Source organism: Delphinus delphis, chromosome 2, assembly GCF_949987515.2.
Source record: "Delphinus delphis chromosome 2, mDelDel1.2, whole genome shotgun sequence".
Taxonomy (NCBI): domain Eukaryota; kingdom Metazoa; phylum Chordata; class Mammalia; order Artiodactyla; family Delphinidae; genus Delphinus; species Delphinus delphis.
The window spans coordinates 74,470,654-74,580,048 of record NC_082684.1 but is presented as its reverse complement, the minus strand read 5'-3'; the positions used below and the strand labels follow the sequence as shown (position 1 = coordinate 74,580,048).

Here is a 109,395-nt window from a genome sequence, read left to right as displayed (position 1 = left end):
GACGCAAGAGGGAGGAGATATGGGGATATATGTATGTGTATAGCTGATTCACTTTGTTATAAAGGAGAAACTAACACACCATTGTAAAGCAATTATACTCCAATAAAGATGCAAAAAAAAAAAAAAGGACAAATTGATAAATGGGACTTCAACAAAAGTAAAAACCTGCTCTTCAAGGGGAATTCCCTGGTGGTCCAGTGGTTAGGATTTGGTGCTTTCACTACCAGGGGTACACGGTGCGGCCAAAAAAAGAAAAGAAAAGAAACAAAACAGAACAAAAAAACACCTCTGCTCTTCAATAACCACTATTAAAAGACTGAAAAGACAAGCCAAAGACTGGGAATATATTTGATAGAGAAGTTTCTCCAGAATATATGAAGAACTCTCAAAATTCAAAATATGAAAAAAAAAAAACAACCCAACCTAGTTAAAAATGGGCCAACGATTTTGACACTTCACACACATTCATTTGCTTATATATAAGCACACGAATATGTGTTCATCATCATTAGTCATTAGGGAAATACAAATTAAACCACCATGAGAGGGGCTTCTCTGGTGGCACAGTGGTTAAGAATCCACCTGCCAATGCAGGGAACACAGGTTCGAGCCCTGGTCCCGGAAGATCCCATATGCTGTGGAGCAACAAAGCCCATGTGCCACAACTACTGAGCCTGCGCTCTAGAGCCCGAGAGCCACAACTACTAGAGCCCATGCTCCACAACCACTGAAACCCACACGCCTAGAGTCCGTGCTCCTCAACAAGAGAAGCCACCGCAATGAGAAGCCCACGCACCGTTATGAAGAGTAGCCCCTACTCAGCACAACTAGAGAAAGCCTGCTTGCAGAAACAAAGACCCAACACAGCCAAAAATAAATAAATTAAAACAACAACAACCACAAACCACAACGAGAACCACTACACACCTATTAGAATTAATCAAAATAAAAAGACGGAACATTCTGTGCTGACAATAATGTGGAGAACCTGGAAATCTCATACATTGCTTGTGGGAATGGAAAACGGTACAATTACTTTGGAAAAGTTTGGCAGCTTCTTCAAAAGTTGAACATATACCCCACATAGCTACTATTTGATCTAGCCATTCAGCTTCTAGGTATTTCCCCAAGGGAAAAGAAGGCATATGTCCAAACAAAGACTTGTACAGGAACATTTATAGCAGCTTTATTTGTTATAGCTCCAAACTGGAAACAACTCAAATGTCCATCAACAGATGAATGGACAAATTGTGGTATATACATATGATAAAATACCACTCAGCAACAAAAATGAAAGAATTATTGATACATGCAAGAACATGGATGGATCTCAAAATCATTATGTTGAATGAAATAAGCCCGACAAAAAAAGTCTATGTGATTCTTGTATATAAAACTCCAGAAAATGCAAACTAATCTCTAGTGATAGAAAGTACGTGTGTTACCGGGGGAGAGAAGTGTGGGGAGGGTTGGGAGGGATGGTTTACAAAGGAGCATGCAGAAACTTTTGGGGATGATGGATATCTTCACTATCTTTCTTTTTTTTTTTTTTTTTTTTGGTATGCGGGCCTCTCACTGTTGTGGCCTCTCCCGTTGCGGAGCACAGGCTCCGGACAGGCAGGCTCAGCGGCCATGGCTCACGGGCCCAGCTGCTCCGCGGCATGTGGGATCTTCCCGGACTGGGGCACGAACCCGTGTCCCCTGCATCGGCAGGCGGACTCTCAACCACTGCGCCACCAGGGAAGCCCTTCACTATCTTTATTGTAGTGATGGCTTCAAGGCTTTATACATATGTCAAAACTTACCAAATTTGCATTTTAAATATATACAGTGGATTGTATGCCAATTCTATCTCAATAAAATTGTTTAAAAAGCTACTAATCTTATGTACAGTTAATTTCATTTGTTTCAGTCCTCAATTTTTAGGAGTTGCTTTTCAATTCTATTTTTGAATATGTAAAATAATTATATTTCTATAGACAAAATTATATAACAAGTTAAATTCAGGGAAGTCTTCCTTTCATATTTTTACTTCTATAATGTTCCCTTCCTATCTTCATAGGTAAATTTTTTTTGTAATTTCTGTTTTATCTTCTAGTGTTTCTTTTTGATATGCATTTATTAATATATCCCTCCCCCCCTTTTTTTGGCCACAGCATGCGCCATCTTAGTTCCCCAACCAGGGATCAACCCTGTGCTCCCTGCAGTGGAAACGCGGGTTCTTAACCACTGGACTGCCAGGGAAGTCCCTATATTTCCCCTTTCTCAAACAAAGAATTGCACATTATGTAACCTTCTACACCTTTTATTTTCATTTAACAATAAATTTGCCTCATATTAGTGTATGAAGATCTTTCTCATTTCTTTTTATATGTGCATAATACTCAACTGTGATTTGTCACTGATAAACAGTTATCAATCTTTTGCTATTATAAATACTACTGCGAAGAATAACCTTGTTCATAAGTGATCTCATATTTTTGCCAGTGCATCTTTGAGACAGATTCCTCGAAGTGGGATTGCTGGGTTAAAGATAAATACATATGTAACTTTCCTAGACAGGGCCATGTTCACTACAGAGTGGTTACACTATTTGGCATTCTCACCAGCAATATATGAGTGTCTGTGGCTCCCTAAACTTGCCAACACAATATCTTATGAAATACTTGGGTCAGCCAGTCTGAGAGATGGAAAGTAGTACTTTGATGGAGTTTCTGTTTGCTTATCCCACTAAAAGTGAGGTTGAATATCTTTTAATATGTTCAAGGGCCATTAAAAAATTTTTTTTCTATGAACTGTTTATGTCTTTTGCTCAAATTTCTATTGTCATCGGCTTTCTCTTTTTAGAAGTTATTTGTATAGTAAAGCTATTAGCCCTTTGTGATTTAAGTTGAAGATGTTATTGCCCAATTTGTCACTGTTTTTTTATTTCATTTGTAGTGGGCTTTTCTCTGTGTGTGTGTGTGTGTGAGAGAGAGAGAGAGAGAGAAAGAGAGAGAGAGTTTGGACATCTAAAAGGTCTTCTTTTATTTCTATGTAGTCAAGTTTATCAGTCTTTTCTTTTATTGCTTCTAGACTTTTGGATCATGGGAAGAGTTCCCCTAATCCTCAGTTGTAAAGGTGTTCACCCATGTTTTCTTCCAGTACTTGTATGTTTCATTTTACATTTAGATTTCCGATCCACTTGAAATTTATCTTGGTAAACAGTGTGAGATACAGACCCAATGTTATATTTTTCCAAATGGCTATCCAGTTTTCTCAACTCTTTATTAAAAAACTCAATCCTGGGAATTCCCTGGCAGTCCAGTGTTTAGGACTCCGCGCTTCTACCGCCAGGGGCTCAGGTTCCATCCCTGGTCAGCCCGCATCCCACTGGCTTTGCAGTGAGGCCAAAACGAAAACAAAAAAACCTCAATCCCACCCCGCCCCCACTGAATTCCTCACCTCTATCACAAATTAATAATTTCAACTGTACATGTTTCTATTTCTGGACTTTCTATTCTATTTTACTGGTCTGTATGTTTACCCATGCACCAATAGCACACTTTTTAAATTATAGAGACTTTATAATATGTTTTAATATTAGGTGTGGCTAGCTTCCCACCCCACATGACACTAAAAGATTTTCAGGGTTTTCCTGGATACTCTTGTTTGTTTGGATATTTTCCATATGAAAGTTATAATCAATTTGTTTAATTCTAGAAAGGCAACCTGTGTTTTTTGTTTGTTTTGGATCAAGTTAAATTTATAAATTAGGAAGAACTGACATCATTGGGATGTTGACTCTTCCTTTCCAACATTATGATGTTGACTTGTTATTTTATTTATGTTGACTTTTGTCTCTTTCAATAATGGTTTAAAATTTTCTTCATATATATTTCGTTAAGTTATTGCCTAAGTATTTTATCTTTATTTTTATTTTAAATAGTCTTCTGTCCTCTTACATCTTCTACCTGATTATTATTTGAATATGGAAAGGTTACTACATTTCTTTCTGTTAAGTTTATAACTTGTTACTTTACTAGATTTTCTTATTATTTACAGTAGTTTCTCGATTGATTCTCTCCGATTTTTCAACATACAATGATATAATCTGCTAAAAGAAGTGTTTTTATCTTATCCTTTTAAATTAGTGTTCCCATACCATGTTAAGTGGTAGTGGTAGTCTTGTCTCATTCTTGACTAGCAAGAATGACTCTAATGTTCCCTCATGTAAAAAACATGCGGGGGACTTCCCTGGTGGTCCAGTGGGTAAGACTTTGTGCTCCCAATGCAGGGGGCCCAGGTTCGATCCCTAGTCAGGGGACTAGATTCTGCATGCATGCCACAACTAAGAGTCCACATGCTGCAACTAAGGAGTCCACATGCCGCAACTAAAAGATTCCACATGATGCAACAAAGATCCTGCGTGCCACAACTAAGACCTGGCAAAGCCAAAATAAATAAATAATAAGTAAATAAAATAAAAATAAAAAACATGCTGAATTTTGCATACACATACACAGACATCTTTTAATCATATTAAGGGAATATCCATTGATTCCTACTTCATTGAAAATTTAAATCAAAAATGGATATAAATTATGACAAATGCTTTATTGGCAACTGTGGAGATTAGCGTATGACATTTCTTCTTAGAAATATTATTTAATATAATAAGTTACATTAATAGATTTCCTAATATTGAACAATCCTTTCGTTGTGTTTTTTTTTTTTTTTGCGGTACGCGGGCCTCTCACTGTTGTGGCCTCTCCCGTTGTGGAGCACAGGCTCTGGACGCGCAGGCTCAGCGGCCATGGCTCACGGGCCTAGCCGCTCCGCAGCATGTGGGATCTTCCCGGACCCGGGCACGAACTTGTGTCCCCTGCATCCGCAGGCAGACTCTCAACCACTGCGCCACCAGGGAAGCCCAATCCTTTCGTTTTTGTAGTGAACATCACTTGGTCATAATGTATACTTTTTAAAATATGTTGTTGGATTCTATTCTATTTTCTATCTTATTTAAGATTTTTGCACCAATATTCACAAGTGAGATTGTTCTGTAGTTTTCTTGTGTGTATGTGTGCAATCTTTATCATTTTTTTTTTTTTTTTGCTAAGCTCATCTCATAAAATGTTTTTGTAAGTTTTCTTCTTTTTCTATGACCCAGAATGCTTAAGTAGAATTAAGATTATATTTAGGAAAACTATGCAATGGTTTGAGTTGTGGGCTGAACTAATCACTTTTTAATGGAACACCTTTTTAACCTGAAAGAACAAGTAACAAACAAACTATACTTATTCAGATTTGGGTATTTGGTAGACATTTTCTCAAAAATACACAAAATGAACTTGTCACTTCAAGGAAAACAATTGACTTAGTATTTATTGACAATGACAAAACTCAAATTTTCAGATGAAAATTAGAATTTTGGGAAACTTGTATCTGCAACTGTGAACCTGACAAGTTCCCAATACTCAAAGACTTTTCTGGTGAGATAGGTGTTGATACAAATAAAAGTGATTTTTAAATATTGTATAATGGAGTGTGTCAGTATTTAATATTGTATCATGAAATGTGTCAATGTGTTTAACTCAGTGAACCAATATTTTCCAAATGACCAATTTGGTCTAATGCCAAATGTTACACATTCATTGATATGGTGTCAGATCCCACGTTGCAGCTAGCTTTTAACAAACTCCCACTTCTTGAATTTTGGTTTAGTATCAAAGAAAAATGTTCACAAGTATCTAAATAAGCTATTAAAATACTACTCCCTGGGGCTTCCCTGGTGGCGCGGTGGTTGGGAGTCTGCCTGCCAATGCGGGGGATGCGGGTTCGGGCCCTGGTCTGGGAGGATCCCACGTGCCGCGGAGCGGCTGGGCCCGTGAGCCACGATTACTGAGCCTGCGCGTCTGGAGCCTGTGCTCCTCAACAAGAGAGGCCACGATAGTGAGAGGCCCGCGCACCGCGATGAAGAGTGGCCCCCGCTTGCCGCAACTGGAGGGGGCCCTCGCGCAGAGGCGGAGACCCAGCACAGCCATAAATAAATTAATTAATTAATAAAAAAAAATGTCAGGTGCTGTGCTATTTAAAAAAATAATAAAAAAAAATTAAAAAAAAAATACTACTCCCTTTTCCAGCTATGTATTTGAGTGAGTCCAGATCTTCACACACTTCAACCAAAACAGTACACTATAACAGAGTGATTGCAGATGTGTGAATCCGGCTGCTTTCTATTAGGTCAGATAGTAAGAAATGATAAAGCTGTAAAACAAAAACAATACCCCTCTTCTCACTAAATTGTATTTATTTGGGAAAATATAGTTATTTCCCATAGGTTATGTTAACATTTAATGGGTTTATTTTTATTGTTGTTTTCAAATGAATAAAAAATATTAAAAATTTTTTCAATCTTAATTGCTAATATGGTGAACATTGATAGATATAATACAATCCACAGAAACCAAAGCTCTGTAGGGAAGGGTGTCTTCAATACTTTTTTTTTTGGCTGTGTCACACAGCATCCAGGGATAGGGGATCTTATTTCCCTGACCAGGGATGGAACCTGTGTGCCGGCCATGGAAGCACACAGTCCTAACCGCTGGACTGCCAGGGAATTCAATACTTCAATACTTTTTAAAAGGTAAAGGAGTTCTGAGACCAAGACGCTTGAGAACCATTACTTAGCAGCTTCCTCAGGAAAAGCTCATGTTCAGATTTTTTTGTCAGCAGGCTTTACACCTGAACACAGCATAAGGGGATATAAAATTCTTGGATCATATTTTCTTTTTGAGAATCTTGAAAATGCAGTTTCATTGTTTCTAGCATAAAATGATGCTGTAAAGAAGTCTGACGCCAGTCGAATTTCCTTTTCCTTATAAATGACTAGGACTTTTTGTCTGGATGCTCAAAGGGGTTTTTCCTTATCTTTAAAGACTAATAGTTTTACTAGAAAGTGTTTTGGTTTAAACTGTTCTGGGTCAGTTTTATCCTATACACTGTAGGCCTTTGCGATATGTAGACTTAAGTCTTATTTCAGGAAAATTTTCTCAAAATTTTGTTTTAAATATTTGTTCTGATACATTGCTCTGGTTTTCCTTGTGGGGATAAATTTGTGTGCTTGTTCTCTATATCTATCACTTTCTCTTGAAAACTTTTATCTTCCTTTTTAGAAAAACCATTCTCCTTTCAGCCCTTAAATGTGCTTTTTTTATTTCTGAAAAAAGTTAAAAAAATTTTTTCCTGAGACTGGTTAGTTCTCATTTAATATGCGACTGTTCTCTACCCGTATCACTTTTTAGCTTTTCTATGTCTGATTTATGCTTTTCTTTCAAATCATCTATTATTTTATTTCCCTTAAAAATATTAGGTTAAAAAAAGAGAGAAGAAAAAATACTAAGTTAAAGTTTTCATCTGCTTTGTGACATTTTTCTAGTGTGTTACTGTCTGCTTGAACATTATTAGGTTTATTTTCACCTTGTTTCCATAGCATGTATGGGATTAGATCATATTTCTTATTTGTTCCCAATCTTAAATGAGGTAGATTTTCGCGGACTATTAAGAAAACGCACTCTTGCCTCTCGGCCCCGCCCACGCCTCGCGCATGCTCTGGACCCGCCCACTCCTGGGCCCCGCCCACGCCTCTCACACAGCGTCGCGGGCCACGCCCAGCCTCTTGCCTCTCGACGGTGCCAGGCTTGCTGTATATTTTCCCGCCATTTCCAGCTTTTCTTGAGAACTGATTGATTTCGGTGAGATCCAAGGCCTTTTGGGATCACTGCGGCCAAACAGGTAGGGCATGTAGTTAAAAAAGAGCTACTGCGGGCTTCCCTGGTGGCGCAGTGGTTGACAGTCCGCCTGCCGATGCAGGGGACATCCCTGGTCCGGGAAGATCCCACATGCCGCGGAGCGGCTGGGCCCGTGAGCCATGGCCGCTGAGCCTGCGCGTCTGGAGCCTGTGCTCCGCAACGGGAGAGGCCACAACAGTGAGAGGCCCGCGTACCGCAAAAAAAAAAAAAAGAGTTACTGGTAAATCTGAGACTCTGCTTAATCTCCATCACCCCTAGAAATCAGACGAGTCTTGCCCTCACAAATCCTGTTAACGGCCCTTCTTCTAAAGGGTTCATTTGGTCAACGCATTTGATTAAAATCGTTCTTGCTTCCCCTAAACAAACCAGGGCATATATTACTGTGACCTTTTCAGTAGTTCTTTAGACTCACTTTCTGGTAGAAGTTAGTGTATCTGTGAGCAACAAATAGGTATCTGAAGCTCATGCCTCTGTGTAATGTCTTTGCATTGAAACATTTATTCAGTAAGTTTTTATCGTGAATCTTGCCCTTATGTGACAAAAATATTACAGTGTGGCACAAACCAGCCAATATTCTTTGAGCAAATGTCTCCATAAACTACTTTAAAACTTTTTTAAAGAAAAGACTTAAAAAAAAAGAAGACTTCAGTGGGGAAAAATTTTACCTTCTGTTTTGATTTTTTCCCCCAATTTAATTTTAAATGAAATTAAACTAATATATATTACATTCTTGTAGTATAGTCATGAAATTAAGCATAAATCTATTAAATGTGTGAACTAATTACAGCTCTATGTATCAGCTCTGTATTTTTTTTTTTTTTTTTTTTTTTTTTTGCGGTACGCGGGCCTCTCACTGTTGTGGCCTCTCCCGTTGCGGAGCACAGGCTCCGGACGCGCAGGCTCAGCGGCCATGGCTCACGGGCCCAGCCGCTCCGCGGCATGTGGGATCTTCCCGGACCGGGGCACGAACCCGTGTCCCCTGCATCGGCAGGCGGACTGTCAACCACTGCGCCATCAGGGAAGCCCTCAGCTCTGTATTTTTTATGTCAGTTTCTTCATTTAAAACCTTACATTTCAGTGAATATCAGATACATCTTTTGAAAAATGATGGGATTGGAAAAAATGTTAAATGATTTTCAAGATCGCTTCCAGTTCTATGATTCTGAGTTTCTATGGAGTAGAAGGAAATGTGAAAAGCTGAGACATCATGCATAAATAATGTTTCCATTAGATAAAATGTGTCCCAAATGGCTAATATGTGATCTTGTATATTTGGTCCACTACCTTCTCCTTGCTCCATCTTGCTGTATCACAGGAAACTATTAGGAAAGAAATAGATTTTTTTTTAGGATTGTTTTTTCTAATTACAAATTAGTGCCTGAATTAATCCAGAAAATTTAGAAAACAAAAAAAGTGTAAAGGCAACACACACACACACACACACACATACACATGATCTCACCATTCAAAAAAAATCATCATTGTCCTATTACTCTTCTAAATATGTATAATATTTCTCTTTAGAAAATTGCATAGCATAGTCTGCAGTCTGCTTTTTTTACTTCAGAGGTATATGTACTTCCTCACATCCAATTGAAATACCCACAATAATATGCCCACATCCCAATAAGTTAGCAGAAACTAAGCAAACATTGTTAAGTAGATTTTGGAACAGCTATAATTATGTTATGCCCCAGGTTATTCTCTTTCTCTGCTGCAGAATGGATTGGTTTCACTGCAACCTGTGTTTCCAAAAAGATGGGGCCCATTTCTTTGTCACCAGCTGTGGCCATATTTTCTGTAAAAAGTGTTTGACTCTGGGTGAGTGATTTAACTGTTTTCAGATTCAGGCAAAAATGTTTTTAACCTAGAAATAATGATTAACCATTTCTCTGTGTAACTTGGAATAAAAATCACTTAGTAGGCCGAAGGTGGTGTGGGTATAATAGGAAACTGTTGATTATGAAAATCGGAGGAATCCATTAAAAGGAATGATTTAGCAAATGGACTATCTATTACTTGAACATCAAAAGGTGCTTGTCAGTGTTCTGAAGCCTGTGGCAGGGAAAGCCACAAGGTTATCAGACTGATTAGAGGAAAGAGAAAAAATAAAAATAAAGAATAGAAATTGGGAAAGTGGTTGATAACAAGAGCTATTTCTAATGGGAAGTAGTATAATCTGTGAAATCAATTTAATTAGAAATGTTGACGATGGTGATAGTGGTGGGTGATACCTTTGTGGTTTAAAAAGTATTTTCATGTGTACCAGTTTTATGTATCCTCACCACAATCCCAGGAGGTAATTATTAGTAGACCCATTTTACAAATGAGGAGCTGGTTCAAATAGGTGATTTGACCAAGTTCTTGCAGCTGTTAAGTCTTAGAAGAGACAAATTTAAGGTGTGTCTTTTTTTTCTTAATGCTAAAATACTTACAAGGTATGTATTATATTCTGTAGGTATGTATTCTGGGTAGTAGGTCCAGAAGAGGGAGTTAAGATGTTTTGATCAGGGAAAATTTCATAGAAGAGGTGTTGTTTCAATAGAGTTTTGAGTAATAAACTGGAGTCTGCCAAGTGAATTAGGCAGGGAAGGTCATTCTGGTTTAAGAGAACAGCATGTGTAAAGGAATACAACATCATTAAACTTAGTACAGGGAAGTACATGTGGTTGGGATTGGTAGAGCATAAAAGAATAAAGTAAGAAATGGTGAGAGATGAGGCTAGAGTGGTAGGTAGTGGCCATATGATGGAAGGCTCTATATACCAGGCTAAAGAACCTGAACTTTATCCTGCAGGTGATGGAGAGCTGTGGAAGTTTCTTTGTCTTGTCTTTTTCTTAAATAGCAGAATGATTTGCACTTGCTAGCTCACTCTGATAATAATATGGAAGGAAGACGGGGAAAAACTTCATCCCCAAGGAAAGAAGAGTCAGGTTAGGTAGCCTCTGGAGAAGCTTTTTCTCTATGTGAATCTCATGACCCTTTAAAGTTATCTGCTAATGTAACAAAGCTATTACTATGGTAACAGCAGCTCACTTTGGAGCAGTTTGTCTCGGTGAAGCATATGTCATGTGACGTTTTCTCCGGACATGGCATTTATCTTAATCAATAACCAGCACCACTACTAAAATTTTAACTTCACAGGAAGATTAGTAATTTTAATTTCCACATCTTTCAGATTGGGTTAATTAGAGAATGAGAGTAGGAGAGCTTCAAAACAACATCCAGGAATATTAGCAAGGTGAGAACAAGGCAGGAATAATTGGAGAGTTTCTTATGGTGCTTAATGTGTGCCTACTGTCTGGTAGATAGAATAAAAAATAATAACTTAAAGTTGAGATCTTTGGTACTCTTCCCAGACTCTAGTAAATGTACACTCCTGTACTCCTGCTGGGAGGCTGCTGTCCCTCACCTGCAGAAGAAAACTGAGAATTTATAAAAAGGGAGATGGGTAGAGGTACAGTGTGAAAGCCTTACTTCTCATCAACATACAAGTTTGGAAACACTGATTTCGAGAATGGAGCTCAAGTCGATGTCCTTTTATAGCACAATGACATTTTGAATTCAGTAAGAACCCTCTTTTCATTAGCTAGCCTACTTGACTGTTATCATGTACTTTAGGAAAATCTTACCTCATGCCCATGAGAACCAAACATTTTTTTCCCCTTTCCCCGCTAGATAAATGTGCTGTTTGTGGAACTGCCTGCAAGTATCTGGCTCTTTCTGATAATGTAAGTTTTTCCTCCCCGTCACAAACAATCTTATCCCATTCCTGGTGTGTAGGAACTATACAAAGAATACAGTGGCTAAGAACTGAAATTTTGGGGGAATTCCCTGGTGGTCCAGTGGTTAGGACTTGGGGCTTTCACCGTGGGGGCCTAGGTTCAATCTCTGGTCAGGGAACTAAGATCCTGCAAGCCACATGGCATGGCCAAAAAAAAAAACTGAAATTTTTTTTTAAAAAAAGGAACAAACAAAACGTGTAGATAGCAATTGAAAAAAAAAGGAGGTAAACTAGAGATAAAAGAATTATTTGTGGATTTGTGACTGCTGTCACAGAAGCATGAGGTAAGAAGGATTAGGATATGTAGTCTACATCTCCTAGCGCAATAGTGATCGCCCTTTTAGCACAGTGAAATAATACCTGGTTGCTTTAGAAAGGGTGCTATGTCTTTAACCATATTTGCCTGTATTTTATTTCATTCCATTGTGGATGTGTCTTACTCTCTTCATAGCTGAAACCTCAGGAGAAGATGTACTTCAAAAGCCCTGTGGAGACAGCTTTGCAGTATTTTAGTCACATCTCTCAGGTATGAGAAATAAAAGTGAAGAAAACCTGATTTTCCAGGCAAGTTATAAATGCATCTTATTTCTTTTCCAGAGGTTCTCTTTAAACTGCATTCATATATTTGTATACAATGGGGAGAAATTGGCTGCCCTGTTTGCTTTCTTCCCTGATGATACAAATCTCAACAGTTAACTTTTTACTCACCCAGAATCTGTGATAGGCTGTAAAAACTACTATGTAGCTGACATCTTGCCTTGTGGTTCCTAGTTCTATTTAGTAATTTTTGAGGATAAAAAAGGTTCTAGAGAGCTTTGTCTTCTTTCTTCGCACATTTAATGAATCTTCTAAAAATTGCTTTGAATATACAGGCCTGACCCTGCAAACAATGGATTTAGTAGCCAAACTTTCAAGCTTTTGCTTATAGACCTAAGTTCAAAAACGGATTTCTTGTTCTCCACTCTTATTTTTCAATAACCTCTCTTGGCAACACATATATATTTAATTCTTCAGTTAGTATTTATAATAGGTTGCCTGAATTTTGGAAGATATTTTTCTTTTCCTGATGCATGATATGTTGTCATGCCATCGACTTGGTCAGGAGCAATAGAATTGTGGAAGGAAGTGAAGAGGAGATAGGACAACCATTTGAGAAAGTTCCCAAATTCTAAAAACTTTGGTTTTTCCTTTCCACTCTCCAGTTCTCCACCAAGATCATTTCATAGCCTCATGGGATTGCTATCTGGGCACATTTCTTGAGATTTTATCACTATTTTTCTTCTCTACTCTCCTCGTTCTTACGAGAATATTTTTTTATTAAACGTGAAGATGGTCCTTTGTCATGTTTGGCTGAAGACAGTAGGTTTAATTTTTCTTTGGTGTCTCCCCCTCAATCCTGACTCTGGAGATAGAGGAAGGGAAATTAAAGCTTTCACTGCATCCTGCTTTTAGCTGCTTGGGTGAACCGTCATATTTGAGATACTATTTAACATTATGGGGAGATAAAATCCAGCTGAGACTCAAGGAGAAATGTAAACAAGGTCACATGAACAAGAGAAAGAGCAGAGCTTTGGTTAATAACTAAACCAAGGGTTAGTTAATGATCAGGAGAGAAATTATATGTAGTCTGAATTCTACCCTGCCTAATCATGGGACCAAATACACATGGTCAAGTAATCAAGATAAAATACATGAAAAGGGTCAGTTAATCATCACTGTAGTGAAGTGCCCGTTTGGTGAAGTCAGCAATGTCTGAAAATGTGTTTTCCCAATCTGTGAAGTTGAATAACTGATCCAGGTAATGTCTAGATTGTCTCGTTCAGGCTTCTGCTCATATTTTTCTTCCTCAGTCAGACCTTTACTGACTCTCATATCTCAAATAGCAGCCCCAAGTCTACTTCTCACCCTGCTTTATTTTTCATCATAGGTCTTATCTCTAACATTATATAATTTATTTATTGTCTGAATCCTGCACTGCTTTCCCTTAGCATAATGTGTTCAAGGTTTATCCATGTTGTAGAATGTATTAGAACTTCATTAGTACTTTATTCCTTTTTATGACCAAATAAGAATCCATTATATAGCTGGATATACGTTTCACGTATTCATTCATCCATTGAGGGACATTTAGGTTATTTCCACTTTTTGGCTATTATGAATACTGCTGCTATGAGTATTTGTATACAAGTTTTTGTGTGGACATATATTCATTTCTCTTGGATATATACATAGGAATTAGATCACTGGATCAAATGGTAACTCTATGTTTAACTTTTGGAACTGCCAGACTGTTTTCCCAAGTGCTTGCACATTTTACATTTTTACCAGCAGTGTATGAGGGTTTTGATTTCTCCATATCCTCACCAACACTTGTTTTATCTGTCTTTTTTTAATAATAATCATCCTAGTGGTGTGAAGTGCTATCTCGGTGTGGGTTTGATTTGCATTTCTCTGATGATTAATGTTGTTGAGCATCTTCTCATGTGCTTATTGGCTATTTGTTTGTCATCTTTAAAGTAATATCTATTCAAATCCTTTGCCCATTTTTAAGTCGGATTGTCTTTTTATTAGTTGTAAGAGTTCTTTATATATTCTAGGTACAAGTCCTTCACCACATATGTGATTTGCAAACATTTTCTCCCATTTTGTTGGGCCCATCCACTTTAAAATTAAGAAGAAGTAACATAAATGTCCATTAAGTAAATACAAATAGGAAGAACAGACAACATCAAGCATCAAATAGAGTAGGAAATAAAGAGAGAGAAGAGGTTGAGAGAAAGAGAGGGAAAGATAAAGGTTCACAAAGAAAGACAAATTCAGAGCAAAAGGCACAAATGAAAATACAGAGGGACTTCCCTGGTGGGCCAGTGGTTAAGGCTCTGCACTCCCAATACAGGGGGCATGGGTTTGATCCCTGCTTGGGGAACGAAGATCCCACATGCCATATGGCGCAGCCAAAAAAAAAGAAAAAGATAAACAAAAATACAGAGAAAGACTTTTTTAAAAAATGAATTTATTTATTTATTTTGGGCTGCATTGGGTCTTCGTTGCTGCACGCGGGCTTTCTCTAGTTGTGGTGAACAGGAGCTACTCTTGGTTGTGGTGTGCGGGCTTCTCATTGCAGTGGCTTCTCTTGTTGTGGAACACGAGCTCTAGGCATGCGGGCTTCAGTAGTTGTGGCTCTCGGGCTGTAGAGCTCAGGCTCAGTAGCTGTGGCGCACAGACTTAGTTGCTCCGCGGCATGGGGGATCTTCCCCAACCAGGGCTCGAACCTGTGTCCCCTGCATTGGCAGGCTGATTTTTAACCACTGCGTCACCAGGGAAGCCCAAGAAAGACTTTCATAAATTTAATGTTGGGACTGACAAACTTTTTCTTGAAAGGTTAGTAAATATTTTAGGTTTTGCAGGCTATGCAACCTCTGTTGCAGCTACTCAACTCTGCTGCTGTAGCACAGAACAACAGCCACAGGCAATCTGTAAACAAATGGGTATGACTGTATTCCAGTAAAACTTTATTTACAAATACAGGCAGCTGGCCCTGATCATTAGTTGGCTGACTGGGAAATCATATGTTTTGCTAACATACTTAAATAACTACCATATAAATCGTTTGAGTAAAATCAGGTCAAGACCTGATCTCATAAATAGATCAGATCAGTTTCCCATCCCTCACTTGAATTTAAAGACTGAACAGCTGAGATAATCAATGGTGCCTTTGAAGAAAGGTTTTATTTAGTTGAAGATTATTTTACCTGAAAAGAAAAAGTTTATCTGTCAGTTTTTAAGACTTCTGAAACAGTGTAGCTGAGTTCTTTATCACTACTGAGCAGGTCGAGGAACCTTAAGCCCCAGTGTGAGAGGCTTTGATCACAAACTGCAACCCAAAACTTAACTCCCTGGCTGTGCCACGTGGCTTGTAGGATCTTAGTTCCCCGACGAGGGATCGAACCTGTGCCCCCTGCAGTGGAAGCGTGGAGTCTTAACCACTGGACCACCAGGGAAGTCCCCTTGCTTTTGATAAGGAAGCATTTTTAGGATTCTTTTTTGCTCAAATCTCTTTGAGCACCAAAGTAGTTTTGGCACGTAGGTTAGTAGGTCTCTTGGCTATATATTGTATCTAACCATAGTATCTATTGCTCGCCAACCCTTTGCCATTTTAGATAACTCCCAGGATTGAGTGCCTTTTTTCTGCTTCTGCATTGTTCAAATTTTCTAAAATGAATATGTTTTACTTTTATTGAAAACAAGAATAAATTTTAAAAAATAGATTACAGTGAATTCTTATCTGTGTAGAATTAGTTTAGTTTGCTTTTGAGTAGAAAGGAAAGAGTGTAGAGACTATATAAATTCGGAAGTAGAATTCTTTAGTAAGGTGGCAAAAGCAACTTGCAAATTAAATGAGAACAAAAAGTTTATGACAAAAGTACCAGATCTAGGAAGGACCTAAGAAAAAAGGTTTACGGTGTGAGTAGGGAGGAAACAAACGAGACCTGAATACTGCTGTGTATTCAAAAGTAGAACCTGACAAAGCTAAAATACTTTCCACATATTAACTTTTGATCTGATTCAGTAATCCCATGATAGGCACATCAGTATATCAAATGGTAAATTAAAGCAAAAGATAAAATTATTTACCCATGGCCAGAAATAAAATTCAGGAATAGGTAAATCTCCTTCTGTGCCTCTTTGCCCTTTACTGTAGCAACATAAACAGCCTACAAGTGTCTATGTGTGAGTATCTTAGGGAAAGTAAATTGGTTACCAGTGCTCTGTAGAGCTAGGAATGTGGAAGCTGAGTCCAAGCTAATAGTAAACAAGTAAGGTCAGAACCAGTTCTAAGCTTGGAAACATTTTTTTGGTTGTCACTTCTTGCTCAAGATGAATGGTTATATTTTTTTTTTTTTTTTTTTTTTTTTTGCGTTGCGCGGGCCTCTCACTGTTGTGGCCTCTCCCGTTGCGGAGCACAGGCTCCGGACGCGCAGGCTCAGCGGCCAAGGCTCACGGGACCCAGCCGCTCCGCGGCATGTGGGATCTTCCCGGACCGGGGCACGAACCTGTGTCCCCTGCATCGGCAGGCGGACTCTTAACCACTGCGCCACCAGGGAAGCCCGAATGGTTATATTTTTAAAGGGTCATTCTATGTCAGAATGTTCTCATTAAGATATTAGGAAGGCACTTTTCTGGAAATGAAAAGCTTTGGCTTTCCCTAGTTTTGGGGAATCATGAATTAGGTCAGATGCTCCAGAAGAAAATGATCAGTAATAGAGTATGAATTGATGGGTTTCCATTTGTTGCTACAAGTAAGGGGAAAGGAGTTATGGGGGTTGTATGTCAAAGGTCTGTTTTTCCCTAGTAGGTGTGGAGTTTCCAGAAGAAGCAAACAGATCTCCTCATCGCCTTTTATAAGCATAGAATTACCAAGTTAGAAGCAGCCACGCAGGAGGCACAGCAAACACTGACTAACCAGGACAAGTAAGTGACGAATGAAATCACCAGAGAGCCTTTTTCTTCTCATAGAAGCTGTAGCCCTTATTTTCTTATGGTTCCAAAGCCTAAAAATTGCTCCATGTGTGTTTATGTTTGTCTTGGTTAAGTCAGGTACAGAATTTTTGGTCTCTCAATCTCCATTTTATTTTTCTCTTTCTTCCCTCAAGGGACCTTCCCTACTTTATAGCTTTCCCCTTTTACTTCCATCTGTCGAAAACTACTTCAGAGAAATCGGACATGACTTTTTCACAGTAATAATGATGGAAGATTTAAAATGTTACCTCTAGGAGGGTGTGTTTTGGTTCTTTTTTTTTTTTTTTGGCTGCGTTGGGTCTTTGTTGCTGCACGCAGGCTTTCTCTAGTTGCAGCAAGCGGGGGCTACTCTTCATTGTGGTGTTGGGGCTTCTCATTGCGGTGGCTTCTTTTGTTGCAGAGCATGGGCTCTAGGCGCGCAGGCTTCAGTAGTTGCAGCACGTGGGCCCTAGAGCACACGGGCTTCAGTAGCTGTGGCACATGGGCTCAGTAGTTGTGGCACACAGGCTCAGTAGTTGTGGCTCATGGGCTCTAGAGTGCAGGTTCAGTAGTTGTGGCGCACGGGCTTAGTTGCTCCACAGCATGTGGGATCTTCCCAGACCAGGGATTGAACCCATGTCCCCTGCATTGGCAGGCAGATTCTTAACCACTGCACCACCAGGGAAGTCCATGTTCTTTTGGAAATCTTAAGCTAAAAGATGGAATCCCTGATGGAAATTTTCAGACAGCAGCAGGCCAGGGGAAAATGTGTGGAGAGGAAATGCAGTTCTGTGTAAACTTCTGAAATCGTACCAAGTGACTGTTTATTTTGTCCACCTGATTCTTCTCACCACCAAAACCCTGCCATTGCCCCCCTGAATCACCAGATCTCTGACAGAAATACCTTGTATAGTGGCAAGTATCTCTCCGGAAGCATTAACTAGATGTTGATAATAAAAATCAGGTTTTTTATCCCACTGACCTGCTGGAGCTGATTGTTTCTTTTTCCATCTTTTGCCTAGAGAGCTGTCAGTCTTAAGGAAAGAGAATGGAGAACTGAAGAAATTGCTAGCCATCCTAAAGGTGAATGAAATAGATTTTCCATACTATTATTTTCTCTCTTACTTGGCCCATCTATCTAGCTGACTGAATAGAATTAGTGTTTCCTAACCTTTTTCACATCATGGCTGGTAATATTGATAACATTTGTACAGCAAGCACACTGTAGTAAATGGACGAGGCCACAGAAGACCTTGGAGGGATGAAAGGACAAAATCTAGCACAGTGGTAACCTATTCTCGAATATCAGGGAGTCCATGCCATAACACATGGGAAGCTCTCTTATAGAAGAGATATCTGTGGTAACTTAAAATTTGTCTTCAAGAATCCCAAGGCACCTCAGGACCTTTCCTGTCCCTCAAACTCTATTTCCTGGACATTTGTCTCTTCCCAAGATTGTCCTTTGTGTTTATATAATGTTCCTTTTGATCTTACTCTTGTAACTCTTCTAGCACATTGTAATCCTGTCATTTTCCTTGCTCTCCCCATAGACTCTCTATATTTCCCCACATGTATCAGTCTACAGGATTCCCAATGTGTTTTTGTGAAGAGGAACTAAAATTTTCTTCCCCCAAAGCTAATAATTTTCTGAGGAAACACTCACTGTTGCTGTTTTTTCTTCTATTGGGCATCTTAGTAACCACAACTAGAGGACATTGCAGCTTAGCTATCTGACAAGTAAGATCCATTGATTGGGACCATTGAGCTACAGCTTCCTTCACTCCCATTTTTTTCACCTACAGGAATCTCCAAGTTGGTACCAAGGAAGCAGGTCAGTTTTATCAGGCCCCATACCATCCCTCTTTGAAAATTTCTATCCTTTCCTTTTTTTTTTTTTTAATTGGAGTATAGTTGCTTTACAATGTTGTGTTAGTTTCTGCTGTACAGCAAAGTGAATTCTATCCTTTCTTGGCACTTGGCTGTAGCTCCTGTGTGGGCTCTGCGGTGGAGGGAATGGTTTATGAATTCATTTTTCACTTCTCCAAAAAAGAGCTCCTTACTGAAAAGTGCTGAACTAAAATCTTGGATGAATGCTCACCCTTGACCGTCACCTTATGAAATCCTATTCACCCCTCAAAATTGAACTCATGTGTCATTTCCTCTGTCAGCACTTTATTAGGCAGAGTTAGATGTTCTATTATTCATTTATTCAATAAATATTCATTAAGTACTTACTGTTTGTGAAGCACTGTGTTAGGTGTTGGGTGTACATCACCGATTATTCTAATTGTAAATGTCTGTACCCTACCAGTTATTATATATTTTTAATATCAGCTCTGCATTGGTGGATTAAAAAGACATGGCCCCTGACTCACAGAAGCTAAAGTATAGTGTTCTATCATCCTTCCATACTTCTGACATACCCATTATAACACTTATGTTGCTCTTTTTCTTTTTGTCTCTCCCACTAGCCTGTGAGCCTCTCAAAAATAGGAACCATATTCTAGTTATCTTTGTAAGTTCAGGATCTAAGACTTATGAGCACTAAATAAATGTCTGTGGGTAGATGGAAGAGGGGATGGAGGGAGTGAGGGAATGGCAGATGTATGAATGGATGGACAGATGGATAGATATATGTAAAGTTGAGAGTACCTGGTAAGGCACTATGGGAAGGAAGAAAGAAGGACTTCAGAACTTCTATTATGGGCAATAGAGAAGTGGAGAAGATTTCGTTTAGGGAATTGGAGAGCCAAGGAGTCCCATATGGAAAGCTTGCCTCTGTATTTTGGGCTGATACCTGTAATACATGATTAGTAAGCAATTTGTGCTCAGAGAGAAGGCTGTTATTTCTGTAAATAATGACCTGATTGATCCTCTAAGGTGGCACTAAGTTCTGCTTAGAGAAAATAGAGCTGCCTTTCTTTTTTTTTTTTTTTTTTTTCCTTGCAGGTCAACCACACCTCGACCAGTGGGCATTACTTCTCCATCACAGTCAGGTAGAGACCATGTTTTGCCCAAATATCTGTGTGAGATGAGTAAATATCCTTATCCCATATGGAAGATGGTTTCCTCTCAGAAAGTATAATGTGATTTTCCAAATCTTATGTATGATATGAAAAGGCCATACTCCTGGACACTCACTTGCAACATGTAGGCTAGGCAAGGCAGGGCACACCATTGATGGCAACTTTTCATTCTGCATTTTATTCCCTTTCAGTTACTCCACGACCCAGTTCTCAGCATAGCAGCCAAGTGGTCAGGTGAGTAGAAAGCTACACAGCAGCATTAGAACTGTTGGCAAAAGATCAAGATGAAAGAAATGCCTAGATACGGCTGAGACAGGGACTGAGGAGACTTTATGTCTGTGTAAAAGTTTAATACCAGGTTTGTTTTTTCCTTTTTGTTTTGCCTTATACAGTCGGTCCTCCTCAGTGGAATCTATCCTTTATAGAGGGGCTGGCTTTAGTAACTTGGGACAGGTAAGAAATATTCACATTATCTTTTCAGATTGAGACTTCTAATGCTAAATGAAAGCCAAGATTAAAGCAAGAATATTAAAATTATATTGATTTTGGCATGAATTATCTGATGCCATGCCTGGACTCTCTTTCAGCAATTCAGACCTGATGTTAGAAGCTGACCTAATTCATGACTCGGAATGAATGGGGTGAAAATAGTGGACTGCATTAACAGTGTCCATCATGTTCATTTTGGAAGGAATAAAGTGTGGATCCTTCCTGGAGTCACGTACCCACTCTGGGAGAAAAACATACACTTCAGTGTATAGCCATAGCATGAAATATGGAAGCCAGAGAATCGGGATATATATATATATATATATATATTTTTTTTTATTTTATTTTATTATTATTATTTTTTTGGCGGTACGCGGGCCTCTCACTGTTGTGGCCTCTCCTGTTGCGGAGCACAGGCTCCGGACACACAGGCTCAGCGGTCATGGTTCACGGGCCTAGTCGCTCCGCGGCATGTGGGATCCTCCCGGAGCGGGGCAGGAACCCGTGTCCCCTGCATCGGCAGGCGGACTCTCAACCACTGCGCCACCAGGGAAGCCCCGGGATATATTTATTAATGTTTATTATTTGTCCCTCAGGGAGCCAGAGCGCTGCAGGGAAGGAGCACTCCAAGAGACTCTTTTACTGGTGAGAGGGGCAGTGTAGGGGAAGGAGTCAGAAGCCAACACATTCTGAGCAGATACCAGCAGATTTCTGGTTTTCTGTGCATAATATAATGCCATTTTACTTTTTCTCCAGAAGGTGGTTCCAGGTATCCAGATACAACTTTTCAAGTAATGATATTTCTGTTCTCAAACTGATAAGGGGAAAATTGAAACTTGAGTATTAGAAAGTCATTGAAACCCTCTGGTCAGGAGACTGGAGAGTAACTTTTAAAATAATTGACCTGGATTTTAATTGCCACAAGATGGCAGTAGAAGTTAGATCTAAAAGAAAGATTAACTAGATGCCAATTATGTTAGCCTGAAGGGTGTCTGGCTTCTTCACTGTGTATCAAACACAAAAATATTCCAGTGAAGAAATATTTTGGTTCCACCTACGTAATTTCTTGTCTCTTTCCCCTTAGAACTATTACTGTTATTACTGTTTTTCAAGGCATTAGTCAGTCCATAGAGTATACTTGGAGAGGATTTCCCTTTCTTTCCCAAGAGGCAGTTTTGAAATTCACAGATCTCTTCCTGGATAACCATTTTTGAAATTCACCAAATAGCCTCCCTCCAGTTCTTTCATCTTCACCCCTTTGAAAAACTAGGTGCTCTAGCCAATTTATTTCTGTCAGGTTAGTAGTAATACTCTCTTTTATTTCTGATTTTAGTTATTTGGGGCTTTCTTCTTTTTTCTTGGACAGCCTGGCTAAAGATTAGTCCAATTTTTTAACAGTTCTAAAAAGGAAGTTTATTTTTAAAAAATTTTTAAATTAAAGTATAGTTGATTTACAATATCATCTAAGTTTCAGGTGTACGGCACAGCAATTGAGATACATATATATATATATGTACCATCTTCCAGAAAAAAAGCGAATGAACTTTTTGGCCAACCCAATACAGACATATACATACATATGTATGTATATTTATATAACTGAATCTATATATACATATATTTTTTCAGATTCTTTTCCCTTATACGTTATTATATAATATTGAGCACAGTTTCCTGTGCTATTGGAAACTATTCCTGTGCTATAGTTTCCTGTCCTTGTTGGTTATCTGGTTTTTTTTTTAATTTATTTATTTTTGGCTGCGCTAGGTCTTCGTTGCTGCATGCGGGCTTTCTCTGGTTGTGGTGAGCAGGGGCTACTCTTCGTTGTGGTGCTCTCATTGCGGTAGCTTTTCTTGTTGTGGAGCACGGGTTCCAGGTGCGCAGGCTTCAGTAGTTGTGGCACGTGGGCTCAGTAGTTGTGGCTTGCGGGCTGTAGAGCACAGGCTCAGTAGCTGTGGTGTGCGGGCTTAGTTGCTCTGCGGCATGTGGGATCTTCCCAGACCAGGGCTCGAACCCATGTCCACTGCACTGGCAGGCGGATTCTTAACCACTGCACCACCAGGGTTATCTATTTTATACATAGTAGTATGTATGTGTTAATCCCAGCCTCCAGATTTATCCTGCCCCTCACCCCACAGGATTAGTCAATTTTGTTTATCATTTCAAAGAACCAACTTTTAGTTTTCTTGATTTTTCTCTATTATTTTTCTATTCTCTATTTCATTTTTTTCTGCCCTAATCATTTTCTTTCCATCTGCTTTTGGGTTTAGTTCTCCTCGTTTCTTAAAGTGGACAGTAGCATTATTGACTTGAGATCTGCTTTTTTAATATAGACCTTTACAGTTATAAATTTCACTCTGAGCACTGCTTTCACTGCATCCTTTTAAGTTTTAGTATGTTGTGTTTTTGTTTTCATTCATCTCAAAGTATTTTCTAACTTCTGTGATTTTCTTTTCTTTGACCCATTAGTTACTTAGCAGTGTTGATTATCCACATAATTGTTAATTTCCCAAATTTCCTCCTGTTAATTGATTTTAATTTCATTTCATTGTTGTTGAACAACATACTTTGTATGGTTTAGATCCTTTTAAATTTATAGCCTAAAACATTGTCTATCCTGGGGAAAGTTCCCTGTACACTTGAAAAGAATGTGTATTCTGCTGTTGTTGGGTGGAGTGTTCTATAGATATCTGTTAGATTTAGTTGGTATATAGTGCCATTTAAATCTTCTGTTTTCTTGCTGATCTTCTGTCTTGCTGTTTTATCCATTATTGAAAGTGGGGTATTGAAAGCTCTATTATTGTTGAATTATCTATTTTTCTCTTCAATTCTGTCAGTTTTTGCTTCATGTATTTTAGGACTTTGTTTTTAAGTGCATATATAAGTGTTATATCTTCTTGATGGGTTGACCCTTTTATCATTTTGACCTTTGTCTCTAGTAACAATGTTGTCTTAAAGTGCATTTGTCTGATATTACCCATTCCAGCTCTCTTTTGTTTACTGTTTGCGTGGAATATCTTTTTCCATCCTTTTACTTTAAACCTGTATGTGTCTTTGAATTTACAGTGAGTCTTTCATAGACGATGTATAGTTGGATCTTTTTTCACCATTTGGCCAGTTTCTGCCTTTTAATTGGAGAGTTTAATACATTTACATTTAACGTAATTATTAATAAGGAAAGACTGCTTCTGCCATTTTGCTATTTGTTTTCTATGTGTCTTTTTTTTTTTTTTTTTGCCACACCACACAGCATGTGGGATTTTAGTTCCCCGACCAGGGATTGAACCTGTGCCCTCTACAGTGGAAGCGTGGATTCTTAACCACTGGACCACCAGGGAAGTCCCTGTTTTCTATATGTCTTATGTATGTTTTGTTCCTCACTTCCTCCATTTTTGCTGTCTTTTGTGTTAAACAGCTATTTTCTAGTGTACCATTTTACTTTCTCTCTTGTTTCTTTCACTGTATTTTTTGTTATTTTCTTAGGGATCAACATCATAATTAACATCATAATTTATAACAATTTAGTTCAGATTATACCAAACTTAATTTAAACAGTGTACAAAAGCTTTTCTCCTATATAGTTCCATTCCCCTCTCCATTCTATTGTGCTGTTATTATATAGATTATATCTTTAAAAATTGTGTTCTCCTCAACATAAATTTATAATTATGTTTTATGCAGTTGTCTTTTAAATCAGATAGGAGGAAGTTACAAAAATACACTTATACTTTTATGTTTATCAATGTAGTTATCTTTACCAGTGATCTTTACTACTTCTTCATGTAGATTTGAGTTACTGTCCAGTGTCCTATCACTTAAGCTTGAAGGACTCTCTTTAGTATTTCTTGTAAAGCACGTTTGGTAGTGATGAATTCTCTTAATTTTGACACTCATCTGGGAGTGTCTTAATTTCTCCTTCATTTTTGAAGGATAGTTTTGCTGGATTTAAAATTTTTGATTGACAGTCTTTCAGCATTTTGAATACGTTATCCTCCTATATTCTGGCCTCCATGGTTTCTGAGGAGAAATCAGTGCCAATTTTATTGAGAATCCCTTTCATGTGATGAATGGCTTCTCTCTTGCTGCTTTCAAGTTTCTTTTTTTGCCTTTAGCTTTCAACAGTTTATGATGAGTCTAGGTGCGGATCTCTTTGATTTATCCTCTTTGGGATTTGTTGAGCTTCTTGGATGTATAGATTAATGTTTTCATCTAATTTGGGAAGTTGTCAGCCATTATTTCTTCAGATAATTCTTTCTGCCCTTGGTCCTCTCTGTTCTCCTTCTGGAACTCCCATTTTGCACATGCTGGTGTGCTTGATGGTATTCCACCAAGGTCTTTGAGGCTTTGTTCATTTTTCTTCATTCCTTTTTCTTTCTCTTCTTCATACTGGATAATCTCAATTGATTTATCTTCAAGTTTGCTGATTCTTTTTTCTGACAGCTCATATCTCTAGTGAAGTTTACATTTTAGTTATTGTACTTTTCAATTCCAGAACTTATATTTGCTTCTTTTTAATATATTTCTTTATTAGTGTTCTCTATTTGATGAGACCATTCTCATACTGTTGTTTAGTGCTTTAGACATGGTTTCCTTTAGCTAACTGAACATGTTTAAAATAGCTGATTTAGGGACTTCCTTGGCAGTCCAGTGGTTAAGACTGTGCTTCCACTGCAGGGGATATGGGTTCGATCCCTGTTCGGGGAACTAGGATCCCGCATGCCTGTCAACGTGGCCAAAAAAAAAAAAAAAGAACCGCTGGTTTAAAGTCTTTGTCTTTAAAATCCAATGTATCTGAGCTTCCTCAAGGACAGTTTCTATTGCTTGTGCTTTTTTCCTTTACATAGATCATACTTTCTTGTTTCTTGCATGCCTCATAATTTTTTGTTGAAAACTGGACAGCTAAATAATATAGCATGGCAACTCTAAGAATCAGATACTTCCTCCCTTCCCAAGGTTTGTTGTTGTTGCTGTTTGTCATTGTTTGTTTAGTGACTTTCTAAAACTGATTCTGTAAAATCTGTATTCTTTCTCGTGTGGCCACCGAAGTGTCTATTTGGTTAGCTTAGTGTTCAGCTAATGATTGGACAGAGCTTTCCTTAAACACCTAGTACCAATAAATCCCTCAGTGTTTGCTGAGGGACTGTGTGTTGGGGTGTACCTTCAACATGCAGCTGACGACTGTGCCTTAGCCTTCACTTTCTGCTTGTATGACCTCAAGGTAGTCCCAAGGTGAGAGCTTAGAGCCTTTTCAATCTTTACTGAGCATGCACACAGCCCTGTGCATGCACATGGCCTAGATTCCCAAGAACTTGTTGTTCCTTTTCAAAATCCCGGTGGACAGGTCATTCCACAGCTTTTCCTTTTATGCTTTTTGGTTAGCCTATTGTTTGCCCCAACTGATATTCACCTCCTCAGGCAGGCTAAACAAGTGCCTCTAATTATTTGCAACAAACACTCCTGGGGAAAAAGCTTTTCACACTTGGTGAACTCTTAAGCTCCAAGTCCTGGTAAGTTTGGCTCCAAGTCAGGTCAAATAAAGGCAGCCTTGCAAGTGAAGTCTTCCAGTGAACAACTAGGCAGGTCAAGTATGACAATTCTCTGGGAATGAGGTTTTGAAAGAGCTCCAACCCCATTCCATCCCCTATGATGACTGCCAAACTGTTGATTTTCAAGGCTACCATGGAGCTGGAGAGGGAGAAATGGGAATAGGGCAAGTTAAAATGTCACAAAGCTCACTGTTCTTACTCACATTCAGCTATTTTTCTGGAATAAACATTCCCCAGATTGCTAAAAGCCCTTTGTTAATTTCCAGAATTCTGAAGAAGTTGATTCTGACAATTTTTGCCAGTTTTCTCATTCCTTTTATGGAGAGAATCTGTGGAGGTCCTTACTCTACATTTTTACTGCTGTCACTCCCAGCCAATTTAAAGACCCTTTGTCTTTAGCCATTCTTTCTGATAATCTTCACCTTAGAGGGGAAACCAAGGCACAGATACATTAGAACACATCAAGGCAGTGATGGATCCTTGCCCATAAACTCATGAAAGGGCGAGGAAAGCACCTTTATGATCCACTGCTAGGTGACTTGTGGGCTTTTTCACTTGCCATTAGCCCCCAAGTCTAACATATATACCAAATCTTTGATCCCCTGTTCCTTTGCCCTGGCCCCCAGAATACCTGGATCTCTTCTTGGTTCATGAATTATCTCATAGGCTCATCTTTATGCTTTTCAGAAACCCCTTCACCAGCTTCCACTCACAGCCTATCTTATAGGTAAGTAATACTGCTTCCTTTCACTTGAGATCTGTTCCCACTGACATTCTGCCAGCAGCCCTGTGGTTACTTCTCCACTGGCCTATACCACTGAAGCTTATAATCTACCTTGTAAACAAAAGAGAAGGTTGAACAGTACTGTGTCTAATATACATCTGAATTACTTAATTGTATTCTGAGTTGCAAGCAGGGGATTCATTTCCTCTCTGGTTTAAATGTATAGGCTCTTCCTTTACACATGGTTTTTACTTTAACCTTTCCTTTTCTCTACTGATGCTTTTATTTCCCTTCCTTAGACCTTCATCTGCCTCCTCCGGACAGGGGATTTTTTCTTTCAGACCATCCCTAAGTGGTGGGGATTCAGGTCAAATAGGAGTCCTCACCCCCAATAATTCAGGTAAGTTAAATAACATTCCCAAAGGAGTGGAGCTTCAACCATTGACATATACACTAAAATGAAGATTTTCAAGGTGCAAAGAAGTTGAGATTTTTACACCCCAGCCCCTGAAAAAAGCACTGTCTCAAGTTTGACTCCTTAATATTCTTTAAGAGTTACCCCATTTCCTTCACAGTTAAGGCAGGCTTTGGATTGTGCCTAAATATCACTCATCCTGTCACCAGGAGTAGAGTTCTGCTCTTTAGCCAGAAGGTTGGCCTGTAGAATTAAACTGGCTTTTTGTTTGTTTCTTTTGAGATCCCTATGTTGCAGCACTGCTGGGAGCTTAGTGCTGAATGAGAATGATAAAACCAGCATCCTTTATTCTCCTCATGTTTTCCCAAAAGGTACCTCTGCTACCAGTCCTTGTGATAAGGGGCTGTCATCTTTCATAGCTCACCAAAATCTTTATATTGTCTCTACATCTTTCTACTCATAGTTAAACTCAAATCTCAGACCTCTGTGTCACCACCCCATCCTCACAGTAAAAGAATGGACTTTATATTATAACCCACCTCTTGAATTGCTGAGCTAACAGTCTTTTCCCTTCTGAGTAGTGTACTGCAGATTAAGAACCACTTATTTATCCTGATGCATAAATAACAATACTGAGAAACTGCCCCAGGTAGTTATCTTTCACTATTTAATTCCATCCTCCAGGTCAGAGGGAGAGCAGAACCACACTAGAGGGTCTTCCTGGTTTCCAGCTACCAGCCCTACAGGTGAGCCCTGGCCAGTCTAACTGGTCTGCTCATGAAAAACTCACACAGTTAGGCCTGCACACTTAATGCCTCATTCTGGTCTCTTGTTAAGGTGATAGAATGTAACCAGTGGAGAATGACGTGGTTTCAAGTGTGGTAACCACAGGTACACAGTTTTCCAGAGTGGTGTCACTCTGATAATATGACTGTCAGATTACCTTCCTGGTTTGGGGTTTAAAAATTAGGTCACAGGGCTTCCCTGGTGGCGCAGTGGTTGAGAGTCCGCCTACCGATGCAGGGGACACGGGTTCGTGCCCCGGTCCGGGAGGATCCCACATGCCGCGGAGCAGCTGCGCCCGTGAACCATGGCCGCTGAGCCTGCGCGTCTGGAGCCTGTGCTCCGCAGCGGGAGAGGCCACAACGGTGAGAGGCCCGCGTATAGCAAAAAAAAAAAAAAAAAAAAAAAAAAATATTCGGTCACATAGTAATGAAAGGTTTTAAACTGAGAGGTCTTGGCCAGGGTGAACTAAGGATGTGGACACAAATGACATTCTCAAGAGTTTCACAGAAAGGGGTTTTCAATGGAATATATATTTTGGATAGAGGTACTGCTTGAACTAGGAAAAACCATTTTCATTTCTCCAAAGAGCAACAGCAGAATAATGTTTTGTAAATTTATGAGACTATGATTCTGATCCAGAAAACAAGAGGAAAAGGGCATGGGAACGAGAAGAGAGGTTTGTAAGGAGCTCTATTAAATGAAAAGTCCAGTCTTGCCTTTTAAGTTCACTTTTACACCTTGGGTTTTGAGGATATTTAGGCCAAGCTCCTGGTGACCTACTAAGGTAGGTAAATATTTTGCTCTCATGTTCCAAAATTCCCTTTATTTTCATCAGCAAGGAATTAGGGTCTAAGCCTTAACAGACAACGCTGGGGAAATAACATCCCTCTAAGACCCTCGTAAATCGAGGGATTAATCTACAGGTGAAAAAAAGACTTAAGACACATAAACCATCTGCAAATAAATGGCCTCCAGTTGGATCTTGATTGGAACAAACTGTAAAAACCATTTATGAGACAGTTGAGGAAAACTGAATACTTAGTGGACATTTTATATTAAGGAATTGTTAATAGTGTTTTTTTTGTAGGCATGATGCTATTGTGGTTATGTTTTTAAAAATAGTCTTTATCTTTTAGAGATGCATACTAAAATACTTATGGATAGAAAATTAAATGATTGTCTGAATTTTGCTTTAGCTTAATCTAGTGGAAAGGGGCAGTGTGAGAAAGTAGAAATGAAAAAAAATTGGCCATGAGTTAATTGTTGAAGTTGGGTGATGAGTACATATGAGTACATTATACTACTGTTTTTGTATTTTTTGAAAATTTCCATAATAAAGTTAGAAAAAGAGTTATTGAAGAAAGTACCACTTCCCCAGAGGCCTAAGAACTCTGCCTCCCTGGTAATCATCTCTGGGTATGGTAGTCATGTTCCAGGCTTCCCAAAACTGTTTGATTTTCAAATATTCGGCTTTATCACCATAAACCACGGAAATGCTCCAGTTTCATAAGTAGCAACAAAGCCTTTGTCACATTAGATGTATCAAATCTTAGTTTGGAAAAGTTAGTTTTCATGAAAGGGGGAAAACTATGGGGAAGCAACAGCAGCGGTTTACTGTCACGATAAACTTCATATAATGACTTGAGAGGGCCTTACTTGCCCTTTTTGTTACAAACACTCGCCCTTTTTGTTACAAACACCCTTAACTGCCTTCCTGTCCTGTGATGCAGAATCTCTACCAACAGAGGCAGATGGGATTAGCCAGGGGGAGAGAAGCATGGAACACTCCCAGATAGACCATTTTCAAGATCTGATCTATACATACTGCTGAAGGACGGACGGTAGCATCTCATACTCATTTAGGTGTGATGGCCTTGGAAAATGTACCCCTACCTTGTTTCCTGGTTTCACTCTGTACCTTCTCTCTCTCAATCTTAACCCTATACACCCTGTATTACTTCCTATGAAAATGATCAGGTCAGAGCTTCAGGAAGATGTTTATATCTCTCCCACAAGATACAGATAGCTCCCTTATTTCCTGCAACTTGAAACAAGGTTATAAAAACAATTCTTGGCATCATTGGGGGTGGGGTGGGTGGGGTGATATACTTATTAACCATGTTTTATTTCTGGATTTCACTTTTTAGCTTTGGATATATTCTCCCACTGCCGATGTTAACAAGCCACAACACTGTTCCTTGCCCTAATTTATTATACTTTTTCTATTTGCCTATTGTTTCCTCTGTGCCTAGTTACTATTAAATATGTTGATTTTCCTTTCTGTTTGGTAATGGTTGGAGACACAGGCTTACTAAAGTACACAGATAGTGAAATAAAGAGGATGTCCTTTTATTGCTACTGCAACTCTATTGGTATTACAAGCTCTCAAATGGTGGAGTGGGCAAAGAACACTACCACTGAGATCAAACATTTATTCTTCTTTGGGTACTAAGGGGTAGAAATGAGGGATTAAATGGGTAGGCCACTGGCAGGCATACCTTAAGCAAAAATATTGGAAAAATGTAAAGATAGCATCTGCCAGAAATAAATTTGGTCTTGGGAATGACCTTGTAGCTGAATAGGATCCCACTACCCTTTCTGAAACTGAATTTATTTTAAAGGCATTTCTAAACTCCCTCTCTTCTGAGCAAGAGCCTGTGCTGTAGCAGGTGCAGAAAAAAGTCTGCCTAGTGATAGATACTGATCTACTAACTTTTCAAGTTTTTGTTCTTTTACTTTACCTCACTATATCCTGCCGCTTCAAAAATAAATAAAAAGTATACTAAATCAGAAAGTTAATGGATTTGGCTCCATTAATCTCTAAACCATAGAAGTGGCAAAGTGGAGGTGAGAGAAACAATTTTATTTTTGGCCTTTTTATTATTATTCTAGCAATTTGGGGCTTTCCACTTTTTTATTTCTAGATGGTTAACCCACTGATACCTTTATATCTGACCCCAACTGATGAAAACCATTCTAAAACATCAATTAATTCAGTTAAGGACCATGGTCCCTCTGTCTCCAAGACAGATCGTATAAAGTGAGGGAAAAGTCTCTTTTCTGGACACATTAAACCAACACCAAAAAGATAAAAAAATCAGTCTATGTCAAGCTAGGCAGGAGGGACTGTCAGGTTTGTAAAACCAAACCTGGAACCTACCTGCACTGTCCTTCCGAACAGTAGAAACCATTCCTTCTCCTCTCTACCCCTCTGTAATTCTAATTCTACTTTTTTTTTAAAGGACATCTCCCCTAATTCCCACCTCCAATAAATATCCAGTCTAAATTATTCTCCACCCAATTATTAAACTTTTTCACAAGCTCCGGGGGGAAGATTTACCCTGAGACAAATAGTGAACAGAATGGGGGTTTGGGAAAGATAAAAAGGTACAAGGCATAGTGGTCCAGTATTAGAAACGAAAACATTCTGCTCCCTGTGTGACTCAATAAAGCAGCAGGAAAACATATAAAGTCAAGCTGGTATAAGGAAGAGGAAGTATTTGTGATTGACTGGGACATACTGAGATTCTTGGCTGCATTGTGTGTGGACTTGTGCTCAGAGAGAAAAGAAGGGGTGCAAGGCAGCCTTATATTCCAAGGAAAATGGTGGGGTGGGACTGGGGGATGTACTGGAATCTTTACACCTCCTTTCTAGTCCTCCATAGATGTAGGCCGTAGTACACTAAGGGGAAATAACAGCCAATACGAGGAGAGCAAGAGCCTTTTCCCGGCCTCATAGTTTGGACCAGACCCATAGCACTCTTCTCATTGAGGCTGGAGGCCTGGATTTCTGCCCATCCAATCCCCACCTTGCTTTGTCCTCCATGATCATCCTCCCTGGTCCACCCTTACTACATCCCGCTGTCCCCCACCCTCAAAAACACAAAGCTTTTCAGTTCTTTGCCACAAGGTAAGTAAAAAAATGTGGTTTCTTTGTTTAAACAGTTACTAAGTTGGTTCGTCTTTTAGTAACAGACCTCCCCTCCCCCAGTGCACCCTCAGTCCTGGATGATCACATCATCATCGTCGTCGTCGTCGTCTTCCTCCTCCTCCTCTTCATCCTCATAATCTTCTGGCAGTTCTTCCTCCTCCTCTTCCTGCTCTTCATCTAGACAAACCACCACTTCAGCTGGCTCAGGTAATCGAGAGTCAAACCAATCCAGTACCTGCTGGGTGCTAAGCCTTGATGCCTGACTCAGTTGAGGGATATCACTTTCCCGTAGCTGTTGGTGGGTTGCCCAGTACCTTTCCAAGGGTCGTATATCTGGTGGGGGTGGGGGGATCGGCAGAGGTGGTGTCTCAGCCCATTCATTCAAGGAGCGGGTTGAAGGTGGTGGTGTGGGAATTGCTGGATCCTGGAAACTAGGGGCACCAGGTACTGCGTTGTCCCGAAACCATTTTAGTTGCCCATGCTTCAAGGCATAGCGTGTGTCACCAAACCACTGAATAATCTCAGGCCGAGGTAAGCCAGTGATCTGCTCTAATTTATGGTAATCCTCACGCCGTGCCCACTGGCACTGTAAAAAAAACGATTTGAGGATAGCCAGCTGCTCTTTGGTTTTGCGCTTGGTCTTTCGCTGGCGTTGCATATCTGGGGAAAGGTACTCTGCAGGGCCAACCCTACCAGGTGCTGAGTTATGCCTTAGCCCCTGGGGCCAGGCTGGCTCCAGCTGTGGGCGTAGTGCCTGTTCATTGGGTGACAGTGGCTGTGGGATACAGCCCAGTGGCTGGAGGGGTTTAGAGGTGGCAGTAGCTCCATTAGCCAGTACCTGGAAAGAGGAAGAAGAGGTAGAGGAAGGAGGAGTCACATTAGATGCTGACTCCTTCTTACAACTACTGGCAAGTAATGAGACGGGTGGAGGCTTATCCCGAGCACGGGGCTGGTGGACAGCTGTGGAGTGGTTCCAGGAAGCAGTACCTAGGCCGTGTGACTGGTCGGGACCCTTGCCTGCCTGCTCCTTAGAGAGGCCACTGCTTTGAAGATCCTGCCAAAATTGTGATTGGTGGGGGAATGCCCCACTGCCAGGTGCCATCAGGGGCTCCTTTGCTTTCTGGTGACTCAGTGGCTCTGAGGGCTCTGAGGGCTCTACCTTCAATCCTTTCATCTGGGTGGGCTCGCCAAGAGTCAGGGGAACTATTCCAAGACCAACTTGTTCTGGAGGTGGCACTGGAGAAGGAGGCACCTCCTCTGGGGGCCGCCCTGCATGATGAGTAAAAGAGAGAAGGGATTTGAAATGGAGTTGGTCCCGATGGTAGACTACTCGGGCTCGAGTCTCTTCAATTTCTTCGGATGACCAGCTAATGCCACAGCGGAGGCGCTGGGCCATGAACCAAGTCTTGACTTTCTCCATCTGCAGCCCATAGCGTAGGCAGAGAAGGGCAATGTCTGCTAAACTGGGATACGGAAAGTAGCTGAAGGTTTGTAGCAAGTGCTCATTGCCATCCAGCTCACTAGTCTGGGCTGCTTGGGTCCACACAAGTTGTAGCTCCTCAGAGATTGGAGGGAGACAGATGAGCCCCGCAGGGGAGCTATTAAGACCGCTGGCCTCTTTATTAGGAGGCATGGTGCTTTCTGATTTGTGCCCTTCAGAGATAGCTGTAATAAGAAGAGAAACAGCTCGATCACTGGGGCTCCTCTTTCAACCCATTGTTCAATTTCTACCAAACAAAACGTTGGACTCCAGTACAATCAACTTCTACGTGTACTGTGCTGGATTGCTTTTAAAGTGCATAACAATTTCTCATTTAATTTTCATAACCTTGTGAATCATCAGAGCCTGCTATAATTCCCTTGTAAGTATGAAAAAACCAAAGTCCATAGAGGTTAAATTATCCCAAGTCACAAGACTAGTGAGTGTTGTCACCAAAAACGAAATCTGACTTCCGAGGTTAAAAAGGAAAACATCCTTATAGCCTTTATCTTTCCCATTCAAATTCACTTCACCCTCTAAGTTAATGGAACAAGAATGACAAAACTAAGACTCACCAAGAAAACAAGAAGAGGTGTAATCCCAGAACACTTTAGCTCCTAACAGATTATCTCTAGAGTTATCTCTAGATTATCTCTAGAATATGGAAAGGTTAAGAATACAACGTGTGAAAATCTAGAAGGTAGAATAGCACAGTCCCTCTGCCCAGCCCCCTTTTCTTTCCCTTCTTGGTGGGCGAGTGTTAGGGGGAGGGGATTGATGGGTTTTTTTTCTAACTCTCAGTAGGATAAGATAGGTCAGCTATCTGGGATAAATGGGGCTCACTCCCCCTCGGTTTTGGTCTGGTTAGGGTAGAGGGAGGGGAACGTTTCCTACCCCTGTCATCCTCAGAACAAAGGTTATTCCCCTCCCCCCAGCCTTTGTCTCTTCCAACTGCTGAGTCTCTCTCCAGGGAGCCTAGAGAGCTCCCTCAGACCTTAGCAGCCCCTCCGCACAAGACGGGAGGCCCTCAGCTCTTATCTTTTCAGTCCAGCTTTCTTCTCAGAACCAGGTGGGCTCGCTCATTATAAACTGTAACCGGGTCCTGCAAGCTACCCAGCAGCACCAGGGCTCCCAGGGTCATCGTGGCTGCGGGGACTGCAGGGAAAGCCTCTGACTACGCTTCATTCTTGGAAACCTGCTCAAGCTATTTCCCAGAATAATTCTGTTGACCATTTTTTTTTTTTTTTTTGGCCATGCCTGAGGCTTTTGGGATCTTAGTTCCCCAACCAGGGAGGAACCCATGCCTCCTGCAGTGGAAGCACAGAGTCCTAACCACTGGACCGCCAGGGAGTTCCCTGTTGACCAAATTTTAACTCGGCTCCCTGTGTGGGCATTAGAGACTTTAAAACATCTGTCATCCTTTACTCTTAGAGGAATCCCATCTGAGTTTATAAATATTACTTCTGATATGTTATGGATAGGACAGGATTCCGATATAAATGCTACATGATGAATTGAGAAAAATCTCAAGTCCAGAAAGTTACACATAGTGCAGTGTAATATCGGGGATTTTATATGATGAGCAGAAAACTTCGGAAGCATTCTAATGGGTGTCACCGTTCCCTTTTAACAAGCAAATCTTAACAAACTGAAGGCCATGCAGACCCTAGAAGCAGTACAGCTTGAAGAGAACCTTAAGAGGGTAAATGAAGGCAGCATGGCATAGTGGGTTAAAATATGATTAAGGCCAGCCTGCAGTTTGAATCCCAATTCTGCCACCAGCCATGTGATCTTGGGCAAAAGCTACTGAACTTATAGGAGCCTCAGTTTCCTCATGTGTAGAAAATGGAGACAATGTTGAATGTATGTAAAGTTATATATTTTTACAGAGCACCTACTGTGTGCTAGATGTCATGTGTAGGCGGGGCCTAGAGCTGTTAGAGGTGGAGGTCTGGGGTGAGGCAGATTTGAGGTGAATCGCAGCTTCTCCACTCCCTAGAGTGCTCGCTAAGCTTTATTTTCCCATCAGAATAAAAGGAGGTCATAACAGCGTCTACCTTGCAAGTTTATGACTAAATCAAAAAATGCAACTGATGGGCTTCCCTGGTGGCGCAGTGGTTGAGAGTCCGCCTGCCGATGCAGGGGACATGGGTTCGTGCCCCGGTCCGGGAGGATCCCACGTGCCGTGGATCGGCTGGGCCCGTGAGCCATGGCCGCTGGGCCCGCGCGTCCAGAGCCTGTGCTCCGCAACGGGAGAGGCCACAACAGTGAGAGGCCCGCATACAGAAAAAAAAAAAAAAAATGCAACTGACGTCATGCCTAGACCAAAGTAAAGGCTCAATAAATTAGAGCTTTTATCATTGCTTCAGCCTCACGGGCTGATTCTGATATAAGGTAATGCTCCTCTTAGACAACAGGGGAAGTGAGGCAAAGACTGAATCCTTTAAAATGACTGTTTCAGTCTGTTATTGCAGTCTTAATCCTAATGAGCAGTGGAGGAAACCAGGGTGTCTTGATTTTGTACTTTTTATATTTGGGGAGTTGGATATAATTCCAGAAAGGATTTTGCAACTTTTAAAAAGTAGCAAAATCACTGCTTTAGAATTGAATCCATAATTTGGATATAAGTTCTTTTTGATTACTAGGTGAATTGCCAGTGTGGTAGCTCTACCTTTACCCTCCAGGTCCATCCCAGACACAGCTGAGGGGCTGTGAGGAAGTGCTTGCACAGCCAGGCACTAAACTACCATTTGGAAATTGTGGCCCACCAGGAACACCACCAAATCTAAGCTGGAGAATACTTGATGTTCCAGCACTTGACATCCACTTAACCTTATCTGTGTCCTGTTTTTTAAGGTCACAGTAACAGTTCAGATACGAGGAAAAGGTAGCGTAAGGAATAAAGCAGTCCAGTGTGAGGATGAAGACTGCCAGACAGGAAATAAGGCAGGCACAGCTATAAGCCCACCAGGAAGCATTTTACTTTCATTCATGTGGTTTGCTATTGTCAGATTCCCATATCAGCTTGATATTTCAGTATAACATACAGTAATGGAAAGGTCATATCTGGTGTACTGTATGTATCTACAGTTTCCCAGTGACACAAAACACAAGTTGTGGAAGACTTCCTGATACAGAATGGTGGCTTAAATCAGGGCACAGATGTAGAGCTGGTACCTCCCTGGAAGAATCTGGCTTTGATATAGGAGAAAACTATCCAGGGAGTGGCTCATGAGAACTATAACAAAGAGGGTAGACCCTACAGTAATCAAAACCACAGTGAAGACACTATAGTGTCTTATGTCCTTGTACTTCATTTGGAGATGGGAGAGAAAGGGAAGGAAAGCTGGAGAAATAAGGACTCCTCTGAGCAGAGGTGGTGGTAGTGGTATTATCAATTCTGAATTATTACTAAACTTGTATCCATGCCAGATATGCCCCACTGCTACTTAAAATCACTAATAAAAAATATAGTCAGGGTAACACCCTTATTTCCCTTTGGGCTTTCCATACCCCTGGACAAAAGGCAGAAAAGAATGGGCTGCCTTAAACTTCCAGTGTAGGTGTTCACACAATCCTAGGAAAAAGAGGTCTTCAGAACTTGAACCTAGGCTGGGAATTCCCTGGTGATCCAGTGGTTAGGATTCCGCACTTCCACTGCAGGACTGCAAGGGGCACGGGTTTGATCCCTGGTGGGGGAACTAATCCCGCATACTGCACGGTGCCAAAAAACCCTCGAGCCTAGGCTTATGGTTAAAAGCAGGAAACAGTTCAAGTGAGAGACCAGATATGAGCCTGCTAAATTCTCTAAATCTTTATTCAGAGAACTGAGGTATGTTTCTGAATGAAATGTGTTTTGGTGATAGTTTTCAAGGGCCTTAAAGGACTTTTAGTGATATTCAATTCATGTGCTTCTCAACTTTTTGGATCATGAACCTCTTTGAAAATCAGAAGTTATAAACTCTCAGAAAGTTATGACTTACTGCCCCCCCCCCGCCCCATAAACATTCACACTTACACATTACATAAAGTATAATCTCCGGGGGTTTGCTGATTGCCCAGAAGTCCTGGTTAATAAGCTCTGCCTTATGTCCTCCCAACTTAATAAAAGCAATGGTGGTAATGCTTAAAGAGAAACAGTTTATGAATGAATGGAAAGAATGGTTGGAAGACTCAAGAGAATCTGAATTAGTCTAGAAGCGACTAGGCATTGGTGATATTAGTTGGAGAGAGTGGAAGTGAGGGGTGTTCAACTGGGCCAAAAGCCTGGCTTAACTGACCCCTACTGGATTACATTATCAATACCCATAGTGCACTGGAAACTAGACACTGGTAGGCTACTCTAGTATGGCAAAGTCAGCTGCTTCCTTCAGCTGCCCTATGTGCTTAGGCCAGTTGTGTGTAATTCCAAACCTGCTTAGGCTCATTGTTTTTCTGTATATAATAATTAAACATCACATAAATCTATGAAAAATGAGTGCATTAAGAATTGTTTCTGGGAATTCCCTGGCAGTCCAGTAGTTAGGACACCGTGCTTTCACTGCTGAGGGCCCGGGTTCAATCCCTGGTTGGGGAAGTAAGATCTCACAAGCCACACAGAGCGGCCAAAAGAAAAAAACTGTTTCTATGAAAACAAAGTCAAATGCTTTGGAAAGACATAATACAAAGGAGTGTATATTAAAAATTTTTTTTGAGTTGGGAGTAGGCAAGAAAACTGTAAAAGACTGGAGGGACTGGGGATTTAAAAAACTCAGAAGTATTCTGCACTCAGATTGCTTCAAAAGTGTTTAAATTCTCACTCCACTTTAAAGAAACCAAACGTGGAAATCACAGATGATGAGAGGCAGTGGCTCCAGGCTCAGGCTGCACATTAGAATTACCTGGGAAACTTAAACCAGGGCATCAACCTCCTCATTCTGACTTAATTAGCCTGGACTGGGGCTCAGGCATAAGTAGTTTTTAAAAAGTTCTCAGGGTGCAGCCAGATTTGAGATTCACTTATGTCGTTTATCCTAGAAAGACAATTGGGACTGCCAATCAGCATACTTACATAAAGAAAACGCCTGGACACTAACCGAAGAGATTGGTGAAATGAACGTACTTTTAATGACAGTTCTTAAGATATGTATGCATCATTTTAAAAATTCCCAACTTTAACTGGCTTTTTTGTTTTTTCGTTTTTTTTTTTTTTTCAATTACTGCCACCTACTTATCCTAATCATAAAAAGCGCTTCAAATGTATGGTGAGAAGGGGGTTCATATGACAAAATATCACATCTGGGCCCTCATTACCAAATAGGTCTCAGCTTGAGTCTTCTTTCAGTTTAGAAGTCTCAGATTAGGACGCAACACCAGGAACCTCTGAGGACTCAGGTTCTCACTTTCCTAGTTGGTTTTCTGAGTATGTCTGGGTAGGGGTCAGAGGGGGCAATTTCTCTTAAACCTTTCATTCCCAAAGGCAACTGCTCCCCAGGAATAAGGCCAGGTTTCTGTACATGTGTTGAGGTCGCTAGGAGGTAGTCATGGAGGGGAGGAGGGGAGGCCTGGGAAGGAAACGTTTCTCCTATCCTCCATTTCACAGGCAGTCTAGAAGGCTCCAAACTGGGTCAGAGAACAAAAAGTTCCTGCACTTGGGGCGATGAGCCCCAGGAAGCAGGAGAATCTCAAACCCTCCCCTCGCCAAGGGCGTCCCTACCCAGCCTTCCCCTCCTCCCTACACACCCACTCACCCTCCCCCAGTTACAACAGGGAACCGAAAAGTCCAGAGGAGAAAGGAGAGAGAACCAGGCGACTTCGAACCTAGAATTCTCCTCCCCCCAGCGCGGGGATGGGGCTCCGGGGGTCGGAGATCGTACAGGGGCTGGGAGGGGAAGTCGAAGGGGCTGGGGATCACTCACCGCAGTCCGGCCCGGGCGGCGGCTCCCAGCCTCGCACCATGGGCCGGGGGGAAAGGGGGAGAAAGGGCAGGGGGCCTCCGGGGTGAGAGTGGGGTTGCTGCCCGGTGCGGCCTGCTCCGAGCCCACCCGCGCGGAGGGCTGGGACCGGGACTGCCCCCCCCCCCCCGCCCCCGAAAGCGCGCCCGTCTAGCCCAGCCCTGCTTCAGCGAGTTGGAGGCGGGGCGGATGGGTGGGGCGGGCTCCAGGGGCGGTGCCAAGGTGGCCAGAGTCCTGATTGGTGAACGCAGGTGGGCGGGCCCCGGCGGAACAGACTGAGCCGGCCATTGGCTGCGTGGGCCTCGGTTGAAGTCGGCTATTGGCTCCGTGGGCCTCAGCCGGGGTGGCTATTGGCTGCGTGGGGCAGAGAAGATGTCCCCCCGGGCTAGGATGCAGTGAATGGTACCCCCTCCCACCCTCGCCTTGTGGGCGCCGGATCTTAGGGGTCCACTGGGCAATGTTCCTCCTGGAATTCCCCAAGAAATTAACAGCAGTTTGCTGAACTGTCCAGACCGCCTACAACTACTCCCCATTTGTTTCCTTCGGAAGGAAGACTTTTTCAGTATCCCTTTGCCAGTCTCACACAGGAGACGCGCGTTCCCAGACGAGGGCCCAACCGCTGTCAGCAGCGTCACTGTAAACGAAGCGCCTAGAGCAACCGGGAACTTGTTCTCGAGATGGATCAAATGTCTTGGACACCCTTAAAGACGAGGATCCTAGCAGCCCGGCACCTTCGGCCACTTCCCGGGTCCAGCTGTCACCAGACAGGTGTTCTCAAAGACGAAGTGCTAGAGGAGGTCACCTCGTTCGGACTTACCCACCCGCTCCGCCCTAGTAAAGAGGACCTGGAAATGTGCCTCATATTTGGGGACCTTGGTTTTTGTTGTAAAGAAAGGGAGTGCGATAAAATGGTCTTTCCACCGAAACAGTATTCCACACCGAAATTCTGGGCCAAAAGTTTGTATAGTTAGGATTCTCAGTCTTCTGACTAAAACTTGGGAACAATACTTTCTGAAGTGAGTCTTCTGTTCTCATGCTAGTCTCCTCTTGTATTATTTAGGTCACAATAGCTTATATACCGACAATAAATTATAAAACAATTTCAGACTTTGCCCTGTATTCTACAGATCTCGCCACTCCCCCTGTACCCCCTAAAAGTCAACCACCATAATCGCTACTTCTGATTCTTAATTGCTCCAGTCTAAGGTCAAGAGCTCTTTCAAGGTTGCCAAGCATGAGAAATATATCTCTAATTCAGCTTGGAGCCCCATTTTCCGTTGCTGGCCCTGCATTTGCCCCTTCCTCCCCTCTCTCCCTCAATACATTTAGTAACAATCTCAACTCCTAAGAGCCATGCCCTTCAAACTAGTATCCTGCAAAAACATGATAGGAGTAAGCAACAGAAAGAATATTCTCAGCTTTAGAATTAGAAACTTTTGATCCCTGAGGGTTTAAGCCAGGGCTGGTGGTACATACAGAACTTCTCCTAAATCATGACTTATTACAATACGCCAATGGTTTGTATGTAACGAAGGAAGGGAAAAGTGAAACACTGTAGGCAGCAGGCAGCCCTCAGTTGTCGATGGAGAGCTTATTGTTTTATAATCCAAACAATGAAACTGGATTGACCCGGAAGAACTCACGCTTATTTGGCTGGAAAGCCAGGCAGGAACTGTGAAAATTTAGTGGCTGCCCCTGGAGGGTTCAGTCAGTCACTCTGGGCATCACAGATCATGGGCTGGGAATTATGAAAGGTAGACAACTCAGTCACATTTCTTGTCTCAGAAGGATACTCACTCCCAATTCAGGTGTAGGGAGAAGAATCAAAGACAGATTTAAGGGAGGAAGAATCCAAGGAAAGAAGAAACTCCTCTGCCCCAGTTCTGGAGAACAGGCTGAAGCCTCCCTCCTTTATGTGGGTTTCACCCTAACACTTTATTTTTTGTGTTTTATTAATTTTTATTGGAGTATAGTTGCTTTACAATGTTGTGTTAGTTTCTGCTGTACAGCAAAATGAATCAGCTATCACCCTAACAGTTGGGGTGGGGGAGTGGAAGAGAGGAAGAGGTCCAGACTTGACATTATCAGAGAAGGGAGGGTCCCACCTTCAGCAAGACAGTAATCATCCCAGCTCTTCCAGGGACTAGTGCTGAAGAATGTGGATTTACCACATCATTCTTAATCTTTGGTGAAAACTCCCTCTCCCTTTGCATGGCTCAGAAATATAGCAGGACTGACCAGACACACAATGACCTAATAGCTAAGGAAGTTGGAGGAAGGGCCCTCTCTTGCACAGAACTCTTCCAAAGCATGGGAGGAGTCCCAGCAATGTGTTAATATGATCATAGGTTTTTGTAGAATTTGAAAAAAAAATTTAAACTGCAGTTGGTCAAGACTGATGTCTCTTTCCTTTCTGACTCCTCCTCCATCACACTTCTCCTTTTGTCCAGTGGCAATGAAGAGGCCACGGGTATTTGGGGATTGACTAACCAAGTTGAGCTGGGAATACATTTAGTTTGGGTGTAGGAGTTACACATCTGTGATTTGCAGTTACTTCTGTGAATAAATAGTAATTACAGTGTTATGGGCTGAACTGTGTCCTGCTAAAATTCATATGTTAAAGTCCTAACTCCCAGTACCTCAGAATGTAACCATATTTGGAGATAAGGTCTATGCAGAGGTAATTAAATTATAATGAGGTCTTTAGGGTGAGTCCTAATTCAGTATAACTGCTGTCCTTATAATAAGAGGAAATTTGGATGCAGACATGCAGGTAGGACCATGTGAAGATACAGGGAGAAGATGGCTATCCACAAGCCAAGAGAGAGGAACCTCAGAGTGAAATCAACCCTGCCAACACCTGGATCTCAGGTTTCTAGCCTCAAAACCGTGAGAGAATTTCCACTGTTTAAGCCACCCAGTCTAAGTATTTTGTTATGGCAGCTCTAACAAACTTAATACATACAGCTTCCAGGAATACTCCCAATGTCAAAAATTCAGAGTTTATGTTATTCATTATTGCAAATTTGAAAATGCTCCAAAATCTTACACCACATATACTGAAGACATTTGGTAGTGTTTTTCCAAGTTTGACAAAAGTCCCCCCAAATTATGTGACATTATTACTTACAAGGTGTGAAGGTGAAATTTTTTTTAATTATCAAGAATTTTTTTAAAGTGATCATGGAGATGGAATTATCTCTTTACAGAAAAATTATCTATAATCATCATATAAAAAGACTATCAAAGAGCATGCAGCCAAAAACAAAATTGTGGGGAAAAATATTTAGGTTTGCCACATAGGTAATTTTAAAAATGTTATTTTTCTTGATTTTGTGATATTATGATATTTGTCAGCTTTTTTAAAGTTATAATTTTTAAGATATCTTTTCTCATTCTGAAATATTTATTTTACTTGAAAAAGGCCCCAAAAGTTGTATGCTTCAGACAACCGAAAACTTGGATCTATCCCTGGGACTAACGAAACAGATATGGTGAGTTTCTGCCCCAGTTAGGGAAACCCTGCTCCAGTGTTCTGCGCTCTGTCCTAAAAAACAGACATGAGGGCTGACCAGTCGTCACAACTGCAAGTATTGAGGATTTGGGATAGCAAAAGCTGCAATGGAGTTTGCAGAAGAGAGATTTCAGACAAACCTACCACCAAACTAAGATATGAGAAGTCTGGAAAGACATTAGGGCCACAGAGAGACCCTAGGCGATAAGCCATGGAGGGAACCCATGGAAAGCCCCCACTTACCTCTTCTTGGGGATCTGCTCCTCATGCTGACTCTACCCTTCAGCATATCTGGTTTCAATTACAATGCGTGTACTAAAGAGTGGGTGCTCTGCAGTGACATCACAACTTGGCCATTATGATGTAATGATGAGGCATCTGATTATTCTCGGGCTAGGGCTTCCCTGTAAGGAACAGTCTCATTACTTGGTGGATAATTGGACTCTTTCATCATTCAGGTGATGTGGGAGTCAATACTATGTTAGAACTTGATCTTTTTCAAATAGACAGAGAGGTCCTCACTTTTCCTCTCCATCATATTTCTTGTCCTTGGTTTTAGGATTGCCCTTGATAGACAAAAGGGGCTTTGCTTTTCCTTCCAGTGCCTAAGGAGCAGAATGTAATTTAAATGGCCTCCTTAAGAAAAGCACCCCACCAAGGGGAAACACGGGGCCTTCACCTGAGCTGTTCGCTTTAACTGCAACAGCAGCTGGTGCTGGGTGCAAGGGAGCTATGAGCTGGGCCTGGTAACTTTCCCTACCACTACCCAAAAGGGTGCCGTGATACTATAGGGGTGTCTCATACCAGGGCCGCCCAACTCCTCTACATCTCCTTCCCATCCAACTTTTGCATAGCCAGAGGACTCCAGCAGACAGGGAACAGGACTTGCAAGAGATGAGATGGCCAAGAAATGCAGGGTGCCTCTGGGTCTCTTGCCACCCTCAGCCCCAAACAAACAATACTTCTCAGTAGCTTATATTTTCTTTTCATATTTCAACTTTATTTCAAATACGAGGTCTTTTATCCAGAAGGGAGAGCAGTTGCATGAGGAGGCTGAAGTGAGGCACAATACGAGTGGGTCTGGGGCCCAGTGTACAGAGCTGCACTGTGAAGAGGGTGGGGAGGCTCGGGAAGGGTCTGATGAGAACGGTGGTTTGAGGGGGATTCAAATAGCAAACTTTCATTTCCTCCCCAGGTTAGCTATTCAATGGGTAGATTATTCAGTTGTTGTTTTGTTGTTGTTGTTTGTTTTAGCAACTTCACTGTTCTTCAGCGATATCACTGAAAGAAGTGCCAAGGCTGGGGACATACCAGTCCCTTTTGTTTCTCTTTCTGCCTGGACGGGGAAGGGAATGGAAACTAGAAGCAGAAAATGAAAATTTCTGACGTGTCCCTTGCCATGAAAAATCGTGGGTCTGACCCTGTGGAGAGAGGCCTGTTTCATAGCCTGGGAATGGGAGGTGGTCAGGAGGCCTGGGTTTACGTCCCATCTGGAGTTGCACTAACAAATTCTCTGACCCTGCTGGGGTCCCTTCTCATCTCTGGACCTGTGTCCTCATCTCTAGAGGAGTCTGGACACAGTGATCTCTAAAGACAAGCCTTTTCAGGTCTCTGGATTCTATGACCTGCGCATTGCAAGGATCCAGAGGGGCTCCAGAGAAACACAGGAGTTAGAAGCAAGGGAATGTGGGATTAGATTGGCAAGTTGAGTTAGGGCTTATTGTGAAGAGAAATGATATATTCATAAAAGAAATAATGTATTCATAAAAGAAAACAAAGGAACAGGAAGAATACTTAGGAAGACATCTGAGGTCTGGATGAGAGGAAAGGGCAAGAGTGTTCCTGCTGTGTTGCTTCAAGGACCCGAGCCCCTGACTATGGTAATGGTTTCTCTTATGGCCCTTCCCGGTCCATGGCTAACAGGTTATACCCTAAATTGCCCCCATTCGTACAGTCATCAGGCTTTAGAGGAAAGTCCCCACCACAACGCCTAACACATGACAAATCTCTGAAGTTTCTGCCAAATTCCTAGTGTTTCCCATGTCAGATTAGACTAGCAGCTTACCCCCAGGCCCTGGGGCAGCTCTGTATGGGAAGAACCAGAAGACTCATGTCTTGGCTCTGTAAAGCTGAGAATAGGGGCATGGGTGAGCCAGGGTACTTCTTAGAGAAAAAGCTCAGGAACAATGAACTCTTCTTGGTTCCCTGCCCCCAACCATTTGCATTTATCTGCTTAGTAATACTCAGGTTCCCAGAGAGGGCCCAAGCACAGACCATCCAGCAATTGTCCTAGTCAGGGACCCTTCTAGTGGAAACTTTAGGGAATTGGCCTGTTCAAGGCTAGCTGGGGTAGTAGGAAGGGGCACAGCATACCAACAAGTGTGGAGGACTGGCTAGGGCCAGGAGAGAATCCCAATGTATGGCAAGGCTGGAGTTCAAATGGGTTCCCAAGTTCTCCAGCAGGCGCAGGCGCAGGCGCAGTGGTTCCTTGCTGATCCTGCAGAGCCGGGACACGGGCACAGGAGGCAGCAGCAAGCTCCTGGAAATAGCAGATGAAGCTTGGGACCCTTGGTGCTTTGCCTTCTCCAAGCCAGTTGGGGAGGCTGGGAGGATGGGAAGGCAGAGCACAATTAGAAACTGTGGTCTTTTCCTAATAAGAGATGGTATGTTCCAAGGTTTTTTTTTTAATGGCAAGGTTTTAATTTTGTTTTTAAAGGATAATATTATGACATCATGGTTATGCACTGAGGCTCTGGAGATTTCCTGGGTTCACAATCCTAGCTCGGCCATTTACTAGCTGTGTGACCTTGCACAAAATACCGAGCTTTTCTGAATTGTTTTCTCTCTAAAACAGGAATAACATTACTCAACTCATAGGGTTGTTTTGTGGATTATAAAGCATGCAAGACACCAGATTTTAGTGGCTACGTAAGTAAATGTGAGCTCTTGCGACTGCTGATACACATAACAGTAATGCATACACATAACGCAAGAGATGATCACACACTGAGCCTTGACCCACTCTCCCGCTCCATTATCCTCCCTTGGGCTCTTCATTGGTGACTAAAAAGTGTATTGCTGGTGGCTTTCAGTACACTTTCTCTCGTCACTCTGCTGGAACTTTGACCTGAGGGTGATCCACAAGATGCATGAAATTCTTTGTTTTTTCCACCAGGTGAAGATGATGCTTAAATGGGCATTTGTCTGAGGAATGACCCAGGGTTTCTCTCTTTCAGCCATTTTTCTTCAAAGGATTAAAGATTTGGAGAGGAGGGGCATGGTAATAAGCCCCATACTCCATTCTGAACGCATGTATGGGCACATGTGCGTGTACCCTCGCTCACTAAGAGATAAAAGGGGAATCCAGAAAATTCTGAGAAATCAGTAACAGATAGAAACGGGTGTGGGGAGCTGGTTACCTGGGAGCTCCTTGTTCATCTGCAGCATCAGGAACTGCTTTTCCCTCTTCTCCCTTCTAGAAGACTGTCAAGAAGGAGCCTGAGGGAGGAAGGTGGATCAACCATGGTCTTGGAGAAAAGGAAGTAGGTTCTCCACTCCTTCATCTTCAACAAGGATGAAGAGGGAGGCAGATGGAAATAGAGAAAGTGAAGGTAAATACCGTATATGCTAAAAGAAAAATGAAAGTGATGAGAAGGGGACAAGGAAAGAGAAAAGCAAAGAGCTTAGACATAGGGTGAGAAGGGAGGAAAACACACAACCAGCTGAGGTTAACCAGGAGAGACATAAGGCATAAATGTGAATGGGGAGAAGAGTCCAGCTTTCCCATTTCACTTGCTCAAGGTATGGAGCAGACTGCCATCTTCTGGTACCATTTAATTTTCAAGGTGCTCTGATTCTTGGTTTGAAATGTTTTCAGTTTCTTATACCTATAATCCTTTATACTCAAGAAAGTCCCCAACGTTGTTTCATTTTGGGGGCTCCCAAGCATCATTTTCCCCTAGAGAGGCACCTCCCCAAAGCTGTCTCCCAGCACCCAGGCTGGAAGTCTGTTGGGTCAAGAGCAAAAGCAAGGGGCAGAGGATGAGCTGTGGTTTGAAAGAGGCCCTGGAATACCCTGAGGCTGCAGGCTGGTTGCTGCAGACTGGATGCTTTCTGGGCTCTGGAACATGTGTCAAAAACTGGAGAGCCATTCTCAGGCCCAACCACACGCTTGGGGTGCTGTGTGTTCTGAACTGTAAGCACTCCAACCGTAGGCTGGAGAATGTGGCTTCTAATCCACACTCTGCCCCTCACAGATCATAAAATGTCAGAGCAAGAAGGGGCCTAAGAGATCACCTAATCCAAATGCAGTTTCTCAAGGAGGAAACTCTGGCCCAGAGAGGTGAAGTAACTTGCCCAAAGTTATCCAGCTAGTCAGTGACTTCCTTTTCTTTTGTGGCAGAAGGAATCCTGTGATTCACCTGTCTCTTGACAAATACAGTCCATAAAGTGCTTAGAGGTCATTAGAAGGCACCCAGAAAGGTAAGGCTGGCATTTTTCTGGAAGCCCCTGAGTGCACCAGCACCTTAGGCACCGCATTATTTGGCCACAAGGACAAGCCTGGAGTTGGTTTTACTTTCATTTTCATCCCCAGGGCTGCCTGGAAGCTGGAGGAGGGAGCTCTGATGCTACCTGCCATCACTCCCCAGCCAGTCAGTGCAGATTGAAGCTAGGGGCTGGGGTGACAAGCGAATCCTGTCATAATGTCAGGGGCTGGGGAGCAATGGCCAAGTTCCTGGGACTTAAGCAAGGCAATTATGGGTGAGTTAAAGCTACGATGGGCAGGGCTGGGGAACCTGCGGTGGCTAAGGCCAGTAAGAAGAGGGAATAAGCCAGCAATCTAAATGATTTCAACTGTGGTGGGCTCCTAGTTCACACAAAATATGTCCTCGGTCCCAAAGAGTTACCCTCAACCTTTGACTGCCTAGGCCGGACGGACCTACTCACTTTCTCCCAATGCCCACTCACGGAAGAGAACATCACTATCGTCCTTTTGCTTCTTTTCTAACCTTCCAGCACCCTTTCCGTCTCCCTCCTTCTATGACTTGGGTTCCTCCACTCACATCCACCCCAACCTCCCCAACTTTCGTTGATTCTACCCACACCCCACACCCCTTTGGTTTCCCCCATCCTCCTCGCCCTCCCGGGCTTGACTCTCTAGGGCAGCTCCCCGCCAATCTCGGTTTCTCCCATTCCTCCCCACCAAATCTTCGGGATCCCCCAGCCCCCCGGTGCCTTTGATTTTTTTCCGCCGTCGGCCGCAGGCGTCTCAGATAAAGTGGATCCAGCCCTGTAGCTCCGGGGCTCCACCACTGCCCGGGTGCTCGGGCCCACGTAGAGCATAGTCACGGCCGCCGTTGTTGTCCCAGAACTCGTGGCCGCTAACGCGGTAGCGCAAGGCGAAAAGCAGGGCGCCACCAATGGGTGGCGCCGGCAGGCGGAAGGCGAAGCGGTCGGCGCGCGGCGGGGGCGGGGCCGGACCGGCGTAGGCGGCGGGCTCCTCGCGTTGGGTCCGCCAGCCGTCGGCGCTCCAGCGCACGCTCACGCGCTTCTCGTAGGCCAGGTCCAGCACGCGCGCGCTCCCGGCGACGCCCAGCGGGCCCGCCTCGGCGCGTTCCAGGCAGATTCGCTGCGCCCGCAAGCGGGCCGCGAAGCCGGGCTCGCTGGCCGGCTCCAGGGCAACGCGCGCCTCCTGCTGGGAAAGGGGGAAAGGAGGAAAGGGGAGGAGGGAGCCCAGGAGAAGGGAGGGGAGGGGAGAGAGAGGGGGCGGGGTCAGGGCGAGGCACGGGACCAATCGGAGGCCGACCCCGGCGTCCGGGCAGTCAGAGGGGAGCCCTGCTGGGAGAGTGGCCTAGAGCCACCTGCCAATGGGGACACCAAAAGGGATGAGCGAGAGCAAGCCCAGGGTTCGGGGTGGAGATGGGTGCTCCTAGATAAATCCACTCCCATAAACCCGCCGAGGCCAAGTTGGGGAGGTCCCGGGGAAGGGGCGTACCTCTGCCGCCTACCTGGAGACCTCGGGCGCGGGACTGGCACGGCGCGAAGTGGCGAAGGGCGTCCCTCTGCAGCTGGACCTGCACGTGGCGGGGTACCCGGGGCAGCTCTCCCGGGCGGAAGCGGCGCACCGCGGTCAGCTCCAGCCCAAGCGCGTCGGCGAAACGCACTCTCTTACGGGTGTCGGGGCTGCGGCTGTGGGGCACCCGGGTACCGCTGCCTCCGGCGGGCGCAGAGCGAGCCCTGCGCTCCCGACTCGGAGCAGGAGCTCGGGATCGGGCCCCGAGGCGCGTCCCGCCTTCGCCTGGCACCTCCTCCGGCTCCTCCTCGAGGCTGGGCCGCTGGCTGCGGTAGTAGGCGCGCTCTGTCAGCGCGGCGATGAAGCTCAGGTTGCGGGGAATGTCGGTGCGGGGGGACCGCTCGCGAGACATGGCACCCCCCGCCCCGGCGGAGCCCTCCCGCAGCGCCGCCGCGCTGCCTTCCTTTCCTGTCTCCCACCCGCCTGGTGTTGGCGCAGAAGCTTCAGGCACCCTTCGCAGTTGCGTACTCTCCTTGCTGTCACCTCCAGAATCCTCCACCTCAGCTCCCAGGGTATTTGACCATCACCTCCTGCGTCTCTCTGCTCTGAGCGTGCGCTCAGCGGCGCTCACCCTCCGGTCCCGCGGCCGTCGCCCACAGCCCTCTGACAGGTGGCTCCCCATCCAGCAGGAGGTGGGCACTCCAGCCTACAGGTCCTGAGTGAGACCACTCTGCCTTTTTTCTTTTTTTTTTTTAACGGCCTCAGCCTTTCGGCTCGGGAAGAGTTAACGTAGGGAGTAGAGAGTAACCTTTCCTTTCCTTTTCGGGGAAGTTTCAAAAGGCCCAGCCTGTAACTTTCTCTTCAGGGCTCAACGTCTTCTTTCCCAAACCCTAGGCTCCAGGTTTGGGAGGATGATGGGCGAAAACATGGGAAGGTCACGAAAGCTAGTTAGAGTCTCAAACAGAAGCTGAGATGTGGTACTCAAAAGGGTGGGTGGCCCATTTGAAAGAGTTCTGAGCTGAGAGTTGTGGAAAGACATAGTTTCGGGTCTCACCTCTGGTGCTATTTAGCTGCGTGACCTTGAGGAAGGGACAACTTCTCTGGACCTCAGTTTTCTTATCTGTAAAAAAGTGGATTAGAGTTCTGATCTCTAACCTGACTGTACGCTCTTTGACGTACAGTCAAGGCTGTGTCTGATTCATGGTCAGTTTCAGCACATAGTAGGCCCTCAAATTATTGAATGAATCATCACATATATCTCTTGGAGCTGGGGCTGCGGGGTTCTAGTTCCAGTGGGAGCTCCAAGAAGGGCACAGAGCTGCTTTTTACTCCTTCATTTTTTTCTATATTAGTGGGAAAAAAAATATGAAGTTTAGTTTTTTTCTAACTTCCTCCTGATCTTGTGTAGCACTTAGAGTGTGCTAAGTACAGTTGTTTTACAAATACTAACTCATATAATACAGTCATCATAGGACTAGGGAGTATTATGCCTATTTTATGGATGAGAAGATTGAGGGAGAGAGACAGGATAGGACTCTTGCCCAGGGTCACATAAATTAATATTTGGATAGCTGGAATTAGAAGTCAGCAGTCCCACTCTAGAGTCTACTCTTTTATCCACTTAGTTATAAGTGGATTAAAACATTTCATGGTAATAGTTAACATTCTCAGAGCATTGAAACGGGGAATCTTAGAGTGGAAACGGAATCTCTAAATTTAAAGCAACAGGAGTGTTTAACCGTAAAATCACAAGTGACTAAGTTGGAAATAAATAGTGAGACATATGCTATCTTATTATTATACAATTTATTCCTGCTTGCATTTTAATTCCAGTACTAACCGTAGCAATGCTGTTTAGCCAGGACTCATTTTTAAAGTGATATTGAGTTTTATTTTCTTATTTTACACATACATATATAATCCATGGACACATTCTTTTCATATTTTAGGGTATAAAATAATGCTACTGTAATTTGTGTTACAGTCAAGCAGTTAAAAACTGTCTTCCTTGCTCTGCTAAAATATGTTATTGACAGAATAGGTAAGGTTCCACGTCAGCCTAAATGGCTCGAGGTTTTCTGGGAAAAGCTCTGTTGCCTTGTCTACAGTTTGAGCTGCCATTCCTTGGCTCTGTAGTGTTGGCCTGAGAAGGTCCTTGAGGTACACAGCTTTGGACCTGGTGTAATTTGTGTTGTTCCAGCAGTCTTTGTTTCTTAAACAGCCACTGCAGTGATCTTCAAACATCTGACTGCGCCTACTCAATAACTGGCCAGAGGCATCGAGTGATTTCTTCAGTCAACATTTACTGAGGGTCTATTAGGCTATGAGGACATAAAAGTGAATAAAATTCAGTGCCTGCTCTCACCACGCTTATAAATAAATGGGTGGGCGAACAGAAATCTATTCGGATCCTGTGACAAAAGTGTTTTTATTTCAAGTAAATTCTTAGAAGAAATCAGGACTGCAAATGAAGGACTAGGCTAGATTATTTTATAAGAAAGAAGGCAAACTTGGGACTTCCCTGGTGGTCCAGTGCTAAAGAATCCGCCATCCAATGCAGGGGACGTGGGTTCGATCCCTGGTTGAGGAACTAAGATCCCACCTGCCACGGGGCAACTGAGCCTGCGCACCACAACTACTGAGCTCACACACCTCAGTGAAAGAGCCCGCGTGCCGCAAACTACAGAGCCCACGTGCCCACGTGCCCCGGAGGCCGCGCGGCACAACTAGAGAGAGAAAAAACCCGCACGCCACAACTGGAGAGAGAAAACCCGCATGCCACAACTAGAGAGAAGCCCGTGCACCGCAATGAAGAGCCCACGCCACAAGGAAAGATCCTGTGTTCCTCAACTAAGACCCGACGCAGCCAAAAAAATAAATAAATAAATAAAATTACATTAAAGAAAAAAAAGAAGAAGAAGGCAATCTTGCTGGTGGCAGCTGGAATGATCAGCCCAAGGACAAAGAAGAAATGAGGATGATTGAAAGGATACAGTCATAAAGAAGTGGAATCGGTGGTATGTTCAGAATATTGGGGAGAACTGAGTTTGGGTTTGCAAATGATGTGGATTCAGTTTGGCCTTGTAAATGGCATGATAACAGCATTGATTACCTGAAGCAAAGAGGGACCTTGAAACAATACAGTGTTAAAGTTAAGACAAACTTTCAAATCAGAATTAGGTTGAGGCCCATCTTCTCAGTATGTGGCTTTGGGCAAATTACATAACCTCTCCAAGCCTCACTTTCCTCATCCATAGAATGAGGATAACACAACATAAGGATTAGTGTGAAGATAAAATATCAAGTGTGTAAAGAAAGCACTTAGTACCTAATAAGTCTTCAAAATGTGTGAGTCATCACCATCTTTACAGAAAAGACCTTTCTTCTCTAGTTACCATAGAGGCAGATGGGAATACCAAGGCTTGGACTGGAGGTAGAAGCAAAGGGAACCAGCAGGGAAGGAAAATTGGGTTACCTCTTTCGGTCTTTGGTTGGAGAGCCCTGCAAATGGAGCTGAAGGAAGTGCCAGCTGCAGGAGCTGGTGGGCCCCAATCAGAATGCCTGAGGGTGCCCTCGTGTGGATCAGCTGTAGTCAGATGGCTTCACACCCTGTGTAAACATACTGCCTTGTATAAATGGTAGACATTCATGTATTTGCATATATATATGTAATCTGAAAGGATAAACATCAACCTTGACATTGGCAACCTCCAGGAAGGGAGGTGGAATTGGGGGAAGAGCAGAGGGAGGGGGATTGATGACTTGTATTTTCTTTCTCTACACTTCCATATTATTTGACTTTTTCATAAGGAGAATAAGTTCACGTGTTGGCTAGAAAGAACTAAAAAAGAAACCAATCTAATTACAAAAAAAAAAAAAAAAAAAAGAAGATAAAGTTACCTGCAGAAACTGCTTGCGATCCAAGTCCTGACTCCCTGATGCTTGGCTAAAGCCCCAGCTCACGTAGAGACCACTGGGTTAAAGGTCCTGGAGAAAAGAGGAAGTGAAGTGTTTGGTGTCTGTGTCACGTCTGCTAGTCCCACAGGATGAGGCACCTGGCAGGCAGTTCCCACCGGAATGGGAACTGCTCCTCTTTTCTGGGCACCCATTCCAGGGCTGCAAAAGTTCAACAAGTGCATGGAACATCAGAGACCTTCTGGAAATGCTGAATTTGCTCTGAGGTTTCCTGAGCCTCAGCCGGCTTCTCTGGGTAGCCTCCAGGGTCAGGAGCCCCGTCCGGCTCTCCATGTCCTCCTGGCCCTGCTCTTCCTGGCCTCCAGCGGCCCTCTCTCTTCCTGAGTTGTGGCCCTTCCCAAGCCTGCGTCCCAGCCCCGCCCCTCTCTCTGGACGCATCTCTGGGCCCCATCATCACCCGGCGCCGGGCCCTCCCTCCCGCCCCCCCTTTCTCCTCCCTCCTTCCTTCCCTCCCTTCCTCCCTCTCTCCCTCCCTCCCAGCTCCTGCACCAGGAAACAGCCAGATCCTGGCAGCGGCCTGACCCGTGAGATCCCTAACCTGGCAGGCAGGCGGGGTTGGAGACCGGCTGAGGGTGGGGGTGAGGGAGGAGCTGGGCCTTTGGGCTGCACTGGGGGGAGCGGGAGTAGAGATGGTGTCGGCAGGAAGCCCTTGGCCCTGGGTTTCCCGGGAGGACAGTCATTAAACATGGATTCGGCCACACAGCTGGTAGAGCGTTGGGGGCAGGGGCCTGGTCCCGGGAGCTGCAACCCCAGCCCTTCTCAGCCCAGACCCTGATCCCTGGTCTTCCCCACCTAGCTCTGATCTCCCCCTCCCCTTCCCAGGGCTCCACGCTGGGCAGGAGGATGAAAGGCCCCAGCTGGGGGCTCCTTGCCACCAGCGCTGGGTCCTAAGAGCTGCCATCCAGGCTGGGTGAGTGTCCCCTTCCTTCTCTGTCCCGGGCAACCCTTTGCTTCTCCCCCTTTCCCTTCAGCCCCTGTCTCCTCGCCCATCTTGTGCCTCTGCCAGCATCTTCACATCTTGCCTCTGGGGAGGTCCTAAGCCCCTTCCTCTAGCCAAAAAGGTGTGTACTGTGGCGGGGTTGGTGGGGGAGGTATAGAGGTGTCATAGAGCTGCTGTTGTCTTGTTATGAAAAGAATCTAAAGTATTTTAGGTGAAATTTACTTGTTTTACATTTAATTTGGCATATTATGAATTTGAGGGCCAGCCCCTCATGCCCTGGCCCCGCACCATGGCCTAATCTCCTTGTTCTTACTCGTCCCGGCCCAGTGGTTTCTGAGATTTCCCCTCACCTCCCTCCCTGTCTCATGGGCTGGCCAAACCTGAAATGCCTCCTTCTGGGTCTCTGACCATATATTCATGCCAGTCTTTTGTGTTTGACTCCTGCAGCTGCCCGGATGGCGACCCCAGCCTCGGCCCCAGACACACGGGCTCTAGTGGCAGACTTTGTAGGCTATAAGCTGAGGCAGAAGGGTTATGTTTGTGGAGCTGGCCCCGGGGAGGGCCCAGCAGCTGACCCGCTGCACCAAGCCATGCGGGCAGCTGGAGATGAGTTCGAGACCCGCTTCCGGCGCACCTTCTCGGATCTGGCAGCTCAGCTGCATGTGACCCCAGGCTCGGCCCAGCAACGCTTCACCCAGGTCTCTGATGAACTCTTCCAAGGGGGGCCCAACTGGGGCCGCCTTGTGGCTTTCTTTGTCTTTGGAGCCGCGCTGTGTGCTGAGAGTGTCAACAAGGAGATGGAGCCACTTGTGGGACAAGTGCAGGAGTGGATGGTGGCCTACCTGGAGACGCGGCTGGCCGACTGGATCCACAGCAGCGGGGGCTGGGTAAGAAACTTCTCCATTGCTGCCCTGAACATCCCTCTGAAAAGCTGGTCTCCAGGGGGAAGACGGGGGCTCTGGCTGGAGCTGGGGGCGGCTGTGCTGGGAATGAGGCGCGGGGGCTGAGTCTCCCTGTTTGGGTGGAATCAGACGCCCTCACTATGGGTATCACTGGACTCTGCACTCCAGGGCTGCCATGCAGTCATCACTGGGTGGGCTCATGGTCCAAAGCAGAGGACAGAATACACAGTAGACAGTGTAGTGCCTGCAGAGAAATGGCATCCAGCCATCGGGAATTTTTTACACCAGAGTACATGGCATGGGGGTGTCAGGGATCAGGGATGGGTGGTGGTCAAGGCAAGCCTTGGCAAAGGATGCCAGTTCTGAGCAGAATTTTTGGCCAGGGAAAGGATGGGATTCAGTTGACGTAGAGAAGGGCAAATGAGCCAGGCGCTCAGGGGGCATCAGAGGGGCTGGCGGCCAGGAGCTTGGGCCAGAGAGGAGCTGGGGGTGGGGTAGTGCTTGCAGTGGATGGAACTGGAACTCTCCCTCTCCTCTTTTCTCCACTCTTTCCTCTCCTGATATCCCTTTCTCCTTCTTTCTCTCCTACTTCCCTTCTCTCCCACAGGCGGAGTTCACAGCTCTATACGGGGACGGGGCCCTGGAGGAGGCGCGGCGTCTGCGGGAGGGGAACTGGGCCTCAGTGAGGACAGTGCTGACGGGGGCCGTGGCACTGGGGGCCCTGGTAACTGTAGGGGCCTTTTTTGCTAGCAAGTGAGAAAGTCCAGGGCCAGGTGGGGCGAGGTGTGGCTGGGGGACAGGAGAGCAGGAACAGAGCAGAGGAATGCCCTTGGAAGAAGTGGGGGAAAGGATGGGCATGGAACAGGGATGGGAAGGGGCAAGGTAGCGTGCAAGAGAGCTGAGTGTGCCAGGCAGGCGGTTGAAAGAGTGAACTGGAGCTATTGCGGAATGTATTGGGAAAGTCAGGAGATGGATTCATTCCAGGGTTGGGGGGAGGTGGGAGGGATTATGCCTATAGGTGTAGGCACATGAAACTCTACCTAGAGCTTGATTTGCAGCCCCGAGGAAGGTGGACTTGCATAAGGGGTTGGCGTCTCCTTTGAGTGAGTGAGATTTGGGGCAAACACAGAAGGAACATCCCTTTGGAATGGGAGCTTGGGGTTCTCAGGGGATAGGGAGAGGTGGCTGTGACCATGGGCTGCTGGGATATGCGTGTGCATGTGCACGGGTGCTCGTGTGCATGCTGGGCTGCTTGTCTAATCTGGTGGCCGTGGGATTCCTCGAGGAGAAAACATTCCCTCTTGCAGTGGTGAGAACAAGGGGCAGCTCTCTGTCCCTCCTCCCAACGTCCCCTCCCCTCTCCCCTTGTCCTGCTGCCTCAAGGCTGAGGGAGAGAAACACTGTATCCAGACTGAGGGCTCTGGCAACTTTTCTGCAGAAAGTCGTCAGCAGGGCTTTGGAGAGAAGAGCACTTCTGTAGCTGGCCTTGTTCCTTCATTGTCCCCCTTCCTTGTGCATCACGCACTTGCTGCTGCCTCCTGGGCTCTGACAGAAAGGCAGGGCTGCGGAGCCTGCGGGGGTGGAGGCTTCGGGAGCTGGAGCTGCCTGCTGCCCTCCTCTCCCACTGGGGCACACTGGTGCCTAAAGTGTTCCCTATCTCTGGGACCTTTTGTACCCAAACTTAAACTCTAAATTGGGGCTCTTACTAAGTTTCCTTTTGAGTGTGTGGACGTAAATGCAGATCTGGAATACAGTCTGGGTCCTGCACTGTGTCTCGGAGAGACTGTTGATGTCTTGAGAGGAACATTCCAGCTCTGAACCCCATGAATGTGAGGGTGACGTGTACTCCGTGACTGGCCTATTCCATGTGGTGGGCTTTGGTGCTGCTTTATTAAGGGCCAGGTGTCTGGGTTCCACAGTACCTCCCAGGACCTAGAAACATTGATATTTTCTTGGAAGCCACGCTGTTTGCATGGGTTTTACTTGTCTGTACCTCAGAGTCTGAGGATGTTAACTTTAGAGCTCCCTGTCCTCTATAACAGATTCAGATGACAGCTTTTTCTTTTGAGAAAGACATGATTTCACTCCAGATGTATGCCCTGAGCCAGACCTCACTGCTGCACTTTCCTAGGTGCTAAAATTGCTGCTCTCCAATGCTGACTTCTTCTGACACAGTGCTCTAGAACCCTGCCCTTGATCCTGAGCACTGACCAGCTTAGCTAGACCATGGTTGACTCTTGGAGATTTTCACTTGGTCCCAGAATGTGGCAACATAGTTGTACTCACAAGAATGTGGGACCAAAATTGGCCTCAGGTGTTTAGCTCAGACTTTTGCTTTTGAAAGAGGGCTGCACTTTTTAACGGTATTTATAGGGGAGGTGGTGGACTGCATGGGCCACTTGGTCTGTTGTGAGTATGCTGGTACCAGGCACTCAGAGCCAGTCTGTGGCAGGCAGTTGGGGTGGGGGGGGGTCTCTGACTTGCTCAGGACAAACTAGGCCAGTGGTTTTCCAACTGCTTGGCAGAGCCCCAAAGTTTCCTAGGGTTGCCTCAGGAGTCCTTGGGGGAGATGAGGTGGGGGCACTGAGCAGGCCAGGTGACTTGCCCTCAGACAGAACAGCTCCCCTGTAGCTGTCTTACATATCGGGGTTCAGGGTAAGATTTTATTTGCATTAAGGGGTTTGCTGCTGAAAAACAAAGTTGGAAAACCACTGACTAGACCGTCAGCTCCAAATTGGAGCCTGTGCTCCCCCAGGTTTGGGTCAGACTCTTCCCCCTACCCTCTACCACAGGACGCCTAGCCCTGGTAGCTTTCCTGGGGACCTTTAGCAAACAGAGGTAGCAGGGACTGTGGTCAGGTTACCAAAAAGCCCGGCTCTGAGGCCTTCACACCTGGGTGGAAGGAGAGGCTGTTTTCTGAAAGGGTAAAAGGGCTTGGTCTGGATTCCTGGAAGCATAGCTTGGATGGGACCACAGAGGGCAGTTTTGACCTGTCCTGCCCTTCTGAGCTTGAGGGGGAACGGAAACCCCAGAGACTCTTCTGTCAGGGAAAACTAGCGACTCTCTTCTAGAGCCATATAGTTCCTTGGGATTAGCTCTTGGCCAAGAAGGCTGAGTATGGCTCCCAATTTTTAAATCCATTTCATTTTTTTTAAAATAAGGGAAATAAATCTTATTGCCATTTTTCAGAGATTAAATAGGTGGAGAGGGTGTTTCTTGCTCTCCAGAGCCCAAAGGGACAAATAGGGACTTTGCTTAGGCCAAGGAAGGAGCAGAGGTAGGGCAACTAGGTCCTGCACTTATTAATCCCACTCCCCACTTATTCTAGGGCATACACTATTTTACTTTTTTAAAATCATAAAGCGGCGGGAGAACAGATTTGGTTAGTTTAGAAAAAAAGAAAAAGCTCTATAAATATAAATATATATTCCTGTATTTTTATTTAATAATTTATAAATACCAAGTTCATTTGACTTTTATTTTTGTGTAATATGTAATGGTCGTATTAAAAAAAATAAATAAAACCCAGAAGTTTAATGAGAAGGACTGAGCAGGGTTTGTGACTTCTATACTGTCTAGCCTGGGGTCAGGACATTTCTTGATCTAAGCATCTCATCATGACCTTGTTAAGGCCAAGAATTAGATTAATAGGGATTTGGGAAAGTATTGAGATAAAAAAATTAAAAAAAAAAAAAAATGGAGGGAATTCCCCAGCGGTCTAGTGGTTAGGACTCTGCGCTTTCACTGCCAAGGGCCCGGTTTCGACCCCTGGTCAGGGAACTAAGATCCCACAAGCTGCGCCATGCAGACAAAAAAAAAAAGAAAAAAGAAAATCAGAGTTGTTCTCCCATCCCCCCATCCTAGCCAAATGCCCAAAGCCAAGAACTCCATCTGTGCCAACCCAAGCATTGAGAGGGTGTGTGTATATGGTACTTTGGGATGGCCACAACAAAACCCAAAACAAAACAAACAAAACCTACCAAAAATCTTTATGATGTAATCAAGTCCCCTGTTGTGGTTCAGCTGCTAAATCAGAAGTATGTGATAATGAGCATTTCTCCTCAATATCCTGCTGCCTACTTCAGGCTTAAAATAAGTCTGGCAAAAATGGAGTCCTTGCTTACTTTCCTGCTCCCGAGACATTTGGTTTCAGCCATTGTAATGCAAACTGCTAAACTGGATGGGATCTACAGGAATTGTTCAGCCCATCCCTCTGTACTTCTAGTCTAGGACCACATCAAAATCATGTCTGACAGGAGTAGTGATCTTAATTTTAATTCACAAGTGGGAGTTTCTAGTCTTTCTATAATCCAATGCAATATAATGGTATTTGGGTTTATGTGTTAAATTGTAGTGAGAAATACACTGCTTAGAGGAATCCAGTGTTGTATTTCTGTTCTCTCTATATAGAAAAATCTACGGGACAAGCCATGTTAAAATCAGAGAGTGGCTTGGTGAACATGGCTCTAGGGAAAAGGGAATTAGATGCTCTTAATAGTTAATATCATTAGGCTATGATAGCTAGTGTATTTATCCCTACTGTAGTTTGACTGGTTTATAGTTTGCCTAATTCCAAAAAGCATTTGCAGCATCTTACTATAATACACGAAAGACAAAACAATAGGAAAATATAGATTTTTAAAGTAAGGGTAAAGGGAAAATTGAAATATTATAATAAAATGACAGCAAAAAGGAAAACGAACACAGAAAAGGAGTCTATAAGCAGTATTCCCAAATACTAAAGGTAGGCTATGAATTCAACTCTGAGCTTCTTGGCAGCTAAAGAAAATTGGAAAACACAATGAGATTCACATCCCTCCTAGGATTTGTAAAACCTTTCAGTTCCTCAAGGTAGGCAAAAAGTTTTGTGGCTCTTCTGAGAAGACACTGAATGATATAGTGGACACCACCCTCTATAACACCTGACAGCAAATATGATGTTGAGTTTTACACTACCGTTTCTTGCAGAAACACCAAATGGGGATTCAGCAGGTCCTAAGCTTGTTCTATCAGGATCATCACAGTTTAGCTCAAATATGCTCTATGATGCCATAGTTTAAAATAGGGCTAAATTTCAGACTATCTAAATGGACAGATGGATTGTTTATTCTTCAGACAGTTCTCTGTGAATGTTATTTCTCCAAATGATACTTTTGATAAAAATTGGGCAACATTTAGTTACACTTTCTAGCAAATGGATGGATTATAAATATTCTGTGTTTTTAGTTGAGAGCAGATCCTTTGAAAACTTTAAAAGCTGCCTTAAATGTGGATACAGGTGAGATACAAATAAATTAACAATATTTTAAAAATCAACCAGAAAACATAATATAATGGAATGCTATCTAGTTTTTTATTCATTCAGTCATTCATTCATTCAGCAAATATTCAAGCATCTTAGGTGTGCTGAGGACAATTCTAGGCACTGAGGTAGAGAAGTGAACAAACAGGCACAAATTTCTGCTTTCATGTTACTTTCATTCTAGTAATGGAAACAAACAAAAGCTAAATAACTACCTACCTACATAAATAAATTTCACGATGTTCATTAACATAACATTTCACGTTAGGTGCCAAATGCTATGGAGAAAAATAATTCATTAGGGTAGGATGGGAAGGTGTATGTATAGGTTTCAATGTTAAATAGAGTGAGTGGGGAAGGCCTCATTTCTAAGGTAACTTCTGAGTAAAGTCATGAAAAATGAAATTGGAAAAATATTTTTATTGACATGGAAAAATATTTGTTATCTTATTAGGTAAAAAAAATAGATTAGAAAACAATATATGGTATGATCCCATTTTGCTAAAAAAAATATGTATATATACACACATATATATACCTCTATATGTATTTGTGTATTGAAAGTTTCAGGATGGTATATGCCAAAATATCATTAGTGATTATCTCTGGGTGGTGGATTTTATGGGTGATTTTATTTTTTCTTTTTGCTATCAGTATTTTAGGATTTTTTTTATAAGGAACATATAAAAAAGAAGTTTTTCAGGTACAAAGTCTTCTAAAAGTTAACCAAGCAGAATGGAAATTAAGCAGCCCAAGAGAGGCTCCTTCTCACTTAAATGGCCACCTCACTTCCATGCAAGGTTGGACCTAGGGAGTTAAGGTAGGTCGGGCCAGACTTTGCATTAGAAAGTAATTGGAGTTGGCTCCAAAACAGAGGTAAGTAAATGATCAAGGCTCCAAGGTTCTGTGTCAACATTGTCCAATAGAAATATAGTGCAAGTCATGTAAAGCAACTATACTCCAATCAAAATTTTTAAAAAGTCAAAAAAAAAAAAAGAAATATAATGCAAGCCACATATGTAGTTTTATGTTTTTTAGTAGCCTCATTAAAAAAACCAAAAAGAAACAGGTAAAACTAATTTTAATAGTATTTTTTTAAACCTAGTATATAAAGACTACTATAATTTCAATCTGTAATTAATACTGAACAATTATTAAGTTATTTTACATAAGTATCTTTCTCATCCTGAGTCTTTGAAATTCAGTGTATATCTGACACTTCCAGCGCATCTCAATTCAGCACCATTCACATTTCAAGGGCTCAGTAGCCACGTGTGATGAGCGGCTACCATAGTAAACAATGTACTTCTAGATTAGAGGGAATTATTGCAGCCAGTAAATGTAAAATTTTCAAAGCAGGAGTTAAAAATGGGGATGAAACTACTAGGAAGCCAAGTATTTATATGTTTAGTGAGAAAACTTTTCCCTTCTGGACAGAACTGGACATGCCCTCATCCATTTTTACTGATTTAATTCTCCTTTTCTCAACTCAACAGATCATTCACTTTTGTTAACACACTTTTCCTTCTTCTAGGGCAAAACATCACTGAGTTTCAGTTTTTCCGGAACTCCATGGCCCTCTATTGATAGGTTATTACTGAAGGAAAAGTATACTTATAATGGGTGAATCTTACATCATTACATACCAATTAAAAAAAAAATTCATTCTCAGAGGAAAACTTATCTCTTTGATGTTGTCTATGCATCAACAACAGGCAGGATATAAATTTATTACAGAAGATCATTCATTCAGTTAACATTTATTGAGCACACAGTGATAGCCAATGGCAATACAAATATAATTAAGAAGGTGTCCCTGCCTTTTACACTTTCAGTCTAATAGGGAACTATATTACAGATCACCATTCAAATATCTTTTTAAAATGTGTTTGTAAAAGTAATCATGCTTATTAGAGTAAGTTTGGAAGCTGGGCACTCTCCAATGCCCAAGTGTTTTTTTTAATTTTAAATAAAAATAATATACAATATTGTGGGAAAAATCATAGAACATAGAAAATTATAAAGAAGATCAATCATAATAAGCCTACTACCCAGAGAGAATCACTATTAACATTTTGGTATATTTTTTTTCCATCAGTTGTCTGTGCTTATATTTTATGATCATACTGTATATACAATTTTTTTTTGTATATACAATTTTGTACATTGCAATTCTGCTTACCATTATATTGCAAGCATTTTTCTTGTCATTAAAAATGTTTTGAAGACATAATGACTATATAAAATTACATATATGTGTGTATAACAATTTTCCTGAAAAGTGCCCACTTGGACAATCAAGTTGTTTACATTTTTTTTCACTTTGAAGAACACCTTTATTCTCAGATGTTTACCTAGGTTTTAGATTATTTCTTTAGAACAGATGATAAGAAATACAATTACTGTGTTAAGAACCTCAACATTTTAAAAACTTTTGTTGCATATTGCCAAAGAACAGATTGTACTGGTTCTTTTTCCTTTTTTTCTCCAATGCCCAAGTTGTGTTTTTAAAAAATCAGATATACATAATTTTAATCATACTTTATATACAATTTTACATCCTACTTCTTTGGCCTAACAAAAATTATTTTTATAAGTTATCACACACTACGTGTAAACCTTTTTGTAAAAGAAATAGGTGCATAAAAAAATAAAAATAGGTGCATAATAATCTTGTGATGTAATTATAGTTTGCCTAAACATTTATCTTATTGGAATTTAGTCTTTTTCCAGCTTCAGCATTGTACGTAATGTTATCTTTGTGTATTAAAACAGACCTTACAGAAATTTTGATCTGAGCTTTGAAATCTGGTTTTGGATTCCCTGCTCACTTCTAATTAGTTATGACTTGGGGGAGTTACTTCATTCTTTCCTCATCCCTAAAAAAGGTTATGGTTTGGGGACTATTTGCTTCATAATGTTATGAGAGTTCAATGAGATAACATAACAAGGAGTCCAGGATGCAGCCTGTTACAAAATCCAGTGCTCAACAAAACTGTGGTTCAAAGGCATTATTTTAAAAATCACATTTCCCTTAACTGGCTTTCTTAGTTTAAATTAGGTATCAATAAACATCCAAGTCTTGATTTGGTTAAAATCAGTAGAAAAGATTTTTCTTCCAGCAAACTCACAATCTTTTAGAGCTTGTCTGCGGTGCTCAACTTAGTTCTCCCAGACCACTGAAGCTGAGATGGCTGATGAAGTAATTTTCAGTGAAATTTTAAGCAACTGTGACTCTGCTCCAAGTTCTCCTGTTCCTGAGGTAAGGATTTGTGTGAAAAAATGAGGGTGAGGGGAAGAGTGGGGTATACTGTGAAGCTTTTGACTTTTGGTTTGCTAGTAGGAATCTCCTCTTGTTCAAATCCCTCTACCAAGTCATGTACATCCTCTCCAGGTTGTTTGAGTAACTATTTGGTTGGGCTCATGTGAATCTGGCTCTCAAACCATAGCTTGGTCTGGCTGCAGCTATCCCTCTTGCAAACTTAGCACTGCCGTTCCTTCCTTTTTAATAAATGTGTAGGATCACCACTAAACTATGGCAACCCTGCTTTCCAGGGCTAGGTCTCATTGGTACCTCAGAGTGCAACGATGAGGTGGAATTCCTCTGGGGTCTGAAGGAGGGTCTGGGAAAGCGCTGTAGATGAAGGGTGGCACCCAGATCCCCAGTCTATGTATCCTTTGGTCAACAAACATTTATTTGGATACTTACTATGTGCTAGGCATATTGCTCCACGGTGGAGATGCAAATGTAGATAGAATCCAGCCTCTCATCTCCAAGCTCTCACAAGCTCTAGTTAGGAAAGGAAGCACAAAATGATTAAGTGCACAGTGGAGGTAGGCCCGCTTGTCATGGGAGAGGAGGGGAGGCCAGTTAGTGGAAAGCTTCACAGAGGAGGTGATGATGGGGTTTGCAGTGGTCTGGCTGAAGAAGGACTGCATGTACAGAGGCACAGACCTGGGTGCAGATACACCCACTGGAATGAAGAGTGTGGAAACAACATTCACTTAGTAGCCTGGTCTGGAGGTCTCCAAGACCTCAGTAAGGAGTTCTGAGAGTTAACCTGGCCAGTGTGGATTGGAGTGGTGACCCACTGGAAGCTGACCCATTAAGCAGCTGCAGCAAACAGTCCAAGCAAAAGAAAAAATGAAACTGGGGCATGAGCAGAATGCTTGGAAAGTATGCCTGTGCAGGAAGACAGCACATACAGGGCTCATGACTAGTACTGGAGTGAGGATTCCTCCCTGCTTTCTGGTTTGGGGAGACCTGGTGGATGGTGGTGCCAGTAACCTGGGTGGGAAAGATAAGCTCCTTCCCAGAGAGCGCCATTCAGAACCCTCCATTTCCAGCAACATCCCATCTACTGGTGCATTCCTGGTAGAAGACCAGTTTCCAGAAACCGCCGCAGTATTTCCGGACTCTGCCTTCCAAGAACTCACTAGTTGGCAACCAGCAGCATCAAGATGGCCGCCTCCTAAAGACCAGTCATGTGACCTCGGCTTTCACTGGGAGCCCGGTAGTCCGTTCGGGGGCAAGGTTCACCTGTCACGAAACGGGTGTCAGCCCTTCGAATCTCGCGAGCCAATCGGCATCTGAGGCTGGGCCACTTCGGCGAAGCGATCGGAAGATTGGTCCTTTCCACTCGCCTTGCCAGCGGCCAATCACCGACCGTCATACTTCGCGGACCCGCCCTTAGGCGGGGGAGAAGCAGGAATGTCGTCACAGCTAGGCGGTATTGTTACCTAAGGACTTGAGAGGAGGTGGGACGAGTGTTGATTGACAGACCGATTTCTCCTACCGGGATTTAAGGATTTGGCGCAATCCCCCGCCTTAGGGATGGGGTCTTATTTGATTGCCTAGTAATATTCCCCAATGGAGTCCTAGCTCGTGGTGACGGGCAGGCTGCTTGACTAATGAATCCTCGGCGTGGCCGGCGCAGCTCTCCAATCGCTGGGCGGCTGGCCCCAGTCTGAGCGGCGATGGCGGCGGCGGCGGCGGCGGCAGCAGCAGCGGGGGCTGCGGGCGGTCGGGGCTCCGGGCCGGGGCGGCGGCGCCATCTTGTGCCCGGGGCCGGTGGGGAGGCCGGGGAGGGGGCCCCGGGGGGCGCAGGGGACTACGGGAACGGCTTGGAGTCTGAGGAACTGGAGCCTGAGGAGTTGCTGCTGGAGCCCGAGCCGGAGCCCGAGCCCGAAGAGGAGCCGCCCCGGCCCCGTGCCCCCCCGGGAGCTCCGGGCCCTGGGCCTGGCTCGGGAGCCCCCGGCAGCCAGGAGGAGGAGGAGGAGCCGGGACTGGTCGAGGGTGACCCGGGGGACGGCGCCATTGAGGACCCGGTGAGGGAAGGAGGGCGAGCGAGCAGGCCGGCCGGCCGTGTCACGGGAGGCCCAGAGCTCAGGCGAGCGGGAGGCGGGCGGGGGATGGGGGTGGGCGGGGAATAACGTGGCTGGGGCCGGGCTGGGGAGGCAGCCTCGACCGCCAGAAGGGGCCCAGCCGGGTTGATTCGGGCGTCATGGGTGCCTAGTGTTGTTCTAGAGAAGGTAGCTTGGTTTTCTTTTCATTACGACCCTCGCGTCGGGCGAGAGAAATGGCCGAGCATGGCTGGGGCCGCGCGCGGAAGGAGAGCAGGGTAGAGCCCCTGCGTTGGTTCCTCTTAAGCTGTTCTCCATACCCTCCCCACTCATTGTAGGAGCTGGAAGCGATCAAAGCTCGAGTCAGGGAGATGGAGGAAGAAGCTGAGAAGCTAAAAGAGCTACAGAACGAGGTAGAGAAGCAGATGAATATGAGTCCACCTCCAGGCAATGGTGAGTAACTGGCGGTTGCACGCGGAACCCGGGTCCTGAGATTGGAAGGGTTATCGGAGCACGGTTTATATGGAATTAGATGCTCGGAACCTTGGAGCTGCTTGTCTGAGCAATTACTGGGCAGTTGCTGCAGTCATAGTCCATTGTGTGTTTTTCTGACCTTTGTGAGACGGGGCCTATGTTTTGGTGATGGTAGTCTTGTGCCTCCCTTTGTCCCTGTTACAAATGTGTTGCTCTTTGTTCTTAGTCTTCCACTACCCTTTTTGGAGGTTGCCAGCTGGTATTTGACCTTCAAGTCCAATAGTTTTTCTTTCAGTTGGAGACCTTTAGTTAGGAGTTCTAAGATAAACTGCTCAGCTTCAGGGGGCTTCTCCTCTAATCTAGAAATGTCCAGCCTCAGCCGACTTAATTTTGTTCACTTTTCAAATCATTTTAACCGAAGCTACTCAATAGGTACTTGATTTGGGGGCAGGAGGGAATCCCTGTATTGTTTTCTTTGATTTTTAAGACTGTATTAATCTATTCCTTAGTTTTTCAAGTATTTGGTGAGCACCTATTGCATGCTAGACTTTTCTAGGTAATGGGTACAGCAGGGAACAGAACAGACCAAAATCTTTACCTTTGCTGCTGCTTGTGGTGGTGGTAGTGGTGCATAGATTGGCCAAGTAGAAAACAAGCGTTTTTTTCCTGATCCTTTTTTCTTCAAAGCTGGCCCAGTGATCATGTCCATTGAGGAGAAGATGGAGGCTGATGCCCGTTCCATCTATGTTGGCAATGTATGTACCAGAGCCTTGACTAGGGTTGGGGAAATCTCTTAGTTTGGGGGATTATTTATTAGGAGTCTTGAAAGGAACCATTTCCAGGGTAGGTGGTGGATTTAAGGGGTGGAGGGAGGGTTGGAATGAGGTGAAAGGTAATGGTGATTAGCAGAGGCTCTGGGGTTGGAAGGAAAAGAGGTTAGTTCCTTAGAGAGCTAGATATTGGTGTGCTTTGGTGTGTATGGATGGCCCAGCGCAGAGGCTAGGCAGAGTACCTGTGGAGATGGGAGTTTGCCCTGTTACCTGTGAAATGTACCCCCCCACAGGTGGACTATGGTGCAACAGCAGAAGAGCTGGAAGCACACTTTCATGGCTGTGGTTCAGTCAACCGTGTTACTATACTATGTGACAAATTTAGTGGCCATCCCAAAGGGTAAGTGGGGAAGTTGAGGTCGTTTTAGTCACAGTTAAAAAATAAATAAATTATATTTTATATTGAGCAGTAAGTTACCTAGATGTTAAAGTAAGTAGTCTATCTTTTAAGATAGGTGTTAATGTTGATACATATCAAGGATTGCACATAAAATTGCCTTCAGGGGCCCAACAGATAACAGAGATGGGGGCTGGGTGTGGGGGGATCATGAACTATAAGGGGGGGCGCCTTCTGCACGACCCCCACCGTTTTCTGCCTTGCGGAAAACCAGGCCCTCTGTATCCTATCTTATAATTTTCCAAGAGTAGTTGCAAATTTTGATTAAAATCTTCCATTAAGAATTTTTTGGACAAATAATTAAAAATATGAACACACTGTACTCAAACAAAGCATGCCTGCAAGTTGGATTTGACCTGTGAGCTGCTATTTGTATCCTCAGATAAAGTGGCAATTACCCTTTTCAGGTTTGCATATATAGAGTTCTCAGACAAAGAGTCAGTGAGGACTTCCTTGGCCTTAGATGAGTCCCTATTTAGAGGAAGACAAATCAAGGTAAGCCCTGTGCCCTTTGCTGTTCTGGTTCTGTAAGTTCTCCAGGTTGGCTCTAAGGCATTGTGTTGTACGTGTCATTCTCAGGTGATCCCAAAACGAACCAACAGACCAGGCATCAGCACAACAGACCGGGGTTTCCCGAGAGCCCGATACCGTGCCCGGACCACCAACTACAACAGTTCCCGTTCTCGATTCTACAGTGGTTTTAACAGCAGGCCCCGGGGTCGCGTCTACAGGTCAGGATAGATGGGCTGCTCCTCTCCCCCGCCTCCCATGAGCCCTGTATGCTTCCTTCTCTCCTCATCTGAGGAACCTCCCTCCTTTACCCTCCCCTTGGTTCCGGGGACTTGGTCTCCTGCCTGTGCAGGGTGAGGAAGGTAGTTGCAGGCCAGGAGGCCAGTCTCATCTTTTTCTGGAGCAGGAATTGGTGATAAGGGCTGGATATCTCCACCCTGTTCTGAGAGATGCTTCTCCACCCAGCCTTTTTTTCCTTGAGAGTTGATGGCAGTGAAGGTGTTTACACAGAACTCCCAGGAAGAACAGGGCCTCAGAGCAGTGAAAGCACTGTTTGGACCTTTGCTACTTTTCTCAGAGTTAGGGAGGGGCTGAAGTTTGAACCTCCCTTGGAAGAAAACCAGAGGCTAGTTGATCCTCCTCAACAGCAATGTGGGAGGATATCGAGATATTTACTCTTTAGCCAGTCTTTTGCAACTTTCTCGCAGGGCCTAGTGTGGCACCCATGTTGTTGCTTCACTTTACTTCCGTTTCTTTACATTTAAATAGACAGTTTAGGCATATAGACCTTGGCTTTTCATAAGATTTACCTGTCAGCTCCCAGGAGTTAGGGAGGATCTGTTGGTGAGAGCCTCGCTTTTAAGAGCTGTGGAGAACTGGAATCTGGATAAACAATGAGTCCTTTTTCTTGCCCCTATGTCTCAGATGCATTTCTTTATTGCCACTGTTTGGCGAGGTAATAACAGTTAATTCCCCACTCCCATTTGCCAGGTGTGTCACTATTTCTGGGATTGTGGGGGTCAGTTTTAGGACTTGGGAAACTTCTTTCCCCTCTTCCCTTCTCAATAACTGGGGCGAGGGCCCACGGGGAGGGGCTTGTACTGAACTATTTAGTGATCATGTTAACACCTAACTCTCCTTCTTTCTTCCAGGGGCCGGGCTAGAGCGACATCATGGTATTCCCCTTACTAAAAAAAGTGTGTATTAGGAGGAGAGAGAGGAAAAAAAGAGGAAAGAAGGAAAAAAAAAAAGAATTTAAAAAAAAAAAAAAAAGAAAAACAGAAGATGACCTTGATGGAAAAAAATATTTTTTAAAAAAAAAAGATATACTGTGGAAGGGGGGAGAATCCCATAACTAACTGCTGAGGAGGGACCTGCTTTGGGGAGTAAGGGAAGGCCCAGGGAGTGGGGCAGGGGGCTGCTCATTCACTCTGGGGATTCGCCATGGACACGTCTCAACCGCGCAAGCTGCTCCCCCTGTTTCCCTGTGCCCCTTTGCCCCCTTGCGGGCTGCTCAAGGGTAGGTGGGCATGGGTGGTAGGAGGGTTTTTTTTTACCCAGGGCTCTGGAAGGACACCAAACTGTTCTGCTTGTTACCTTCCCTCCATCTTCTCCCTAGCTTTCACAGTCCCCTCCTGCCTGTTCCTGTCCTGCCAGGTCTACCACCCACCCCACCCCTCTTTTCTGGCTCCCTGCCCCTCCAGATTGCCTGGTGATCTATTTTGTTTCCTTTTGTGTTTCTTTTTCTGTTTTGAGTGTCTTTCTTTGCAGGTTTCTGTAGCCGGAAGATCTCCGATCCGCTCCCAGCGGCTCCAGTGTAAATTCCCCTTTCCCCTGGGGAAATGCACTACCTTGTTTTGGGGGGTTTTGGGGTGTTTTTTGTTTTTCAGTTTTTTGTTTTGTTTTGTTTTCCTTTGCCTTTTTTTCCCTTTTGTTTGGAGGGAATGGGAGGAAGTGGGGACAGGGAGGTGGGAGGTGGATTTTGTTTATTTTTTTAGCTCATTTCCAGGGGGTGGGAGTTTTTTTTTTAATATGTGTCATGAATAAAGTTGTTTTTGAAAATAAAAAATGTTTGGCCTTTTGGGTGTATGGATTATTTATCTTCCTGTTGTCTCTTAAATCCCAGATGGCTGTTAATTCTCCTTTCTGGAAATGCTGGTGTTGTGGAGGGGAAGTTCCCACCTAAGGAGTAGGAGTCAGAAGTACAACTAGCAGGAACATTGTGCGTTTAGCTGAGCTTGATGGGGTTTTCTGGAAAGCATGTAGCCCTGATTGGCATTTGAGAGGTACATTAAATGAGCCTGGGAATATAAAGGAATGGCCAGATTAGACTGCTCTAATAGCACTTTAGTGTGTCCTCTTGATAAAATTTATGTGCAAATGAATTATCCACATCAACAGCACTAGATTCTTATGTTGGCGTCTGGGTAGCCTTTTTTGTCTTCTCTACCCCAAGGTAGGCTCAAAAAACGAGGGAAAAAAATAATTAGGGGGACTTCCCTGGTGACGCAGTGGTTGAGAGTCTGCCTGCCAATGCGGGGGACATGGGTTCGGGCCCTGGTCTTGGAGGATCCCACGTGCCGCGGAGCACCTGGGCCCCTGTGCTGCAGTTACTGAGGCCCGCATTCCTAGAGCCTGTGCTCCGCAATGGGAGAGGCCACCACAATGAGAAGCCTGTGCACAGCAATGAAGACCCAATGTAGCCAAAATAAATTAAAAAAAAAAAATTAGGGCTTCCCTGGTGACTTAGTGGTTAAGAATGTGCCTGCTGGGGCTTCCCTGGTGGCGCAGTGGTTGAGAGTCCGCCTGCCGAGGCAGGGGACTCGGGTTCGTGCCCCGGTCTGGGGAGATCCCACATGCCACGGGGTGGTTAGGCCCGTGAGCCATGGCCGCTGAGCCTGCGTGTCCGGAGCCTGTGCTCCACGACGGGAGAGGCCACAACAGTGAGAGGCCCTCATACCGCAAAAAAAAAAAAAAGAATCCGCCTGCCAATGCAATGGACACGGGTTCAAGCCCTGGTCCAGGAACATCCCACATGCCACAGAGCAACTAAGCCAGTGCGCCACAACTACTGAGCCTGCGCTCTAGAACCCACAAGCTACAACTACTGAGCCCATGTGCCACAGCTACTGAAGCCCGCATACCTAGAGCCCATGCTTTGCAACGAGAAGCCACTGCAATGAAGCCTGTGCACCGCAACGAACAGTAGACCCCGCTCGCTGCAACTAGAGAAAGCCTGTGTGCAGCAACGAAGACCCAACACAGCCAGAAATAAAAAAAATTATTAATAAAAGTTAACATTTAAAGATAATTGCGAAGCTTACGTTTAGTAGTTCAGTGGCCACTTAATACGTTCAGCTAACTTGTTTTCATTTTTTTATAAATTTATTTTTAATTATGGCTGCGTTGGGTCTTTGTTGCTGCATGTGAGCTTTCTCTAGTTGCGGCGAGCGGGGCCTACTCTTAATTGCGGAGCACGGGCTCTAGGCACGCAGGCTTCAGTAGTTGTGGTGCATGGGCTTAGTTGCTCCACAGCATGTGGGATTCCCAGACCCAGGGCTCGAACCTCTTTCCGCTGTGTTGGCAGGCAGATTCTTAACCACTGCGGCAGGGAAGTCCTAGCTAACTTATTTTGGATTGTTCCATTAATTAGGACAAGTGGCTTTCGTTGTTTGAGTATCCTTAAGTTTAGTAGTTGAGTTACTTGGTTGTGTTAATGACCTAATTTTCCATTTTATATTCTAATGTTAGATTGGTCTTAAAAGCCTTTGGTACTATATCACACACACACCCCTTTTTGTAGACCCTCCATTACTTACAGAGTTTGTAAATATTTAAACCTCTGTATGTTCACTTCTGTTCCTAGGATTTTTGTTCATGATTGCCTCTGACCGAGATGCTCTCTTCGATAATCTTAGGTTAAAGAAATGGCTCTCCATATCCATGGAGCCTCAGCCAACCTCCCAAATGTTTTTTGTTTTTTATTTCCAAATGGTTTTGTATTCTGAAATTTCATGTATCGACCATCCCATAATTTAATATTTGATCATCTACCTCCTATTGTGTCATTTGTTAGGCATTTGGGAGTCTTCTCTAACTAGATTCAACTAGAACAGTGTCTCATAAGCTGACGGAAACTTTAGAGGCTGATTAGCAAGAGGCTGGATAAAGTGTTCAGTATTAACTTTTTATTAGAAAAATGTGCAACATCTTAAGTGGCTTGATGCTGCTCATGCTGGGAAGGTCTTGTCTGTCCGCCAGGTGGCAGTAAGTGGCTATCTAAAAAAATCCCTGTAGCCTGTTGGATCTTGGAGGATGAATTGCTTTTTTGACTCTTCTTTGTTTTAATTTTCTGTGTTCAGTCCGTTCTCAATATCCTGTCTGTCCTCTATCCTACTTTAACTGCTTGAGCAACTCCCCACCTTGATTGTAGTGGACTCCTGGCAATAATCTGGCTCCAAACTCTTCGTATTTCCAAAAAGGCCCCTATGCTGCCAAGTGTGGAACTAAGGTTTTTCCCAGTTTGATCCAGATTGATTTTTCCTGCCACATTCTTCCCTACATCTGATGTACTGTGCATTCCAGTTGAGTTTTACTTTATTTTCATGTATTGCTCATGCTGTTCCTCCAGCCTGCTATGCCCATCACATCTACTCTGTCAGAATCATAAGATAGAAGCCAAGGTGTATAAGCCAAGTAACGCAGCCAGGAAACTTATTTTGATTTCCTAGTCAGGATGAATCACTCCTGCACTCGGCAAATTGCTCCTATCTCTATTTGGCACTTCATGCTTTCATAATTAAAATAATTACATCCGTGTTTTCCCTTAAGGGCATGGATTGTGCCTTTGTATGGCTCACAGCACCTGCCACTTAGGTGTTCAGAAGGTGTTAATTCACCTTGAAGGGTCCCTTTATCCTGGGCCTGCTGATTCCTATTCTTTTTTTAAGTAAATAAATTTATTTATTTATTTTTGGGTGCGTTGGGTCTTTGTTGCTGTGCGCGGGCTTTCTCTAGTTGTGGAGATCAGGGGATACTCTTCGTTGTGGTGCGCGGGCTTCTCATTGCGGTGGCTTCTCTTGTTGCAGAGCATGGGGTCTAGGCACGTGGGCTTCAGTAGTTGCAGCGTGTGGGCTCTAGGGCACGTGGGCTTCAGTAGTTGTGGCACGCAGGCTCAGTAGTTGTGGCACGCAGGCTCAGTAGTTGTGGTGCACAGGCTTTGTTGCTGTGCGGCATGTGGGATATTCCCAGACCAGGGCTCAAACCTGTGACCCCTGCATTGGCAGGCAGATTCTTAACCAGTACGCCACCAGGGAAGTCCCTGTTGATTCCTATTCTTAACAGGAATTAGATTTCCTGCTTTACCTGGTCTCTTCATTTTTCCTGTATCATCCTCAGTGATTTTAGAGGAAGTAGCTTAGAAAGCAAGTTGCTTTCTTTGAGAAAGATTGGTTACTTTTCTGTCAGTCATTCCTAATAAGCTCTCTCTTAATCAAGGGACAGCAATGAGTCTGGTCTCATTCGGATTCTGTGGGAAGGAAGTGTCCTTGAGGAGGAGAGATTGGGGAAGCCTGTCTATAAGATTTCTCTGGAGTGAGTCTGAGTCAGAGATCCTTTGAGGGACTGTGGGTGATACAAAATGAATGAGGACAGCTCAGTGCTTTCTCAGAATTTGCCCAACCTGACACCAGCAACAGAAAAAAGCGGTGGCTGGGTTTTTTCAATAATAGCTTTCCTCACTTTTATATGGTTAGATGAGTAGATTTGATTTCTCAAATCATCTATTTTAAAAATGTCAACCCAGCTAATGCCTCTTTCTCCTTTATGCCTATGGCAATCATTCATTCAACAAACAGACATTTACTGAGTCCTTACCAAGTGCTGGGCACTGTTCGAAGTGCTAGAATTTGTTACAGAAAAAGGGGTCACTAAGTAAAGGAACTTTAATTTTATTTGCTGAAGAAAGCTTGCAATATTTCTGACTTGCATCCCACCAAAAAGCTCTATGGATTTTTTTAGATATAATTCACATACCATAAATTTGCCTTTTAAGTTTACTTAAAATTCAGTGATATTTAGTAGATATATTTATAGTAACCACATTATTTATACATATATATGTACATACCTATATAGTAACCATCACCACTACCTAATTTTAGAGCATTTTCATCATGGCAAACAGAAACCCTGTACCCGTTAACAAGCATTCCCAATTTTCCCCCCCTCGCAGTCCCTAGCAACTACTAATTATACTTTCTATATCTATGGGTATGCCTTTTCTGGATATTTCATATAAATGAGATCGTACAATATGTGGCCTTTTCTGTCTGGCTTCTTTCATTTAGCATGTTTTCAAGATTCATCCACGTTGTAGCATTTATCAATACTTCATTCCTTTTTATGGCTGAATAATATTTCATTGTACAGTTGACCCTTGAACAACATGGGTTTGAACTGCATGGGCCCACTTAAACGTGGGGTGTTTTCAGTAAATACGTACTATAGTGCTACCTGGTCCATGGTTGGTTGAACCCATGGATGCAGAACTACGACATGGAGGGTAGACTGTAAAGTTTTTGAGGATTTTGAACTGCATAGAGGGTCGATGCTCCTAACCCCCAAGTTCAAGGATCAACTGTATAGATATACCACATTTTGTTTATCCAGTTATCAGTTGGTGGACATTTGGGATAGTCCCATTTTTTGACTATTAGGAATAGTGTGCTACAAACATCTGTGTACAAGTTTCTGTGTGACCATACCTTTTCATTTCTCTGGGGTATATCTTTTCATGTGCTTACTGGCCCTTTGTATATATTCTCTGAATAAATGTCTAGCAGATCCTTTGCCCACTTTTAAACTAGGTTATTTGTCTTTATTGTTGAGTTGCAAGAGTTCTTGATATATTCTGAATACTAGACCTTTATCAGATATATATGATTTCCAAATATATTTTCTCCCATTTTGTAGGTTTTCACTTTCATTTATTTATTTTTGGCTGAGTTGGGTCTTCGTTGCTGCACGCAGGCTTTCTCTAGTTGCAGCAAGCGGGCTTCTCATTGTGGTGGCTTCTCGTTGTGGAGCATGGGCTCTAGGCACACAGACTTCAGTAGTTGTGGCATGCGGGCTCAGTAGCTGTGGCTTGCGGGCTCTAGAGCGCAGGCTCAGTAGTTGTGGTGCACAGGCTTAGTTGCTCTGTGACCTGTGGGATATTCCCAGACCAGGGCTCGAACCTGTGTCCCTGCATTGGCAGGAGGATTCTTAACCACTGCACCACCAGGGAAGTCCCGGTTTTCACTTTCTTGATAGTGTCCTTTGAAGCACAAAAGTTACGAAGGTTTATGCCTATGTTTTTTCCTAAGAGTTTTATAGTTTTAGCTCTTATATTTAAGTCTTTGATGCATTTTGAATTAATTTTGTGTATGGTGTGAGGTAGAGGTCCAGCTTCATTCTTTTGCATGCAAATAATGCATTTGTCCCAACCCCATTTGTTAAAAAGCCTATTCTTTCCCCATTGAATGGCCTTAACACCCTTGTTGAAATCAGTTGACTGTAAGTCCACAGGTTTATTTCTGGACTCTCGATTCTGTTCTATCAATCTATGTGTCCATCCTTATGCCAGTAGTACAGTTTTCATTACTGTAGTTTTGTAATAAGTTTTGAAAGTGGAAAGTGTGAGTCTTCCAATTTTGCTTTTTTCCCAAGATTGCTTAGCTATTCTGGGTCTTTGACATTTCCATATGAATTTTAGAATCAGCTTGTCAATTTCTGCAAAAAAGATGGCAAAGATTTTAACAGGGATTACACTGAATCTGTAGATCAGTTTATAGAAGATTGCATCTTAACAATATTAAATCTTCCAATCTATGAACACAGTATGTCTTTCCATTTATTTAGATCTTTAATTTCTTTAAACAACGTTTTGTAGTTTTCAGTGTACAGGTCTTGCAATTCTTTTATTAAATTTATTCCTAAGTATTTGAGGTTTTGCTATTTTAAATGGAATTCTTAATTTCATTTTCAGATTGTTCATTGCAGTTGTATAAAAATACAGCTGATTTTGGGAATTCCCTGGTGGTCCAGTGGTTAGGATTTGGTGTTTCACTGCCGGGGGCCTTGGTTCAATCCCTGCTCAGGGAACTAAGATCCTGCAAGCTGCGTGGTGCAGCCAAAAAACAATTGATTTTGTATATTGATCTTGTATCCTCCACATTCAGTCACTAGTTAAGTAACCTTGCTGAACTTGTTTATTTAGTTCTTATAGCTTTTTGGTGGACTCTTTAGGATTCTCTGTATACAAGGTCATGTCACCTGCAAATATAGTTTTACATTGTCTTTTCCATTCTTGGTGCTTTTTACAGGCATATCTCATTGTATTGGGTTTTGCTTTATTGCACTTGGTAGAGATTACATTTTTTACAAATTGAAGGTTGGTGGCAACCCTGCATTGAATAAGACTCTTGGTGCCAGTTTCCAACAGCATTTGCTCACTTCATGTCTCTGTGTCACATTTTGGTAATTCTCACAATATTTCAAACCCTAAACCAACAAAAAGATTACGACTCACTGAAGGCTAAGATGATGGTTAGCATTTTGTAGCAATAAAGTGTTTTTAAATTAAAATATGTACATTGTCGTTTATAGATATAATGCTATTGCACACTTAATAGACTACAGTACAGTGTAAACATAACTTTTATATGCACTGGGAAACCAAAACATTTGTGTAACTTGCTTTGTTGCAGTGGTCTGGAACTGAGCCCTCAGTATCTCTGAGGTATGCCTGTATTTCATTTGCTTGCCTCATTTCCCTGGCTAGAACCTCCAGTACAATGTAGAATAGAAGTGATGAGTGCAGACATCTTTGTCTTGTTCCTGATCTTGGGGGTAAAGCTTTCAGACTTTCACTGATAAATATGATGTTAGCTGTGGGTTTTCATAGCTGCCTTTTATTCCGTGGAAGTTTAAGGTAAACACTGCTCTTCTCCATGTATACCATGTTCTGTCGTGTCTCTAGGCTTTGCACTGTTTCTTCTTCCTTTCTGTCCCTGGCAAACTCAAGACTTACCCTGTAGGGTCCAATCCAAATATCTGAGAATCTTTCCTTGACTGCCTCCAATAGAGTATATCCTGTCCTCCTTAGAGCTGCTACAGCACTTTTTATATTTTTCTGCATTTTCTATATAGGATTGTAATTATTTATCTCCCAGTGTTCTGAGCTCTTGCAGGCAAGGACCATGCCGCCCCAGACCTGAGGCAGCATAAGACAGTAGTGGATAATCAGTAAAAATCGGTTGCACGGTAGCCGGGCTAGGTTGACTGAATGAGGAATGGGAGTGGCTTTCATATCACTTCATATAACTTTTTTTAGGTTAGAAATGTACCCCGTATATCCTTTTAATTTTCTCCTCAATAATCCATAATGGTTTTTACTTGTGAATCCAAGTAAAACATTTCTAAGAACTGTTCATGCTTCGTCAGTACAACCTTTCCAAGGAAAGTAGTCATTTCCTTGTTTGCCTGTTAATGATCTCCAAGTTCCTGGGGTACCTTCTAAACTTAATATTACAGGATAAGTAATACTTTCTTTCATGGTGTTTAGAATTATTTTCTATCTGGTATGCGGTAAGAAGATTGCAGGCTCTCAGTTATCAAGATCTGGCTACTCTAATTACCAGTCACCTCAAAAGTTACCTCTCCAAACCTCAGTCTCCCCATCTGTAAAAGCCTAAGAAATAATAACCATTTTTCATGGGGTTATTGATGACGATCCAGTGAGATCATGTGGTTGGTGAATTTTAGAGCAACTGACAAGATGCCAGTTGTAGCTACACACATTGGTCCTGTCCACCTAGACCAGGAATTGCTTGGGGATGAGGGACTGTATCTTCGTGCTTCCTTGATGCTTCTTGTATGCTATCATTCTCTTTGCCTTTACCTCTTTGGTTGAAGTCAGAGAGACTTCCTGTGTTTCACCTACCCTCCTACAGGAGTTGCTCTAGCTTCCTGAGTGTTTTTATTTTCTTTCCATGGACCTTTTTCCAGCGGTATGCAGAGAATGGATTCTTTGAAATGCCTCTTTGACACCATTCCTCACAGTGTGCTTTGGACAGTGTCATTAGCATATAAGTAACTCCTTGGCTTTACCTGGGCTCTTCCAAAAAGTACTTATCTATCATCCTGTTGGTTCTTACAGAAACTCTGGAGACAGCAATGAGTATGATCTCTCAATGAGAGTTATCATTGGCAACCCAAAGCTAAAAAGTCAACATTGGAGTCAGTTTGGACCACACAGACACTGTTCTACAGAATGTGTGATGCAGAAGGCCTGGGTTTAAGTCCTCACTCTGCCTCTTCATGGCAGTTCCTTCCATTTCTCTCATTTCCATTTCCTCAGTAGCTAGATAGGATAAAACTACTAATACCTATTACAGGGGGCTATGAAGATTAAATGAGAAGGGTTCTTATGAGTTCTCCAGTGATTATTATCAAGAGCCCAGAAGCATGGCTTAGTTCCTAGAGCTTTGGGCCTGGGGCATGGACTGGCAGAGGGGAAGGAGATAGGAACACCGGTGTTGCAGAGATCTGTGGGTAACAGGGCCCCCCTTCTCTGGAAGAGGCTGGCCTCAAGACATGCTTTTCTTAAGAATTCCTCTCTCCAGGACCTCCTCACCCTTTCCTACCTCCAGGCCTTTGCTCTCCCTATGTCCTTTGAATTGAGAGCTATGTACCTGTCTCCTGGGCCCTTGCCTAAGGTCTTTCTGCCTCTCTGAGTCTCACCTCCTTCAGGAGGCAGCCTTTTGATGCTCCAAACCACTGGTCTCTCTTCCTCCTCATTAATATTCCCAGTGTTAGATGGATTTTAAGCTCCTTGAAGGATGGCCCACGCCCTAAACATCCAGGATGGAACTGGTCTGTAAATCCGGCACAGGAAACATTTGTTTAAAGAATTAACAAATACAACTTTTTGAACACCTATCGTGGGTCACATGTTGGTGTTTCAAAGTTGCGTAAGACAAAGTTCCTGTCCTCAAGGGGCTTACCATCTAGTGGGATAATTTAAGAGGCACTTACAATGTACTATCTTGTTTAATCCTCATAGCAACGCTTGAAGGAAGCTGGAGGTTAAGAGACTTGCCCAAAGCCAGGCCAGGGCTAGTCAAAGGCAGGCCCTGGCACTAAGGTGGAAGGCCTAGTCTCCTACAGCCCCCTCCCAGGGGGGCCTAGAGACTCACTCCTCACTTCCAAGGGTCGCATGCAAAGATTGGAAGGAGTTGGGAAGCTGGCCACGGTGTGCATCCCTAGAGAGCTCCAGCTCCAGGATCCAGTTATATCCCAGCTGGCACTCGTTAACTTTGTAACCTTGGGCAAGTTACTGAGTCTCTGAGTGTCAGTTTCGTCATCTGTAAAAGAAGAAGAATACTGTCGTGGGCATCCATTGTGTTCACCTGCACAACTCCAGTCCTACTTCTGCCAGCAGCACTCAGGTACTGCTCTCCCCTCCCCAGTTGTCAGTAATAGGGGTGGGGTGGGGTGATACACAAGCTAGCATACACTTGCTCTCTTGCCTTTTCTGGCTCCTGGCCTTTTATGACTAGTTCTGCTTTTCCTTCTGCTCTGTGAGCTCCGCACCACAACCTGCCCCACCAGATCCCTTTAATAAATTGCCTTTGTGTTTAAGTTCATTAGAGTCAGTCAGTTATTATTGCTTGCAAAAACAAGAAGCTTTAATTGATCCAAACACCTACCTTGCAATGTTGTAAGGCTTAAATGATTAAATGAAGTTTGTAAAGTGCCTAGCCCAGTCCTAGCAGCATAGCAAGCAGTGAGTAAGGGGTGGTGGTAGTTGTCTGTAAGTTAACATGGTGGGGGAGTGAGAAGAGGGGGCAGGTGCAGGGAGGGGGAGGGAGATTTTTACTGGTTTGGGTTCCACTGAGAGAAACCTTCCCCCAAGAGACAGTGAGAAGGACAACAGAAGGGAGGGAAGTCCAGGCTATGGTATGCTCATTTATTCAAAATGTCTTTATTGAAACAGAATGATAGAGCAAGAAAGAATGAGGTCTGGGAGGATGTCTTTGGGCATAGGATGGAGCCCAGACCTGGTGGATACAGTGTGGAGCTCCCTCCCTGTCCCCTGACTCTTGCCAAGGAAGTGAACACAAAGCAGCAAGGAGGAGATGGGGTTGAGGGCAGCCCTCTGAGCTCTCCATGATGACTGGCGTGAGATGCCTCTGAGGCTTCAGGGCAGCCCTGCCTTCCTCATTCAGTCCTCCCGCTCTCCTTGCCAGGGCCTTGTGCCACCTTTCTGTATGGGCCAGCCTCCTGCCAGGGTGCTCGAAGGTCGCTCAGAGGGCAGGGTTGGGGGTGGCAAGCAGTGGAACGTGGTCACAGCGGTTAGGGGGTGGCTGCCGCAGCAGGGAGGGCCGGCGGCACAGCTCCCCATCCCGGAGCACCTCGGGCAGGAGCTTGCGTTTGGTCTCCGGCAGAAGCATGATGCTGAGGATGCAGAGGAGAGCACAGGCCGCCAGCACCACGTGCTGCAGGAAAGCTCCGTGGCCCATGTGGAGGCGCTGGGCTGGGCCACTCAGCCCGCCAAGTGCCCCCAGTGCCATGATCAGGCCCAGGCCTCGGCCCCTGGGAGAGACAGACAAGGCACTGAGCCTGTAGCTGTGGGCCTCACCCCAGCTCTTCTCCAGCAGCCTCCCCTTTTTCATCCCTCAGGCCCTGTCCTCAGCTGGAGACTCCCCTGGCAGCACCCCTGCTCTCACCGGACAGTGGTAGGGATGACTTCAGCAGCAAGGAGCGTGCTGAGGATGCCAGCAGCTTGGGAGGAGAAGAGGCCAAGGACGGAGAAGGTGGTGATGGCAGCCTCGTTCAGATCTGGAGGAGCAAGAGATGGAGCGTGTGAACAGAGGTGGGGAGGTCATGCTTGGCCTAGTCCCTGCCATCATCCCCCTCTGATCCCTAGCCGGGCGGGTCTGGGCATTCACTCATCGGTTGAGAGAACAGACAGGACTGTGCGGCCAGGGGGAGAATTGTGGAAGATCTGGGCAGGGTCTGGTCTGGTTTTGGGAGGCCTGTGCCAGAAGCAGTGGCTGAGCCCGTCTGAGGCACCTCTGCTGGGGTTCCTTTGCTGAGCCCACACCGTGGGGAAGGGAGGATGCTCACAATCCCACAGGCCCAGCAGGACCAGGGACGCAATGCCAGTGAGGGTCATCGAGAGAAGCAGGATGCCCCGGCGGCCAAATCGGTCCACGGTGACCCCCAGGAAGACGCAGGCCAGGGCAGCTGTGCCGCTGGCCAGCAAGGAGCACAGGTAGAAGTCCGATGGGCTCCCTCCTCCTCCCACAGGCTGGTAGCAGTGACGAATGGCGTGGGCAATAAAGCTGTGAGACAGGGTGGGGAGGCGAAGAAAGGTGTCTGAATCTCCATCTGCAGCCTTTCACAGCCCTGGCTGGCCTCTGTAGGGGTCCTCAGGCTTTCCCCACCCGGCCAGCCCCCATCCCAGCTACTGGCCTGGCCCTTGGCTCAGACACCCAGGCTCACTTGGTGAATCCCAGGATAAGTAGATTTTTCCAGATGTTGCGGTAGTTGAGGAGGGAAGCGAAGGAAAAGGAGGATGTTGCAGGGAGAGGGCAGGTGTTCTCCAGGTCTTGGGAGACAGAGAGGAGCTGTCTGTTAGAAGGAACAGCTGAGAACCCAGGGTCCTCCCACATGGATGGCAGGGACCCTGGGAGAAGGTGGTACAGCTACAACAGAGGGCACCATCATGTGTGCACACTGAGGTATCACCTGTAGGGACCCCTGTCTCTTACCCTGCAGGGCCTCCTGGGCCTCCTCTCCCAGCATCTGCCCGTGGGGCCGGTTCCGCTCAGCCAGTATCCTCAGCACAGACTGGGCCTCCTCAATCTGTCGCTTCACTATCAGCCACCGTGCAGACTCCAGAAACAGACCAGGCCAGCTGGGGGTGGGGTGGGGGGTACACTGTGAGGCCTCCTGAATCCTGACCCAGGGATGGAAAACTCCCACCTCTGAGGGGCTGGGGCTGGAGTAGGCCTGGACAAGGGGCAATGGAGAAGAGGAGGGGTCTCCAGGCTAGAGCTAGGCTGGAGGTAGAGATGGGAACGGCCAGACAACAGGTGGAGGGTGATACTGACCCATAAAACAGGAAGAGGATGCAGGGAGCGGTGATCATTCGCTGCAGAAATCGCCAGTCCTTAGAGACAAGGGCCAGGCCCAGGAACAGGAAGTGCCCCCCTACCCCCACCAACTCCCCTGCCAGGGCCACCCGAAGCCTCTGGGTTGGGTCGCACAGCTCCAGGCCTGGAGATACAGCAGGGACAGGGAAGAGAGGCCAGGGAGGAAGGAGGCGAGGGAGAGAAGAGGGGAGAGGGAGGGAGGAGGACAGAGAGCAAGGTCAGCCCCTGAGTGGAGGCTGCAGCCATCGCCTCCCACAGGCCAACCGCTAAGGCAAAGAGTGGAGAGTTGTTCAGTTCTCTCTCCTCTCCCACTCAAACCTGGGAGGGCTCGAGGGTCAGAGTCCCTGGTGGGTTTTCAGCATTCCCAAATTATGGGCCCTTTCACACCAGACCTCTTATTTGACTTTCACATTAACCCTTGTTCAAGGTCATACAGCTACTCAGGATTTCATTTTTAAAATAAGGCTCATTCCCTGACAGCAGTAAGTCCAGAGCAAGGAAAGCCTTAAAGATCATGGGAAGAGAGGGGTGTGGAGAGAAGGAAGACCCCTGGATCCTTCAAAGGCCTGGGCAGAGAGATTCCGGACAGCTGAAATCTGGGGCTGAAGAAGGGACTGAGGGGATCTTAGGGAGCAGTAGGAATGGCCTGGGGATATAGACAGGCAGCCATGAGTCCCTAGGGAAGCTCTGGGGGGATGCCACTCACGCATCAGGTAGACACCAAGGTCAACGCCGGCAAGCAGAAAGCCCAGGAGGAATCGGAGTGCCATGACACCTGTGGAGGAGCCTGCAGCAGCCCCTCCCACTCCACAGGGGCCCACCAGTCCCAAGGTCAGCAACACAATCCCACGACGGCCAAACCTGGAAAGTAGGGAGAGCCTCTGATCACCCAGACTCCCTGGGGGAGGAGTTGCTGGGTGGGGCCCAGCTGCCCACTTCAAAGCTGGAGGTATGAGGATGAGGCCCTGGAGTGAGGCTAGAGAAGATGGGAGAGGATGGGGACCATGGTTGGCTACTGGGCACTGGGGCGAGGCTATGGTTCTGTGGGGGTAGGACCATTGACTCTTGGGATGGGGCTATTGGTCAGAGATGAGGGCATTTCTTCATGGAAGTGAGATCAACGATCAGAATGGATGGGATATTGCTTAGGGGACTTGGAACCATTGGTCCTTGGGCAGAGAGCTATTGGTCAGTGGGGATGGAGCTTGTCTTGCTCAGACTGGTCAGAGGAGATGGGGTCATTGATATATGGGGTTGGAGCTATTGATCTATGGAGGTAGGCCATTGGCCACTTGTCCATGGGGATAATATTGGTCAGTGAAAGTGGAGCTCTTGATCTTAGGGGACTGAGTAATTGATTTTGGGGGATGAGGCCATTTTTCCATGGGGTTGGGGCATGGGTCTACTAATCCATAGGGGTGGTCAGTGGGGATGGGGCCACTGACCAGAAGATGGAGCCATTGATCCATGGGAATGGAGCTCTTAATCTATGGGATAGTACCATTGATCAGCAGGGATGATCACTAATCTTTGAAGATTTGACCGTTGATCTTTGAGGATGGAGCTATTGATTCATGGGATAGGGATCTCAGTCCATGTGGATGCGACAGTTGGCCAGTAGGGATGAATCTATTAATCCATAGGAATAATCAGTAAGGATGGGGTCACAGACCAGAGGAGATGAGACAATTGGTCAATGATGATGGTCACTGACTATAAGTCAGTGAGGACAGGGCTACTGAGTTGGGCTATTGACTTTGGGGGATAAGACCACTGATCTATGGGGGTGTAGACTGGGGTCAATGGTCATTGGGAAGGGAGCACCGATAGCCTGAGGGTGAAGCTACTGACCCAATGGGGGGAGCCATTTTTCCATGGGGCTAAGCTTATTGGCTAAGGTTACTGAATTTAGGAGCCTGAATTATTGGTCTTTGAGGATGAGGTTATTATTCCACAGGAATGATGCTACTGGTCTGTGGGTATGAGGCCACTGATGCATAAGGAGGAGCTATTGACCTATGGGTTTAGGATCATTTGCCCACAGGGGTGTGTGACTATTGGGCAGTGAGGATAGGCATTGATTTTAGGGAACTGGATTATTCAATGTTGGGTTGCCTTTGATCCATGGGAGTTGAACTATAAATCCATTTGGATGAGACTGTAGACCAGTGGAGATGAGTTTAATAATCCACAGGGATGGTCAGTGGAGATGGTGTCGAGGATCAGAGGAGATGGGAGTTTTGACCCCTGGGAAGAGCTATTGGTTGGTGGGGATGGGTTGTTGATCTTTGAGATGAGGCCACTGATTCCTGGAAATGGGGCTTTTGATCTGAGAGGACCTGAGAGCACTGAAGATCCATGAGGATGGGGCTGTTAGTCTTGGGGGAGGGGTGCTATTGTGGTCACTGATCCATGGGGGTTGAACTATTGACCCCCATGAGGGTAGTCATTTGTTTATAGAGTTGAGCTATTGGTCAGTGTGAATGGAGCTGTTGATATTTAGAAATTAACATAATGAGCTTTAGGAATGAGGCCCTTGAGATGGAGTTAACAGTCCAGGTGGATAGGGCTGTTAGCAAGGATGAGTCTATCAATCCATGATGATGGTGAGGCAGGTGCTTGGTGGTGATAGGGATGATAGAGGAGAAGTTAGGACTTTCGATCTGTGGATATAGGGGTTTTGGTCAGTAGGGATGGGGCTATTGTCTTTTGAGATGAGGCCATTGATCCATAGATCTAGGGATTGGCAAGGAAGGAAGAGTTATTCCCTGTGTGGAAGAGGTATGGAAGGAGTATCTCTTGATGGGGAGTGAAGCTGAGACAGGGGTGGGGCTGCATATCATTGAACAGAAGAAATCCAGAGAACACTGCAGAGTCCACCGAGTCCCCTTCAGCCTCTTGCCAAGGCAAGCTGCCTGGGCCAGCCTCCCTAGCACCCCCTCCTCTCTACTTGCCCAGCCCTCACCTGTCTGCCGGGTAGCCCAGGAACAGGTAGCCAGAGGCAAAGCCCAAGATGAAGAGGATCTGCTCCAGGATCACCTGCCAGCCCAGGTCACACACCAGATCCCACTAGATACGTGAGAGGGATGGAGTGGGTGTGAGGCCCCTCGCTGGTCGCTCTCGGCCCGCCCCCAAACCCGCGGCCCACCAGGCTGCCTCACCTGGCCGATGGCGTTGGTGGTGAGCACGGGGAGGCCGTTATAGTCCCAGTCCTTGAGGCAGTGGTTGAAGTCCGGCGGGGCGAAGCCGCTGCACGAGGGGTCCGTACTGGTGGCGATGCGGCTGGCGGCGCTGGCTGCTAGGGCGGCGCTGGCGACGCTGACGCCGCTGGCGTTGGGGGGCTGCTCCCAGCCAGAGGCGTTGGGGGCGAAGGCCCCGTAGTGGCAATGCAGCGGGGGCGCCAGCGTGAAGATGGGGTCCGAGGCCATGCCCAGCGCCACAAAGAGCACGGGCAGGCAGCAGAGGCCGAGCTGCAGCTGCTGGCCGCCGCCCAGCGCCCCCACCTGGGCGAGCAGCGCCTCGAAGCTGAGGGGGCCGGGGGGCACGGCCAGCGACAGGCTGCTGCCCATCCCGTCGCCACCCGCGTCGCCCTCCCCATCCCGCTCGCGTTCGCGCTCCCGCTCACCCTGCAGCTGCTCCGTGGGCACCGCATCTCCGAGGGTCCCGACCTGCTGTGTGAGGGGGGTGAGGTAAGGGGTGTGTGAGGTGGTGGCAGGAGAAGGGTGAAGCGGAGAAAACCGCAGAGTAAGCGAAGAGGCCGGGACCAGCGGGAGGAAGGCGGGCGGCGGAGGAGGGGGCGCAGGAGGAAAAGGCCGGGCTCTTGGCGGGGGTGCTGGGAGATGATGGCGTAGCCCCCAGGGCGCGGGCACTTACTCCATTGGGGCTGGGGGTGATCTCTACAGTGCTGTCGATTTTGCTGCCGCCCCCGCCATTGGGCTCGGGGGTCCCGGTGGCCACCCGGGGAGCCAGCTTGCCGACCGCAGGGGCCCTGGCGGCCCGCACCGAAAGGATGCACTGCCCTCTGGCCCAGTGGCGCGCCCGGTGCCCGGACACAGAAGCCGGAGAGACCCTGCTCTGCAGCCGCGGGCGCCTCCTTCGTCTCTGCGATCTCTGCGCTGCTTTCCCCTCCCCTTCCTCCAGACTCTCCTCCCCTTCCCACGTCAGCAGAACCTTCGGTCCAGACTCTTCGTCAGAGAGAGGAAGGGGGGCCAGGGCCCAGCGGAGGGAGAGGATGGGGCTCTGTCTCCGTTCCCTGGGTCTGCGGACCATTGCGGTATAAAGAGGAAAAAAAAAAAAAAGACCCTGAAGGATAGTAGATCCCAGGCAGATGCCAGCAATTCCTCCTTTGCTTCCAGTTCTTCTTTCTCATCTACCCATCCATCCACCTACCCACCCATCCATCCATCCATCCACTCATTCATCAGTAAAATTTATTAAGTGTCTGCTATGTTCTGGCCTTGTGCTGGGCTTTGGGGATAACAGGATGGACAAGACCGACCTTGGAGAAGCTTACTGAGACAGACGGGTATACTGGAAGTGATGACACGGGGCATGCATATGGTGGACTGGGCTGGGCACTGTACTCAGCCTTGGCCTTAGTCCTCTACAAGACCATTGTCTGGTTTCACCACCCCCTCCCTGGCTGAGTCTCCATCATTTCTCAACAGCATTTGGCACTGTTGGCCACCCCTTCCTCTAACCACTTTTTTCCTTGGCTGCTAAGTCCCACACTCTCCTGGTTTTCTTTCTCTTGCTCCTCTTTTCTCTACTGCAGGCTTCTCCTCCTCCTGCTTGCCGTCATTCAGTGTCTGCGATCTTCAGAGGCTTGGTTCTAGGTCCTCCCCTCATCTCACACTGTTCTTTCCACCTCGGGATCTCACCTGTGCCCACGGCTTTGATCACCCCCAGTATAAACAATACGAGCCAATACAAACCTGATCCCCAGATCTACATTCCCAGTTCCCACCTCTTTTCTGAGCCCCAGACCCATGAAGCCACCTCTTATTTGACCTCTTACCTTGGATGACTCACAGGGATCTCAAACTCAATACATCCAAGACCAAACTCATGTTTCCCCCCAACCCCCCACCACCCTGGTTGTCTTCTAGTGCTTCTTTCCTCACTGAATCTTTCCTCATCATCCAATTGTGGCCAGATGCTCAGCTGACAGCCCTTGGAGTGCCCTCTTCCTTACCCCCATGTCAGATCCTTTACAAAATCCTGTCCGTTTTACTTCCTATATAGTTCTCAGATATTCTGCTTCTCTCCAACTCGACCACCACTAGTCAAGCTACCTGTTGTACAGACTGCTTTAGCCTCAATTCTTAACCAGTGTTCTGCATCTGCTTTGTTTCCATCCCTTTTCCCCATCTGTTGTTCATAGTGCAGACAGAGTGATCTTTTCAAAATGCAGATCTGGGACTTCCCTAGTGGCACAGTGGTTAAGAATTTGCCTTGCCTCCCAATGCAGGGGACATGGGTTCAATCCCTGGTCCAGGAAGATCCCACATGCCGGAGCAACTAAGCCCGTGTGCCACAACTACTGAGCCTGTGCTCTAGAACCCGTGAGCCACAACTACTGAGCCCCCGTGCCACAACTACTGAAGCCTGTGCGCCTAGAGCCCGTGCTCCGCAACAAGAGAAGCCACTGCAAGGAGAAGCCTGCGCACCACAAAGAAGAGTACCCCCCGCTCGCTGCAACTAGAGAAAGCCTGCGCGCAGCAACAAAGACCCCACGTAGCCAAAAAAAAAAAAAGTGTATCTGTTCATGTCCCTTTCCTACTTAACAGCCTTCAATGTCTTCTCACTGACAAGGTAAATACTAATTTTCTAGATATCTCAAACGTGACCCTGTGCTCTCTGCAGCTCCACCTCACATCTCTCCCCAAACTCTCTGCGCTCCAGTCACGCTGACGTTCTTTCAGGTTTTCCAGTGCCACGGGTCCCTTGCATTAAGCTGGTCTTTACACCTAGAAGGTTTCTCCTCCCCCTACTCAGAGTGTGATTTACAGACTACCAGCAGCTGTGTAACCTGGGAGCTTGTTAGAAATGCAGAATCGCAGCCCTTTGAGTCATAATCTGCATTTTAACCAGATCCCTAGGTGTATGTACATTAAAGTTTGAGATACACTTCTCTAAGAGACTGGATATCTAATAGGTACTTTATTCTCTAATTCCAGGTAAGGGCTGAAAAGGCATGTCCTATCAGTCTCAGCTGGGAAATCCATTCCCTCTTGTCTCCACTGAACCACACTCATAATTTGCCTCCTCTGTTCAGAAATTTTCTAAATATGGGAAACTATTCTAATGCAATAAGCAGCCTCACACCACTTTCCCTCCCCCAACTCATTTGAGCATCTCTTCGGGATTTACTTTTGGTGCTGTCACAGCCAACATTCCTTGGGGTTTGTTTGTGTCCTTGTGTCTGTCCTGGAATTATCATCCCTTTGACTTTCTGTGGTGCTGGGCTGTTCACATGCATTGTCTTGTTAGGGCCTCACAATAAGCCTGCGAGACCATTATGTTCATCCTCATATTAAAGATGAAACCAGGACTTGGAGGGACTGACGGGATTTACCTGCAGACATATAGGTACATGGAAACTTGCACAGAGACCTCTGACTCTAATTCCAGGCTGATCTCTTGAAATTCTTTCTGGAAGGTGATGGAGGATGGCCCCTGTTACAAGTCTTCAACACCTGGGGTAAATTTTGGTGGCCTCAGAATCTGAAAATGAGTTTCCTTTTGAGAGTGAAATGAGAACAAAGAACCCAAAATGGAGGAGGCAAATGCATGGGGAAAGGGGCCAAGGGACTAAGAGTGTGATTGAATTTTGGGGTGCCTCCAACCCAGTCACTGTGGCAGAGTAGCATCTTGGGAAAGCAGAACTGAAGCAATGGATCTGTGGCTTGGACTACTTCCCTTGTGGTAAATGGCTGGAGTGATCCCCTATCTAAGCCATGGCCCATTAATTTCACCAAAGCCCCGTGGACTATGGACTTCCAACGCATTAAATTCACTGGCCCCTCAGCTCCTCTAAAAGATGGTGTGTCCAGAAGGATAGTCAGGAAGCCTGGAGAGGGGAGTTTAAGGGGCTAGACCTTCTTGGGTTAACTGAAGGGAGAGGGCGCCCAGGCCAGCAGCGCTCTCCAGTTGGCCAGAGTTGAGGACAGCTGGGGTGACCTCTCCAGCACGGCACCATGAAGGCTCTCTTGTGGCCACCCTCTCCACATGTGCACCTCTCTAATGACATCACTTGACATTGGTCTTGGAGGAGAGGCCTTGGTCACAAATCAGGGCCTGCCTTCCTGCTATGCTGCGTCGCAGACTCTTCTTGGTTCTCTCATCCTCCGAGTCTCAGCACAGATACCACCTCACCTCCCCAACAGTTCTGTCTAAAGTCTCCAATGGCCTCTCTCCTCACCTAGTTGGTCTGGCATATCACCCTGTTTATTTCCATTACCAGCAACTGTCAACTTCGTGGCAGGTTTCTTTCTTTACTTACTTCTTTTAGCTGACTCGTTTATATCCAGCCCACCCCCATGATGTACCTTCAGAACAGCGCCTGGCACATCACATGGGAGCAGAGAACCTGCCAGATGAATAGTTGTTGAAGAAACAGCAAAATTTTCCCCAAAACCCTAAAGGCAGCCTGCCCACAGCCGTGCGTCTCATCGTTTTGGCCAAGGGTGCCAGGCCCACTCCCCAGGCTCCCAAGAAGCAGAGTCAGGGAACCAGACAGCCTGGTTTATTGAGATGCACCAGCGCTCAAGGCCCAGCTCTCCTGTCTCCTGTGGGGAGGAGCCCTCTGGCCTCTCCCAGGCCTTCCCATTCTGGGTGGCCAACGTCCTCCCCTCACTCTCAGCTAACAGTGAGGCACTGATGTTCTAGAGCCAAGACACAGGACAGGAAAGGGGCTCCGAGTGGCCCCTTCCCCCAGAATCTGAAAATGATTCAGGTTTCAGCTACCTGAACCTCTGTGGGGCCGAAATCCCAGAGGCAGGCAGCCACGCGGTGCCCAAGAACCTCTGCGTCAGGCTGAGGGAGGAGGAAGGTCCAGTTCCTCCTTGCCCTGGAGGGCCTGGCGCCTGCCCCTGACAAAGCAGGGAATAATATTAAATATAAATAATTTATACAAAATGGCTCGTACAAAAAGCTGCGGGGTAGGGAAGGAGGCGCCTCCGTGAGAGGCTGAGATGACTGGAAGAGGGGGGAAGGGGGAGAGATGCCTCCACCTCTCCTAGTCCCTAAAACAGAGCCCGCCAGCTGCCCAAGGCCTTGAGGGGGCTCTGGCAGGCAGGCGAGGGCAGAGCAGGGCCAAGGGGCTCAGCGGGCCAGGCTGGTGAGCAGGGTGGTAAATTGCAGGGCCCGCCCTGCCAGCTCCGCCACACACTGCACCATCTCTTGGGCCGCAGGGCCGGATGGGTAGCCCAGGGCGGCCCCCTTGATGGCCAGCACCGTGGCCCGCAATGCCTGGCCCAGCGCTGTGCCTGCAGCTCCGACCTGTGCTCGCAGAGGGGTGGAGGCTGCCAGGCGGCCCAGGGTGTCCCCAACAAACACCAGGCGGTGAGCAGCCACCAGCACCTGCTTGCCGTGGGGCACGAAGAGGCGCGGGGGCTGGTTGGCCCGGGTGCTGGACATCAGGGCCGCCACGGCTGCCTGCAGTGTTGAGTAGTGGCCCTGGCACTGCCCGGCGTAGAAGTGCAGGAGCTGTAGATCTCCGGCGGGAAGAACCAGTGGCTCCCCTGGGGACGGGGCCTCCTGCGGGCGAGAAGAGTGGTCCGTGGGATTGCTCTCACTACTGCCGCTTTTGTTCTCATTTCCTTTCTCCTTCCCTCCCTTTGTTCCTCATTCCTTCCTTTCTCCCTGAGCTCAATTCCTTTAGATCGTACCTCTGCCCATCAGACAATTTAGATTCTCATAGCGAGTGGCAGGAAGGTACCCAGAATTGATGTCAGATAAATCTGGATACAAACAACCTCAAAAACAAGTCTCTGAACTTCATCGTTTCCTTGTCTCTAAAATGGGGAGCCTAGGACTGCACTGTCCAGTGTAAACGTAAGGGGAACCACCCATGTAATTTCAAATTTTCTAGTAGCCACATTAAGAAAATCCAAAGAAATTGGTCCATATTTTCTAACTCCATATATTAAAAATGTGGTAATTTGAACACTGTAGTCAATACGAAAATTATTGAGATTGTTTTTCATACTAAGTCTGCAAAATCTGGTGTGCACTTTTCATTTACGGTACATTTCAGTTTGGACCGGTCACATTTGGAGGGATCGGTAGCCGCATGTGGCTGGTGGCTACCAGACTGGAGAGTGCAGCTCTCGTCTCTGCCTCCTAAGGCTGCAGTGGAGATTAGCTGATACGATGTACAGAAAGGGCTGAGAACAGAGAATTGCACACTGTAAGCACTATGTGAGTGCTAACTATGGCTGTGATCAGTGCTGACGCACGCGATGTGCTGACCACAGGGTGTGGCACTTGGTACAAACCTGACAAATGGTAGCTATTGTGATTAGGACCATTCTAGATCAGGTCGAGGAGACCATCTCACTTTCCCGAGGCCCAGAGAGATTAACTGGCGGCTTCTTAGTGGTGGAGCTGGGATTAGGAGCCGGGTCTCTTAGGAACCCAGGAATTCACAGTTGGAAGGGGCCTCGGAAGTCACCCGGCCCAGCAACTCTTCTGCTCCCCTGACTGCTCGCTTTTCTGACTCTTCTCCAACACATTCTTTCCTCTTTCCGAATCCCTGATATCCCTTTCTTTCTTTCTTTTTTTTTTTTTTTTTGTGGTACGCGGGCCTCTCACTGTTGTGGCCTCTCCGGTGGCAGAGCACAGGCTCCGGACACGCAGGCTCAGCGGCCATGGCTCACGGGCCCAGCCGCTCCGCGGCATGTGGGATCTTCCCGGACCGGGGCACGAACCCATGTCCCCTGCATCGGCAGGCGGGCTCTCAACCACTGCGCCACCAGGGAAGCCCCCTGATATCCTTTTCTAAGTTCCAGCTCCTTCCTGAATTCTAACTCCTCTCTACTCCAACTGTCCCGTTTCACTGAACTCTTACCCCCATCCTAAATCGATTTCCCTTGATGCTCGAGTTGAGAACAGCCCTTCTTCCAAGTTCCTGCTCCTCCCCGCCCCTTCTCTAGCACCACCCCCATGGGGTTACCTGCTGCTCTGGTGGCCCCCTCTCCAGCAGTTCAGGATCCCCTGGGGAGGCCTTATCCCGGGGCCTGGCTCCCTGAGCTTTATCCATGCCCTGCAGGGGGGGAGAGGGTCTCAGTGCAGTGGTGGGGGAGCAGGCTGGGGTCTAGCCTCCATGGTCTTCCTGCGCCTCCCCACTCCCACATCCTCCCGAAGGTCTCTCCTGCCATCAGATCTGCAACCCCTTGACTCTAGGTCCGGGAGAGCTCTGGTGGCAGGTCAGAGGTCTCAGGGACCCTAGGCTGGGTTTAGGGGGAGGAATGTGGCACCGATACAAGTGATGTGGCCAAGTACTGGGGCCCAGGCCATAGGGTACAGGGCCATGGATGCGGAAGAAGGGAAGGGAGGAAGCCGGGGTCTGCATCTGGGGCCTCAGGCCTCCTTGCTGGCTCTCCTGGAGCCATTTCTGGTGGGGCTGGCTGGAGGCGAGCTCACCTTCAGGTGGACGTAGTCATACTCCTCGGCCATCGGGATGCCCTCGTACTCATTGTGGTGTCCTTCTTGATGGTCCTCCACCTCCCCGATCTCTGGATCCCCCTCGACCTTGGGGCCCCCGTAGCCCGGCAGGCGGGGTGGGGGTGGGGGCAGAGGCCGGTCCTGGATGCTGCCCTTCCGGCCTGGAGCAGGAGAGGGAGCCGGGGAAGGGCTGGGGGCCTCCGGGACAGGCAGGGCCGGCAGAGGGCGGCGGGACAGGCTCTCAGCTGAGGGCAAGCGGGGCCTGTGTGCGGGTGGGGGGCTTCTGGCCAGAAGCAGGGCCAGGGCGTCCAGGTCATTGGAAGCCGAGGCTGCCAGGGGCTCTGGAGAAGGGGGTGTCTCCGGCCCCAGCAGGGGGACGTCGTAGATGCCCTCGTCAGTGCCCCCGCTTTCCCCGTCTGCCAGCAGTTCCTCTGGTGCTTCGTACAGATTGAGCAGGGCGGATGCTCGTTTCAGGTTGGAAGGGGCAGCGTAGAGTGGGGGCCCTGGCTCTCGGCCCCCCTCCCAGTCCAGATCTGGCTCCAGGTCTGACTGTGGCTTCGGGGCCAGAGGCACGTCATAGGGAGCTTCATCTTCTCCAGGGGACTGGGGGACAACCCAGGCCAGAGGGCGGGAGAAGGAGGCCGGGGAGTCATAGGGGCCGTTGGAGGGAACTCGGAGGGCAGTGGGGGGTACGTCATAGACCTGGAGAGGAAGCAGTTGGTTACTCTCAGTCTCAGCAGTGGGCCCCCATTCTGCTAACCCCTACCCCCGAGAGCCGTCTGTTCCCTGCCCAACATACACACAAACCTCTAGCCCTCACCTCCAGGGCATCTCCAGGGGCAGCCTGTTGGGTCCCACTGCCTCTGGGGACCTTGTAGATGGGATCAGGGGAGGGCGGACAGGGTGCAGCCAGAGGTCCCGAGGTAGGACAGGGCCGAGCTGGAGGTGGTACCACATACACCTGGGGGATCAGCACAGGCGGGTGGGTCAGGTGGTGTGGGGACCAGGGGATCAGATAATGTGTGCCCGGGAGGAGCTTAGACATCTTCCAACCCCCTCCCTGTACCAGTGGGGAAAGAGCCCAGAAAGGGTTGGCCACCAGGATTAGTACAGCAGAGTCGGTGCAGAGCTGCCGTCTCAGGGCTCTCCCTCCTCCACGTGCAGGCACCGGCAGATGGGAATGTCCTGGCTTGGGGTTTTGGGGGGCTCCAGCTCTCACCTCCTGGTCCTCAGTGCCGTGCTCTGGGGCTGGATGTGGTGAGCCAGGCTGGGCTGGCGGCACCTGGGAGAGGCCAGGCTTGGGCGCCGGGCCATTGGGAAGGAGCTTCACTCTGTTGGCAGGCACAATGCCCTGCTGGCCGTGCAGGGAGCAGAGGCACCAGCCGTCCAGCCCGCCAGCGCCTTCCCTCTGCAGCACCCGTAGAACGTCCCCTCGGCGGAAGGACAGTTCCTGGGGGGACTCGGCGGTGTTGTCGTACAGTGCCCGGGCCAGCTGGGCCTGATGGGTGAGGTGGGAGTAGGGAGAGGGGTCTTCACACACATATCAGGTCATGTCCTCCCCTGCTCAAAACATAGAGCTCCCCACTTCCCTCAAGCTAAAAATCTTACCTCCTGACTCAGCCCTGCCTGTCTCCAGCTTCATCCCTTGCATTCTCCCTCTCTATTCCTTGATCTAGACAAGCTCTTTCCCACCTCAGGGCCTTTGCAGTCCCTTTACCTGTCCCCTGACTATTCATTTGACTGGCCCTTTTTCATCCTTCAGTTCTTCTTAAATGTCTTCTTCTCACTCTTCTCCCCACCCCATTCTGTGTCTGTCTCCACCCATTGTTTCCTTCACAGTACTTTATACTATTTGTCTATTTACTTTAAAAAATCAATTTCTTCCCTTGTACTGTCAGCCCTGTGAGAAAAGGGATTTCTATATTCCTAGCCTCTGCAATAGGCCTAACCTGGAATCAGTCCTCCATGAACATATGTTGAATGAATTACATGAGGAAGTCCTGAAAAGGTCTCCCATAGGATCTCCTTTACCTTCCCTGTTTCCCAGTCAGCATCCCCTATAAGCAGGTTAGATTAAGCAGCTGCAGAGACCCCGTATTCTGAGAAGGAGTGGGAGAAGCCCAGCCCAGACACAGCCTCGACATAATAAGGAAGAAAACAGAAACCAAAGCAATTGTTTTATTCTCAGTCTGAGCAAGTAAGGCTCTACCAGCAGAGGCTGAGGTTATCATGGAGAAAAGTGTATACGCTCGTGTGTGTGTGTGTGTGTGTGTGTGTGTATGCAAGGGGGCTGGTGGACCAAACAAGAGCAAACATTTATCAGCCTGTTTCCAGTCCTGTCTGGTGGGGACATCTAAGCTTTTTCCTTTGAGAGCTACAGGCTCAGGTAAGCCACAGACATCAAGTGCAAATTATATAGCCAGACACTGAGCGAGTGTTTGCACTAATCATCTCATCTCATTTAATCCTCACAACAACCTGATGAGGGAGGAGCCATCATTATCCCAATTTGGAAAGGAAATTGGAACAGAGGTTGGTACTTTGCCCAACGACATACAGCTGGTGCAGCATGATTTGAACTCCAGGCTGTGGGATTCCAGAGCCTCTCACTCACTCCTCTGCTGCCTCTTCACAACCATAAGCATAAGGATCTACTTTTTGGGAGTTCCCTGGTGGCCTAGTGGTTAGGATTCCAGGCTTTCACTGCCATGGCCCAAGTTCAATCCCTGGTCACAGAACTGAGATCCCACAAGCCGTGCAGTGCACCCCTCCCAAAAAAAAGGATCCACTTTTTTCTTCTTATATAAGTAACAGTAGTTAAGTCAAGAGGGCCCATGACATATATCCGGACAAAACTATAATTCAGAAAGAAACACACACCCCTAAGTTCACAGCAGCACTATTCACGACAGCCAAGACATGGAAACAACATAAATGTCCGTTGACAGATGAATGGATAAAGAAGATGTGGTACATATATACAATGGAATATTACTCACCCATAAAAAAGAATGAAATAATGCCATTTACACCAACACGGATGCAACTAGAGATTATCATACTAAGTGAAGTAAGTCAGAAAGAGAAAGACAAACACCATATGATATCACTTATATGTGGAATCTAAAGTATGGTACAAATGAACCTATCTATGAAACAGAAACAGATTCATGGACATAGAGAACATACTGGTGGTTGCCAAGCGGGAGGGGACTGGGGGAGGGATGGAGTGGGAGGTTGGGGTTAGCAGATGTGAGCTATTATATATAGAAGGGATAAACAACAGGGTCCTACGGTATAGCACAGAGAATTATATTCAATATCCTATGATAAACCATAGTGGAAAAGAATATAAAAAAGGATGTACATATATATGTATAACTGAATCACTTTGCCGTACAGCAGTAACACAACATTGTAAATCAACTATGCTTCAATTAAAAAAAAAAAAAAAAGGGACTTCCCTGGTGGCGCAGTAGTTAAGAATCCATCTGCCAATGCAGGGGACACAGGTGTGAGCCCTGGTCCACGAAGATCCCACATGACGCGGAGCAACTAAGCCCGTGGGCCGCAACTACTGTGTGCTGCAACTACTGAAGCCCACACGCCTAGAGCCCACGCTCCGCAACAAGAGAAGCCACTGTAATAAGAAGCCCGCTTACCACAACCAAAAGTAGTCCCCGCTCGCCGCAACTAGAGAAAGCCTGTGCGCAGCAACGAAGACCCAAGACGGCCAAAAATAAAACAGAATTAAATAGGGCTTCCCTGGTGGCACAGTGGTTGAGAGTCCGCCTGCCGATGCAGGGGACACGGGTTCGTGCCCCGGTCCGGGAAGATCCCACATGCCGCGGAGCGGCTGTGCCCGTGAGCCATGGCCGCTGAGCCTGCGCGTCCAGAGCCTGTGTTCCGCAACAGGAGAGGCCACAACAGTGAGAGGACCGCGTACCGCAAAAACCCAAAACAAAACAGAATTAAATAATAAAAATTAAAAAATAAAATAAAAAGATAACAACAAAAAGACTTAAAAAACAAAACAAAAAGAGGACCCATGGCTCAAACATGACCCAAGTTCATAGGCAGTCTTCATGATGCCCAAGTTCCCTTTGCTAGTCTCTCTTCACTGGGCTCTGGTTATTTGGTAGAATCAAGCTTAAGCCACTCACAATGTCAAAATATATTCCGCTTCACCTATGTTTCCTAAGTGACCCGAGCCTGCTGGCAGGATCCCAGGCAGTGGTAGAAAGCAGGTAGTTAGGCATTACTGAACAGGTAATCCACGTGGGCTAACTCAGTGAAACATCTCAAGCTCAAGATCTCTGGCAGGCTGCATTTGGCCACCAGGCCCTGGGGGAAGGGTGTCTGGCTCAGCCAGCATGAGTGCATGTTCCTCGTGGCCAGTGTTTCCCTCAGGTGGAGAGGTTGTCCAGCCCTTTATGGCTGGGTGATTTTAACAATAAGCTGACTTCTCTTGCCTGATTCCAAATGATCAAACCCTCTTCTGATTATATTTTGGCTTCTAAAGGAGGTTGTCCCACAAAAAGCCAATACGCTAGCCAGATGACACAAATTCCTGGTGAGCCTGGCCTTTTTCTTTCTAACTGTAAATTAGAAATTGGCGTTTTGGATCTAGCCAGGGGGTTAAAAAGCACGGTTTCTGAGGCAGACCGACCTGAGTTTGAGTCCTGGCTCTGCCCCTTTCGAGCTGGGTGACTTTGGGCAGTTTGTTTAACCTCTCCAAGCTTCAGTTTCCTCCTTTATAGAATTCCATATCCACAGCTGAATATCCACTTTCAGATAATAACAGTACCAGCCTCACAGGGTTGTTGTGAGGACTGGGTGAGATAATGCATCAGAGAACCAGGACAAACCCAGACAAAGCTCAGGGCCAGCTTAGGGCCAGTAAATACTCAGTAAATATTAGCTGTTGTTAGGATCCTGTGAGTTTCATAAACGTAAACGTAAATACCAACACGCCTCGCTCCCCCAGGCAAAAGAAAGATCTACCTCCTGGGACTACAAAGTTGACCAGCTGACCAGCTGGCTCCTGAGAAGGCATCTTTATGTCACAGTACCCCACTATGTTCAGGACCTCCCCCTCTTCTGGCTCCGAACTAGGGTCTGCTCACCATCATACAGATTGAGGAGCTAAGAGGAGTTTGGTCTGAGAAGGAATGAAAATCTAACTCATCCTCGGCGGGTGTGGGAGGATGTCAGAAGCCATGCTTCTCTTCCCAGCCTCACAATCCTCCTTCGCAGGGTGCCCATTCAGAGGGGGCCAGAAAGCAGGTGGCAGCCTCGCTTTCCCTGGGAATCCTAAGGCCTAGGGAAGGCTGGAAAGGGGACAGAGTTGCTTAGATTCAGACTACAAGCAGTAGAGGACAGAAAGCAGGGGCGGGGCTGTGAAGAGTTCCTGTGTCAGGTTTGAATTCTGTCCAATGGGACCAAACCTCTGGGCCTTGCAATTGCGGGAACCCAGGCCAGAGTCCCTGATAGACTGATTGATGATGGGTGTGGCCACCCCAGCTCTACCCCCTCCTCAGGGGCCCAGCTGACTTGTGAGGGAGTGGCTGTCTTAAAGGGGGGTGGCCGTGGGCTACACGCTCACTGGGAGGCCTCCTCCCACTGGCCCATCATGCCAGCTGTCTCCTCCCTTTGTCCCCAGTCCTAGGAAAGTGGCCAGAGGCTGGCTGACATCACCTCCCCTCCTCCCTCTATTTTCTCTTGCTCCCTGCCCGATCTCCCTCTTTTACTTTATTTCCCACCTTTCTGCCGTCCCTCCTCTAGAGAAGGGCCCCCTTGGGCCCTTTGCCCTCTCCTATTTCCTTGAAGCCACCTCCGTTCTTTCAGCCCCCTCCCAACCTTTTACTAGCCTCCCAATCACAAGCCCCTGCCAACCTCCAGTGGCCATCTGTTCCCGCCCATAAAGGAGCAGATAGGACTCAGGCTTGCCCCCTCCCCTCCTTCCAGGAGCAGCCTCTGGAAAGAAAAAGGGGAGAATGGGGAGCGGGAGGAGAGAAGGGGGAGGCCAGATCCAGTAGGAGCTAGGGATGAGGAGTGAGAGGGGGAAAGGGAAACAAAAGTGCCAGAAGGGGGACACAGTCTCCCAAAGAAGCAAGGGACCAAGGAGCGAGACAAAGAGAAGGCAGAAATAAAAGTGACAGCAGTGCAGGACAGGCTGTGGACGTCTCTGCCCGGCAGCCTCCTCTCTCTGGTGGACTCACCGACGTGGCTATGGCCATGGCCTTGGCCTTCCGCGCGGCCAGCTCCAGGCCAGGCTCCGTTTCGCTGACTTCAGCAGCGGCTGCCCCGCACCATGGAGGCGGCCCCCTGCTGCGGCGCCTGAGTCGTGGCCTCCGCAGAGGTTGGAGGAGGAGAAAGAAAACCCACGAAACTCCCCAAATGGGAGGCAGCTTGGCCGGGCAGGAGGAGGAGCGGGGCGGGCCGGGGCGTCGCTGCGGGACCTCATCCAAGGGCGCGCGCTCTGCCCCGTCCCCGCGGCCTCCCGGGGGCTGCCGGGTGGACCAGGCCCCCGGAGCTGCCTGTCCTAGGCCGAGGGGGCACCCCGGATCCGCACGGGCCCAAAGCTTCCTTCCAGTGCCAGGGCGGGCGAGGAGGCGGGAGCTGGGGCTGCGCTCGACGCCTCTCCGGGCCGCTCAGGACGGCCCCGAGGGCAGGGAGAAGCCGCCGGGGCGGTCGGGCTGGACGAGCGAGTTTAGGGGCCAAGCCTCCCCACCCGGCTGCCGCGCCGGAGAGCGGTGCTCCCGAGGCTGAGGGGCGTCGGGGGCTCTGCGGCAGCCCCGCTGCGAGGGAGGGGTGGGGGGGCAGTGAAAACTGAGACGTTCGTCCCTCTTCAAACTCGCCCGACTTGGCGAACCGAGGCCAGGCTGGCGCCGAATGTCTCGGAGAGCGCGGCGGCTGGGCTGGGCGGCCCGAGTGGTTGCCTTCTGCCCAGACTCTCGCAGCCCCGGCGAGGAAGCGGGTTCCCAAACACGCACACTAGCTCGCAGCGCGCCTGGGGGTCTAGGGGCGCCGCGACGACGCCTCGCTACCCGCACGCGGGCCCGGCTCGAAGGGGCGGGACGGCGTTCCCCACACGCCCCCCTCCAGCCCTCGACGCCGGCGCTCCCGCTCCCACCCTCGGCCCCCGGCCCTCGGCGCTGGCCCCGCCGCCCCGCTTACACGCACCCTTGGCGGGCCCTCTCCGCGCGCCCCAGCGCTCGGGGCAGCCCGGGTGTCTCTGGCAACCGAGAGAAAGGCCACAAAGCAAAAGAAGGAGCAAAGAGAAGGCGAAGGAGGAGCAGAGGCCAGGGTCCTGCGGACTCGCCTGGAGGTGGGGCTGGGGGGGGGGACACTGAGAGCGCTGGGAAGGCTCCGGGGGTCGCGCGCGGCCTTCAGGCTCACCCCCCGCTCGCGGCTCCCCTCCCCTCCCCTTCCCGGGCTCCCGGCGCCCTTTCTGTGCAGCTCCTTTCTCCTCCCCTCGGGCCCTCTCCGCTCCGGCGCGGGGCTCAGTCCCGGGGATTAAGAGAAAGGAGGGAGGGGAAAAGGGAGGGGAAGGGAAGGGGCGGAGGAGAAAGAAGGACGATCCCTCCAAAGGCGGGTGTTGAGTTTCAGCTCAGGACCCTCGGGCCAAATTGCACGCCCCCTCCCGGCTCCTCTTCCCCGTCGGCTGCAGCCCGGCGTCGCGGCGAACCTCCAGGTGTTCTGGTTCGCTCCCTCCCGGGAGCTTTCCTCTCCCCGTCACGCCCCCGATCTCCCCCGCCGGCCCCGCGCCTCTCTGCATCCCTTTCATTAGCCCCACATCTGTCTTTCCCTTGGGAGGGAGCACGCTCCTTCCGCCTTTCTGGGGTCCTCCGCGGAGCCTGTCTACTCCCTTGGCAGGGCCTCCGCAGGGGTCTGGGGCTGGACACGGATTCTAGCCCTGGCGAGAAAACGTGATGCCTGAGCATCTGGTCCCGGAGCCGCGGGCGGGCCGGTTGTGCCGCCTCTTAACGCTTCTCTGCCAGTCTAGACCTGTCCCCTGCCCTCACTCTGGCTCGCTCCTGAGGAGCAAAAGTGGGGACTTCGGGCACAAAAGGGCAGGACTCTTTCAGAGGAGCTGGGATTGCCCCCAAGCTTCGGCTGGAAGGACGCGGCTCGTGTCCCCCACACCTCTCCTGCCCTGTTACTGCTCCTTCGCGTGCGCTGCCTCCCTCCAGTTGCCCGCCCCCTCCCCGCCCACCCCGCGTTCTTCCTTTGGGAAAGAACACATCGAGGCCTCTCAGAGGCTCCAGAGAAGCCTTCCTTCTTCCGTTTTTGAGGTTCCTGGAATTTAAAAAGTTAGATGCCAAACTGGATTGAAAAACTGTAGCATGTTTTCAATATTTACATTTAACACATTAACACTTCAAACAGATAGACAATGGCTCTATGTATGTATAGCGTCATTTGGAGATAACATCAGAAGTCTAATTTAAGGCCCTTTGTGAACCTGAGGCCGAGGATACAGAGAGGCTCCCCTCTCCCCTCCCATCCCCCTCCACCTTCGCATTCCACAGGCCCACCCTTCCAGGCATTTGTCAGCAGGGGAGGGGGAAGCACCTGACCCAGCTCCTTCCTCTCCCTGTTGCTTGGGCACCTGTGAACAAACTCAGACTCCTTTAGGATGGGAGAAGAACTTTAACATTTCCAGATGCATCTCAAGGGAGAGCTCTCCCATTCCAGTTCCAGCCTGGTCCAACTTCTCCCAGACCCCAGCCCTGGGGGGGGCCTGGCTGCCTGGAACACAGATATTCAGCTTCTGGGGAGTGACTTGGTATATGATCTCTGCCCAGGGGACTGCCAAGGCAAATTGGGGCTCAAGATGGAGGTGGGCAGGAAACCCTGTTCCAAAGATGAGTGCCCTGATTGGCACAGGGGAAACAGATGGAGGCCGGAAAAGACTAAGCAGGAAGGAAGTGCTGGGACCCGGCAAAATGGTGGTTTGGGAGGAGGGCAGTGAGGCTCACTGCCCTCATTGTAGCTGAGCGCCTAGCTAGTGCCTGGAGCTAGGTGAGGGGGTTAGAGTGCACACCTGCAGGAACACAAGTCTGTGCTTCTGGAGTGCCCAGGCAGGAAATGGAGCCGGTCAGGCTCGGGAGTGAATCCTGGTTTGTCAGCTCTGTGACCTTGGTCAAGTTCTGGAACATCTCTGAAGTTTAGCTCCTCATCTGGAACAGTTGCTCTGGTGAGGAGTAAATATATGTAAAGTGTGTAGCACAATGGCCTTTCCTCTTCACCTTGGCTCCCCACAACTCCCCCTGCACCCCCAGCTTGTACCTTCATGAAAGTTCAAAGTGCTTCTTTGTTGAAGGCAGGAGGAGCCTTCTTCCTGTCCTTATGCCTCATCTCTGCCCTCTCCTTCGCAAACTGAGGTTTCAGGTGATTCTAACTTGGTCAGGGAGAGTTCTGGGCTCCAGGTTAGGTTGGAGAAAACCCAGGCTGGGTGGTAGGCTAAGACCCTGGGTGGGCGGCAGCCTCAGGCAGGGGGGCCCTCAGCTTCGGGGCTTGCGTTTGCCACTACTCAGGGGGTAGAAAGGCAGGAACCCCTCCGTCAGGCTTTCTGGGTCCCAGTCTTCTCTCCCACTCTTGTCCTTTCCCAGCAGGGCCAATCAGCTGATCTCCTCCTCATCCCACCCCGTGACCTGTTCTACTCAGAACTTCTCGGGTGCTCATGGATTCTTCCAGTTCTCTTCTCTTTGGACCCCACCGCAACCAGATTGGCTGCATACTAATCCTGGCTCCAACACTAGCCAACTCCAACCTTGGCAAGCTATGTGACCTCTGGGAGCCTCTGGTTCCTTGTCTGTCAAATGGGTTAATAATGGAACTGAGGATTAAGAGAATCCTGAGAACTGGAATTCCCTGGTGGCGCAGTGGTTAGGAATCAGCCTGCCAGTGCAGGGGACACGGATTCGAGCCCTGGTTGGGGAAGATCCCACATGCTGCGGAGCAACTAAGCCCGTGCGCCACAACTACTGAAGCCCGTGCGCTTAGAGCCCGTGCTCCGCAAGAGAAGCCACCGCAATGGGAAGCCTGCACACAGCAACAAAGAGTAGAAGCCCACATGCAGCAGCGAAGACCCAATGCAGCCAAAATAAATAAATAAATAAATTTATTTTTTTAAAAAAGATTCATTCATTAAAACAAAAAAAAAGATAAAACAAAAAAAAAACAAAAAAAAAGAAGAAGTCTGAGAACAGTGCCTGGTCCATGAGTGTAAATGTTGGCTCAAAGCAACTGTTACTACTGTTATCTGATGTCAGTTCTGTGGGGCAGCAGAATGTCAAGGACACGGAACTTGCCTTCAAGAAACCCACATCATGTAGATCATGCTTGAATACAGTTGATACCTTCCCACTAAATCTGGCATAAAATCCAAATGCTCCGGACTTCCCTGGTGGCGCAGTGGTTAAGAATCTGCCTGCCAGTGGGTTCGAGCCCTGGTCCGGGAAGATCTCACATGTCGCAGAGCAACTAAGCCCGTGTGCCACAAGTACTGAACCTGCGCTCTAGAGCCCGCGAGCCACAACTACTGAGCCCATGCGCCACAATTACTGAAGCCCGTGCGCCTGGAGCCTGTGCTCCGCAACAAGAGAAGCCACTGCAATGAGAAGCCCATGCACCTCAACAAAAAGTAGTCCCTGCTCACCGCAACCAGAGAAAGCCCGCACGCAGCAACGAAGACCCAACGCAGCCAAAAATAAAAAATATATATAAATTAAAAAACAAAAAACAAATGTTCCGCCACAGGCTTTAAGATCCTATGTGAGCTGGTCCCTGCCCACCTCTTCACCTCACTTCATCCCACCCTTTCCCTTAACCTTTGTTTTCTACCCACACTGTCCGTTCTGTTTCTGAAACATGTCAAGCTCTTTCACCTCTAGGACTCTGCATGTCCTGTTCCCTCTGCCTGGACCACTCTTTACCAGACCCTTTCCATCATCTTGTCAAATTCCACATCTTCAGAAAGGCCTTCCCTGGCTTTATTTTTTTTTTTTTAAGATTTTTTTTGATGTGGACCACTTTTAAAGTCTTTATTGAATTTGTTACAATATTGCTTCTGTTTTTTTTTTTTTTTTTTGCTTCTGTTTTATGTTTTGGTTTTTTGGCTGCGAGGCATGTGGGATCTTAGCTCTGACCAGGGATCACCTGCACCTCCTGCATTGGAAGGTGAAGTCTTAACTGCTGGACCACCAGGGAAGTTGCCTTCCCTGGATTTTTAAAGTTAAGTTGCCCCTCCCTCCACCCACCCCCCACCTCCCAGTAATTCTCTATTTCTTAACACTGTTTCATTTTCTTCATAGCACTTATTATTATCAGAGATTATCTTGTTTCTTTATTTACCATCTGTCTCCTTCTAAAACGTAAGCTTCTTGAGGCACGGACCTTATCTGGCTTGTCCTCCTCTGCATTCCTAGCATTTAGAATGGTGCCTGGCATATAATAAGTGCTCAATAAATATTTGGCAAATGGGCGAATGAACAGGGCAGCCATGACTGTAGGACAGAGTTGAGTAAGCCAAAGGCGCACCATGGGGGAGGCACCAGGCCTGGGCTGGGGGAGGGAGTTGCTAGGCTTTTTGTCCTGTTCACTCTGATTCTCTGCGTGTCTCCCAGGCCAGACTGGGTTCTCTTTGAAGGCAGGCTCCAGGCACCATGTAAGTAAAGATGATACTACAAATAATTAGCAACTGGTACCATCATGGCATCCCCATCAGGACACGGGAGCCTGTTCTGGAGGCCTCCGTCTGGGCCAGGTGGTCTCCCTTTAGTTGCAGGATCACAGGGAGGTTGTAGTGCGGACGTGCTCCAGTCCTGAGGACAGTATCTATTTACCAGCCGGGACAGAAGTAATATTTCAGCATTTTAACCACCAGTGCCCCTGCCTCACCTCAGGTGAGTGCAGATGAGCTTCAGTAGGCCCTGCGGAGTGCTGGTTTCAGCACTGTTGCAGGGGCTGCTAGGCTGGTTGGCACTTTCGTGGCCACCCAGGTTACCCCCAGCCTACCGCCCAAGCTGCAGCAAACATGCATATTTCTACAAGAGAAGAGAGGCCCCTAGGCGAAGAGCTGATCAGAGGCAGGGGAAGGGTGAGAACTCGGGTGACTTTCTGAGGAAGGGCAGGACAGCCATCGTAGCCTTTTGCAAGCTTTCTTGGCCGAGGTGGAGTGCTTCCTTTCACATCCTCCCTGCTCTTTCCTGCTAGGGGCTGATCTCTTCCCAGAGGCTCGGGGGTGGGACTCTCAGCTGGTCCCCCGTGGCTGCCAGGTCAGGCCCAGGCAGGTGAGGACACATGGGGAAGCACCCGTGATATTGGGTACTGGGTGAACTTTCCTTTGCTTCTGCCTCTACATTCTCCCCATTGCCACCCCCATCTCTCCACACCCCTAGTGATTCCCTGGAAGCTGAATGACTCAGGGATTCTTAGTCATCCCAACAGGATAACCCTCTGGAAAATGTTTCTCATGGCAGGGAGTCATCCTGAGGAGACCCACAGCTGCTCCTGAGATAAGGGTGGAGACTGAGCAAATGGGAAGAGGTGAGTGGGGACATGTGGCTCAGAGCGCAAGTTCTGCGTCAGGCCTGGTCAGGCAGGGGAGACTGCCCTTCAGGGGTTTCGTTAGAGGAGGTCCTGGTACAGAGGCAGGCGACACCCCAAAGGCCTCTCCTGGAGGGAATGTCCCACGTAACCCACGTGGGTCCTTTGCGGCATCAACAAGTGAAACAAGTAGCTTGGATCACTTCCAGCTCTTTCAAGCACGCTGTCCTGGATAGGGGCCAAGATCAAGAGGTCCGCCCCGTGTCAGCCTCTGAGGTTCTGATTGGTCTGGGAGAGACCCAAGGGATCCAGCTCTCCTGGAAGGCTCCCTCAAAGCCTTTTCTGCGGTTGGGGGTTGCTCGGGAACACCAAAAGCCACCCTGGGGTCCACGTGCCAGACCTAAGGCTGGACTCTGCACTAAGGTCGGTGATCAGGAGGACATCTGAGAAGAAAGGGAAGAGAAGAGACAAGACCATGGGTGGAGCAGCAGGGATTGTAGAAACGAGGCCTCTTGGAGAGAGACCAGGATGGTGTTCCCTAATTTTGGGTAACAAGCGAACCAGGGAAATTCCAATAATGCCTGTTCTCAAAGGCATAGAATAGCAGGATACTATTGCTTTGACCCATGCCTGGAAAAGTATAAAGAACAAAGTTTACCCAATAGGTTATCGGGCTTACAATGATGTTAATCACAACTTCTGTGAGTCTAGCATTTAAATCAGCTTTTGAAAACACTTGCAAGTTTTTTGGGGTTTTCAGTTTTTTTTGTTTTTTTTTTGCGGTACGCGGGCCTCTCACTGTTGTGGCCTCTCCCGTTTTGGAGCACAGGATCAGCGGCCGTGGCTCACGGGCCCAGCCGCTCCGCGGCATGTGGGATCTTCCTGGATCAGGGCACGAACCCGTGTACCCTGCATCGGCAGGCAGACTCTCAACCACTGCGCCACCAGGGAAGCCCTTGTTTTGTTTTTTAATCTCAGGTCACACACTCCAAAAGGTAGTGGAAAAAAATTTGAATAAACAAAACAGGTTTGCTGCAGATAAAACCAGGACTCCTAAACTGCTCCAGTCAACCTGCTTCCACAAGGCCCTGCTGTCAGCCAGCGCGGCACCCAGGCTGGGGGAGCAGCATCTGGCATGTACCAAGTGAGTGCGCAGGGGCCTGGCTGGGACGTGCTGAGCAGGGCAGGAGCAGAGATGTGGCTAGGGTGGAGGAAGCTCTCAGGTTTGGGGCTGGGGACCAGATGCGGCATGAATCCAGGAGCTCAGGGAACAGCTGGGGGAGGGGGCACCCGGACTAAGTGGAAGCAGTTTTCTCACTGGCCTTTTCCTACAGGTGGTTGCATTTTTGGCAATGGTCTTGGGAACCCACACCCTCCATTTGCGGCCCCAGAAGGGCTGTACCCACTGGCCCAGCTGCTGCCCCAGCAAAGGACAGAACCCCACTGAGGAGTGGCTGAAGTGCAACACTGTGCTCATGTCTCCCCCAGAGACCACCAGCCTTGCCCACCACCCGGAATCCTGCAAGGCCAGTGAAGACGGACCCCTCAACAGCCGGTCCATCGCCCCCTGGAGATACGAATGAGTTTGCTGGCCCCTGTCCCCTCCCGAACACCTGCTCATGTGCTGGTCAGCGTGTGTGCGAGGGACCAGGGGGGTTCCAGACAATTCCAGCCTACCTGCCCCCTTTTACCTCAGGGAGGTTATCAAGTTTGGGTGTTAGACAAGGCCTAGCTCTGACTCTTCTTGGGTGACCTTGGGCCAATCACTCAAGTGTTCAAAGCTTAGTTTTTTTCATCTGTAAAATGAAATAATAGTCCATAGGCTAATGGTGCAGATCATAGGAAATAAGATATGAAAAATCTGTACTTAGTACAGAAAATGTTGGTTTCTTCCTTTCTTCTTCTTCCTCTACTTCTTCCCCGCCTCCTCTTCCTTCTTCTCCTTCTTCTTCCCCTACAATGGCTGTGTTTTCCTAACTAAAATATCAGAGAATAATGTACAATACAGGCACGAAGAAGCCCGATACCAAATGCTACTGCCCTGAGCCATGAATGGGTTATAATTATACCCTCCCTCTGCTCTGGGGGGCGCAGCTGGGTGGTTGGAGCGCCAGGCTGGTTATCTCTGATCACGAGCAGTCTTATTCTTTTGCTGTGTGCCACACACATAATCCTGTATTTGTGTCATGATGTAAAATAAAATATTAGGAAGCCCTGAAATTGGGACAATTAATAAAAATATTAAAAATTAGTGCCTTAGGGATCCCAAACATATTTCTCTTGCAGTCTTGAGTCCTCACGGGGTGTCTGTGTTCCCACGCTCTGTAAGTCTAGTTCTGGCTTAGCCTTGGCTTTGAGGATGGGTGGAGTAGGTCAGTGGGTAGGGAAGGGTCAGCTTTGATTGAGACTAGATCCAGGGTGGAGACTGTAGGTCACTTTGCTTTGAAGTGGTCTCAGAAGGCTGGCTGCATTCTGGGCTAACTCTAAAGAGGTGGGAGCCCCTTTGGGGAGGCTGGGTACCAGATGGCTGACTCGGCTGGGATCTAGACCCCTGGTTGGGAGGCCGTGAACCCCCGATAACCACTCTGCTGTCCTTCCCCAAAAGCGTGTTCTTTGCAACTCTTGTCCCACAAGCTGTTCCTCAGAAAAAAAAAAAAATGATGACGTCAAGTAAGTGGGGGAAAAACTGCTGCAGGCCCCACTCCTTGGAGGTTCCCAGTGTGCCCAGCACCTTCATGGCAAGAAGTCCACAGAGAAGAAATCATTAAACTCAGCGCTTCCCAGACTCATTTGGCCACAGACCCCTCCTGCTGCAGCGTGTTTATTGGGGAATGCCACTCCGGGAAATGCCGCACTAGCTGAGCCCCAGTTTGCGAAGTCCTGTCTGTTTGGAGGACAGTTTTACAACCTAGGGGCTGTTTCCCTCTGGGCTTCTGGGGTCCCAGACCTTTGGAGCACCTACTTTTCATGCCTTTTAGGGACCATGAAATCCTTTTAGAATAAGTCACTAAGCCTTACCACACACTCTTATGTGTGCTCATAATACATGCACAGCCTGTGTCTGGAGGACGGGCAGGATATGGCAGATGGTGGCTTCCTCTGGGGAGGGGGACGGGGAGACAGACTGTCAGCCTTCACTTGATACTTTCTTATATTTGGATATAAGAGCAGTTTTTACTTTAAAATTTTTAAAAACCCTAAAAAATAATAACAATTACAAAAAGGAACCTCAGGCTAGAGCCCAGTGTATGTATCAGATGGAACCAGGGCTGGTCTGGTGGAGGCTCTGGTGGAGCTGCTCACCTGCCCCGCCTCCCTTAGGGCTCTGGGACCAGTTGGAAAGTCACTCTTCTATGCCCGACCCTCACTGACAGTTGGGGGAAATAAATCCCAGGGAAGAGGGGGTGACTTGTTCAAAGCCACCTGACACGCGGGTACCAGAGCTCGAATAAGAAGCCAAGCCCCCGACAGTCCTGGCATTTCCACCCTGGGCCCTCGCTGCTCCTGGCCGGTCCCCTGTTTGCCAGCCAGCCTTACCCCCAGGACCTGACGCTTGCCGCCCCTGCAGGTTGGACAGAGACTTGAACTGGCTGTAAGTGGCCTGTAAGATGGGAATAAAGACACAGACCTACTAGAGCATGGACTTGAGGATATGGGGAGGGGGAAGGGTAAGCTGGGACAAAGTGAGAGAGTGGCATGGACATATATACACTACCAAACGTAAAATAGCTAGCTAGTGGGAAGCAGCCGCATAGCACAGGGAGATCAGCTCGGTGCTTTGTGACCACCTAGAGGGGTGGGATAGGGAGGGTGGGAGGGAGATGCAAGAGGGAAGAAATGTGGGATACATATGTATATGTATAGCTGATTCACTTTGTTATAAAGCAGAAACTAACACACCATTGTGAAGCAATTATACTCCAATAAAGATGTTAAAAGATAGATAAATAAATAAATAAATAAAGTGGCCTAATTTGTCTTTGGCATCCCTGGTGCCTGAGCATCTTGTGGTCCCCAGCCTGGTCCCTCTTCCTCCCCACTGTCAGCCCTCACCTACTGCCTTCTCCCTCTGCCGTCCAGAGTTTCCGCTGTGGCCCCCCATCCCTCCCCTTCCCTGGCTCCCTGGCTCAGCCCTAAACCCTGGGGGGGGGGGGCGTCAGGCCGCCCTCCTGGCATGCTGGAGAGACAGAGGCCCATTGAGGTACTGCAGCAGGCACACAGCGCCCCCTTGTCCCCCAACAATCTGCCTTTGTCCTCAGTTCTGGCTGCTACTGCTTGGTTCTGGGGGGTGTTGCCTGGGCTGGGCTCCAGCTCCCACCCTCCCTAAAAGGAAAAGGGAGAAAGGATGGTGAGGAAGAGGGTTAAGGT

General features: G+C 46.5%; 7 protein-coding genes and 1 long non-coding RNA gene across 19 annotated transcripts; 3 read left to right on the top strand and 5 right to left on the bottom strand.

Moving 5' to 3' along the window:
- The first annotated feature begins 9,511 nt into the window (after positions 1-9,511).
- On the top strand, positions 9,512-29,916 carry RNF212B (ring finger protein 212B). The gene is made up of 14 exons (XM_060004844.1): positions 9,512-9,611; positions 11,469-11,521; positions 12,026-12,100; positions 16,931-17,046; positions 18,096-18,156; positions 18,876-18,904; positions 20,023-20,069; positions 20,291-20,333; positions 20,492-20,552; positions 21,185-21,233; positions 26,822-26,861; positions 27,158-27,258; positions 27,958-28,019; positions 29,790-29,916. The coding sequence occupies exons 1-14, from the start codon at positions 9,512-9,514 to the stop codon at positions 29,853-29,855; spliced, it is 903 nt and encodes a 300-aa protein (XP_059860827.1). The 3' UTR covers positions 29,856-29,916.
- A 128-nt stretch (positions 29,917-30,044) lies between these two features.
- Positions 30,045-47,983, bottom strand: HOMEZ (homeobox and leucine zipper encoding). Of its 7 annotated transcripts, XM_060004843.1 has the most exons (5): positions 46,337-47,983; positions 45,291-45,456; positions 43,161-43,321; positions 33,150-33,655; positions 30,045-32,828 (listed from the first exon to the last, which is right to left on the bottom strand). In XM_060004843.1, the coding sequence occupies exons 3-5, from the start codon at positions 43,204-43,206 to the stop codon at positions 32,058-32,060; spliced, it is 1,323 nt and encodes a 440-aa protein (XP_059860826.1). In that variant the 5' UTR covers positions 43,207-43,321; positions 45,291-45,456; positions 46,337-47,983; the 3' UTR covers positions 30,045-32,057. The 7 variants fall into 7 exon arrangements, 5 of the variants coding, with proteins under 5 accessions (XP_059860826.1, XP_059860823.1, XP_059860822.1 ...); XM_060004840.1 differs by having other exon boundaries at positions 30,045-33,655; positions 45,291-45,520; XM_060004839.1 differs by having other exon boundaries at positions 30,045-33,655.
- Positions 47,984-48,078: 95 nt separating this feature from the next.
- Positions 48,079-49,783, bottom strand: PPP1R3E (protein phosphatase 1 regulatory subunit 3E). The gene is made up of 2 exons (XM_060003488.1): positions 48,926-49,783; positions 48,079-48,609 (listed from the first exon to the last, which is right to left on the bottom strand). Exons 1-2 carry the CDS (start codon positions 49,340-49,342, stop codon positions 48,187-48,189), a joined length of 840 nt encoding a protein of 279 aa, XP_059859471.1. The 5' UTR covers positions 49,343-49,783; the 3' UTR covers positions 48,079-48,186.
- A 964-nt stretch (positions 49,784-50,747) lies between these two features.
- Positions 50,748-53,230, bottom strand: LOC132419603 (uncharacterized). The gene is made up of 4 exons (XR_009518216.1): positions 53,084-53,230; positions 52,831-52,917; positions 52,406-52,539; positions 50,748-51,251 (listed from the first exon to the last, which is right to left on the bottom strand). It is a non-coding gene; the product is annotated as an uncharacterized lncRNA (long non-coding RNA).
- A 126-nt stretch (positions 53,231-53,356) lies between these two features.
- Positions 53,357-68,881, top strand: LOC132420417 (polyadenylate-binding protein 2). Of its 3 annotated transcripts, XM_060004835.1 has the most exons (7): positions 65,000-65,377; positions 65,731-65,845; positions 66,554-66,621; positions 66,930-67,036; positions 67,501-67,588; positions 67,673-67,824; positions 68,755-68,881. In XM_060004835.1, exons 1-7 carry the CDS (start codon positions 65,027-65,029, stop codon positions 68,792-68,794), a joined length of 921 nt encoding a protein of 306 aa, XP_059860818.1. In that variant the 5' UTR covers positions 65,000-65,026; the 3' UTR covers positions 68,795-68,881. The 3 variants fall into 3 exon arrangements, with proteins under 3 accessions (XP_059860820.1, XP_059860819.1, XP_059860818.1); XM_060004837.1 differs by lacking the exons at positions 65,000-65,377; positions 65,731-65,845; positions 66,554-66,621; ... (2 more) ...; positions 67,673-67,824; positions 68,755-68,881 and adding exons at positions 53,357-53,429; positions 53,728-53,815; positions 54,293-54,732; positions 55,355-55,627; XM_060004836.2 differs by lacking the exons at positions 65,000-65,377; positions 65,731-65,845; positions 66,554-66,621; ... (2 more) ...; positions 67,673-67,824; positions 68,755-68,881 and adding exons at positions 53,395-53,450; positions 53,728-53,815; positions 54,293-54,732; positions 55,355-55,627.
- A 10,728-nt stretch (positions 68,882-79,609) lies between these two features.
- Positions 79,610-86,201, bottom strand: SLC22A17 (solute carrier family 22 member 17). 3 transcript variants are annotated; one of them, XM_060004831.1, is made up of 10 exons: positions 85,678-86,201; positions 84,966-85,472; positions 84,770-84,873; positions 82,511-82,665; positions 81,763-81,928; positions 81,421-81,566; positions 81,152-81,257; positions 80,720-80,991; positions 80,374-80,485; positions 79,610-80,239 (listed from the first exon to the last, which is right to left on the bottom strand). In XM_060004831.1, exons 1-10 carry the CDS (start codon positions 86,071-86,073, stop codon positions 79,951-79,953), a joined length of 2,253 nt encoding a protein of 750 aa, XP_059860814.1. In that variant the 5' UTR covers positions 86,074-86,201; the 3' UTR covers positions 79,610-79,950. The 3 variants fall into 3 exon arrangements, with proteins under 3 accessions (XP_059860814.1, XP_059860813.1, XP_059860815.1); XM_060004830.1 differs by having other exon boundaries at positions 84,966-85,475; positions 85,678-86,200; XM_060004832.1 differs by having other exon boundaries at positions 80,774-80,991; positions 84,966-85,475; positions 85,678-86,197.
- A 3,311-nt stretch (positions 86,202-89,512) lies between these two features.
- Positions 89,513-98,999, bottom strand: EFS (embryonal Fyn-associated substrate). Of its 2 annotated transcripts, XM_060004833.1 has the most exons (6): positions 98,694-98,999; positions 93,692-93,970; positions 93,293-93,433; positions 92,452-93,174; positions 91,982-92,071; positions 89,513-90,564 (listed from the first exon to the last, which is right to left on the bottom strand). In XM_060004833.1, exons 1-6 carry the CDS (start codon positions 98,709-98,711, stop codon positions 90,130-90,132), a joined length of 1,686 nt encoding a protein of 561 aa, XP_059860816.1. In that variant the 5' UTR covers positions 98,712-98,999; the 3' UTR covers positions 89,513-90,129. The 2 variants fall into 2 exon arrangements, with proteins under 2 accessions (XP_059860816.1, XP_059860817.1); XM_060004834.1 differs by lacking the exon at positions 91,982-92,071.
- A 7,163-nt stretch (positions 99,000-106,162) lies between these two features.
- IL25 (interleukin 25) lies at positions 106,163-106,610 on the top strand. The gene is made up of 2 exons (XM_060002011.1): positions 106,163-106,171; positions 106,287-106,610. The coding sequence occupies exons 1-2, from the start codon at positions 106,163-106,165 to the stop codon at positions 106,608-106,610; spliced, it is 333 nt and encodes a 110-aa protein (XP_059857994.1).
- Positions 106,611-109,395: the final 2,785 nt, after the last annotated feature.

Coding starts and splice junctions, on each gene's coding strand:
- RNF212B (XM_060004844.1), top strand. CDS start 9,512: ATGGATTGGTTTCACTGCAACCTGTGTTTCCAAAAAGATGGGGCCCAT. Junction 18,905..20,022: donor AGTTGGTACCAAGGAAGCAG/GTCAGTTTTATC, acceptor TTTTCCTTGCAG/GTCAACCACACCTCGACCAG. Junction 27,259..27,957: donor CCTCACCCCCAATAATTCAG/GTAAGTTAAATA, acceptor TCCATCCTCCAG/GTCAGAGGGAGAGCAGAACC.
- HOMEZ (XM_060004840.1), bottom strand. CDS start 43,206: ATGCTGAAGGGTAGAGTCAGCATGAGGAGCAGATCCCCAAGAAGAG. Junction 33,656..43,160: donor GAGCAGATCCCCAAGAAGAG/GTAAGTGGGGGC, acceptor TTCTTATTACAG/CTATCTCTGAAGGGCACAAA.
- PPP1R3E (XM_060003488.1), bottom strand. CDS start 49,342: ATGTCTCGCGAGCGGTCCCCCCGCACCGACATTCCCCGCAACCTGAGC. Junction 48,610..48,925: donor CCCGCGCCCGAGGTCTCCAG/GTAGGCGGCAGA, acceptor CTTTCCCAGCAG/GAGGCGCGCGTTGCCCTGGA.
- LOC132420417 (XM_060004835.1), top strand. CDS start 65,027: ATGGCGGCGGCGGCGGCGGCGGCAGCAGCAGCGGGGGCTGCGGGCGGT. Junction 65,846..66,553: donor GAGTCCACCTCCAGGCAATG/GTGAGTAACTGG, acceptor TTTTCTTCAAAG/CTGGCCCAGTGATCATGTCC. Junction 67,037..67,500: donor TTTAGTGGCCATCCCAAAGG/GTAAGTGGGGAA, acceptor TACCCTTTTCAG/GTTTGCATATATAGAGTTCT.
- SLC22A17 (XM_060004830.1), bottom strand. CDS start 86,073: ATGGTCCGCAGACCCAGGGAACGGAGACAGAGCCCCATCCTCTCCCTC. Junction 84,874..84,965: donor CCACCAACGCCATCGGCCAG/GTGAGGCAGCCT, acceptor TCACGTATCTAG/TGGGATCTGGTGTGTGACCT. Junction 82,666..84,769: donor CTGGGCTACCCGGCAGACAG/GTGAGGGCTGGG, acceptor CCTACTTTCCAG/GTTTGGCCGTCGTGGGATTG.
- EFS (XM_060004833.1), bottom strand. Junction 93,434..93,691: donor ACGGCACTGAGGACCAGGAG/GTGAGAGCTGGA, acceptor CTGATCCCCCAG/GTGTATGTGGTACCACCTCC. Junction 92,072..92,451: donor ATGACTACGTCCACCTGAAG/GTGAGCTCGCCT, acceptor CCCCCCCTGCAG/GGCATGGATAAAGCTCAGGG.